At 37.6% G+C, this 144,179-nt stretch overlaps 2 protein-coding genes across 3 annotated transcripts; one reads left to right on the top strand and one right to left on the bottom strand.

The window, feature by feature from the left end:
• Positions 1-1,149: 1,149 nt before the first annotated feature.
• Positions 1,150-99,561, top strand: UTP20 (UTP20 small subunit processome component). The gene is made up of 62 exons (XM_032844307.1): positions 1,150-1,357; positions 2,304-2,384; positions 5,775-5,841; positions 5,971-6,103; positions 7,435-7,623; positions 10,569-10,650; positions 11,413-11,550; positions 12,003-12,158; positions 13,269-13,415; positions 13,499-13,633; positions 14,848-14,925; positions 16,588-16,766; positions 22,270-22,425; positions 22,567-22,655; positions 24,350-24,455; positions 26,150-26,300; positions 26,950-27,012; positions 27,770-27,928; positions 29,366-29,442; positions 32,195-32,274; positions 32,511-32,751; positions 36,813-36,998; positions 41,457-41,547; positions 42,522-42,607; positions 44,940-45,065; positions 48,714-48,880; positions 50,875-51,083; positions 56,472-56,615; positions 57,320-57,399; positions 58,846-59,063; positions 59,582-59,726; positions 61,178-61,265; positions 62,099-62,242; positions 62,644-62,694; positions 62,819-62,971; positions 65,002-65,157; positions 65,616-65,756; positions 66,583-66,720; positions 70,167-70,306; positions 70,516-70,598; positions 72,946-73,235; positions 74,298-74,437; positions 74,663-74,819; positions 78,780-78,878; positions 79,786-79,953; positions 81,312-81,478; positions 82,214-82,355; positions 83,221-83,337; positions 84,938-85,108; positions 85,345-85,476; positions 86,166-86,276; positions 88,195-88,274; positions 88,717-88,786; positions 88,906-89,088; positions 89,808-89,939; positions 90,465-90,597; positions 92,020-92,207; positions 92,873-92,944; positions 95,535-95,834; positions 96,063-96,189; positions 97,813-97,958; positions 98,241-99,561. Exons 1-62 carry the CDS (start codon positions 1,313-1,315, stop codon positions 98,394-98,396), a joined length of 8,379 nt encoding a protein of 2,792 aa, XP_032700198.1. The 5' UTR covers positions 1,150-1,312; the 3' UTR covers positions 98,397-99,561.
• A 2,719-nt stretch (positions 99,562-102,280) lies between these two features.
• ARL1 (ADP ribosylation factor like GTPase 1) lies at positions 102,281-112,664 on the bottom strand. Of its 2 annotated transcripts, XM_032844308.1 has the most exons (6): positions 112,425-112,661; positions 110,081-110,218; positions 108,070-108,151; positions 106,686-106,797; positions 103,567-103,745; positions 102,281-102,843 (listed from the first exon to the last, which is right to left on the bottom strand). In XM_032844308.1, exons 1-6 carry the CDS (start codon positions 112,426-112,428, stop codon positions 102,813-102,815), a joined length of 546 nt encoding a protein of 181 aa, XP_032700199.1. In that variant the 5' UTR covers positions 112,429-112,661; the 3' UTR covers positions 102,281-102,812. The 2 variants fall into 2 exon arrangements, with proteins under 2 accessions (XP_032700199.1, XP_032700200.1); XM_032844309.1 differs by lacking the exon at positions 110,081-110,218 and having other exon boundaries at positions 112,425-112,664.
• Positions 112,665-144,179: the final 31,515 nt, after the last annotated feature.

The raw sequence follows: 144,179 nt of genomic DNA on the forward strand, positions 1-144,179 counted from the left end.
TAATACAAAAGTGTTACACCTACTTCACTTCTTCACCCAATTTCCTCCACAATCCATGCATATTTTGCTTCCTTTCTTCAGCACTGGACTGTACTTGTCAAGGTCACCAGCGACCTTCACCTTGTCAGATCCAGCAGCCACTTTCCTAGCCTGGGCTTTCAGCATAGTTGACCACTGGTTCTTCTTCCATGCCAAGACTAGTCTGTATCTACCTCACTGACTCTCCATCCTATTCCCCTTCCAGTCCATTGCTAAATGTTGGAGCTCTCCGAGGTCCAACTGGGTCTTCTTCATCCTCCTTTTCATCACTTTCTCCCTAAATGATCTCAACCAGTTCTGTGGCTTTAAATACCCAACATGGTTCAGCAGTGAAGAGTATTTAAGGCATTTAAGCCACACCTCCAGCTCTGACCTATACATTGAACTCTGGGCAGGAATATATTCAATTGTCTACTTAACATCTCTCCATGTGTAAGATGTAAACATCTCACTAAATACCTCCAAACAGAATTATAGTAATATTATTATTGTCTATCTTATTCAGCTCACAGAACAGGGCATGGCCCATAGATTCTCAAGAAATACTTGTTGAGTGAGTAAGTGAAAAAAAAAAAAATGTAACTGTACAATTATCTTTCACAAGATAAGAGTGATAGGTAAAATACCGAAATATCAACTGACTGAACACGAAATTATAAGATTTTCCCCCCTAAAACTCCTTTTCTGTTTTTCAATTTTATTTGAACGGATAGTGGTTAAGAATATCAGTCTTTGAGGCTCGGAGACTTCTGCTAGACTACCACTTACCAGCTGCATATCCCTGTTTCTTCGCATGCCAAAAGGGGTTTAAAAACATGCTCCTTAATTATGCTCATGCAGCGTTCACAATGAGCCTTACTATGAAATTATTGATGTAAAGAACTTTGCAGGGTGCATAGTTGAAGGGAAATGACTTAGCTAGCAATGCGGACTGGCTTGTTTTCTTTTATAATAAAAAATACACGTTTTTCTAGAAATCTTAACTGAAAGGACAAAAAGAACTCTACACTAGCACCCACGACAACTCTCCGCTTCCTCGCGGGGTTCCCAAGAGGCTGCGCCTGCTCTGTCACTTCTTCCGCCCACGTGATCTTTTTAGTCTCCTCCCCGCCTTCAACATGGCGGCGCCCAGAGGCATAAGCCGCATGTGATGAAGTCTGAGCATCAGGGAATCCGGGAGTGCGAGTGTGTGAGCTAGTTTCCCTTCGTACCATCCGTTGCATACCTTCCCCCCTTGACCTAGGTCCTCGCGGGCCCCTGCCTCTCTGCAGCCATGAAGATAAAGCCCGTTTCCCACAAGACCGAGAACACATACCGGGTGAGCAAAGAGTCTTGGGCCCAGAGCAGTGGCGTCGGTCCCTGCTGCCTCAGCCTTGCTACTGGGTCTGAGCGGGATTCTCGGGGCTTCAGTCTTCTGGGCCGAGCCTGAGTCCCATATCTGGCAAAGGAGGGAGCCTTTCCGGGTGTAGTAAACATAGGGTGGGGAAAGACGTCTGGATAGCCGACTTCGCGCGTGGTTTGGGGGGCCTGGCCTGCCTGGGAATTTCCTTAGTCCAGAGTAAAATGCATGGTCTTAGACTAAGTGCTTAGGAGATGTTCTCCACTTCTCTTTTATCCTTAAAGACTAAATTAGGGGCCGAGCCGGCGGGAAGAAATGAGTGAATTCCAGCTAACGGCTGTGACATCACTTTCTATTTGTTCCCTTAGAATTATTTTGTTACTGTACAACCGTTTATCTGTATGTGTTTTAAAACACTATTGCTGCAACGGCTTAACCAGAACCCTGTGCTTGTAGCGGGTTGTGAAACCTAACACATCTGGCGAGACCACATCGCCAACTTTGACCTGGGTGCACCACAATCTAGCATGGAAATTTTATTTGAAATGACATGATTGAACTTTTGCAAATACATTCATGGAAGTATTTAATTATTTTCATAAGGCGGTGCAGGGCATTTAAGACTGTGTCTTTGAGTTTGTTCTTACACTTTTGTGATTCATCAGTGATGTCTGCTTATAGTTACAAAACACAATTATATATTTTATGATTGATTGAAAATACAAGTCTGAAATTGCAAGCAAAGCAAACCATTATTTCTGATGATAGTACAAGAGTACTGTCTTATAGTACAAGCTTTTTGAAACTTTAAACTTTGTTTTCACAAGGAAATTGTCAACATGTGATTATTATACAGTACTCAAAACAGGTATTCAAGATGTGATAAGTATTAAATGATGATTGTATATTAAATATCGCCCAACAGTTTCTTACATTTGCTGAACGACTGGGGAATGTGAATATTGATATTATTCACCGGATTGATAGAACTGCAAGCTATGATGAGGTAAGAGAACATTGTATTAGCTAATCTTCTAGTATTCTAGTAGTTGGTTTCTTAGTCTCTCCTTTTAGTATAAGTGAATTGTTTTTCAGGCCATTCCTTTATTTACATGAAATGCATTAAACCTGTGTGATCTTATACAGTAGCTACACACAGCAAATTAAATGTAAATTAAAGTAAATTAAAGATTCAGGGACTCAGTAGCCATATGTGGCTAGTTGCTACAATATTAAGCAAGTGCAGATATGGAACATTGCCGTCACTGTAGAAAGTTCTATTGGGTGATGCTGTGTTGGACAGTTAACTTGACACTTAGGTGACTTCTGTGATTCCAGCTTCTTCCTTTCCCATGTGCATTCTGAGCTGTGCTGCAGACTCATATTCCTGAAGCTGCCATTTTAAAGAGACTGAGCCCATCACTCTCGTGGGGCTTAGTTTCCTCCTTTATAAAAAGAAGGGGGCTAAACCACATATTTTTTTCCAGTTCTAACCATGCTCTCAGTCACACCTCTACTGAAAAATCTTGTTTTGCTACATGAAGTCATTGTTCCTCCGTTAGCCTTTTAAGGTCCTGTATATCATGCCTTGACCTTAAGGGACTCATCTTCAGTTCTTACAGTTCTTCACTTGGCTGTAGTCACTACTCACTGTCTTTTTGGATGTCTTATCTCCAGTCTGTGAATTTATTTATTTATTTATTTGACAGAGATCACAAGTAAGCAGAGAGGCAGGCAGAGAAAGGGGTTGGGGGAAGCAGGCTCCCTGCTGAGCAGAAAGCCCTATGCGGGGCTCCATCCCGGGACCCTGAGATATGACCTGAGCTGAAGGCAGAGGCTTAACCCACTGAGCCACCGAGGCGCCCCCCAGTGTGTGAATTTAGTGTGTTAACTGATGTGATCTGGGTAAGCACATAAGGCTTTGGCAACTCATACTGAAGGAGCCTAACCTAAATTCCTTGTGGGTATAGGGTGGGGTGTTGAAAAGGTAATGTAGACAAGATGATAGCTGAATTGAGTCTTGTTATTTGTATTTAGCATGGCAAAGACAGGAAATGCTGGTTCAGGCTGAGAGAGAAGCCTGTATAAACAGACTAGAAAATGCATTTCACATTCAAGAAACTGCAGAACATTTCAGTGTGCTTATAATTGTATGTGTAATGTTTGTGTGTGTTGATGATTACTGGGATTGGGGAGGGACACCCTGGTGAGAGATAAAGGTGGAGATATAGTCAAGGAGCATAAAGGACTTCATATGTCAAGCTAAGTTTGCATTTTATCCTGAAGCTGTAGGATGTCATTCTAGGACTGTAAGGATTTTAAGTGAGTGAGTGACATGATCAGGTCTAAGTTTTAGATCTTTCTGCTTTAATGTGGAAGAAAGAGTAGGATTGGAGTCAGGACAACCAGTTGTGAGGATATGGTAGTTACATAAGTAAGAAATTATTGTAGTAGCAGCAGTCAAGAGGGAGAGAAGGGAAGGATTCCAGAGATATTAAAAAAGTAGGATAGGACTTACAACCTGCTGGTTATGAAGGGAGGAAGGGAATTAAGGTTTTTGTTCTAACAACTGAGTAGTCGAAAACATAACTTACCAAGATAGATTTATAGGAAGAGAAGCACAGGGTTGGTTCCATTTGGGGCTTGTTGAACTTGGTATACGTATAGCCATCCAGATGATGGTATCCAAAAGATATTTGAATATATGGATCTGGAAGAGTACAGGTGACTTTGGAGGTGGAATTACAGATTTAGTGTTCAGTATATGGTTTATAGTTTAAGCCACAATAGACATAGATGAGTAAGAGGTAGAATGTCGAATTAATAGAGAAGAGAGACTAGGATAGGATCTTGTACTGGATGGTCCTCAGTGGTCTCAATCACATTTGACTGGGGCTTGTTAGTCTTGGTTGTCCTCATGGTCTCTTATTCTCCAATAAGCTAGACTAGGCTTCTTTTCATGGTGGTAGGTTCTTTTCGAGAGAGGAAAAGCAGAGGCTGCAAAGCCTCTTAACACCTAACTTTGCTGGTTGCATGTTCATTTCCATTGCACGTTATGGTCAAAGGAAGTCAGAAAAGCAAGGCCAGATTCAAGGAGTGAGGAAGCAAACTCCATCCCTTTGTGGTAGGGGCTATGAATCACAATGCAAAGGGAAAGTGACATATTTTGAGATCGTAGAAAATTTGGCATGCTGTTTGTGTATGTACTAATTTGAACTCTCTCTCCATACACGTACACACAGGGTAATAATTTATTGATTTTACTTTTCAAAATAAAATGTAGGGGCGCCTAGGTGGCTCAGTGGTTAAGTCTCTGCCTTCCGCTCAAGTCATGATCTCAGGGTCCTAGGATAGAGCCCTGCATTGGGCTTTCTGCTCAGCAGGGAGTCTGCTTCCCCCTCTCTCTGCCTGCCTCTCTGCCTACTTGTGATCTCTCTGTCAAATAAATAAATAAAATCTTTTAAAAAATAAAGTATAAAGTAATATATACTATGGTAATAAGTTAAATAACATGACAACATAGGTGAACTTAGAAAAACCTGTTATCTTCCCCTCCCATTCCTTATTGTCAAAGAAACTAATATTGACATTTTGGTATATATGTATTCGTCTATACTTTTCTCTCTCATGATATGTGCAAATATGTGTATTTATAGAAGTCTTTTTAAAAAAATTGGTTCCTCCCATTTGCTTTATTATGTTTCTTGTTGTTATCACTGTGAGAGTTTATCATCAACATCCTTCTAATTCAATATAGATAGAACTTTTTAATAGCTGTATAATGTACCTGAGTATTTATGGGCCATAGGTTACGTTAAGCATTTTCCTGTTGTTGCATAGTTAGGGTGTTTGGTGTTTTCCCCCACTACAATAGAGCTGAATAAACATTTTCATACTGGTATGTTTGTAAGTTTTATAAGAAATACTCCAGAATGGGAATTGATGGGTCGGAGGACATACCTGTTTTGTTGGTTTCCTTTTTTTTTTTTTTTTTTTTTTTTTTTTCATTTTAATAATTGCCAGAGTACTACCCCCACAAGGTTATAATTCATATCTCTAAAAGCAGAATGAAAGAACTGTTAAGAGCACCTTTTTTTCCTGGGCCTAAAAGTGTAGAAAACAGAAAAAAAAATTTTTCTCTTTAGTGTGGCTCTTACTTGGGTTTTAGAGAAGTAATTGCTGCAACCAAATCAATAAAATGCTGTTTTTATAAATCATATGCCTATATTGTACAGCTGATTACTATTTAAGTTTGTTAGTTAATGCCCTTCATAAGAAATATTTTTAAACTCTTGACTATTTTCATTGTCTCAAGGTATTACTATTTCATTATTCTTATTTACTTTGATCATAGTTTTTGAGTTGCCAAATTAATGGACGGCTTTAATCTTGACAGGAAGTCGAAACCTACTTTCTTGAGGGTCTGCTGAAATGGAGAGAATTGAACCTTACAGAACACTTCGGTATATTCCATTTTGTTTCTATTTTATTCTCCCATCATTTGCACTTTATGTGTTTAAAACAACTAAATAATGGTATGGTAGAAAAGCAGAACATATTCTCTCTCTCTCTCTTTTTTTTTTTAAACCCAGGCAAATTTTACAAAGAAGTTATTGACAAATGCCAGTCCTTCAATCAGTTGGTCTATCATCAAAATGAGATAGTTCAGAGTTTGAAGACTCACCTGCAAATCAAGAACAGTTTGGCCTATCAGCCCCTTTTGGAGTAAGTAGTATGTTGAGAGAAAGCCCAGTGACACTTACCTGAATTTTAAGGTTGTGTTTTAAAGGGTGCTGGGTGGCTCAGTGGGTTAAACAACTGTCTTCGGCGGAGGTCATGACCCCCGGGGTCCTGAGATTGAGCCTTGTGTCAAGCTCCCTGCTCAGTGGGGAGTCTGCTCTTCCCCCGACCCCTGCACCTGTCCCCCGCTTGTGCTCACTCTCTCCCGGGCTTGCTCTCTCTCTCAAATAAATAATCTTTAAAAGAGGCACCTGGGTGGCTCAGTTGGTTAAGTGTCTGCCTTCAGCTCAGGTCATGATCTCTGGGTTCTGGCATCGAGCCCTGTGTCAGGCTCCCTGCCCTATGGGGAACCTGCTTCTCCCTCTACCTCTGTTCCTCCACCAGCCCTGCTTGTGATCATGATTTCTCTCTGCCCCAAATAAATAAATAAAATATTAAAAAAAAAAGCCAACTAAGAAATGTTTTTTGTTTTTTGTTTTTGTTTTTTTTAAAGATTTTATTTATTTATTTGACAGAGAGAGATCACAAGTAGGCAGAGAGGCAGGCAGAGAGAGAGAGAGAGGAAGAAGCAGGTTCCCTGCCAAGCAGAGAGCCCGATGCGGGGCTCGATCCCAGGACCCCGGGATCATGACCTGAGCCGAAGGCAGAGGCTTAACCCACTGAGCCACCCAGGCACCCCAAGAAATGTTGTTTTATAGCTACATTTGCCTTAATCTGGTGTTTGAATTTAAAAACAAGAATTTGCCTTTTCTGTTAGAACATTAGTGCTTTACCAAAAAGCAGAATCTTAATGGTAGCCTTTTTTTTTTTTTTTTTTTTTTGCTGTTTTATATGTTTAAGAAGACCCCCTTTTTTTTTTCACACTACAGGAATGACTGAGTGTAACTTGTGATGAATTTCACCTTCTTGCTCCAGCCTCATTTCTTTGCTAAACTCTTTTTTTTTTTTTTGAAAGATTTTATTTATTTATTTGACAGAGAGAGACACAGCGAGAGAGGGAGCACAAACAGGGGGAGTGGGAGAGGAAGAAGCAGGCTTCCAGCTGAGGTGGGAACCCGATGCGAGCCTCAATCCCAGGACCCTGAGATCTTGACCTGAGCTGAAGGCAGACTCCCAACAACTGAGCCACCCAAGCACCCCACTTTGCTAAACTCTTAAAATGTGAAAAATGTTTTACATTTCTTAAGACTTAGTTTGGAAGGTTAAATTAATCCTGAGATCATAGGCAATGTGCTATCATTTGTGAAATAGATTTACAGACTTCGTTTTTTGATACACATGTCTTGATCAGTTACTTCTACTTATTTTTAATCCAGCTTGGTTGTACAGTTGGCACGAGATCTGCAGACGGACTTCTATCCACATTTTCAGGATTTTTTCCTGACTATCACCTCAATCTTGGAGACTCAGGACACAGAGTTACTAGAATGGGCTTTCACTTCACTGTCCTATCTTTACAAGTACCTGTGGAGACTAATGGTGAAGGACATGTCCAATATATACAGGTGACCCTTTTCTCTCTGTAATACAGTTTGGTTTAGGGGTTTGTGACTTTTAAATTTTCTTTTATCTTATTTACAATTCAGTGCTGTTTAGTAAATTTATAAAATTGTGCAAATTCACCATAATCAGTTTAAGAACATTTCCATCATCCCAAAAGGTTTCTCATGGTTCATCTCCCACCCTGATTCCCTGCCCCTTCACTTTTCCTTTCCTTCTCCTAATGTCCTCCATGTCAAGTTTTTATTTTTTGGTCAAGTGCAGTCTTTATCAATACTGACAACCAGGATTTCACACTCCCACCCCATATTTAGTTAAATGTGCACAGTATCCTCGTGTTTACCTGCTGATATGGCTGCATAATTCTGACATGCTTTTTTTATTGTTTTGTTTCTTGTTTATTGTTTTGTTCCTTGGGAGTCTGACAGATCAGACTCCACACTGCCTTTCCAACTCAGTCTCTAATTATACGAAATTGGTTCTCCAGCCATAGTGGTCCATAGTCTGTTCTATTAGTCTGCATTGACCTGATCTTCTCTTATCTCCAGCTACTGAAATCCTGCTTCATCATCAAAGTCAAGCTTGGTTTTCATAACCTCCACAGATATTTCTGGGCACCTTACCCTAAAGTGAAAACTTTATACTCTGAACCTTTCTGGCATTCTACACATTTACATCACACAACTTCTGTTATATTTGTTTGTTCACAGTGTAATGATGTGTTTTATAAACCTTGAATTCTTCAAGAACCAGTCTTAAATATCTGAATTTACCCAGCCCCTAACATGTTTATTAAGCCAAAAGAGGTACTCAGGGAACACTGTGAGCAAATGTGAACAGGGAAAGAGGATGAATCCCATAGTCGCTTTCTTGCTTAAGAAAAAAGACTGATTATAGTCAATTTCAGTCAGGTACTTGATGGATTTTTCCCCTTGGTTTACTGGTTATTTCTGCATACTTTAGTTGCCACAGAACATGAAGATTTATGCCCTCCTTCTAAGTATAGGTGTCGGTATGGGATAGAACTGTTGATTTTGTTTTTGTACCACCCCCCTGTACCCTCCCCTTTGTTGAACCACCCTTCCCTTTACCCCACTTTGAACAAAGAATGAGAAGGAAATATTTTTTCAGCCTTTACTAGTTTTCTATGAAGCTTTTGGTAAAATGTATTAGAAACCAAGATTACTTCATTCAAAACCAGCAAGATCTTTGGGCAGTGTGCTGTATGTGAGGGGTTTATGTTCCAAGACCCCAGTAGATACCTGAAAGCATAGATAGTACTAAACCCTCTATGTGTTATGTTTTTTCCTACACACACATACCTATGATAAAGTATCATTCATAAATGCAAGTAAGAGATTAACGGCAATAACTAGAACAGTTATAATGACATACCATAATAAAAGTTGTATGAATGTGGGACGCCTGGGTGGCTCAGTTGGTTAAGCGGCTGCCTTCGGCTCAGGTCATGATCCCAGCGTCCTGGGATCGAGTCCCACATCGGGCTCCTTGCTCAGCGGGGAGCCTGCTTCTCCCTCTGCCTCTGCCTACCGCTCTGTCTGCCTGTGCTCATGCTCTCTCTCTCTCTCTCTAACTAATAAATAAATAAAATCTTAAAAAAAAAAAAAAAAAAAAAAAAGTTGTATGAATGTGGTCTCTCTTCAAAAATACCTTATTGTACCATACTCAGCCTTCTTATGATGTTAGATGACAAAATGCCCGAGATGACATGAGGAGAATGACAACTCAGTTCAGTGAGTGTTTATTGAGCACTACCTGTGTGTTCAGCGCTTGAGATACAATTGCAAATAAAACAGATAAAAATCCCTCTTTGGGCAAACTTTATAGATTAGCAGGAGAACATCCTAGGTGCATGCCTGGCATGTGCAAGAAACAGCAAGGAGTCCTGGGCCGTGGGGGTGTGTATAAGCAGAGGGTAATTAAGTGGTGCCACACTGTATTAGTAGGGTCCCAATCATATAAGGTTCTTGTGGGCACTGTAAGTTCTTGGCTTCCACTGTAAGAACTCTTGAAATGCCTCTTGGATCCATCTTTCAGCATTTCCCTCTACCATAAGCCTCTTTCATGCCCTTGTTCACCCACGCTCGCATGACTTGAGCAGTTTTCTGGTAGGACTGCCAGCATCTTCATTTATTTCATCCTGCATACTGTTACTAAATTAATCTCTCCAAAACACTCATTTCCCAGTCAGCCAATATTTATTAGTACCTTCTGTGGGCCAGATACTGAGAATATGGCAAAAATAGGAGACCATGCTTAAACCATGTGACCAGTTTAAACAAGGAGATTATACAAGTAATTATTTAGTTACAGCTAAGTGTCTTTATGACCTTGAGCAGGTTGCTTGGCCTTTCTGTCTTGGGCTTATTATCTGTGGAATAGGGATAATAGTACCTAGTACCTATACTCCATGGGGTTGTGTTGGTTAAAGGAAGTAACACAGAGTGAGTGCTGACATAGATAAAAGCTAAAGTCTAGATTCCTCTGTTTGGTGTTCAGAGCTACCTGTTTACCTGGGTGCCTTTACCTGCTGCAGTCATCCCCAACCCCACCACCCTTTTCCTTTCAGACAGACTGGCTTCTTTGTCCTTTGACTGTGATCATTTCTGCGCACCCTGCCTTTGTTCTCACTTTTATCTCTGATCATTTGTACGCCAGTACCCACCTGAATTCTTCTCATCATTCAGGAATCACTATAAGTTTTAGCTATTCATGGAGTCTTCTCTGTAAGATCTGTACCACCAGTCCTAGGATTTTTCTTTTCTATTATCTTCATCTTCTGTCTTGGTAAATGAACGAGATTTTAAACCACTTGCTTTATACTGGCAATGTATTCCTCATATACCTAGCTCAGTGTTGGACATAGAGTTGATGTGGAGTGTGTATTTATTAAAATGTTATTAAACATGTCATATTTTCTCATTTGTAGCATGTATAGTACACTCCTGGCTCATAAAAAACTACATATAAGAAATTTTGCTGCTGAAAGTTTCACTTTTTTGATGAGAAAGGTTAGTCTGATATCTTATATGTTTATTGCTCATTAATCCTCAAGAATCTGATGAACAGAAACATATCTTTTATAATGCGGTTACATTATAAAAGATGGACTAATATAGGTAGATAGATAATATAATCTATATATTATATATATTATGAAATATGAATAATGAATTATGAAATATGAAAACAATATATAATATAACATATAAAAGAAGAAATCTTTACTATTTTATTTCATGTTTAGGTTGTCTTTGCTCACTAATGTGAAATAATTTGAGTCACTGTTTTATTGTTATTTAGGCTTATGGTAGCTTTCAGTATAAATATCAGAAGTACCCTCTAATTCAAGTCAGTAAATATATGAATGGTGAGAGTAATAGAAACTTTTATAATTTCACAGAAGAAACTCTTATCATGATGTCGCTTGTGTTTCCATAGTAAATTTTAGAGGATTCTTGTAATGAAACAGAAACACTGGTATTAATTTCTTTTCTATTCATAAGTGTATGATTTACTTCGAAAGATAGAATGTTGCTTTATGTAGTTTTTCTTGGCACAGACCTGTACATTATTCCACTGAATCAGTGCTATGTGTGAAATTAGAAGTGATATGCTATTAGAATAGTTTGAAATCACTGTAAGTGTCTCTTCCTTTTAGAATTTTATCCTAATTACATTTAACTATGAACCTGTGCAACAGTAAATAATATGTCTTCATTTGGATTTCTTGTGTTGTAAATATAATTTTCCATTTCCTTTATGTGTTTTAGGTTTCTGATAAAAATGCACTTTTCAATTTAATGTTTCTTGATCTTGATGAACATCCGGAAAAGGTAGAAGGAGTTGGACAGTTGCTCTTTGAAATGTGCAAAGGAGTTAGAAACATGTTTCATTCCTGTACAGGGAAGGTAAGTGACTGGGAGGATCTTTTGAGTCTGTATGAAAGGAAAATGGACAAGATTTATGTAAATAGTATGGAGGGAGGATAGTCTGGAATAAATAAAAAGCACTAGTGGGAAGCATTAGGGCTTTAATAACAATGCTTACCTAGGCTTTAGGTGATTAGGTATATTTACTTATAAAATTATTGCTGTTTTCTTTATCTTGGATCCTAGAAGATAACATAAATTGATTAATGAGCAAGGAGTGAGCATTTGGATGATAAAATTCTCCCTCCTAGTTTGGAAATTCCTTATGGGACATGTAGTTAACCATCAAAGCTGCCATATCTTTGATCATTCCAGATCAGATTTTAATATAGCTTAATCAGAGTAGGGAATAATCAGAGTGGGAAATAAGAGTATAATACTTAAAAATAAGAGTGTACATGTCCATTTTAATGATTATTGGATTCCTACAGGCAGTGAAGCTAATTTTACAAAAACTAGGACCGGTTACTGAAACAGAAACTCAATTGCCATGGATTTTAGTTGGAGAAACAGTCAAAAACATGGTCAAATCAACTGCGTTCTACATTTACAAGGAACATTTTGGTACATTTTTTGAATGTTTGCAAGTAAGTTCTAATTTTTTTTTTCTTTTCAGCGTAACCGTATTCATTGTTTTTGCACCACACCCAGTGCTCCGTGCAATCCGTGCCCTCTCTAATACCCACCACCTGTTCCCCCAGCCTCCCACCCCCCGCCCCTTCAAAACCCTCAGGTTCTTTTTCAGAGTCCATAGTCTCTCCTGGTTCACCTCCCCTTCCAATTTCCCTCAACTCCCTTCTCCTCTCCATCTCCCCTTGTCCTCCATGTTATTTGTTATGCTCTACAAATAAGTGAAACCATATGATAATTGACTCTCTCTTCTTGACTTATTTCACTCAGCATAATCTCTTCCAGTCCCTTCCATGTTGCTACAAAAGTTGGGTATTCATCCTTTCTGATGGAGGCATAATACTCCATAGTGTATATGGACCACATCTTCCTTATCCATTCGTCCGTTGATGTAGTGAAAAGAAGGGCCATCTGTACCCCAATGTTTATAGCAGCAATGGCCACAGTCGCCAAACTGTGGAAAGAACCAAGATGCCCTTCAACAGACGAATGGATAAGTAAGTTGTAATTTTTAAGGATTTGTATGTAATAAGGAGCCCAAGAGTTGATTGTTCTTGCTCTTAGTTTAGCAGACCACTCCTGGAGATTGTATTTTATAATTGTTGTCTTTATACTTTTACACACATAATTAGGATTTTTGTTCCCCTTTTTTGCCCCCCTCTCTATCCCCTGTACTTTTTTGATATTTTGAGATGCAGTAGAGCACTATGGTTAAGAGCACAGCCTTTGGAGCCAGACTGCTTCTGTTTGAATCTTGGCTTTGTCACTGACTTGGAAAAGTTACTTAAATCTCTCTTCCCCAGTTTTTTCATCTGGTGGGATTATGGGACAGTAATATTCTCTACCTCCTGGTTGCTATGAGGATTGTGAGTAAATACTTATAAAGCACTTTATAACCGTGCACTCAAAAATGTTAGCTATTACTATCCTTAGTGACTTCTGGGAAGTGTGTCTTTCCTTCAAAATTGTGAAAATTTGAACCGCTTCATCCAATACTTTCATTATTGGATTAACAGATAAGTTTGATATTTTATAGTTATTCTTTCTGTTAAATTCCCCATTGGCAGGAATCACTCCTAGAGCTACATACAAAAGTAAACACAACTAACTGTGGGGAAAGTTCTGAACAGATAAGAAGGTTGTTAGAAACATATTTGATACTTGTGAAACATGGGAACGGATCAAAGATAACCAAACCTGTCGATGTTTGTAAGGTGAGTTCCCAGCTTCATTTGCTTAGAGTCTGTTCATTAAAAGCTTTTGCTAAGTGTGCACTGTTTTTTCTTTTATTTTATAGGTATTATCTCAAACATTACAAATAGCCAATCTTTCTACAACTTGCCGGGAGACCCTCTTGGCTGTAATTTCTGCTTTGATCCTGGGTGAAAATGTTTCCTTGCCGGAGACCCTTATCAAAGAAACCATACAAAAAGTAATTTACTTCAACAGATATTAATTGAGTAGTTAATAAGATATTTAGCATTGAGTAAGCCTCCCGGGGAATACAAAAGAAATGTGGCAAAGGCTCTGCCTTCAGGGAATTTATAATCTCGTCAAGGAGATGTGAATTGCACACAATAATGGAAAGTGGCAAAACCAAAGGTGATAAAGTAAATGGCAAATATTCAACAAACATGTATAGCTTACCATGTGCTGGGTATGGACTAGGTATTCCAGGGTGGGCATTGTGGTACCTGTGGTTTTTGATTGTTAGGGAGGTGGGGCCCTGGAAGTGAGTTATTATAATATGTTGAATTAATCTGTTGTTGTCATATTGAAACACAATGATTAATTCTGCCCAAGGTTGAGGGACAAAGAATGCTTTCCAAAGGACTTATATTTGGGATAGTCCTTGAAGGTTAAATAGCATCTGCCAGTCAGTGAAGGGGTTAAAAATGGCTGGAGAGGGAATAGCACAAGATGCATCAAAAAGTCCAGAAATGGGAAAAAAAAAAATCCAGAAATGTTTGCCTACTGAGTATATGGACACATGAGGAGGTATGGTGTATACCAGCGAGACTCTGCTTGGCTTTGCAAAGTTAGGTTGGCTTGTATCCTGTTAAGTAGTGAAAAGCCCTGGAGAAATGTTAAGCAGGGTAATGATTTGATAAGATTTGCATTTTAATGAGTTTAGAAGATGGTTTATAGGGAGGTGGGATTGAAAGTAGACCAGTTAGGTTCCTCCTAGACTCATGCAGTGCAGCAGTATATTGCATGGAAAAAGGGTATAAAATAGTACTGCTTGCCCTTTCGTAATTCTCTGTCTCTGGGAAAGAACTGAGGAGCTCTTAGGCAGAACCCAGCATAATCACTAGAAATCCAGTGCCCCTAACATTTGTAAGTAAGTTCTTGCAGCCAAAGGGCAAGCATTTGTACAGAAAACTGGTTGAAGTGTGCCTGCCGCTTCCTTACTCCATCTGCTTTCCCAAGGAGAAGGGTTCAGTGCCAGTGTCACACCTGGATGTGTCCTTCCGCACAGTAGCAAATTCAGCGGTCAAGTTCTTTTTGCCTCTATTAACTTGTGCCAAGTGTCCCACCACTTCCTGCTTGCAAATGAGAGGAACTTGAAAGTTTAAGATGATTTTATTTTCAGGAATGGGGAAAGTACTCTCTGTGTACTTAATGTTCTTTACCTGTGGTCCACAGGTTTTTGAGAGCAGATTTGAAAGACGTTTAATTTTGGATTTTTCTGAAGTTATGTTTGTTATGAAGCAGTTTGAGCAGGTGAGCAACTGAAGTTTTGGATTTGTTTTGTTAATCAATCTGTCATGATTACTTAAAAGTCCTGTGATTCTTGTTTGAGAGGAATAGAATAAATATTTGATATTTTAGTCCATATATTTTAAAGCAATTATATTTCAGTTTTAGTTCATGAGTAAAACTTTATTCCATATGCTAGGGCATTTAAAATGACATTAGATAATCGACTTGTTTTTAAATAATCCTTGAGGAAGTTGTAGAACCATGTGGTAAAGTTGAAAAAAGACTATAAGGAAGTTTTATGTGAGTTTGAAACATAGAAAATAGTTTCTGAAACATTTGGATTGCAGGATAGTTGCTAATGCACTTCACTGTTAGTGTGTAAATACCTGATGTAGTGAGGTAGACATCTTTCCTCTTAAATCCTGAGTTTATTTTATCCCTGTTCCCTCCGTTCTATCAAACATTTGCCACTCCTTGTAACTGATCTTCCACAGCATACCTCATGGAAGCCTGTCTCTGTATCTGTTCTCTGATTTCCCCTTTAGGCATTAATATATTCTCATTTGCTTCAAGAAAAACCTTCTTCATTCGTGTCCTTCCTTCCTGTCCAATGAGAGCCCTTTACCTTGCTCTGGTTTTCTTAGCAGCTACATCTTTTCCTTCTCCCTTTTCCCCTTTGGTCTTTTTATGAACATCTTATTTTTTCAGAAAAAATATGTAGTTTGTATGTAGTTTTAAAAGTCAAGCAGGGCTAAAAGTTAGTCACTTGATTTCCACTCACATGTTCCTCGCCAAGAACAACCACATCTCTTGTTTATTTTTCTCTTACTTTATATTTTCTAATCATTCAGATACACTGCTTTTCCTTGATTCATTAGTTCTACTACTCTTCCGTAGACTTCCTCCTATGGTGGATATGTTCTGGTTCTTTTATACCTCTAATCTTCTCAACAAAGTTACATCACAAATTTTGGTTGGATTCCTATTCACCGTATAATTAATCCTTCTAAGCAAGTATTTTATATTTACATTTCTTTTTTTATATACCTTTTCATTTATCCTGAAGTTATAGATTGCCTCATTCTTTAAAAACTGGAAATGATTTTTCTTGACTAGCTGGTTAGTGATTCTATCTGCCAACAGCATTCTAAAATGCTTTCACCTGTCAGAAAATTTAGCAGCTCATTTTTTTTTTCTTTCCTTTCCTAGACACATTCCTCCTCAAGCAGTGCGAGTCTGATATGGCTTGCTTTCTTAGCCCACAGCACAGATGGCATAATAGGACTTCCTTTGCTTTTTTTCCTATTTCCTCGGTCCCACAACTTTCCCTTGTTTTAGTTTTCTCTCACATTTTGATGGTACATATTTTCCAGAGGTTCTAGAGAAAGGACAAATGGAAGTAAAATTTTGAGATTTAGTACCTTAGAAAATGTCTTTATTCGTATTGTTAGCAAGATAGGTATAGAATTATAGATTTTGTCATTTCCCTCAGGTTTTTAGGTATTGCTCCATAGTCTTCTAGTTTTCATAGTTTCTGTGGAGAAGAGGTCTGATGCCTTTGTGATTCCTGATCCTGTATTTATGATTGATTTTCCCCTCTGTGGGAGTCTTAGAATTGTCTCTTCCTTAAGTGTTATGAAATATGTATGTGTTAATAAATGTGATTTCCTTTCTTATTTTTAGCTTTTTCTACCCAGCTTTCTCTTGTATATTGAAAATTGCTTCATGATTGATGAGGCTACTGTCAAAGATGAAGCTCTAGCCATTCTGGCCAAGCTCATTCTCAACAAAGCAGCACCTCCCACTGCTGGCTCTATGGCAATTGAGAAGTATCCCCTCGTCTTTTCACAACAGACGGTGGAGTAAGTTCTAAGATTTTATTCCCTGTAATGTTGGTAGGATTACCCATTTTATAATACATAAGAATGCTGTAAAAAATGAAGATCTCTGTATATTAGCTGGGAAGATGTCCATGATATATTGTTCTGTGAAAAAAGGAAGTTGTAGAATAGTTGTTTAGCATGATACCATTTTGCAAAGTTAAAACAAAAAGTGTAAATAAGCAAAGGAAAAGACATGGAAGGCTACATAAACAGGTTAACCTGGTTAATGTCAGGATGTCAGGAGGGTGTTATATGAAAGAAAGAGGTGACTATTGATTTTTTTTTAATCTTTTATTTTTAAAATAATTGTACATTCATTTGTATTTGAAAGAAATCATACAGAGAGGTTCTAGGTACGCTTCAGCCAGCTTCCCCTGGTGGTAACATTTTGCACAAGTTAACTGCGTATATCACAATGATAAAATTGACATTTTTCAGATTTCATGAGTTTTACATGCACTCGTCTCTAACTGTGTGTGTATCTGGCTCTATGGTACTCTGCAGTTTATCACATGCGTAAATTCATAAGCACCAGCAAAGTCAAGATAACAGAGCTGTTCCATAACCACAAGGCTCTCTTATGCTACCGTTTAATAGCCACACTCACTCTGACACTCTGCCCTCCATTCTTTTTTTTTTTTTTTAAGATTTTTTTTATTTGTGTGTGTATGAGAGAGAGAGAGAGCATGAGAAGAGGGATTCACAGAGGGAGAAGCAGACTCCCTGCTGAGCAGGGAGCCCAACGCAGGACTCGATCCCAGGACTCCAGGATCACGACCTGCGCCACCCAGGTGCCCCATCTGCCCTCCATTCTTAACCACCGGCAATTATTAATCCGTTCTCTGTTTTTATGATTTATCATTTTAAGAATATTATATAGATGGAATTAAAGAGTACACCTTTTGAGATCAGCTTTCAGTCATGCAATTCCCTTGAGACCCATCCAAGTGGTATGCGTCAAGAGACCATCCCTTTGTTGAACATCTTTTCGTGTGCTAGTTGTGGAGTAGCAGCCCATGGCATGGATATAGTGTAGCCCATGTAATGATTCACTTGTTGAAAGACATTTAGGTCACTTCTAGTTTTTGGCTAGTATGAAGAATAAAGCTGTTAACGACCATTCATGTATGTAACTTTTTGTTGCTCTGAGATAAATACCCAAAAGTGGAATTATTGAATTATAAGTATATCCCTCATTTCATGAGAAACTGCCAGGAGTTTTCTAGAGTAGTTGGGCGATTTAATAGTCCCACCAGCAGGAGCGCCTGGGTGGCTCAGTTGGTTAAGCAACTGCCTTCGGCTCAGGTCATGATCCTGGAGTCCTGGGATCGAGTCCCAGTGGGCTCCCTGCTCGTCAGGGAGTCTGCTTCTCCCGCTGACCTCTCTCCTCTCATGCTTTCTCTCTCTCTCAAATTAATAAATAAAATCTTAAAAAAAAGAAAAATAGTCCCACCAGCAGTCTGAATGGTCAAGTTTCTCTGCATCGTCTCCAGCATTTGGTATCATCACTGATTTTTATTTTTTGTCAATCTAGTAGGATGTAGTAAGAACTCGTTGTGGTTTTAAATTGCATCTCCTTAGTGGCTAATGATGTTGACCATCTTTTTCTGTTTTTATTTGCTATGTGCATATCCTCTTTAGTGAAATATCTATTTATTTCCTTGGCCCATTTTGTAACTGGATTGTTTGTTCCTTTACTATTGAGTTTTGAGAACACATTATATATTCTAGACAAAGGGTTTTTTGGTTAGATAAATGGTCTGCAAAGATATTCTTTTAGTTGATAGTTTGACTTTGTTCACTTAAAATTTTTGAACAGAGCACCGTTTTAGATTTTGATGGGGTTCCATTGACCAACTTTTCTTTTATGGATAATGCTTTTGATGTCAAGTCTAAGAACTCTTTGCCTAGCTGTAGTTCCTAGATATTTTCTCCTACTTTTCTAAAAGTTTCATAGTTTTATGTTTTACATTTAAATCCATGGTGCATTCTGAGCTAATTTTTATATAAGGTGTGAGGTTTAGGTCAAGTTTCTTTTTTTGCCTGTGGATACCCACTGTTCTGGCAACATTTGTTGAAAGGCTCTTCTTCCTCATTGAATTGCTTCTGTACCTTTGTCAGATCAGTTGGGCATATATGTGTGGTTCTATTTCTGGTTCTCTATTCTCTTTCACTGATCCATGTATCTCTCCTCCTCTGATACCACACTGTCTTATCACAATAGCTCCAAAATAAATCTTGAAATCTAGAAAAAAAAATTCCTCTCATTCTTCTGTTTCTTTTTGGATTGTTTCAGCTATTCCTGGTCCTTTGCTGTTCTATATAAATTTTAGAAGAATCTTGTCTATGTCTACAAAAAAACTCACTGGGAATCTGTTTGGAGTTGCCTTAAATCTAGAGATCAGTTTGGAGAGAACAGACATTTCCCTAAGGATACACAAAAGTTTTAACTTTATGTCAGGAAGATGGGAAGGGGAAAAAAGAAGTGACTGTTAACTTTTAGATTATATACCTTTGCATTGTTTGAGTTGTTAAGAGAGCCATGGATTATTTTCTTAATTTCATTAAAAATATCACATACTCTGAGCCACCCAGGTGTTAAGTGTCTACCTCCAGCTCAGGTCATGATCTTAAAGTCCTGGAATTGAGCCCAGCGTTGGGCTCCCTGCTCAGCCGAGAGCCTGCTTCTCCCTCTACCTCTGCCTGCTGCTCTGCCTACTTGTGCTCTCTTATCTCTCTGTCAAATAAATAAATGAAATTAAAAAAAAAAAATAAAAATAATACATACCATTCAGATATTCAAAACAGGGTTTGTATAAATAAGTGAGAGGATTCTGCTTATCATTTTTCCAGTAGCTGTGCATGTGATTTTAGAAATTATACGTTAGGAAACCAGTTACTTGTCATTCCTATGTGTTTATACTTAAGTTTTGTATTTCTCTGGGATTTGTTAGACTTGCTGCATTTGTGGTTTGCTTTGGGGCAGTAGGAATAGATGGACATTCCTTGAGTTTTTGCTGAGTACTCAGTTTTGAAACATCACAGCATCCCTTGAGATGCGTGTCATTGTCCCCATAGTCACACAGCAGTTAGTTTTTGATTCTGGATCAGCATGAAATTCTGGAGGAACTCATCTTCTTCACATGTTGCTCTTCTGCAGACCTTAAAAGTAGCTTTTCTATCAAAACTTGCTAATAGAATCTGTTGGTTTTCCAGTTTACTGAGCTGTGATTCCTGAGGCAGGAATAATTACTAACTCCTATAGAATTATTCCCTTGGAACTTTCCTCTTGATTGCAACACCAAACCAACTCCCGACAGGCATATTCCTTGCCTGTAACCAAATTTTATTCCCAAATGGAAATGAAGCTGCTTTGTTGGCTTGTGTGAGGAGATCTCAGTCATCTCAAATCCTCCTTGAAATGTGCCCTGATAAGAATAAACAAGTAAATGGAGGTATATTAGCTTAAGGCAGGTGCCACAGTTTCTCTGCTTTTTCTCTGAGAATACATACCTCTGCACCTCCCACAGAGATAGGATATATGTGAATCATCACCTTTGTCTGAACATTCTTAGTAATATTCCATCCATCTATCTCACAGATTGTTGTGAGACTAGAAAGAAATAATAGATGTAAAAAATTCTTTAGAAGATGGATTTATTCTATCAGTAGACACATGCTAATTGTATCAGGCACTATTCTAGGCTTTGGGATATAATAATGAATGAGAAGAAGGTTCCTTCTTTTTGGGGAGATGACATTCTTGGACTGAAGGAATGTGAGACAGATAACAAATAAACAAGATAATTTTAATGATAAAAAGAAAAATAAAACTAGGGTGTTGAAAGGGAGAATGAATGGTGAGGCAGCATGACTCCTCTCCAGGGAAGGGACCTTTGGACTGATTATAATGATGGGAAGGATCCAGCCCAGCAAAGGTCTAGGTGAAAGGCTTTCCAGGCAGAGGGAAGACTTAAGTGTAAAGGCTTTGGGATAGGAATAAGCCCAGTATGTTTGAGTAACAAAAGAAGGTCTGTGTGTGTACGGAGCATCAAGTAAGGAGGAGGGTAGAATGAGAGGACATGAGAGGCAGGCCAGGATCAGATCACATGGGGCCTTGTAAGGTAAGATAGGGAGTGTGGATTTTATTAGAGGAGCTCATCAGCAGATGTGATGAAGCAGCCAAGCTATGACTCACCTTTTTTTTTTTTTTTAAAGCATCTCAATGTTTTCTTGTAAGATTTTTACAGATCGTTGAGTCTTTACTACTAGAGAGACTATATATCAAGGACTTTTAAAAATTGTCAGTGAAATTGACTAAACTGTCTCTTATAATTTCCAAACATTGAATATCTTGATAAGTATGAAACAAAAAAGAATAGAACTTTTTAGTTGATTTTCATAATAGGGACACGGGAATAAAAACCTGATCTTCCACTTCTGTTATGTAACAAGCCAACCAACTGGACATGGAAGATAAATTATTAAAACAAATAATTTTACTTACTGTTTCTGTGACTTTTCTTTCAATAAAATTTCTGTCTTTCAAATTGAACTGAGGTGTAGTTCATTGGCAAAAGGGAAAAGAGGCAAACAATAAAAGTGCCAAAGTGACAGATACCTAAAGCCAAATGTCATGTCAGAAAATGTCCTCAAATAAACTTTATGAGATTAAAGAAGCAGAGATGGTTTTAAATTGTAATCACTTTAGTGGCATTTGTCAAATTTACCACTATGTGCAACATCGTTCTACCTTTGTGAAGTAGTAGAATTTCTGTCAAAAAGGAAAGGGGGAGGGCGCCTGGGTGGCTCATGGGTTTAAGCCTCTGCCTTCAGCTCAGGTCATGATCTCAGGGTCCTGGGATCGAGCCCCGCATCGGGCTCTCTGCTCAGCAGGGAGCCTGCTTCCCCCTCTTTCTCTGCCTGCCTCTCTGCCTACTTGTGATGTCTGTCTCTCTCTCTCTCTGTCAAATAAATAAATAAAATCTTTTTAAAAAGGGGGGGTGGGGGAGAATAGAGGAAGTCCATTCATTACAGTAAGTTACCTCTGCAGTTTTTAAAAACATGTCCATCAGCACATCGGACAGAAAAGAATCTGAGAATCAGAAAATTCAGAAATAAAACAAAAAACTAGGAAAGACTTGCTTTAAGTTATGAAGCAAATTAAAATAGCAAATAGAAAAGAGTAGAACCAAAGGCACCTAAAAATCTTCTTACCGAAAATCAGTAAATGACTCGCATTTGTTTGGTTATTTATATTCAACCACTACCACCAGTTCCCTCCTCCCCACAAATCTTCCACGTGTGGAAAGGAATCAGTTTTATTTTAAATTTCAGGGGGCAAGAGCAATTATGTTCTCTTCTGTTTTAAACATTTGTTTTTTTTTTCACAGACCTGTACCCCTGGGGCTAATAACACATTATATGTTTATAAAAAAATTTTAAAAATACATAAACATTTGTTTTTCTTCTCCTCCTTCAGATCCTATTTAAGGCATAAGAAGACCAGATCCAAGGGAGGAAAAGAACAGATCCCAGTATTGGACCACCTCTTATCTATAATTCAGTTACCCCCAAATAAAGATGCTACTTACCTTTCACATTCTTGGGCAGCCCTTGTTGTGTTACCTCATATTAGGTGAGAAAATAAACTATGGTTAATTGTGAAAGTTACTTAGCATGCTGATTTAAACATTCATTAGCCCTTCCTTGCTATTCCCTGAAAAAGCATTGAATGCCAGTTTGAACTTTTGCCTTTGTCTCCCGACTTCTTGGACAGACCTCTTGAGAAAGAGAAGGTGATACCACTGGTCACATGCTTCATAGAGTCACTCTTCATGAATGTTGACAAGGAAGGCTTTGGAAAAGGTCAGTTACAATCGCCTTTTGTTTTATTCTCTTTCTTTTCTGGCACAGCCAAGGTGACTAAACACATGGAATACTAGACAATAGTGCTAACATTGTGCTCTGATGCATCCCCGTCTATGGTAAATACAGGAAAAAGAGGATAAGGTGGCAGTTGCACTTGTGCCTCATAATGTGGTGAGCACAAGCTGAATCTGAGGACTAAGTGTCAGAGGTTGCCATGGTATCTAAGACCCCTCGTTTCTAAGCCCTAGCTTGTGTCTTGTTCTCTGTCTCCCGTTCACACTCTGTATACACCTTATACCCGAGGCACTTCCATGTGCTTTACCCTGCCCTACTCAGAACACCCTTTCCTGCTGTATACTTGAATATCTCCTCTCACTAACCTGAGAACAGCAATTTGAAAATAGGTATTTTGTTTCATTCTAATACAGTATTTCTTTTCTAACATTATGTATAGTAGTTGTTCATTCATTTAGAAATTACTGTGCTAGGTTCTCTGTTAGATATGAAGCAGACACATTAGAAAATAAAGTAGACTCACTGCATTTCAAGTGCTCAGTAGTCACATGTTGCTGGTGACTACGGTATTGGACTGCAGCTGCGTATTGGCACAAGTACAGAACATTTTTATCATTACAGAAAGTTGTAAAGGACAGTACTTTTCTAGTATCCAGAGCAGGGGTTGGCAAAATTTTTATGTGAAGGACCAGATAGTAAATATTTTAGGTTTTCATAGTCATGGCATATTCTTTACTGTTGGCTTATTGTTTCAAACAACGCTTTAAAAATTTAAAAAGCATTCTTAACTTGTAGGTTGTAAAACAAACGGGCTACATACAAATCTGGCTTGTGAACCAATGTTTGCCAGCCTCTGGTCTAAGATTAAATGTATGTCTAATTAAAAAAAAAAGGGGGGGGGGCACCTGGGTGGCTCAGTGGGTTAAAGCCTCTGCTTTCGGCTCAGGTCATGATCCCAGGGTCCTGGGATGGAGCCCGCATCGGGCTCTCTGCTCAGCAGGGAACCTGCTTCCTCCTCCCTCTCTGCCTACCTCTCTGCCTACTTGTGATCTCTGTCTGTCAAATAAATAAATAAAATATTAAAAAAAAAAATAGTGAGGCACCTGGGTGGCTCAGTGGGTTAAGCCTGTGCCTTCGGCTCAGGTCATGATCTCAGGGTCCTGGGATCAAGCCCCACATCATGCTCTCTACTCATCAGGGAGCCTGGTTCTCCCCCTCTCTCTGCCTGCCTCTCTGCTTACTTGTGATTTCTCTCTCTGTCAAATAATTAAATAAAATCTTTAAAAATAAATAAATAAATAAATAAATAAATATAAAAAATAAATAGTTTATTAGCTTTTGAAAAGTACAGGTGCATTTCCTTTAAAATTCTAATTTGGATAATACCAGTGAGTGGGACCATCAGACTTTCTCTTTATCCTCATTAATGAAACATATATTTTACTCTCTATTTTTTAATATATTTTTCCCTTAAGAAAGCTAAAATACAAGACTTGAGAACCTTCTCTTTTCAGTTCCTTCCTGTTATATTCTGACATTTGACAGATGATAAGGAGGCACAAATTCATTTTAATTTAAGAACTTCTACAAATAGCAAGTATTAGACAAATGAGATGTCTGGTAGTTTTTGTGTCAAAGGAATAAGTTATATAGTTTCTTCTTTTTTCTGCCCTTAGGAAACTTATTTGTTCTTTGTCAAGCTGTAAATACTCTGCTAAGTTTGGAAGAATCATCTGAACTTCTTCATTTGGTTCCTGTGGAACGTGTGAAGAATTTAGTATTGTAAGTAAAAATACCTCCCATTTAATCACAAATAAAATATAAAAGCGTCTGTTTTTGTGAAATCTTGGGCATAATGAAAGTCCTTGTTTTGATCTACTTTATACCTAAGTTGTATTCATATTAGAAATTTATTATTGATTTGAATCCTTAACGTAAGTTTATTTTTTACAGAGTCTTTAAATGCATATTTATCTTTGTGGAGAGGTATTTTACCATGTGTGTAAACTACTGTAGTAGATTCTGTCCAACCCTAACATTGCACTATGTTGACCTTCTAGAACTTCCTGAGTCGTTCCAACATAATATTTCTACTACACTCCTTCTGTCTTAGCTTGACATATTCACCATTTCAGAACACTTTCCTGTGGTACTTTTACTACCTACCGACACAACCCAGCTTTTTGTTTTTGTTTTTGTAAGCTGATGTCAGCCGGCTCCCGACTTTAGTGTAGCACTGGGCTGTTACCAGGAAGCAGTTTTCTACTCAGCTCAGCACCCTTTCTAAAGGTCATACCTTTTCAAAACCTGGTAAAGCAGTTAACTTCTTTTTCTAGAATCTAATCCATTTTTTAATTTTATTTTAGATTTTATTTATACATTTGAGATAGATACAGAAAGAGAGCATGAGCAGGGCGAGAGGCAGAGGGAGAGGGAGAAGTAGACTCCCTGCTAAGCCGGGAACCCAACGTGGGATGCAATCCCAGGAACCAGAGATCATGACCCGAGTCGAAGGCAGACGCTTAACCATCTGAGCCACCCAGTTGCCCCTAGAGTCTAATCCATTTTAGCTCCATGCTTTTTAAAACAGATTTATTCATTTCCTTCATTCAGTAAATATTCATTTGCTTTTTTCACATACCAAGCCCTTTTCTAGGCACTGGGAGACACAGTCAGTGGCTGAAATACACAAAATACCCTGTCTTCGTGGAGCTACCATTCTAGCAAGAAGAAACGCTAAACAAAATAAGTAAAATATATAGCACTTTAGACAGTGGTAAGAACATTAAAGCAGAGTCAGGATAGGAGAGTCTGGAGGTTGGGGACAACAACAGTTTCAAATAGGGAAGGACTCATCAAGAAGGAGACATTTGAGCAGAAGTAGCAAGGGAGTAAAGCATGAGGGGATCTGGGATTTGGGGCTCTCTGTGTTCCTGAACCGGGGAGACAAGAGTGTCACTGCTGTTGGGGGTGCCCCACAAGGAGCCGTCGTGGAACTTTTCTCTTGATCTCAGTGCCAAGCCCACTTCCAATAGGCATATTCCTTGCATGTAGCCAAATCTGTAGGTTCTAAGCAATGGGAATGGAGCTGCTTTGTTGGCTTGCGTAAGACCATCTCAGCCATCTCAAATCCTCCTTGAAATATGTCCTGACAAGAATAAATAAATACATGGAGGTATATTAGCTTAAGGCAGGTGCCACAGTTTCTGTGCTCTTTCTCTGAGAAAACATCCCTCTGCAACTCCTACAGAGATAGGATACATGTGAATGCTTGCACCTGTCGTCCTCGACCACATTACTCACTGTTGCAAGACCTCAGATTCTTTATCTCTAAAATGACGCTAAATGTCCTCATTAAACTTTTACCTGGTCCCTTTTACAGTTTCTTCACCAGTCGTAATTTTCTGTAGTTTCTATTATAGTCCAAATATTCGACTATATGGTACAGGTTGGGTCTAATAAATATCTTGTTGCAGAACATTTCCTTTGGAGCCATCTGTGTTGCTGTTAGCTGATCTCTATTATCAGAGATTATCCTTATGTGGCTGCAAAGGGCCACTTTCTGAGGAAGCTTTAATGGAATTATTTCCCAAGTTACAAGCAAACATTTCAAGTGGTATATCCAAGGTAATGGTGTTTTGTGATGTGTCCTCAGTCTCTCATCTTTTGATTCTGTATGTGTTGCCAGTGGTTGTCAGAGTTCCTTTATCAGAAAATGCTGCTGTGGGATGATTTCTGTTTAATGCAGTGATTCCTAAACACTGACCTACAAATTGATTGCAGTAGGTTTAATTGGGGAGCTTAATGGAAATACAAATTCTGGGTCCTCGCAGGCTAAAATTTTGACTCAGTAGGGCTGAAACTGAAAAATCTGCATCATTTTTTAAAGCCCCCAGGTGATTCTGCTGTTTGGTCAGGTGTACAGAAATACCTAAATATGTCAACATACAAATAAAAATCACTAGTTACATCAAAATTGTAAACTTAATCATTCTTTGCACTTATTGATAGAGATGCTTATAGTGTCATAGTTGAAAGAAAAACATTGTTTCATGAGCAACTTTATCTTCTAGTCTCTTCTGGTCATTAAATTGTTCCATATACTATTTGAATAAAGTGTTGGTTGGTTTCTAATATGAAGTAAGGGATAGAGTAACATGTATCTCTTGACAGTGGAATATTTCCCTTATTCTATAACACTTAGATCTCACTGGCTGTAAATCAGTTTCTTATGTGTAAACTTTGGAATTTGAAACATGCCTTTTATTTTCTCTAGATTCGGCTTTTGACAATAAGGATCCTAAACCATTTTGAGGTTCGACTTCCAGAACTGATGGAGGTATTTTAACTGTTAATTTGGATAGCTTTTTAAAAACGCAATTCTTTTTTATTTCCAAAATGACACTTTTGCAGAAAACTCAAACACTATTGTATAAATATCTGTCTTAAAAACTGAAAATTTTATTGTAATTCTTACTCCTGCCCACACTGAAAATTCACAGATAATTGGTGAATATTCTTTCAGATTTTTGTATCCACATGTATATTTTAAATAAATGGCATCATGGAGGTTTTGTCATATAGCACCTTGAGGTTTACCTCATTTCTTTTGAAGTTTGAACAGTATACCATAGTTTAAAATATCTTGCATAACCAGCTCTCTGTTGATGGATGCTTAGGTGAGATGTTTGTAGATTTTCAGCTTTTCCAGTAAAAGGGTAGTGAACATCCTTTTGCTGATAATAGGGAAATAATCCCATAATGCAAATTACTACTTCTAAAAGTAGAATTGTAGAGTGGAAGTATATATACACATTTTTATTTCAACAAATATGGCCAATCGATTTTAGTCACTTTGAGAATAAGTTTCCTAGTTTTTACTGGTCATGTCTATGTTAAATGTTAATCTTAAATTAACTACCAAAATGTAAATACTATGAGGAAAAATTAATCATTTACCCAAAAAAGTGTTGCTTATTTAATTTAAAAACATTAACATAGCCTAGTTTCTCTTTTTTAGAATTTGGCCACATTTCATTGTCTTTCTGCGAAATCAAAGTACTGATCTACCTCCTTGGTTTTCTCCATTCACTTAGGATGATGGGCTCTCAGAGCGTCAGTCTGCCTTTGCTATATTACGCCAGGCAGAACTTGTCCCAGCAACTGTGAGCGATTACAGAGAGAAGCTTCTTCATTTGAGAAAACTAAGACATGATGTGGTGCAGGCCACAGTCCCTGATGGGCCATTACAGGAGGTATAAAACAGTGTCCATGTTTTTTAAACTTAATTTATACTTTATGATCTGTTTTGCTGGCTTTTTAAAAATAATTTTTTAAGGATTTTATTTATTTATTTGACAGAGAGAGAGAGATCACAAGCAGGCAGAGAGAGGTGGGGAGCAGGCTCCCTGCTGAGCAGAGAGCCCAATGCAGGGCTCCATCCCAGGACCCTGAGATCATGTCCTGAGCTAAAGGCAGACACTTAACCGCTGAGCCACCCAGGTGCCCCTTGCTGGCTTTTGAAAAGAGAAGGCTATCAAGTAGTTAAAAAATTTTTGTAAACTAGATAAATCTCCAGTTTTCTTAAATGGTTTGAATTATATGGCTCTGCAAGCTTTTTCAAAGTGGAATTAATTTATTCTCCTCTGTTCTCCTGAATAGGTGCATAATATGTGAAGATAGGTAGGAAGTGGCCACAGGAGTTTAAAGTTTAAAACTTGATATTCTTCTCCAGATTTGTTCACCACCTCAGGATGTCAGACCTCTACCTTTGGAATTGGGGATTTTTCATCCATGACCCTTGGAGATAGGTCACAGATCCCTTTAGGAGGAAGGCCAAGTGGAAGCATTCCCTTTAGATCAGAGAGGTTCCGCTCTTAACCTGTTTTATATATTACTGTCCTGTGTTGTTTCATTTTAGAAAAGGGCTCTGCTGCTAAAATAGTAATAAACATCTCACCCCCAAATAGTATTAGAACTACCATTCTATATGATGCCTCCCTTGCACATGGAGATGTAAGTAATAATGACGGTTGTTCTCAAGGCAGCTGAGAAAACTTCGGACGCTCTGAACTGCCTTTAATGTCTAGTATTGAAAACTCAGCCATCTGCTTGCAAAGCCCCAGCTGCCATTCACAGTGTACTGTCTTGGGCTTTTGGTATGTTTACTGCTCAGGCTTTGTCCTATAAGGTGACAGTAAGAGCAATGTTTGGTAGGTAGGAATTTAATCGTGAGTCGAGTCTGTTGATTCAAATGCTGTGTCCTTTGTGAACATCTTGAGTGAGTTTGAATTTGCTTTAGTGATTCTTCTCTGTTAAATAGCGAGTGACATGGGGCTCCTGAGTGGCTCAGTGGGTTAAGGCTCTGCCTTCGGCTCCGGGTCCTGGGATCAGTCGGGCTCTCTGCTCAGCGGAGAGCCTGCTTCCCCCAACCTCTGCCTGCCTCTTTGCCTACTTGTGATCTCTGTCTGTGTGTCAAATAAGTAAATAAAATCTTTAAAAAAAAATAGCAAGCCACGTTTTGGGGAGGGTTAGAAAATTATACACTGAATTTTGGATTGGTACCTACAGCTTGTTCCTTAAAGCACATGCTTCTTTCCAACCTTCGGTTGTCTGAATTGGGATATTTGTATTTTGGGGTGTTCTGTTGTAGTTTATTACCCATTTGCTGAACTTGCCTCCTATCATTGCAGGTGCCACTTCGTTATTTATTAGGGATGTTGTATGTTAATTTCAGTGCCCTCTGGGATCCTGTCATTGAACTCATAAGGTAAGCATGGGTTAAACAGATGAAGCCGTTACATTTTTAACTACGGCAGAGTGGTCAGGCCGCTATTATACTTCCTCTAGGTGTGATTTAAATGAATGGGTGTGTATAGTATCTGTAGCTCCGATCCTTTTGGGGCAAAGTGAAGAAAAAGAAAACATCAGTTATTCTCTCTTTTCTCTCCAAGTTTTTTAACAGTTCAGATGTTCTGTGTATGTTTCTTTGTGAAGTGAAATAACTTCGGAGGACTTTCTCTTTTTACTTTATATGATACATCTATATTGTTGAATTTTTTTTACAGTGACAAGATACTGTAGAATAATTACAAAATTTTATTTTATATATATTGAGTCAGTGAGCCGCACTCAGTTTAAAAATAAGGACTTTTTAAAACCCTAGTTGTCTAGTGTCCAAAATTCCCTGAGCTCTAAAAAGGACTTTGGTAATCATATAGAAAATACATATACTGTGTCTCGTATGTAGCCTGTCCTTTTGTGGGCATTTGTCTTCAGATGGTCTGCTCTGGCTTTTTGTCAGATTAGAAATACATCATGTGTGACTTCTCAGAACTCTAACCATTAGTTTTTATCTGATAGAAGTAAACAAATCTCTTCCCAATTTGGAACCGATATGTCTGCCTTTAAGAACCATCAAACCATTATGCTGAAAACAAGGCCTTCCTTACATCAACTTCTTAATTTTGTTTATTGCACTTAAGGAAGAATCTGATACATGTGTTACCAATAGCCCACTGTTAAAAATGTTGGTTTCTCACTTACTCAATGCCTTTAATGTTCTCCGTGGCTGGTTGGCTATTTCCCTGTTGGGTACTTCTATCTGTCTGAAAACTGGTTTATTTGTCATGTATAGTCATCAACATATATAATTCAGTTTTGTATAACACCTTTGCCTAACAATCTCTGTTTTGCCCAGGGACGTCCCTGTGGTCAGAGGCAGTGATGACTAGGAACTGGAGACTGATCTTTGCTAAGACGCCCTTTAATCTGGACTGACACGGGCCTCAGAATGCATGAAAAAAGTAGCCAGGAAAAAGGGAGGCAGGAGTCCAGCCTGTGTCACGATGGAGACTATCTTCAGGTTGCTGCTCAGTAGAGCTGTCAGCTAAGACCTGCGTAAGAGTCTCTACTGGCCCCTCATCTATTCAGGAACACAAACACCTAACACAGACACAGACACACACACGCACACACACACACACACACACAATCACAACCCGCTATAGCAATAAAAAGGTATTGGACTGTGGCATTATTAAAGATGATATCTAATCACCAAATGTAAAAAAAAAAAAAAAAAGTCTCTTGCTTCTCACCTATGCCTCTGACCAGGTGCCCTGTGTGTGCTGATCAGAAAGGGCCACATCAGGAAGGGCCAGACCTGCTCCTTCAAACTGCATCTCATGCTCCCTTCTGGGTGCTGGTGAATGTTGACCCCCTCCTTGGAGTCCATTTGGTTAAGCACAGGCCTAGAGGTGACCAATAAAATATTAGGAACAGGAAAAAAAAAATCATATTCTTGGAAAATTATTGGCAGAAAGAATTTAAACATTTTGAGCTACTGTTGCTAAGATACGAGATAATATAAACATTTACGTGATTCAGCTCTTCAAATTCAGCTCTTTGAAATGTTTGCATGTTTCATGTAGTTTTTATTTTGCCTTTTTGTTAACAATAAATATATTTTAATTTGGTGGCAGAAAAACCAAGAGTTAACATTAGCTTTGAACAATTTTCTCTCAAGTCCTCTCCTTTCTTTACTGTGCCATATATCTCATACCTGATGCCCTGTTCCCATTATTGTACCTTTAAAAATAGTCTACTTATGGGAGTCTGCTTAGATTTTTTAAAATATCCTTTAGTATTTTATGAGTGTAAAAATAATTCCTCTTCAAAATATTAAAAATAGAAATACCATATGATTCAGTGTTTCCACTACTGGGAATTTACCAAAGAAAACAGAACACTAGTTCAAAAAGATGTATGTTTGCTGCAGCATTATTTACAATAGCCAAGATATGGAAGCAACCTAAGTTGTCCATCAGTAAATGAACGGATAAGAAAGATGTGCTGTATGTATACTATAGAATATTATACAGCCATGGAAAAGAGAGAGATCATACCATTTGAGATAATGTGGGTGGACTAGAAGGTCCTATGCTAAGTGAAAGAAGTCAGACTGAGAAAGATAAATATCAGATTATTCCACTTGTAAATGGAATCTTAAAAAAACAACAAAAAAAGAAATAAACAAAAAGCAGAATTAGATCTATAAATACAAAGAACAAACTGATGGTTGCCAGAGGGTAGGGAATGGGAGGACTGAGCAAAATGGGTGAAGGGGAGTGAGCAATACAGACTTCCCGTTATTGAATGAATAAGTCACAGAAGGCAGAGCATAAGGAATACAGTCAGTGTTATTATAGTAGCCATGTAATGGAGCAGGTGGCAGCTACGTTTGTAGTGAGCATAACATAAAATAATAAACTTGTGAAGTCACTAAGTTGTACACCTGAAACTAATATTGTGTGTCAGCTATATTCAAATTAATAATAATAATTCCTGCTCAGTGCAAGCATTTTGAAAAATATAAAGAAGTACAAATGTTGTTTAAGCCCTATATTCAGGTATAACCTAATTAAGTTTTAGTTGTATCTTTTCACTTTTTTTTTTTTCCAGTGAGAGATCTTTTTAAAAAGATTATAGCACTCATTCTGTTTTGTGATCTTTTCTCTTAGTTCCCATGCATATGAAATGGAAAATAAGCAATTTTGGAAAGTCTACTATGAACATTTAGAAAAAGCAGCTATACACGCTGGTATGTAAGGGGAAGTAAAGGGGAGGTTGGGAAGAAAAGAGGTTGTTTATTTAATTTTTTACTCCTTTATTGCACATGAATGGGGAAACAAATGAGAAATAAATTACTTGGTAAAACCTTCAGATATAATTTATTGTTTCCTCATATATTAGAAAAAGAAAAGTCCTCACTTGAGGAAACACATAGGACAAATAATAACATTTCTCTAGTGGTTCTGATGACTTTTTTCCTTGCAGAGAAAGAGCTGCAAAATGATGTCAGAGACGAGAAGTTCATTGGAGATGAAAGTCGGGAGCATACTCAGGAAGGAGATGTTGGAGCTCTTTATCATGAACAGTTGGCATTGAAAACTGACTGTCAGGAAAGATTGGACCACACCAACTTTCGTTTTTTGCTCTGGCGAGCTCTGGCAAAATTCCCAGAGAGGGTAGAGCCACGGTCCAGGGAGCTCTCCCCACTTTTCTTGAGATTTATCAAGTAAGTATTCCTTTCTAGGAACATCCCTAGTAGAGTGTGAAGAAGAGAAGATGCAAAGTCTTAAGCTTCCAAGTAGCCTGAGTGTTTTTATATGTCAGTCATGTTTTCAAATCATGGACATATCTGTTTAGCACTGGGTCTCAGAGAACTAGTTTTTGTCACCACTTAATTTTAAAGGAGTCAGATTCTCACCAGCCTATAAATGATGTTAATAAAAATTCCAGGTTAAGTTTAAAAATCTAAAAATAAAAATTACAGGTTATAAAATAAGAAAGGCCGTGTTGAATTCAATCAATGTATAAAGTCCTTGTTGTTTCTTGCCCTGTTTGTTATTTTATTTCCTGCCCGGGGCTTTATTTTCCAGTAACCCAAACCCAGCCACTCTGTTGTGAGCCTCCTGATGTTTCCCAAAATGCTCAGGGAATGTACTCTCAAAGAATAACAGTAACTTTGTGGAGCATTGTTTAATTGTGACTAGGTAGGCTGTGTGAGAGTTGGATTACTTTAAAACTCTAAAGGTAAGGGATGTGATGTACAGGACCGTACTAATCATTCAATAAAAAGTATCTTTTCTAGTAGCTTTTCATTTATATGGGAAAATGCCTAGGTGTAGGTTAAGTGGGCTACAAAACACAACATGCTTGGTTTGTTCAAGGAACAGCCAGGAAGTCTCAGTGGCTGTAGCAGTGACCCTGGGGAGAAAGCAGTTGGAAATGAGGGCAAAAACTTAACAGGAGACCAAACTGTGTAGGGCCTTTAAGTGATCGTAAAGGACTTTGTTTTTTTCTCTTAGTGAAATGGAAAACCATTAGAAGGTTTAAATAGAGAGATAGCATGACTTAAATTTTCTTGAGGATTTTTCTATCATATTGAGAATAGACTGTAGGTTGGCCAGAGCAGAGAGACAAGTTTCAGAGATTATAAAAGTCCAGGCAAGAAATGATAGTGACTTGACCAAGGTAGCAGGTACTAGTTATACCTTGTACATAGCACAACTGATGAAAGGTAGTTGAATTCTGGATATTCTTGGATTTTAATTCAGTAAAAAATATTTTTGAAGGATTGCAACCAGGTCAGCCTATGGGGGTGTGGTCAGCCAACAGATTAGATGTATGGGTGTTTGGGAGCAGGAGTATGGCCTAGGAGGGTGGAAGGGAGGAACTAGGGATGTTTCTTAAGGGTTTGATCTGAATGACTGGAAGAAGAGAGTCACCATTTATTGAGATTGAGAGGATTGCAGATGTTTGCACGCTTGTGGGGAATATTGGGAGTTCATTTTTAGACGTGTTCAGTTTGGGATACTGAATAGACATCTAAGTAGGGGTGTTAAGTGGGCAGTTGAATTTAGAGTTTTGAGCTGAAGGGACAGGTTTGGCCTAAAGATTATAAATTTGAGGATCATCAGTATACAGGTGATTTTTTAAGTTAGGAGAGCCCAAATGAGGCCACACCTAAAGTGCAAATGTAGAGAGAGAGAGGACTTCCGAGGACTGATACTGATATTTAGAGGTTGGAGATAAGGAACCAGCAAAGGAAGCCAGGAAAGAGTGACAGAGGAGGAACCAAGACTGCATAGTACCTCAGGAGCCAAGTGAAAAAAGTATTTCAAAGAGGTAGTTATCAGTTGGATCAAACGTGTCTGAGGCATCAGTCAGATGAAGCATAAGGCTTGACCGTTGGCTTTAGAAGTGACCTTAACAAGAATTGTTTTGGTTAACCTGGTAGGGATGAAAGCCTGATTAAAATGAGATTGAAAAGAAATGAAGAAGAAAAATGAAAACAACAAGTATAGAGTTCTTATAGAAAAGAAGCAGACAGGTGGAGGGAGATGTGGGAGCAGAGAGCTGATTTTGCTAGGTTGCTACTTAAGATTCAGACATCATATATCTGTATAATACTGGTATGAATGATCCAGAAGGGTGGGGGGGGGATTAGGGGGGATATGTAATGCAATAGAGAGAATAAAATTGCTGGAGTCATGTCATTGAATAGTTAAGATAGGATCCAATGCATAAGTAGAAAAGTTTACATGAATAATTCATTCTGGCAAAGGTTATAAGCAAAGATTCAGGCTGATCAGTAGATACCATGGTAGAAGAATAATGGTTTTTCACCTGACTCCTCAGGCTTTAATTTACTTAGAGAATGAAAAAGCGATGTTTAGCTTCTTTGCCTTGTTTTGAAGATCATATACAATAATATTTATCATTTGTTTTGTGTGCATAGAGCTATACTTATGCAAGTTAGGACTAAGGGTGTTACTAGCAAATAAATTTCTTACCATGTTAAGTTTCCAAATTATTCCCTAAGAAAGAAGTAGATTACAAATGGATTATTAGAGATGGAGAGAGGAGCCTGTAAAAACAAGTGGTTTTGAGTTTAAGAAGACTTAGAGACTAAAGACACAATTTTTTTAAAAAGATACACAATTTTTTAAAATATTTAAAATTAGTTGGCAATGATTACCTGTAGCGAGTACTTTTATAGATGATCCAAGCCAAGTAAAAACTCAAATGTCACCTTTAATTCCAACTTCAAAATATATTATGGGCTTTTATTTTATTTTATATTTTAGTTGTTTGGTTTTTTTTTTTAAGATTTATTTATTTATTTATTTGACAGACAGAGATCACGAGTAGGCAGAGAAGCAGGTAGAGAGAGAGGAGGAAGCAGGCCCCCTGCTGAGCAGAGAGCCCGATGTGGGGCTCGATCCCAGGACCCTGAGATCATGACCGGAGCCGAAGGCAGAGGCTTTAACCCACTGAGCCACCCAGGCGCCCCTATATTATAGTTTTTGATCTGACATTTATATTTCTAAATATGTTTCAAATAATTCAGTATTAGAATTTGTGAATCCCTTATAACCGTTCTTTGAAGGAACCAAAGCATAAGTAAGAATGACTAACAATGACAATAATATGCCGATAATAGGTGACGTCTGATGAGTACTTGCTGTGTACTAGGAGCACTCTTAAAAGCGCTCTGTGTGAGTTATCTCACTTAACAAACTTGAGTGAACATGCTGTGCATGGAGAAAAGGTATAAACAAATATGTCCTGTAAGGTTAATTGGGTGTTGAGAATATAGCAGGGATGTCATTAATTAGGTGATGGTATGGTTTATAACTGACAGAGCAACTTTGCTCATTTTAATTCACTCATCCATTTTTAATGTGTTAAGTGCTGGATCCTGCTGGGTGAGAAAAGCTGAATATGGTTTAGCATCCCAGCTCTCCAGGTATCATTTAATGTACTAACCTGGAGTTTAACATGTGTTAACCTGGAGTTTCTTCTATGTGTTGGTAAGTTGTTGTACTCAAACATGTTATTTTATCAGTTTATTTTTGAGTTAAGACCTATGAATAACTGCTGAATGAATGAATTAAAGTGACACAAAACCAGTGCACTATGTGACAGCCTTCAAGATGATATTAGTTACTTAAAACAGTGGGCCACAATTAAAAGGATAGAATTTAATAAAAATAAATGTGAATACCAATTGCACAAGCTTAGTTTGAAGAGACAAAAGGTAGACTTACTGATTTTCATGGCCTGTACATTCAGTTTGAGTCTGTGTCATGTTGTGACTGCCCCCTAAAGCAACAGAGTTGACCGTTCCATCTGTCTTACCAGACCACATCCAGAGGACTGAATTTCGTTGCAGCACTGTATTTTTGCAAAAGGACATTGGCAAAGCAGAATGTGTCTGGTGGAAAGTGACCAGCATGCTCTTAATGCTATACTTTAATTAGTTATTTAATATAATCCCACCCTACAACACTTCCTCCAGTTATGGTTCCAGAAACAGGGAGACTGATTTCAACTCAGTCCAAAATATTTTCAAATATTTTTAACAGTGGGATTTTTAAAAGCATAACTGCCATTAGTGGTAGATTTGTCAAATAGGGTACTTAAGCGGTGCTGAATAAAAAAAGACTAATGTGAGAAGGCATGGCTAAGGTGCCGCTGATGACTCCTCAGTGCATGACTCTGAACCGTGGCGGTGCATCCAGCGGCCATGAACAGAGTGAGGAAATTCGGCTTCCTCTCTTTCCACTATAGCAATGAGTATTACCCGGCAGACCTGCAAGTGGCTCCGACCCAGGATCTGCGAAGGAAAGCCAAAGGTGAGGCAGCAGAGGAAGTAGGAGAGGAACCTGCTGCTGGAGATGCCGAAGAGCTGGAGGAAGAGGTGGTGCCTGTGGATGAACCCTCACAGAAGAAAAAGACAAGAAGAGCTGCAGCAAAGTAAGTTCAGCGTTGCTGACAGACCATAGGTCCAAGGTTCTAGGAGAAATGGGAAGAGACCTCGATGGCCTGTGTGTGACAGAGCCTTGGACAAGGTGAACCACCCAGATAATTACTTACATAAGTGCTATATATCCTGGAGATTATCTTTTACAGCCCAAAGAAAGCTTCCTGTCTTCGGAGTTTTTTGGTTACTTGCTTGTTATTACTTATTTTTTTCTTATTTAGCCTCAGACTGTTAGAATTGGAGGGACTTCGGGGGTCATCTAATCATAAGTTGTTTTTACAGATAGAGCAGTGGGCCTGGAGGGTTTGAATGCTCTTTGACCTTTGTCCTTCACGTTGATGGCACCAGGTGTCGTGTTTCTGTGCTGGGGGACCACATAATGGAACATCTCTTCTCTTATAAATAAACGTGTCAGCAATTTTACTTGGCCTTTTGACTTCTTGCCTGGCTGCCTTTTTTTCCTCATGCTTTTACATTCTCTTTTCTATTCCGTGGGTTGTCCATTTACCTAAATTGTTAAGAAACCTTGGAAAGAGTGGAGGTGATCAGGCTTTCAGAAGTTCTTGCAGCGTACTTGAAGACTGCATTGGGGCAGCAAGGATCCAGTGTACCAGTGCTACCGTGTTATTTTAAAACCTAGGATCTCAGTCTGATGCACGCATTTGTTGAGTCTTCCCACAAGCCATTTACTGGTTCATCCATTCAGCAGCGGTATTGAGTGCCTTCTGTCTGCTAAGCGTTGGGGTGCAAAGATGAAGGGTACTTAGCTTCCACTGCACAGGAAGCACAGTCTGATGCCTGGTCGAATTTTTTCACAAAAGTATTTCTAAAGGAGTTCAAGGACAGGACAGATACAACAACAACAACAACAAAAAGGCATTATAGGAATATACTAAAAAAGTGACTTATTCTACCACTAGAAGACCGTTAAAAAGGAGAGGGCCCCACTGAAACTGAAAGATGAAAGTCGGCCAGGCAGCTGGGGCAGGGAAAGACTCTGCTAGCTAATGGGAACAGTGTGTAAGGCCCCAGGGCAAGAAAGAACATGGCCGCATGTCCTGAGACTGTAGTTCCTTCTCTGTTTCTACCTGGCAGATCTCTTGAGCGTTCTGTCCCCTCCTACTTCCTGTCAGACAAAGACTGCTATTTTGTTCTTCATGTCCTCAGCAAATAGCTAGCAGAAGATGAGTTCTCATCTTTGGTGAATTAATGAATAAGCTGTTTATCTAGTCATGCCCCTTCGTTTCTCACTCCTGGACCTTTGCTGTGTGCTCCCCTTTCTGCTATGCCCTTGACTCATTTCTGCCAACTGAAATTCTGCTTATACTTCCAGAAACAGTTCCTGTGCTGCTTCTTCACTGAAGCTTTTCTTGTCTTCTAAACTGAAAGTTCTCTTAACTCGGCTTCAGACTTTCGAAGAGCCATCCATGCCTCTATCATGGTGCCTCTCCTTTCCTTGGATATTCGTTAATTTTTTATAGATCTGCCTTGTAAATCAGAAAGTCTCTAAAGATGAGGTCCACATCTTAATTTTTCTGCCCCTTGTAGCCAAACTTAGAATATTGCTAACATACACCATTGAAAATGTGAGTAAATTGGTAATCACATTCCTAGTGCCACCTCAGTACATTCATAATCCCAAATTTATAATCCTTCATGGAATATGCTTCTCACTGGCAACTATTTATTGAAAACATGTAAACTGGCATCTGTTCTCTTTGGCTTTTTTTTTTTTTTTTTATAATAGTCTCCACCCTGGGCATGGAGCCCAAGGTGGGGCTTGAACTCAACAACCCTGAGATCAAGATCTAAGCTGAGATCACAAGTCAGATGCTTAACTGACTGAGCCACTCAGGTGCCCCTCTGTTTGGCTCTTTAAGGCTACGTGGTTCATAAAAATATAATAAATGTTGGGGGGAAGGAATGGATGTTTTGAAAGAAAGTTTTAAAAGTTTATTTGTAAAACTGCAAGGACTCAGAGGTAAGTGTATAGGGACATTATATCAGTCAGAGCTCTCTAGAGAAGCAGACCAAGAGGATGAAGGCGTGTGTGTGTGTGTGTGTGTGTGTGTGTGTGTGTGTTTGTATGTGTGTGTGTATATAAAGAGATCTATTTTATGGAATTGACTCATGATTATGGGAGCCAACAGGTCCAGAATTTGTACGGCAAGACAGCAGGCTGGAAAATTAGGAAGGATCCAGTGCTATAGTCTTGAGTACAAAATTCACAGACTAGGATTTCTTTTTTTTTTTTTAATATTTTATTTATTTATTTGATAGAGAGAGATCACAAGGAGGCAGAGAGGCAGTCAGAGAGAGAGAGGGGAAAGCAGGATCCCCGCTGAGCAGAGAACCCAATGTGGGGCTCGATCCCAGGACCCTGGGATCATGACCTGAGCCGAAGGCAGAGGCTTTAACTTACTGAGCCACCCAGGTGCCCCCAGACTAGGATTTCTATGCCACAGTCTTGTGGCAGAATTCCTTCTTCTCTGGGAAACACCAGTTTTTGCTCTTCAGACCTCATGGATGAGGCTGATCCACACTATTGGGGGTAATCCTCTTTATTTATGGGCCCAGCACGCTTCCTCTGCACGACTCTGCTTAATCCTCTTAATATAAAGTCAACTGATTTTAAGTGTGAACATTACAGAATGCTTAATTGCAATACATAGATTAGTATTTCATTACATGTAATTTAATGTTCTAATTAAATACTGTCATTTAGACCGGTTGACACATAAGACTAACCCTCATAGACATTTAAGCTGAATATAAGCAGAAGTGCTACCTTACCCCCATTTCTGTATCATATGTAAGAAGGTCATAACTTCCAGATTATTTTCTTTGTGTTAACCAGTAGGATTTTTTTTTAAAGATTTTTATTTATTTGACACAGAGAGTGAGAGAGTGCACGAGGAGGGGGTGCTGCAGAGGGAGAGGGAGAAGCAGACTCCACTCTGAGCAGGGAGCCCGACACAGGGTGCGATCCCAGGACCTCGGGATCATGACCCGAGCCAAAGGCAGATGCTTAACCGCCTGAGCCACCCAGGTGCCCCTAACCAGTAGGATTTTTACAGTTTTGCGTTTTTCTGCCCAAGAGCAGAGAAGGGCATTGTTTACTAAACTCTTAGGAACAGAGGCCCTGCAATGCTTATTTTTTCATTCAATCCTTACATAAAGTCCAGAAGATCTTGTCTTTGTCAAGATGAGGAAAATGAGACTCTGACGCATTCAGCCACTTTCCTCAAAGTCAGTACCACACAATGCAGCTTGGTTTCTGTTTCTCTTCCTTCTCCTGCTTTTGTTCCTGAGACAGGGAAATAAAACCTCTCCAAATTGTTAAGAATTTATTCATTTGGGTTTTTTTTTTTTAAGCCCTAATACATCTTATCAGTTATAAACAGAGAGAAAACAGTTTGTTTCCTAAGTATTTTTAAAGCTTTCTAGAAGAAGTCAAGTGAGTAATTATAGTAGAAGCTCTCTTGGTCTCTTATAGTGGATGATGTCATTGGCTTGGAGCCATATCTCCATATTTAACTTTTGACCACAGTGTGTTGTTCTTTCTTCTTCCTTCTTAGTAAGCAAAAGCTGTGGTTATTAAAATATGGACCTCTGTTTCCTGACATCACTGTTTATGTCATATAAAAGTGAGGAAGAATATATTTTACCACCTTCCTGTCTACTGCATAGAAACTAGATAAGGAATCATTCCAAAAATTATCTATGTTCAGCTTTGCAAATATATCACTGTTTTGATTACTTCCTCCTGTGTCTGGTTTAATTTAAAGCATTCTGAGCACATCCTGAATGATTTTCTGGGGTGGGGGAGCCTGGATTTCAGGGGAAGGCCTGCCTGAGGGTTAGAATTTCTGGAGAATAATTTAAGCTTCTTTGTATAGTTAGCAGGTGTTTGGTGTATTTGTCAGAAAGACTAAAATTAATGGGCACTATCATCTTAAGAAAATCTCTGGGGATGAGGTGCTTGGGTGGTTCAGTCAGTTAATCATCTGCCTTCAGTTCAGGTCATGATCTCAGGGGTCCAGGAATCGAGACCCACATTGGGCTCCCTGCTCAACAGAGTCTGCTTCTCCCTCTCCCTCAGCCCCTCCTCCTTGGCTCGTGCTCTCTGTCATGCTGTCTCCAATAAATAAATAAAATCTTCAAAAAAAAAAAAAAGAAAGAAAACCTCTGGGGGCACCTGGGTGGCAGTCAGTTGAGCATCCAACTCTTCATTTCAGCTCAGGTCATAAACTAAGGCTCATGAGATGGAGCCCTGCATTGGGCTCCACACTGGGTGTTATGCCTGCTTGGGATTCTCTCTCCCTCTCCCTGTGCCCCCACCCCCACCCCACATGCATGGGCTCTCTCTCCCTCTCGCTAAAAAAGAAAAAAAGGAAGTCTCTGTTCTTTAATTCTGTATTAACCTACGGTTTTCGGTTTTGTTTTTTTAGGCAATTAATCGCTCATTTGCAAGTTTTCTCTAAGTTTTCAAATCCACGAGCCTTATACCTGGAATCCAAATTATATGAGCTGTATCTTCAGGTAAGCAAAATAAATTCTTGCCACTGCCATTCTTTTTGACTTTTCTGTCATTTACTTTACGAAAATCATTTTTAGCTTTTTAATAATTGTTGATGAGTAGGGCCCGTGTATGCATTTTAAGTACAGTGTTTTAAAAATTAATAATTATTTTCTATGTCCTGAGAAACAGTTTTAGACTGTACTAGTAATTGTTAATTTTAAAGAAATTTTGGGTGACTAAACATTGATCAGCTGTATTAACAGTGGAGGTTATGCCAGAAAAAGGTAGCTACTTTTCACTTCTAGGTAAGTTAGCCTTACGCAGTGCTGGGATTTCAGGATCTATTACACTGAGTGAAAGCTGATAGTTGGAATAAGAATCTGTTGCAGTCACAATAACAAGATCTTCAGTTACAGAAAAGATTGCAGAAAAAATTTAATGTCAGAAGCAGAGTAAACATTGGATGTCATTCTAACCCATCTGGGGAAACAAAATTTCCTTTTTTCATTTGGATGTTTTTTAGGAGGAACTTACATGATTTCAGCAGAATTTATCTTTGTTCTGCCCATAATTCAGATACAGTTTGTTTATAAAGCTGGAGTTCAAAACTGTAAGAAGCAGAATTCTTAACTTACTGACCGTCATAGCTTTCACCGCATTGTGGGAGCTTTCCCTCATCACGGGACCAGCCCCACTGTAAACTCAAATTTATGAAGGGATTTGGCCTTGACCAAAAGACTGAAAGACCGGAGGGTCTGTCATGTGGAATTCAGGGGTCAGAGTTTTGTTTCCATTTAGTTCCATTTAGCATGTAGTCTATTCATGCTATACCTCCAGGAAGATGTAAGGCTCTTGTTAGCAATCAGCTTTAACCCACATCTAAAAATTTAGATGATAAGAAACCTAGTTTAGCAAATTAACACAAGTAAGTTACTATCCCATGGTGTGTGTATATGTGACTTCATTAATTCATTTTATAAAATATCATTCTTAGTTGTTGCTACATCAAGATCAAATGGTGCAAAAAATAACCCTGGATTGTATAATGACATATAAGCATCCACATATCCTCCCTTACAGGTAAGTTATTTGAAGCTAAAGAAATGCGCTTTCCTTGGCTGGTTTTTATCTTTCTGCCTTGAGAGCCTTTTCTAAAATAATTTTCTGAAGGCCTAGAAATTTCCTTTTTCTACTATAGTCATAATGCTATTTTCAGGTAAGAAATGAAAATTGAGGAAAAATGTTCCATGCTCCTGGATGGGAAGAATAAATATTGTGAAAATGTCTATGCTACCTAAAGCAATCTACACATTTAATGCAATTCCTATCAAAGTACCATCCATTTTTTTCAAAGAAATGGAACAAATAATCCTAAAATTTATATGGAACCAGAAAAGACCTCGAATAGCCAAAGGAATATTGAAAAAGAAAGCCAAAGTTGGCGGCATCACAATTCCAGACTTCAAGCTATATTACAAAGCTGTCATCATCAAGACAGCATGGTACTGGCACAAAAACAGACACATAGATCAGTGGAACAGAATAGAGAGCCCAGAAATAGACCCTCAATTCTATGGTCAACTAATCTTCGACAAAGCAGGAAAGAATGTCCAACGGAAAAAAGACAGCCTCTTCAATAAATGGTGTTGGGAAAATTGGACAGCCACACGCAGAAAAATGAAATTGGACCATTTCTTTACAACACACACGAAAATAGACTCAAAATGGATGAAGGACCTCAATGTGAGAAAGGAATCCATCAAAATCCTTGAGGAGAACACAGGCAGCAACCTCTTCGACCTCAGCCGCAGCAACATCTTCCTAGGAACATCGCCAAAGGCAAGGGAAGCAAGGGCAAAAATGAACTATTGGGATTTTATCAAGATCAAAAGCTTTTGTACAGCAAAGGAAACAGTTAACAAAACCAAAAGACAACTGACAGAATGGGAGAAGATATTTGCAAATGACGTATCAGATAAAGGGCTAGTGTCCAAAATCTATAAAGAACTTAGCAAACTCAACACCCAAAGAACAAATAATCCAATCAAGAAATGGGCAGAGGACATGAACAGACATTTCTGCAAAGAAGACATCCAGATGGCCAACAGACACATGAAAAAGTGCTCCATATCACTCGGCATCAGGGAAATACAAATCAAAACCACAATGAGATATCACCTCACACCAGTCAGAATGGCTAAAATGAACAAGTCAGGAAATGACAGACGCTGGCGAGGATGCGGAGAAAGGGGAACCCTCCTACACTGTTGGTGGGAATGCAAGCTGGTGCAATCATTCTGGAAAACAGCATGGAGGTTCCTCAAAATGTTGAAAATAGAACTACCCTATGACCCAGCAATTGCACTACTGGGTATTTACCCTAAAGATTCAAACGTAGTGATCTGAAGGGGCACGTGCACCCGAATGTTTACAGCAGCAATGTCTACAATAGCCAAACTATGGAAAGAACCTAGATGTCCATCAACAGATGAATGGATAAAGAAGATGTGGTATATATACACAATGGAATACTATACAGCCATCAAAAGAAATGAAATCTTGCCATTTGCGACGACGTGGATGGAACTAGAGGGTATCATGCTTAGCAAAATAAGCCAATCGGAGAAAGACAACTATCATATGACCTCCCTGATATGAGGGAGAGGAGATGCAACATGGGGGGTCAAGGGGGTAGGAGAAGAGTAAATGAAACAAGATGGGATTGGGAGGGAGACAAACCATAAGTGACTCTTAATCTCACAAAACAAACTGAGGGTTGATGGGGGGAGGGGGCTTGGGGGGGTGGGGTTATGGACATTGGGGAGGGTATGTGCTATGGTGAGTGCTGTGAAGTGTGTAAACCTGGCAATTCATAGACCTGTACCCCTGGGGATAAAAATATATGTTTATAAAAAATAAAAATAAATTAAAAAATAAATGCTATTGAAAAAAAAAAGAAATGAAAATTGAAAGTGTATTTGTGTATTAAAAATCCTTCTCCATAGATAGTAAGGTAGTAAAGAGACTACTAATTGATAAGTATGTGTTGAGAAGGTTGTATCATTTCTTGTTGCTTTAGTAATGTCAAAATCTTAATGATTACTTAGGGAATCATAATGATTCACTCTCAGTAAGAACTGAAGAAAGCTTTTATATTAATCTCTTTTAAACGGCTGAATTATTGACTAAGTCTTAATTCCTCATAATCACTTTTACCTTTTAAAATTTGAAAACTTGTCATTTTGTGAAAATTTTCCTTTATAGGTGTCAACCACAACATAGATATTCTTATTTCATTTCATATCAACATAGATATTCCAATTTCAGTTATGCATCTTACTGTACTATATTGCATTTTTTAAAGTACCATTGATTATTAAGTGATGATTTGTGCTATATTCCATTTTTAAAGGGAAAACTTACAAAGATTGCTTGAAGACAAAAGCTTTAAGGAAGAGATCGTACATTTTAGCATTTCTGAAGACAATACAGTAGTGAAAACAGCACACCGAGCCGATCTGTTTCCTATTCTGATGAGGTATTTACACTGTTTAAAACTGATTTGTTTACAAGTTGATCGCAAAAACAATTGTGAATATACTGCTATGATTTTTGCAGGGATTATGATTTTTTAAATTTTATTTTGTTTATTTAATTTTATTATAAAACTTATTTTATTTTATTTTATTTTATTTTATTTTGATTTTTTTTAATTGAACCTTTTGGGGAAATCAAATTGTTATAGAGACTTAACTTTAAAATATTTTGTTCCTAACATAAAGAAAGATCTTGCCGTGGAGTCATTTCAACAATAATGTTAAAATTAAATCCTCTATTTCTCTAAGGTTTATTATTGAGAAATAGTAAAAATAATTCATTGGGTATATAACTATGAGATATTAAAAGCTATTGATTTTTGGTGTTGATTATTTAATCATCCACATTCCAAGCCTTTCTTATTAGTTTTAATTGTTTTTATTGGATTTTCTTGGTTGCAAAAGTAATAGTAACAGTCATCAAAGTGTTAGTTCCTATTTCAAAAAACCCTTTGAGGAGGTGCCTGGGTGGCTCGGTCAGTTAAGCCTCTTCCTTTGGCTTGGGTCTTGATCTCAGGATGCTGGGATCGAGTCCCAGGTTGGTCTCCCTGCTCCCTGGACACCCTGCTTCTCCCTTGTCCTCTGCCTCCCACTCCCTCTGCTCTCTCTCAAATAAATAAAATCTTTTTTTTTTTTTTTTTTAAGGGGGGGAAGAAAAAAAAAATCCTTGAGTTTCCATTTTACTGGGAATAAAGTAGAAAGTCCTTATTCCTCCTCCAAGAGCCTGGTATGACCTAGCTGCCGACTGCCTGTCCAGCCACACCACGCGTTCGCTGCCACCCCCCTCAACGCCCACTTCCATGACAGTGGACCTGCTCTTCCCTGTGCTTGGAACACATGACCACTAGCTCTTCTTTTCCACTCAGTCTCCTCAAATGTCCTATTGTCAGGATGCCTTCCTCGTGTAAAATCGCACCTTCCTCTATTCACCTGTTAGTCCCTGACCTTGCTTTATTTTTCCTCACAATCGTGTGACATAGCCTCCTACTTACCACTTGTCTCCCCTGCCAGAAGGTAAACCCCATGGCCTGTAGAAAATGTTAGTCAAATTAATTTTGCATTCTTTTATGATTTAAAAAAAACAACAACTCTTTTTTCTGTCTTTTAATTTACATAGGTAATCTACACAGCATAGCAGAATTAACAGTGGTGGTAGTGTTTGTAGTTATCCCTGTCTTGCTACTGGATTTAACAGTAATGATTCTAGAGCAGCCCTTCTTAAAATTCGGTCTGCTCCTTGTCAGGGGCTGTCAATGAGATGCTTTCAGGGGTTCCAAGAGGTTAGAGCTTTTTTCATAATACTACTAAGAATTTACCTTTTTCCATGGTGCCTATATTTGTGCTGACAACACACACACAAAAAAAAACAGTGTGTAAAACTGGTGGTGCCTTAGCACTTACCAGGACAGTGGCTTCATTACCACAACCTGGAGTTAAAAAAAAAAAGAAAAGAAAAAAAGCTAGTTTCATTTAATGTTCCTGGTGAATCTTAAGCCCTAAGTACTTGTCTTTTTATTGTTTTATATGACAAAGTAGGAACTGTGAATAAAGCACCTCTGTGAATACGAGTTGTCTCATGGAATGGCATGTTTTCCAGATAACTGATGCAGGTTACAGAATCATTCATGGCTAAAGATCCATTCAAAGTGCAAGATAGACAGACGGATTTTAACGTAACAGATCACAAAGCTTCTTAATATGGTTTCAGATTCTGCATTGCAACCAGCCTTTAAGAAATAATCACTTGTTGGGGCGCCTGGGTGGCTCAGTGGGTTAAAGCCTCTGCCTTCAGCTCAGGTCATGATCCCAGGGTCCTGGGATCGAGTCCCGCATCGGGCTCTCTGCTTAGTTGTTAGCCTGCTTCCCCCCCCCACTTCTCTCTGCCTGCCTCTCTGCCTCCTTGTCATCTCTGTCTGTCAAATAAATAAATAAATAATCTTTAAGAAATAATCACTTGTTGAAGTTTGGTGTAGTATCAAAGTGGGATATCCACAATGATCTCAAAGAATTACCTGAAGGCTTACAAAATATTTTTTCCTTTCTCCAACTGCATATCTATTTAAGGCTAGATTTTCTTCAACTATAATTTGCTACAGTTGATTGACTACAGAAACAGGAAAATCTAGTTATTTTCTAATAAGCAGGACGATAAAGAAATGTGAAAAAAAGAAAGTAAAACATGCCTTTAGACTCACTGTTTTTGGTGGGGAGAGATTTGGAAAATAAAATTATTTTTCATTAAAATTTTTATGTTAACTCATTTTAATTTCTACCAAGATAAATATCGATAGATAAAACTTACGTACACAAAACCTCTTTGGAGACCTCAAAAATGTTTAAAAGCATAAAGGGGTCCTAATATTGAAAAGTTTAAAAACCACTGTGTTTCAATTTTGAAGTAGTAACATTTATTATAAATTAACATTTGTCATTCTAAGAAAGTAAGTAAGTCCTATCACTAGGTGGTATTTTATCAGGAATGGATAGTTGAATTTTATTAGAATGCCTATTAAGCATGTATTTAAATGATTATATTAACTTTTTCTGTGAGCCATTGATCTATATGAGTCCAATAGGCTTTACTAGTGATTCCTGCCTTCTTGGGATAAATCTTTATTTGGCTTTAATATTGTTTTAATGCAGCACTGCATACTGTATTTAAAGAAATGGGTTTTACATTTGTAAGCAAAATCAGTATATAATTTTATACTTTTATTTTTGTTCTTCAACCCATCTCAGCATCACAATTATACCACCTTCATAAAAGAGAAAGGACTGTTCCTTCTTCCTCTTAGCTATGAAACTTTATAGCATGAGAATGTTTTCCTTGAAAATTTAATTCATTTGAAAAACTATATGGGTTCCATGTTTACTTATGATTAGTTCTATTCAGGTTTTCTTCTTAAGTTCCTTTTGCTTATTTGTTTTGTTTTCTTTTCTTTTCTAGAAGATTACACATATAAGTCTTTCCAGTTTCCTTATTTTAGTTAACATTATATTCACTTATTTCCTTTTACTCCATGTATTTTCATTTTCATTTGGCTTGCCTATTTTACTGCTTTTTTCCTCCTACAAAGAACCACCTTTCGGCTTTTAATCTTTATTATTTCTTTCTTCCGGCTGCCCTCAGCCTTGTTGTTGTTGTTATTGTTGTTGTTGTTATTGTTTCGGGGGTTTTTTGTTGTTGCTGTTGTTTTTCTGATTTTTCTTTTTTTTTTTTTTTTAAGATTTTATTAATTTACTTGACAGACAGAGATCACAAGTAGGCAGAGAGGCAGGCAGAGAGAGGGATGGGGGGGAAGCAGGCTGCCTGCTGAGCAGAGAGCCTGGTGCAGGGCTAGATTCCAGGACCCTGGGATCATGACCTGAGCCGAAGGTAGAGGCTTTAACTCACCGAGCCACCCAGGCACCCCGTTTTTCTGATTTTTCTATGTTAAATATCTAATTTCTGTTTTCATCCTTACTTGTTTTATAATAACCTTTTAAGTCCATTTTATTGCTGCTATTCTAGCCTCTTAGGAAAACAGAATGACTAGTATTGTGTTTTAGGATTAATGTGCAAACAAAATAATGTTCTTTTGACTTTTTAGAATTTTGTATGGCCGAATGAAGAATAAGACTGGCAGTAAAACTCAGGGGAAAGCCGCTTCAGGCACCCGCATGTCCATTGTCCTGAGGTTCCTTGCTGGGACCCAACCGGAGGAGATTGAGATATTCTTAGACCTGCTGTTTGAACCTGTGAAGCACTTCAAGAATGGTAGTTCTCAAGTTTCTGCTACTTTGAATGTGTATTTTCTGCTGTAGACTTAAGATTGTCTCTAGCTAGGTTTCCCATGCTCTTAGACATCTTTCTAATGGGATTGTTCCTCCCAATCTCATTGGTGGCCTTTTGGCTGAAGTGGAGTTAGTTATTTTAAATTTTGATTGAATTAGGTGGAGCTCACAGTTTATCCTGGGGGTTATCATCATCCAGGGGTTAGTAAGCCCCTGATGAGAAAATGTGTATTTTGGGGCATGCCTGACTGGCTCAGTCTGTGGAGCATATGATTCTTGAGCTTGAGGTTGTTAAGTTCGAGGCCCACATTGAGTGTAGAGATTATTTTTAAAAAATAAAATAAGAAAGAAAGAAGTGGGGCACCTGGGTGGCTCAGTGGGTTAAAGCCTCTGCCTTCGGCTCAGATCATGATCCCAGGGTCCTGGGATCGAGCCCCCGCATCGGGCTCTCTGCTCAGCAGGGAGCCTGCACCCCCCCCCCCCCCCCCCCTTAACCCTTTCCCCTTTTCAAAAAAAAAAAAATAAAAAAAAAAAAAAAAGAAGAAGAAGAAGGAAAGAAAGAAAAGAAGTGTGCATTTTGTTGTTGTGCATTTTGGCCATTTGAAAAATAGTACTTACCCAGATAGAATGAATAGGTTTCTCCTTAGAAACTTAGGGCATGCTGAGAAATTAATTTTAATTGTCTTAGTATTTATTCATTCACTGAGTCATTCATCTGTTGAATATGACTTGTTGAATACCTCCTGTGCCCTGGATACTTTTGAAAATAGAAAAGTAATTATTTATTCTCTCAACCTCACCATGTAAATTAAGTGAATAGTATAAGTATATCCAATGAGACAAAATGCTCTCTGGTATGCAATGTTAGTAGTTAATAATAATAGCTAACATTTATTGAGTGCTTACTCCATGCCCAACATTATGATGGGCCCTTTTACATACAACTCAGTTAATCCTAAAACAACCACCCGAGGTATCATTACTTGACTGTTCCCATTTTACCAATGAGGAAACTGAGGCTTAGAGAGTTTATTATTTTGCTTATGACCATTCAGCTAGAAAATGGAAGATCTTTCTGACTATAGAATCTCTCCTCTTGCCCCATAATCGCTTTGCTTTAGGCAAACACAGGTATTTATTTGTACAGTAAAATGTTGTATGAAATTTTTTATTTTTTTTATGATAATGGATTCATCTGTTAAAATGTTTTCGTTTAGTGTAATATTGCCCTGTGAAGGAAGCTGGCTTTGATGAAAACAAAGGCATTTGTTCAATGAAATAGCTTCCATTGTAAGAGGGTAGAGCTATATATAATACTGTTTTTGGATAGACCATTTAGGTGTATGAATTAACAAGCTCATGATTTCATACCAGTGGTTTGAAGTAAAGTTCAAGCAAAAACAATTCAAGTCTTTTAAGTAAATTACGAAATCAGTTTGGCGCCAGTTTATAAAGGACTGTTGTTTTATTTATTCACTAGTGGTGTCAAGAGAAAACATTTGATCTTTAGCATTCAAGAAACTCCTAATGTAGCAGGCAGTACATTTTCTCTGAAACTGCTCAAGTCAACATAGACAGTGAAAGCTGAGAGTGAGAAAAATGCATGGGAGTTGCTAGGTGGAACAAAAGACTAATGCTATTTCAGGTTTTGGGGACTAGTCTAAATAGGATGAGAATGGAGATTTAGTTCTGGCACAAGTTTCTCCTTTATTCTCAGTTTCCTCATCTGTAGTGTGATAATACTAAAACCTCCCAGGCCTAGTTCACTGAATTTGGTAAGAGAATCAGAGGAAAATACATTAGGAAAGTATATTATCATGTATAAATCATTGGAACTGTAGAAAATACTTTATCGTTGAGGGAATTGAAAAAAGGAAGCTGTAATTAGAGAGTAACTAACATTTCCACTTGAAAAAAGGAAGCTATAATTAGAAAGTAAGTAATACTTCGTTTTACGTGATATCTTTGTTTCATTAGGAGAGTGTCATTCTGCAGTCATTCAAGCATCAGAAGATTTGGATTTGTCTAAAGTTCTTCCTTTAGGTCGTCAGCATGGTATCTTAAATAGCCTTGAAACAGTATTAAAGAACATCAGTCATCTGATCAGTGCATACTTACCGAAGATTTTGCAGATACTGCTGTGCATGACAGCGACGGCATCACACATCCTTGACCAACGAGAAAAGGTGAGACAAATTCACTGTAGTTGCTTTTTTCTTGGGCTAGTAAGAGTCTGCATTTTACTTGGGAAATTGGTTGGGACCTGAATATCTCATAGTCTTCACTGTTTTAAATATTTATGAGTAGTTGGAGGATGCAAATTATAGGTGACCCTTGAACAACATGGGTTTAAACCGTGTGAGTCCACTTAAAAATGGAATTTTTTTTCTGATAAACATAGTGCAGCACCATAAATGTACTTTTTCTTCCTAATGATTTTCTTTCTTTCTTTTTTTTTTTTAAAAAAGATTTTACTTATGGGGCGCCGGGGTGGCTCAGTGGGTTAAGCCTCTACCTTCGGCTCGGGTCATGATCTCAGGGTCCTGGGATCGAGCCCCGCATCAGGCTCTGTGCTCAGCAGGAAGCCTGCTTCCTCCACTCATTCTCTCTGCCTCCCTCTCTGCTTGTGATCTCTGTCTGTCAAATAAATAAGTAAATAAAATCTTTAAAAAATAATAAAAAAATTTTTTTAAAGATTTTATTTATTTATTTATTTATTTATTTATTTGACAGGCAGAGATCACAAGTAGGCAGAGGCAGGCAGAGAGCGAAGAAGGGAAGCAGGCTCCCTGCTTAGCAGAGAGCCCGATGCGGGGCTCGATCCCAGGACCCTGGGATCATGACCTGAGCCAAGGGCAGAGGCTTTGACCTACTGAGCCACCCAGGTGCCCCCCTAATGATTTTCTTAATAACTTTTACTCTACCTGACCTTATTTTAAAGTAAGAGTACAGTATATAATATACAATAACATACAAAGTGTATGTTAATTGCCTGTTTATGGTATCGGTAAGGCTTCAAGTCAACAGCAAGCTATTAATTTAAGATTCTGGGGGGTCAAAACTTACGACTATGCAGGGGTTCAATGCCCCTGACCCCTGCATTATTCAAGGGTCAGCTGTATATCCCTTGTATATTTTAAAGAGATTTTAAATAATAGTTTGTGAGTTCTATATACAGGAATATAGCTAGTTAGTTCTATATACAGTATATATAGTATAGTTAGTTCTATATACAGGGATAGCTGATCTGGTATTTCACATTTTAATTTCAAGAGCCTAGAGGTATAAGACATCTTCCAACTTTATCCAGAATTCTTGGAGAATGAACAGAATACAGTTAGCATCACCCTTGTTACTTTGAGATAAGAGCTGCGCCGAGATCTTTTGCAAGTAAAAGCTTGCCTACTGTAAATGCGATGTTTTGAGTAAAGATAAGTAGCAAGACCTGGCAGCCAGCTAACTGCCAGAAGCTTCACAAGATGGTGCTCAGTAAACATTTTCTGAATTGTATTAAAGACAATATATTTATGTTCTGTTGAAACAAATTTGTGGGCATAAGTATTTGGAAAGCTTAGGGAAACTTAAGGTCTTTATGGACTAAAGGCTTCTTAGTGGGACTTGAGGTGAAGATCTAGACTCAAAGATTTTTGCTGTTGATTCTCAGTTAATGATAAATGGGCACAGTTTTAATTGGGCTCAAATTTGTTTCATTTGATTTGTTGATATGCCTGGTGAACTGCCTCTCAGATATGGTCATGTTAATTGAAAATTGACAGCCAGGATTTTATGCTGGGTTTTTGTTTTTTTTTTTTTTTGACTACACATGGACATAAATCTCCTCTAGTTGATGAAATGCTGTCCTCTGATTACCAAGCTCCAGGGATTTAGAACATACCTTCTGTTTTTTAGGCACCATTTTATTTTCTTTATTCTTTCATTCCTTCAACAAATATTAATCGAGCCCCTGCTATGTGATAGGGACTGTTGTAAGCACTGGAAATGGAACAGTAAACAGGGAAAACAAAAATTCCTGTCCCCTTATTTATTTAGTAAATATTTATTTCATGCCTCCCGTCTACCAGACATCATTCTAGGTGGGGAATGAGACTCAGGTAAGGACTCAATATAATGGGAGAAAAAGGCTTATTAAATTCAGAAATAATAAGAGTAATGTCACTTGGTGGTGAGACCTGAGAGGGAAATAAATGAGAGCCTCTGCAGATCTCTCTCTAGCTTTCTTCCCTCCAGTACTTCTGCCTGTCAGTTCTCTCCAAGCCACACTACTCCATCTCCTCATCTTAGGAAGATGACTGGCCTGTGCCTGGACTCTTCCTTCTCACACTTAGCCTGAAACTCCAAGCAGGAATCTGGGGAACGTATAGGATTCCCCGTATCTGTTTACCCCTTCAGGACTTACTGCCCTTTGCTGCCTGCTATCTAGTATCTGAAAATTATTATCTCATAGATTCTCTTCAGTTTTTTAGTTGCTTGAGAAGGAAGGCCAAATCAAGTCCCTGTTGATCCATCTTGAACAGACATAGAAAAACTATGAGAAAGGAGGAAGCTGAGAATAGTCCTCTGACTAATACAAGGCTAAGAATGGCTCCTGTTTCCAACAGCCAGAGCAGAAACCCCGTAAAACCCAAGGCACCAGGAAGTATCCTAGGTAGGGGAGTGCCTCAGTAGTGGAACCAGATTAGCTCTGGAATAAAGGCTGCCCTGGCAACACCTAGCAAAGCTTACAAAGATCATGCTTTTCCCAAGTAAATTAATTACATCAGAGAACGAAACTCAAAAGCTTTCAAATGATTTAAATGAAAACAAAATTCAGTGTCTCTGACATCCAGTCAAGTTTTCCCAGGCATGCCAAGAAGGATGAAAATTTTACTCATAATAAGGAGAAAAATCAATCAACAGAAGTAGACCCAACGATGGCTCAGATGATAGAATTAGCCAAAAACTTAAAACAGCTATTAGGAATATACTCCATATATTCACAAAAGTAGAGGAAAATATGAGCATGTTGAGGAGAGACGTGAAGATGTGAAGATTTTAAAATAAAATGAGAGGATGTGATAGGAAGTGACCAAACTAGGAGTGAATGGGTGCTGCTTTCATTAGGATGGCCAGTGTCCTGTCTAAGGAAGTAGTATTTGAATTCCTCTATCTATCCAGCTGTGGGAAGAACATTTTTAGGCAGAGAAAATGACTAGTAGTGCAAAGTCCCTGAAGTAGATTTGTCAAAGTCTAAGAACAGACAGAAGGGCAAGTTGGATAGAGCACAAGGAGGGAGAAGAATCATGTAAGATAAAGTTGAAAGGTAGGTAGGGCTTCTTGTGCTCTGAGATGGATTTATTTCAAAGTGTACTGGGAAAACTGGAGAAGTTTGAAACCAGGGAATAATAAGGTCTGTTTGATGTTTTTAAAATTTCACTCTGATTACTTTGTGAAAAAGAGGCTTGTGGGGGGCCAACACTGGAAGCTGAAAAAGGTCTTAGAAAATTCTTTCTCTGTGTTATAGGAGAGCTTCGTGGTATTAGGGAGAATTCTGTGAGAAATTTTCATTTATGCCTTATAGTGAGTGATAGTAACTTCATACCTGGGTATATTAAATCATAAAATGTTAGAGATTTTATAAACCCTGTATAATTTCTCTGACTTTTTGGTTAACTTAGAAGAAGTTACTGAGTAATGCAGCTTTACTTATGAGTCAACAATCAGTGACTCAAAAGATCATTTATGCAATTTTATAGATCATTAGTTAGTGAGGTGCTAAGCTTTTTGTCACTTTGGAGCTTTTTAAAAAAATTCTTGGACAAGTTCTAAGAATTCCTTGAGGTACTGTAATGAATTACTGAATAGTAATACTGCTTAAGTAAGTTAAACTTCTACATATGCGTATTTGAGCTAAGTTATACATTTACTTTTTTTCTATCTGTTAATTCCTCCAAGACATTGATTGACACTGAAGAGTATATCATGAGGGTTATTTTAGTTTGATTTTATTATTTTGGAACATTTAAACAACGGAGTAACTTAAATGTACATGAAATTCAGTCATATAGACTATTCCTCTAGGAACTAAAGTCTACAATTTTCTTCATGATGTTGTGGCCATAAAACTTGATGGTCATTATTTAGAGTATTGTATTGTCTTCATGAATTTCAGGGTGGTTTTTAGATTTTGATGTAGGTCACTAAGGTCACATGTAAAAATAAGTTGGCCACTTATACATCTAGAGACCACAGTATATTAATCAAATGGAAAAACATTTAGTGGTTGCGACTTACCCCATTTGTTTGGTTTTTACAACATTCCTTTAAGATCCACTAGAAATTCTGCCTCTTCCCTGAAGCTTTTCCCTTTTCAAATTTATAATCCGCCCCTCCCCCCATTGGATATCTTTGGCATTTCCAGTCTGGCACACTATTTAATACATTTTCCTTCAGTGATATTTTTAAGCTGAGGTCAGACCTTTGGCTGTCATGCCATTGGATTTAATGGTGGGGGCTCAATAACTTATTCTGCTCTGAGCCTGAACAAACTGGCCACATATTTGTGATTTTGTAACCAGTAGGGAAGGAGATGCCAGTAGAAGTAGCAGAGTCTGTTATGGAAGAGGTTTGCGGTTAACTCAGGCATCCACCCACTCCAGCCTCTGTGCCTCTAAACAGACAATTATTGATTTTTTTCCAAATTGCATTTTTCTTTGAACTATATATTTTGAGATCTTCCCATACCTTGATTCAGTCGCCTCATTCTCTTATACTATATGAAGTATTCCACTATATAGAGAGACCATAAATTCTTTAACTAGTCTCCTAGACTAATGTTAACAAGAATGATTGAAAACTCCTAGTTTTAGAAAAAGTAAAAAATAATACAAGTTATGAAAATGAAAAAGAAAGTCACTTCATTTGAAATAAAGGTTTATTGCCGGGGGAGGGAGGGTAGGGAGAGGGGGCGTGGGGTTATGGACATTGGGGAAGGTATGTGCTATGGTGAGTGCTGTGAAGTGTGTAAACCTGGCGATTAACAGACCTGTACCCCTGGGGCTGATAATACATTATATGTTTACAAGAAAATAAAAAATATTAAAAAAAAAAGAAATAAAAGTTTAATTTTTCCCCCTAATCTAAGGCATTGTGATGGCAAAAAAAAAGAAAAAAGAGAAAGGTTTGTTTTATTTAGAATGTTCTGTTCATAGGAAGAAATCAGGATTTTATTTAAGACAATTACTTAGCTGAAGAAATACAACAATCTAGGACACTGAACAGCTGTTCCAACTTGTGATTTTTTTCCCCTACAGAGGACACTTTAATGTGATTTTACTGGGCAGTGATAATTGAGCACATCTCACCATTTGATTTTTTAAATCTCTGCTTTCCTATCTTGTTCAATGAGAAAAGCAGTATGATATGATGAGTTGAATTTCCATGTAGATTAGAGCCACAGTCAATAGACTTAACAGCATGTCCAGCTTGATTCTTGGCCATCTGAGCAACAGTGCCTCCTTGAGGAATCAAGGATAAAAATGAAACATGTTTTTTTAAGAGAAGATTTTGTTTTACAGATACAGCTCAGGTTTATTAACCCACTGAAAAATTTAAGACGTCTTGGAATCAAAATGGTAACTGACATCTTTCTGGACTGGGAGTCTTACCAATTCAGAACAGAAGAAATTGATGCTGTATTTCATGGTGCAGTTTGGCCCCAGGTAAACTTTATTACTACCCTCTTACCGGATACCTTCTGCTTCTTCCTTTGGTATGACTTTAACTAGTACAGTCTATACCTAGACATGAATGCCTGTCCTGGCCTTTTCCTTTACATCGAGTCTTCCTTTATTTCTGAACATTTTAGAACACTTTGCTTTGCCTCTACTATCACCTAAAGCTCAAGAGCTGGTTTCTTTAATACCACGACATGTATAGTTAAGGTTAATTTGAATATGGTTGTGTCTCTTAAGCAAATGGAATATAACTGTTACAGAACCTCAGTGATGTGTCTCTGGATTTTTGACAAGCATAAGGGAAAATACACAGATATCCTTGTTACCTTGTTTGTAACCATTTTGTGATGACTCCTGTTATTTAACTATAGCTAAAAAGACTGTGGAGGAGACTTGATTTTAGGAATTCTAGCTGCTTGAGCTCTGTCGTGTCTAACCAGTTGAAACCTAAAGTACCTCATTCCTTCTAAGGGTCTAGCGCTTCTTGCTCCATCTTTGCCATTTTTCCCCTGTAACCATTATTTTGGATTCCTTTATTTTTTTCTTCAGTCTGTCCTTTAAATGTTAATCTCTGTCCCGTGGCTGTTTATCCTCTTGGATTTCTGTACTTGCTCTGCTTTTTAGTTGTTTTTTTCCAATAATTCTGTATGTGTTTTTATTTTGTATTCTGTTTTTATTTTGTGTCCTAGATCAGAAGGCTTGGATCTGAGAGTCAGTATTCTCCTACTCCTCTGCTGAAACTAATTAGTGTCTGGAGCAGAAACGCAAGGTATGACCATTTTTCTCCCACCTTTAAAAAGGACAGTGTTTTAGACCATTCTAGTCAAAATGAGTCAAGGTTACTAATAATATGATTTATGGTGAAATACTATAGGTGCGGTTAAAAAGAATAAGGTAGCTGAATTTCAGAATACACAGGTTTAAAGAAAAACACAAGCTGCTGAACAGTGTAACCCAAGAAAAATACCTGTGCATGTGTATAAATATAAAATGAAGTAGAAAATGCCTAGAAGGATACGTGAGAAACTGGTAATGTTACTATAGCATGTGGAGGTTTGGGTACCCCAGAACAGGGAAGAGGTAATTTTATGATATATCTTTAGAGTGTTCATTTATTATTTTTGAAAAAGGGAAAAATAGGGGGCACCTGGGTGGCTCAGTGGGTTAATAAGGCTCTGCCTTCGGCTCAGGTCATGATCTCAGGGTCCTGGGATTGAGTCCCATATCAGGCTCTCTGCTCAGCAGGGAGTCTGCTTCTCTCTGTCAAATATAAAAATAAAATCTTAAAAGAAAAAAAAGGTAAAATAACATTTTGCAATGTAAGTTAAACTTATACATATTTTAGTAAAACTTACGCATTTTTGCTAGTTTTACAGTTTCATTAAAACTTAAAAATCAGAAGTACTGTTATTGTTAGGGACGTACTTCCAACTTTTCCTCAGTTTGTTAGCACTAAGTATGTTAAAAGTGCTTGAGCTCTTTTTCCAATGATGCTAAAGTGGTAAAACTATCTGAATTGTTTTGGTTTTACCTTCCTGCTGATAGTTAGAGGACTACATCCCTGAAGTAGAACAGTTGCTGGTTTGCCACTGGCTGGAAAACCTTTATGCACTCTATCCTTGTTGGTGTGTTTCCTCTGGGTAGGATGCTCCTGTCATTTGTGTCTTTCATCTTTCATACTTGGGGATGGATTTACCACCTCTCCCAAAAATGATGCTGATCTCTGAATATTGCATATCCTGACACAGTAAATGTTTCTTTGGTCTATACTCCTGATTCCCATGTTGTACAGCATTGGTTTTTATGTGAGTCTATAAACATTCACATTCTAGAAGGTTTATAGTTGAAAAATAGCCTGTCTTCAGTACATTTCTTTTAGAAAAGGCTCATACCATGTTCACATCTCAGCTTTACAACTTAACTACCTCAGTGGCTTTAGACACGTCTCAGTTTTTTTATCTGTAATGTGGGGACAAGGTTACCAAATTATAGAGATGTTACGAGGATTAAATGAGAGATATACATAAAGTGCCTAAATAACAATCTTTGTGAGGTGCCTGGAATTATCCATCAAATTTTAGATTTTAAAGTAATTTCCCTTTTGATGTTGGTACACATATATATTTAAACTCAATATGGAAATTCTTATTGAACTTGTTTTCAGAAAAAAATATTTTGAGAAATAAGATGAAAACTTCAATGTTTTCCCTTGCAGATATTTCCCTTTCCTGGCTAAACAGAAACCTGGGTACCCAGAATGTGATATCCTGACCAACGTTTTTGCAATTCTCTCAGCAAAGAATCTCTCAGAAGCCACAGCCTCTATTGTGATGGATATAGCCGATGACCTTCTTAACCTTCCAGATTTTGAACCCACAGAAACACTTTTGAGCTTGCCAGTAACTGGATGTGTGTACATGGAAAGTGCAGATGGTATGTGTGCTGTACAAAAGTAAATGATTCTTAGATTTCTGAAGTAGCATTTGTGCCCTCAGAATGGAAAATATCAACACAATTTGATTCTTTTAATTACTTTTATTATTAAAAGAACTTATTTTCTGTAGGAATTAATACCAATTCATATAAACTGAATTTTCTGTGTAGTGGTAGAAATTAAGATTATTTATGCTCCAGAAAGCTCAACTATCCATCAAGAAATTTAATGACTTCCACTGTCATGTCTCTGAATTCTTCTTGTCAAATTATCCTAACCGTTCTTTTACTAATACCAAAAATGGCTTACATAAAGCCTCAGGGGGTCTCATATATAAATTTATAATTTAGCTAATAATACTGCTATTATGACTAAGAAAAAGTTATTTAATCTTTACAGTTAAAATTTATTATATTTATGAAAATTGAGTGCTCTCCTTGTCTATCATTATGAAGATAGTATACGATTATCCTTTAATAGTTCATTAAAATCAAAACATTTATTACTTTTTTTTCAGAGTCTATCACGATGGGAGGACGATTAATTCTACCTCATGTACATGCAATTCTCCAGTATCTTAGCAAAACCACAATAAGTGCAGAAAAGGTGAAAAAGAAGAAGAATAGGGCACAAGTCAGTAAGGAACTTGGCATTCTGTCAAAGTAAGTGATATATTGGTCCTTAAAAGATAACATTACTATCCATGGTTTTAATTTTTGCTAATTTTTACCCAGTTTTTCAATTATTTTAATGTGGTAATAAGCTGAAAAGGTTTTAAGTATTTTTAAATGCCCTCCATTTTTAAGATAACATAGAATTCTTTTTCTCTGCCAGTATATTCATTAGAAAACTTTTATGGCATCTATCTTCATTTTATTATGAGAGAATAATCTTCAAAATTCTAAAGTAGGCTAATAGCTTTATATATTTTATTCAGTTAGAATTTTGAGTTACATGAGATCACATACTTTTCATTTTTTTTTTTAGTTTAATTGATAAAAATAATTCATTTAAAAGAGCATGTTGTGGTTGTTCTGTTTATTTGTTTTTTAAGGTACAAGATCTTGCAAGGATTTTTAAAGATTCTTTTTGACAATAGACCTAGAAATATAAAATTGTGTCTTCTGTAGCAGGGTTGTTAAACCAGAGTACAAAAAATGTTTGCATTTTAAACTCTGAATTGTTACAGGACTTAACTGTTCAAAGTTTTTTTTTTCTGTTACCTCAACAACAACAAAATATGATATATTAGAATCTTTCAGGAATTGCTTTGAAATGTTTTATTCATATTATTGTATTTCTAAGTTATACAGAATGGGAAACCACACAAAATACACTCAGTAAATTTTATCATAGGCTGTGTGGTAGTGAAAAGAAGGTGAGAGATTAGGCACCATAAAGACTGGGTTTGAAAGGCCTGCTCTGCCACTTAGATGTGACATCAGCTTCTCTGAGTCTCAGTTTTCTTTGGGCAAGATGGGGCTAAACATTTCTATATGGAAGGCTAAGGTGGGAGTTAAATTGAATACCGCATATAAAGCCTTAAACAAGTCTTGGCACTTAAAAATGTCATTTTCTTTGTAAAGTGAGAAATTACTAATTGTCAAAAAATAGTAAAAACAAAAATAATTTAAAAAAAGAAATTGCTAATATTCAGATTATAGCATTGGAGTTTACTCTAACTCACCTACAAAATCAGATGTTGCAAGAGAAATAGATTAGTAGCCATGAGCCTGAAGTTGGAGAGAAATAAAAGTGGACACTGCAGGGGCTCCTGGGTGACTCAGTGGTTAAAGCCTCTGCCTTGGCTCGGGTCATGATCTCAGGGTCCTGGGATCGAGCCTCACATTAGGCTCTCTGCTCAGCAGGGAGCCTGCCTCCTCCTCCTCTCTCTCTGCCTGCCTCTCTGCCTACTTGTGATCTCTGTCTGTCAAATAAATAAAAATCTTTAAAAAAAAAAAAAAGTGGACACTGCATGTAAGTCAGTTAAACTTTTCCTACATGAACACATAAAAGCCACCTGTCTGTCACATGTTTTCTACAAAACGTTTAACTTCTTAGAGAAATACTCTTAACTTGTGTATCTTACATATCAGTTTTTCACCTTCTCTAGGATCAGCAAGTTCATGAGAGACAAAGAACAAAGTTCTCTGCTCATCACACTTCTTCTTCCTTTCCTCCACCGTGGCAATATTCCTCAGGTAAAAATTCATAGGACATTGGCTTTGTCATTAAAGTAGTACTTTAGTATTAAGGTTCATCCATGAGCAATACTTTTCATTGGTTAGATTCTGTGATGTATTTGCAAAAAGATTTTATACAGAAATATAAAATTAAAAATAGAGGAGACACATTGGGAAAAGGGGGGAAAACAAGAGGCTGGAAGCACCATCATCAATCCTTCATTTTTCTTTCTTTAGCTTCTAATCCATTTTTTTTTTTCTCACTTTTTTTTTTTCCTCTCACTTTGATCAATAACAAATCCGGAACCCAAGAAGCGCATCATATAATCTTAAGTATGCATCACAGTTGCAGAACTGCTAATGAAAAGTCAGACTATATTAATATTACATGCAGCTAGGAGTTTCTAAAATGATTTTCCAACTTTTAGTTTAATCTCAAGTCAAATCAAATGGCTCAAACTCAGTGAGGCTTTAGTAGCTACACTGAACATCTCTTACTATACAGTAATTCAGTATAGAAGACCACAGATCTGTAGAGAACCAGAAGTGAGTATTTTTCTTCAATAACCTCATTTTTCTTGGCCCTTTTTGGACTGGACATAGAAGAAATTATGTTCCAAAACCATGTGTATTTTCTGTTAGAATTAAAGGAAGAAACTGTTAATGGACATTATTGTGGATTTTATGTGAAATTAAAATGCTAAGAACTTTCAAAGGCCTATGAAATAACTTTTCTGATTACTACTTGTGCTTATTGAAAGTTATTTATTTTCTGTGCTATAATATTAAAGCCAAGTTGACCAGTTTTCTGAATTACTGAAATGTGATTTCTCTTAATGTTCCTCCTTAAGGATACAGAGGTTGATATTTTGGTGACAGTACAAAACCTGTTGAAACATTGTCTGGAGCCTACAAACTTCCTCAAGCCTCTAGCAAAGCTCTTCTCAGTTATTAAGAATAAGTTGTCAAGACAGTTGCTTTGTACAGTTTTCCAGGTCTGTAGTGCTCATTTTATCCCTTTTTAAAAAGATCACTGTGACATATAACACATATTGACAGCTTCTTTGGTGTCAACATGATGTTTCATATAAATTTGAGTGGAAAGAGGGAATTGAAGGGAGGAGGACACAGAAAAGTTAAGATTTGGGGCGCCTGGGTGGCTCAGTGGGTTAAGCCTCTGCCTTCAGCTCAGGTCATGATCTCAGGGTCCTGGGATCAAGACCTGCATTGGGCACTCTGCTCAGCAGGGAGCCTGCTTCTCCCTCTCTCTGCCTGCCTCTCTGCCTACTTGTGATCTCTCTCCATCAAATAAATAAATAAATAAAATCTTAAAAAAAAAAAAAAAGAAAAGTTAAGATTTTATTCAGTAATAATATACTATTTTCATTCCTTTTAGACTCTTTCTGATTTTGAGAATGGATTAAAATATATTACTGATGTTGTCAAGGTAAGAAAGTCTTATATTTTTCTTATGCTTCAAAAGTATTGTCATTTTTGTTTATTTAAGATTTGTATACCTTCATTTACGTTTTCACTATTTCACAGTGTTTCAATGTTTTCATTTCTTGTAGCTTAATGCCTTTGATCAAAGACATCTTGATGATATCAACTTTGATGTTCGCTTCGCAACATTCCAGACTATCACTTCTTACATTAAAGAGATGCAAACTGTGGATGTTAACTACTTAATTCCAGTTATGCATAATTGTTTCTATAATATGGAGGTAGGTTTTTATAGCAGAAATTTATGAATTGTTTTTCATTGTTTTGATAATACAACTACATGACCTGATTTCTTTCTTTTTTTTTTTTATTAACATATAATGTATTATTTGCCCTAGGGGTACAGATCGTGAATCATCAGGCTTACACGCTTCACAGGACTCACCATAGCACATACCCTCCCCAATGTCCATAACCCAACCACCCTATCCCTACCCCCACCCCTAAGCAACCCTCAGTTTGTTTCATGAGATTAAGAGTCTCTTATGGCTTGTCTCCCTCCTGATCCCATCTTGTTTCATTTTTCTCCCCCTACCCCCACCATGGTCCCCCATCCTGCCCCTCAAATTCTTCATATCAGAGAGATCATATGATAATTGCATGACCTGATTTCTTAATTTGTGTTGTGAGCAAGACACAGATTTTTGTGTAAAATTTCTTGTAGCTGCAGACTGTTTTGTTTGGTGAAGACCGTATTGTTATTCTCATGATCTAAAAGACAAATATTTTGAATAAAATAATATGTGGAAGCACTTTAAAAAATACAAAGCCATGTGCTAGAATAGGGGAAATTCATAGAGACAGAAAGTAAATCCGTGGTTACCAAGGGCTGCCAGGGAGGGAGAAATGGAAATGGTGAGGGAGGACTTCTGATTGGCACAGAGTTTTATTTGGGGGGGGATGAAAATGTTCTGAAGTTAGATAGTGGTGATGGCTGTACAACCTTGTGAATATCCAAAAAACATTGAATTATACACTTTAAAAGCGTGAATTGTATAGTATTTCAATTATATCTTAATGTTTGGAAGTTTTGTCACTGTATTATTTGACAGTTTGCCCTCTTTTATTGATTCAGAAATATAAAGGGTTCATACTATTTTAAGTACCGTGTTGCTGGACTGAATTAAAGCCCAAAACTGGGGAAAATGAAACCTTTGATTTATAGTTAACCATGTAATGTCATCAGTAATCTCTTTGTGGCATTTTATAATGATTCATCTGATATTAATTATTATGTAATATATGAAAAAGTAATCTCCCCATTTGGGGATAATTCTTCATATTTCATATCAAATTCTAGCACAAAGAATTCCAAATCACTGCCTGCTTCGCTGAGTTGGCAATACTTTCTCCACATTCACTACCTACATTGCTCAAACTGGGAATTGGAGCACAACTAACCAAAATTATACCAGCCAACTCTGTTGTTTTCAGTTATCACATGATACTGAATATTGAAAACAAGCTTTAGTAAATCTTTTATTCTGTCTGCTTTGAGAAATAAAACTAATCAAAAAGTCGGTTGCATCATATTTTCCAAATCAGAGTGTGACTTCTCAGTAAGAATGATTTTTCAGTTATTTACTACAGGACTACCTCATTTTATCATGCTTTACAGATACTGTGTTTTTTGGTTTTGGTGTTTTTTTGTTGTTGTTTTTTTTTTTTTTACAAATTGAAGGTTTGTGACAACCCTGCTTTGAACAAGTCCTATCAGCGCCATTTTCCAATAGCATTTGTTTATTTTATGTCTCTGTGTCATATCTTGATGATTCTCATAGTATTTCATTTTTTCATTATGATTATATTTATCATGATCTGTGATCAGTGATTATGATGCACTGAAATAACAGATCATGGTAAGTATTTTTTATTTAAGGCATGTACCTTGTTTTTTTAGACATAATGCTATTACACACTTAATAAATTATAGTATAGTGTAAACATAACTTTTATGTGCACTGGGAACCCAAAAATTCATTTGTTCATTTAACTCGCTTTATTATGATTTTCACTTGGCTCTGGTGGTCTGGAACCAAAGTCACAATATCTCTGGGGTATGCATGCATATTCCTCACAGCCCTACATTTAGTTCTTCCTTAGATGTGATGTACTTGGGGAACATTTCTTAGGAGGGATCTTTACATAGAGGAGTATCAACATTTTGTAAACTGTTCATTGGGAAATAATATTCCATGTTATAGTTATTACACAGAATAATTTTGTTTTGTTTTGTTTTTCTTGTTTCGAGTTAGGAGACATGTCTTTAAGTGATAATGCCAGCATGTGCCTGATGAGTATCATCAAAAAGCTAGCTGCCTTAAATGTCACAGAGAAAGAATATAGGGAAATCATTCATCGTTCACTCCTGGAGAAGTTGAGGAAAGGATTGAAGAGCCAGACAGAGGTATTGGGGTTTGTAATTATATCTTTTGTCTTTTATGTACTACTGTTACGGATTTTGTTTTTGCTTTTATTTTTCCCTACTTAAGTTGTTAAAAACAGCTCAGTACATTTAATTAAAATACTTAATTGCATAAATACAAAACTCTTAAAAGAAGAGTGGGAATATAAAGGAGAGTGATCACTTCTGATCTTATAGTTTGTGTTTACAGTGGGAATGTTTTACGTTAAAAGAAAATTGTAAACATTATAGAGGTTTTTTTCTGTGTTTCTTTATATTATCTAGAAAGCAAATTCTTTTATTTTTATTTTTTTAATTTCTTTTTTTAATTTAATTTTATTTTTTTCCAGTTCCAAAAATTCATTGTTTATGCACCATGCTCCATGCAATACGTGCCCTGCTTAATACCCACCAAATTCTTTAAAAAAAAAAATTTGTTTTTCTCAATTTGGCATTTGCAGAATATACAACAGGATTATACCACAGTGCTTTCCTGTTTAATTCAAACCTTTCCAGATCAACCAGAATTTAAAGACTTGGTACAGCTCACTGATTGCCATGATCCAGAAATGGACTTCTTTGAGAATATGAAGCACATTCAGGTAGAAGACGCTTCCGTGTTGAGTTCTTTTTTCCTGCCTATAAAATAAGCATCTCAGGGGCGCCTGGGGGGGCTCAGTGGGTTAAAGCCTCTGCCTTCGGCTCAGGTCATGATCCCAGGGTCCTGGGATCAAGCCCCGCATCGGGCTCTCTGCTCAGCGGGGAGCCTGCTTCCTCCTCTCTCTCTGCCTGCCTCTCTGCCTACTTGTGATCTCTATCTGTCAAATAAATAAGTAAATAAAATCTTTAAAAAAAATAATAATAAAGCCTCTGCCTTCAGCTCAGGTCATGATCCTGGGGTTCTGGGATCGAGCCCTGCATCAGGCTCTCTGCTCAGCAGGGAGCCTGCTTCCTTCTCTCTGCCTGCCTCTCCACCTACTTGTGATCTCTGTCTGTCAAATAAATAAATAATTTTTTTTTAAATAAGCATTTCAAACTGTTCTATCTGATTTAAAAAGATATATTTTACTTTTCCAAAAAGTTTTGAGCCTCTCATTCCTTGGTCTTCATGATTGTCAGTCAGATTAGCATAGGAAATGATCAATTTTCCTAGGGTCTGTTTTCTTTCATGGTATCATAAACCACAATAATAGTGTCACATTTCTTTGCCATTTCCTAAGTACATAAATGCTTTAGGATCCTTTGTTAAACAAGTGCTATGGATTATATCTCTGGAAGCAAATCAAGGCACAGGTGTTGTTCATGTAACACATGGACTATATTTCACTCCTTTAATCTTTTCATGGAGAAAAGTAACATGATACTGAAATGGAGCTGGTTGTAGGTGAGTGTATTCAGTAACTAATTCTTATTTTATCTAACTCATAGATCCACAGACGAGCAAGAGCCTTGAAGAAACTGGCAAAACAACTAATGGAAGGCAAAATTGTTCTGTCTTCTAAATCTCTTCAGAATTATATCATGCCTTATGCCATGACTCCAATTTTTGATGAGAAAATGCTCAAGGTAGGACATTAGATGAGGGAAACCATTAAACATCTACCTATACCATGACGCAGTTTTCCAAAGTGCATATGGGGTTGGTGACATTCATATTGATGTCAACACAATTAGAGGCTTAAAATAGTTCTGAAGCCCTGAGAATGGTACTTGGCACATAGTAAATGCTCTATAAATGGTAGTTTTAATCTTTATTTTCACTATTGTTAGCCCAAAGAGGCCAACCACAAAATAGTTCCCCTCTTAGAAATAAATGATCACATTACTAACATAGCATACTTTTATTTTTGTATTATAGGACTCAATTCTGATAATTAATTAGCAAAAATCATTGTTTTCCCAAATGGCTCATAAGAAAGGAAGTTAAACAATAACTACCTTTACTTTAGCACTATACCAGATACAGGAACTATTCTAAGTACTTAACATAATCTTACTTCATCCTCATCATAGCTTAACCCTATAGGTGCTGTTGTCACTATTTTACAGGAAAGTAAACTGGGAATAAGTGAGGTATTTAACTTTCTCAAAGACATACAGAATGAGAGTCTGTATTTGAACTTAGGACTGTCTTCATTATTATACTACATAGTGCCAAAAACAGTGTCGTGCACATTGTAAGGCCTTAATATTTACTGTTTAGATTGATGAAAGACAGCACCCAAAAATTCAAGTCTAATTGAGGTGATACCAGCAGTTGTGACTTGAATTTATACTGTGTTGACCACATGGTATTGTGCAAAGTTAGGTTTCCCCTGTTGTTGCAAAAATTTTTAAAGAATTACCTAAGTAGGGGCACCTGGATGGCTCAGTGGGTTAAGCCTCTGTCTTCGGCTCAGGCCATGATCTCAGGGTCCAGGGATCAAGCCCGACATTGGGCTCTCTGCTTGGCAGGGAGCCTGCTTCCCTCTCTCTCTCTCTTTCTCTCTGCCTGCCTCTCTGCCTACTGGTGATCTCTCTGTCAAATAGATAAAAAATAAAGTCTTTTAAAAAAATAATAAGTAAATTAAAAAAATTTTTATAAAAAGAATTACCTAAGTAAATGAAAGAATATTCCCCAAAATTCCAGTTTAAAGAGTTAGTAAGCCCAGCCAACTTAAACTTTGATGGCAGGAAAATAGGAAAGAGGTATAGATGGAAAAAATAAATTATATTTAGTTTTGGTTCATGTTAACATGGTATACCCTTTTCATGTTTTATTTTTAACATATTTGTGACTTTTTTATTTACTATTGGTTTCTGCTAGATAGAATATAACTGAGTCTTGGCGGTTTTGTCAAATCAACCTCTGCCTTTTCATTGGTTTTAGGCCATTTACATTTAGTATCAGTATTAATATGGTTAGGTTTAAATTGTTGATGGTTTTACTTATTTTCCATTTGTCCCTCTTTATTCTTTCCTTGTATGGGATTAATTTGATTTTTTTTAATGATTTTATTTTATCTCTGTTGACTTACTAATTATCATATAGCTATTTTTATATAGGTTTTGGCTTTACATCAGTTTTAAACGACACTATCCATCGTTACTTTGGTTTAAACAGTCAATTATTGGGGTGCCTGGGTGGCTCAGTCACTTAAGTGTCTGCCCTCAGCTCAGGTCATGATCTCAGGGTCCTGGGATTGAGTCCTACATCTCCCTCCTTGCTCAGTAGGGAGCCTGCTTCTCCCTCTGCCCCTCTCCCTGCTCGATTTCTCTCTTTCTCTCAAATAAAGAAAATCTTTTTTAAAAATAGCCAATTATCTTTTAGAGAGATCTTTCAAAATAAGGAAAGATCTTTTGTATTTGCTTACATATTTGTGATTTCTGGTCACTTCCAGTTAACTACAATTTTCCAGTCATTCCTTTGGGTAGATCCAGACATATTCCTGTTTCATTTTACTCCTGACAGGAAGACCTGCTTCAGATTTTTTTTGTGGCACGGGTCTACTAATGATGAGGTCTTTCAGTTCGTATTTGTCTTTTCTCATTTTTGCTTTTATAGGTAATGTTTCTAGGTATGGAATTCTAGATTGACAGTTATTTTTTTTTTCTTTCTGTTCTTTAGAGAGAATTGCTCTCCTGTCTTCTGGTTTATATCACTTCCAGCAAAAAGTCATTCCTATCTTTATTCTTCTGAGTGTAATGTATCTTTTTTTTTTTTCAGCCTGCCTTGAAATTTTTCTCTTTATCACTGGTTTTAAGCCATTTGATTACAGTGTGCCTTAGTGTAGTTTTCTTCATGTTTCTTGTGCTTGGGCTTTATTGAGCTTCTTGGAGCTACTGAGTTGTAGTGTTCTTCAAAGTTGTAAATTTTTGGCCATTATTTTTTCAAGAATACTTTGGGTCCCCTTCTTGCTTTTGGAGACCCCACTTTATATTAGGCCACTCAAAGTTGTTCCAAACACACTGAGGCTCTTTTCTTTTCTTTCTTTTTTTTTTTTTTTTCCATTGCTTTTTTTTCTGGGTTTCATTTTGTTTTACTTTTGTATCACTGTGTCTTCAGGTTCACTAATCTTTTCTTCTTCCGAGTCTAATCTGTTTTTAATCCCATCTAGTCTTCCCTCCCAGAACTGTCTTTTCCATTTCTAGACATTCAGTTTGGCCTTTTTTATACCTTACCTCTTTCTCTTTAACATGTTCTTGCTTTCCTCTCCCTTCTTGATCTTATGGAATGTAATTTTATCATATGTCTTACTGCCTTTGTCTACCATTTGTCTATCATATGTGTCATTTTGGGGTCTATTTCAATTGGTTGATTTTTCTTCTTGTGAGAGGTATTTTTCTGCTTCTTGGTGTGCCTGTGCAACTTGCCTCTCTGTGTAGCTCTCTCTTCTCTGGTGCTCTGCCCTGTGGACTCTAGCTACCACAGCCTCAACTCTGTCTCCTTACATTAGGGAGACCACTGAGCCTTTTTGAGTTTCTCCTCTTGTGCTGCGACACTGTGAATTAGGGCAATTACAGGACACGCTTCATTTGTTACCTTTCTGTCAGGGAAGACTGAACTGTGTTGTTTGATGTCCAGAGTCTAAAAACTGCTATTTCATATATTTTTGTCTACTTTTCTAGTTTAAGATAGGAGGGTAAGTCCAGTCCTTGTTCTCTATAATGGCAAGAAAGGGATGTCTCCAGTGCAGTGTACTGTTGAAAGTTGAGCTGTGCATTAAAGTTAACTTTAGTGTTTGTCAACTTTTACACATGAATTTACTTCATTTACTGTTTGTAGACTTGAACCCATCAGAGAGGTCTGAGTGGGAAAAAGCCCAAAGTGTATTAATATCCTTTAAAGTACAGTGTCATTCCTTTAATTGATAGTGCCTTTTCTTAGAGCTAGGGAGAAAATGGAGTATACTTTGGGCATTCCTTCCTTATAATTACTGATCACCTACTGTCTAATCTTTAATGTACGAAATTAGCTCTGTATTTTGTTGGCAAATGTTATGCTATGTTAATGATCTTGATTTGTTTTACAGCATGAAAATATAACCATTGCTGCCTCAGAAGTTATTGGAGCTATTTGCAGACATCTTTCTTGGTCAGCATATATATATTACTTGAAACATTTCATTCATGTTTTACAGACAGGACAGATCAATCAGAAGTTGGGTGTCAGGTATGTATGGTCAAATTCTTATTTTTGTTTTGTTTTTAAAATATCAGCATTGTATTATTTCTTGAAGTGGTCTTGCTAATCTCAGTTTACTTATAGCTTGTATTAATGAGGTTATGCTCATGTTTGTAGGTCTTCAAATGTTTCCTTTTAATCATCAAATGATGTTGTGAATCAAACAAACATTTCTGTGTACCTTCTTTTTTTAACAGTTTGCTAGTAATAGTGTTAGAAGCATTCCACTTTGATCACAAAACTCTTGAAGAACAAGTAAGAAAAATCCAGAATGATGAAAGTAAGTTTTTAAAATTTCCATACTAAATTTTCGTTCTATTCTTGGATAACTGATGATGATGAATTAAAGTTGGCAAAATTCAGCTTACCACCTTTTTCTACAGTGACCAGTGAATGAGTCAGGAGGAACTTAAAGCAGATGGTTTGAGTATTTGTGTAAAAACTTATTTAAGAATAGAGAAGGCCAGTCTAAATTGTATGATTAAAAAAATGAGCTGTAGATTATTTATATAGAAACCCAGTTTTACCACCTGCATTATGGAAAGAACATTAAGCAACAGATCCAAAGAAAGTATAAGATAAGAATTTAAATTAGAGTAATAATTAATGAAATATAAAGTAGATACAATAAGAAAAGTTCATCAAAGCTAAAAATAGATATTTGCAAAGATTATAAATTGGCAAAGCTCTGTCAAAATTGGTTAGTGAAACGTGAAAATAGAAGGCATAATAAACAACATTGGGAATTTTAAAAGGTCATAGTTAAATGAAAAAGGTAAAATAATGTTATGATCTTTGTACTTATAAATTTGAATACTTGCATGAGACATACAAATTCTTAGAAAAATAAAATACAGGGGCACCTGGGTGGCTCAGTCATTAAGCATCTGCCTGCAGTTCAGGTCATGATTCCAGAGTCCTGGGATCAAGCCCTGCATTGGGCTCCTTGCTCAGTGGGAAAGCCTGCTTCTACCTCTCCCACTCCCCCTGCTTGTTTTACCTCTCTCATTGTCTCTCTCTCATTCTGTCAAATAAATAAATAATCTTAAAAACAAAAATACAAAGTCTGGCTTTAGAAGAAATAGAAAATCTGGATACATCTCTAACCACTAAAGAAATTGACTCTGTAGTTAATTAAAAACCATCTTCTAATGAAAATACCATGTTCACACTGTTTTATAGGGAGGTTCTACAAATATTTAAGGATTCGATAATTTCAACCTATGCCTGCCATTTTAGATGATTGATCGAGGAAGCCTCCACTAACTTATGAAGTTGGTAGAGTTGGTTAATGGAATTTAACATATTAGCATCCAAAAAACATGTGGTCATCTAAAGAGACACAAGGGAAATAGTTGATTAAATTCAGCATCTATTCATGATATCAGATGAGGACTAATTAGAAATTTCTTTAACCTGTTAAAAGAAAAGAATGAACACTTAAACGGACCAGTGGGCTAATTGTTTTTGCTAAAGACATTGAAATATTCTGGCCCTCAGTTTGCACTACTCCAGCATTCCTTCCTATTCAGAATTTTCTAATTCTGTGATTCATAGTAAAATCACTTGTAGAGTCACACTAATTAATAACAAAGACTGGCTTGAATTTGTAGGCACTATGTGTGTTTTAAACCACTAATGTACTAAAGCCCCTTAACAGTTTTTCTTCAGGCAGTGGAATCTACATTTTGTAATTTTGCATAAACAGAAACATTAAAAATTAAAATACTTTATTTGCTTAACTATCTCTTTTCTTCTTAGATATGTTTGGAATATTTATTGAGCACCCACTATGACCTGGGCCTTTAAAGACATTGTCTTATTTGTTCTTATAAAAATCTTACAAGAATCTTAGTTGGTAGTTACCCCATTATTTTTTATATGAAAAATTACAGTTCAGAAGTGTAAAGGAATATGGTAAGTATAAAGCTGTATGGCCAGTAAACAAAGACTAATAGCTGCTATTTGTGAAAGTTAGTGAAGTGTCAGAAACATATTTTGGGTGCATTGTTGAGTTTATCTCATTTAACTGTCAGAGTAGTCTTATAAGGTAGATGACATCTCCATCTTATTGATAAAGAATCCAAAGCCTACTCTGGTCACATGGCTTGTTAGCAGAGCCAAGCCTGGACTTGCTTCGCAGCACTGTACTGCCTAATATTCTTTAATAAACTGAACCCTATAGTAAGGGACATTTCTGCATGAGAACTCTTGGCTGCCATTATGATTTTCATGCTCATGAGTATAGGTTTTTGTTTTTGGAAACCCCCAACCACAGTACTTTGGAAGTTTTGTTTTGTTTTGTTTTTGGTTTTTTTTTTGTTAAGAACCGCCCCCCCCCCCACCCCGCCGCTGGCCTAGCCTCCTAGCATATTCCCAAAGTACCCTGCACTTGCTCTCCCACCCTCATAATTGTGAGTTTACTTGTCTCTATTCGTCATTGGGCTCCAAACTGTAAGACACCAAAAAACCATAACCCTCTCATTTAGTGCTCTTTCCTCAGCACTTATCTTGCCTACCCATAGTGATGATTCGTTTGTATTAGATGTTGGTGGGAAAGACTATGTGACAAATTGTGTTGTTTCCTTACTTGATTTAAGGTGACTTTTGTTGTTTACTAAACATAGATGCAATAGAAGTGATCGAGTTGCCAGAGCATGAAACCATGGAATTAGAGCAAATGGATGAGGAAGAGAAGGAAAACAAATGTAAGAGTTTGTCAGACGACAACAAAGAATTGCAAAATCCTGATCCACCTGATTGTGAAGAGACATCAGCTAAAGAACCTGAGTTTATCTCGGGGTCCATCTCTTTCCTTCCTCGGAATAAGGAAGAATTGGAGAGAACAATTAAAAATATCCAAGGAACCATAACCGGGGATATCCTACCCAGGCTACATAAATGCCTGGCATCTACGGTAATCATTCTGTTTGGGACGCAGGATGTCTGAGTGAACCCCAGGTGTTTGTGGGGCCCTGTCAGGCTGAGGCTCCTAAACTGTAATTGATTGACTTCAGCTTTGGGATTTTTCTTTTACCTCAGCATTTCACAACTTAGCTCCCTTGATTTGTCTCATCATCTTTAGGTTCATCTCCTGCTGCAGCTAAGCAGCGATGTTTCTTTGTTATGGTTTTCATATGGTAGACATAAGCTTTCTGTCTCCAAAGCAGTTAATTAGAGGACTCTCATTTCCAAAAAAAAAAGGTTTTTAAAAATTGGAATATGTTTCCCTTTACAACATCTTGGCCACTTTTCTGCTGTTCAAAATTCATCTTCTTCCTGGTTAACAGGGATAACATTTAGCTGTGGATTCTCAATAAGTCAGAGCCTTTCCTTCTCAGTATAAAACATGGATTGGCAAACTGCGGTCCACGGGCTAGATCTGGCCTGCAGCCTGTTGTAGATGAAGTTTTATTGCAACACAGTTACACTCATTGTTTTACATAGTGTCTAATTCAGCTTTTGTGTTACCGCAGCAGAATTGAGTAGCTTCAGCAGAGACCATAAAGCCAAAAACGCTTACTTATTAGACCCTCTACAGAAGTTTGCCAGCCCCTGGTATAAAATATTAAATAGATTACTTTGTATATTTGTAAATATAACTTCTTATTTGAGGCACTGTATTTCTTATATACCAACAGTGTCACTCAAAGTCTGGAAAATACCAATTGATACAGATTTCTTATGATTTTTATATATTTCATAGCAGTCTTAATCTACATCAGTGAAAATATGGCTTTATTTTTTTTCTGGTTACTCCTTTGGAAAAAATTTTCTTATTCCTACTAGTTTTATAAATTTTAGATGGTTATTCTCAAATTGCATAATTTAATTTGTTTTTTAAGACAGTAGTTGTGGAAATGTAATATAATGGAATAAGATGTATCAAAAGAGCTTACTTTTCAAATGCAAGGTTGCATGTTTGCAGGTCCCTGATCCACTTATTTCTATTTTAGTTTAACCTAAATTTTTCTTACAGACTAAAAGGGAAGAAGAACACAAGCTCATAAAATCCAAGGTTGTGAATGATGAGGAAGTAGTTCGAGTTCCTTTAGCTTTTGCCATGGTTAAACTAATGCAGTCCCTTCCACAGGAAGTTATGGAAGCTAATCTGCCAAGGTATATTGTGTGACATTTTAGAAAAGTTCAATGAAACTCAAAAATTGGTTCTTTCTTCCTGACTCTTGAATCTCTTTGTGAGGAAGAGGAGAAGTACTGTCACAATTTGCTGTGATTTCAGATTTTAATTGGGAAATTTGGGTACCGAATAAGAGACAAAAGGATGGTTATATTTTTATTTGCTTCTGTATTTTTACTAGTCCTTTTCAACTTTTCATTTTCTAGTATTTTGTTGAAAGTGTGTACCCTCCTCAAGAACAGAGCACAGGAAATCAGAGACATTGCACGCAGCACTCTAGCAAAAATCATAGAAGATCTGGGTGTGCACTACCTACAATATATTTTAAAAGAATTACAGACTACCCTTGTCCGTGGATATCAGGTAAATTGTATTATGTGCCTTATATTCATTCAGGTTGGACTGAAATTCAAATATTTACAATTTGAACACGATAAGTGGTAGTGCTTTGGGTCTGTCTTCAGTAAAGTTGATCCACTGTGGTAGCAATCAAGAATATTCACAAGTTTCTAATTTGAAAAATCTATTTTTTAAGAAAACTATATTTGATTTTTATAGACACTTCTAGGCCTGGGTTATATAACCTTTTTTTCCCAAATCATTTGATATACCAAGTTTTGTATTTTTTGAGTTCTTAAAAATACTTTTGTTGAATCCATGTCAAATGTATTAACAAAAATGTAAATAATAAAGAACATATACCAAAAAATAATAATAATAATAAATTAAAAATTAATAAAAATAAAGAACATATACATTTGTTTCAGAGTTGAACCATATAAGTAATAAAAGTAATAGGATCTCTAGGTGGAATACAAAGCTCTTTGAGTAGTGACATGGCTGGTTAGCTACTCCCAAGTGTGGATCTTGGATAAGCACCATCACCAACACCTGGGAGCTTGTTAGAAATGCACAATTTAGGGGCGCCTGGGTGGCTCAGTGGGTTAAAGCCTGTGCCTTCAGCTCAGGTCATGATCCCAGGGTCCTGGGATGGAGCCCCGTATCAGGTTCTCTGCTTAGCAGGGAGACTGCTTCTTTTTCTCTCTCTCTCTGCCTGCCTCTCTGCCTACATGTGATCTCTTTCTGTCAAATAAATAAATAAAATCTTTTAAAAAAATGCACAATTTAGAGCCCTACACCTGATCTAACTATCTGCATTTCAGTAAGATCCCTGAGTGATCTCAAGTTTGAGAAATACTGTAGCTTGTTCTTTTCAAGTACCCAGTCAAGACTCCTGGTAGTTAGCTTTACTTCTGTACCTGAATTTGCTCAAAGATAAGATTCCTGTTCTATAGGTTTTAAACCTAACACACTAAAAATATCAGTCTCTCTTTATACAATTTTTTGATGGTCGCTCTAGGAATTACCATATACATACATACTTTTAATATTCTACTTAGAATCAGTATTTTATGACTTCAAGTGGAATATAAAAATCTTACCACCATATGGATCCCTTTACTCTTTTTTTATTTTATAGTCGTTTGTCTGTTATCTATATATTGAAAACTTCATCAAGCAGTGGTTGAGTTATTTCTTATAATTGTCAAGCATATTTTAAAGAGCTCAAGAGGAAAAAAAATAGTCTATTGGTTTGCCCAGATATTTATCATTTCTACTACTCTTCTTTCATTTCTGAATTTCCAGGTTTCTTTCTGGTAATCGTTTCCTTTCAAGTCTAAAGAACTTCTGTCTTCAGTCTTGTAGGGCAGGTATGATGGCAGCAGGTACTCTTAGTTTTCTGTCATCTTTAAAAATGTTGTATCACTTCCTTCTGGCCTTTCTGATGAATAATCCTATTATTCAAATCATTGTCCCCCTCTAAGTAATGCATCGTTTTCTCCTCTGACTGCTTTTAAAGACTTTATCTTTGCCTTTATTTTCCAATACTTTGATTATGATATGTCTGAGTTTACCCTATTTGAGATTTACTGAGCTTCTTAACCAAATTTGGGACGTTTTGAGCCATTATTTCTCCATAAACTCTTTTCTGCGCTGTACTCTGTCCTCTCCTGAAACTGCAATGAAATGAATATTAGACTTTCTATTTTTGTCCCATTGGTTCTTGAGGCCCTGTTCATGTTTTTTATTTTTTCAGTTCTTCCTGGATTTTTGGTATAAATTTTTATTGATCTGTCTTCAAGTTCACTCACTCCTTCCTTTTTCATCTCCATCCTGCTGCTGGGTCATCCAGTGAATTTCTTATTTTGGTTGTTGGGTTTTTAGTTCTAAAATTTACATTTAATTCTTTATATTTTCAGTTCTTTGCTAGCACTTTAGTTTTCCGTTCATTTCAGTCCTCTGGGTAGAAAGCTAGGGCTTTATTGCTCCCACTCTGCCATGGGGCCAAGCGGTGGTGAAACAGAGAAAGAAGAGCAGCTAGAGTTGGCCTGCTCTCAGCATGCACTTCCACTGAGGCAGAGGAAGGTCCCCTCCCTCAGAGTTGTGTCTCCTGCCAATTGCCATTTCTAGTCCATTGCCACCACCACCACTGTAGGATTATAGGGCACTGGGGTGTGGAAGAACGGAAAAAAGAAAGGAAAAAACAAACAAATAGGGATTTCTGTCCTCTCTTAGAGCATTCTGTGTTCCTGCTCGTACTCATCAAGCCATGGGGCTTCTCCTGGAGTTCCCTGCGTCCTGGCATCCACTTCATGTTAGCCGAGGGATACTTTTTTTTTTTTTTTTTTTTTTTTATTTGACAGAGATCACAAGTAGGCAGAGAGGCAGGCAGAGAGAGAGAGGGAAGCAGGCTTCCTGCTGAGCAGAGAACCTGATGAGGGGCTCGATTCCAGGACCCTGAGATCATGACCTGAGCTGAAGGCAGAGGCTTAACCCACTGAGCCACCCAGGCACCTCTAGCGGAGGGATACTGAACAGAAAACAGTGATAAATGCCCTGCAAGTTTGGTGGTGCTTGTGTTCTGGTGTTCTTCCCCGTATATTCTCCATGGAATATAGCTATTCCATGCCCCTTTTCCAGCTGTTACAGCTGCTTTCCGTGGGAGAGACAGAGTAGTGTGTGCTTTCTCCATTTTCCCTGGAGTCCGAGCCCCAGTCAGTACTCATTTTTATTCTTTTCATTCAGCCAGCATTTATTTCGTGGCTGCTTTATGTGACATGCTGTGTTAGGCCTGAGCATAGAAGGATAAATACAATATATCTCTGTCTTTTGGATTTATTCACATTTGAATGGAGCACCTGAGATACTTAAATGAGTAGCCCTTTTTTCTCTAACCACCTGTTTTTTAAGTCCATTCCATGATTTGTTAAAATCACTAAAATAGGGATGGGAGAACAACTAGTTTGAGTTTTAATGTTAATTGGGTAGACACTGTCAAAAGTGTATTCTTCAAATGTCGTTCTCCATCCCCCACAAAAGGACTTTTAAGTATAAAGCTCTCAGCAAACATTTTAAGTATATAAAAGTACATGAAGATCTCCAGTAGATATATATGAAATTATGCCTTTAGAATCCAATCACGGGGTACCTGGCTATCTCAGTTAGTATAGCATGCAACTCTTGATCTTAGGGTTGAGTTTGAGCCCCACGTTGGGTGTAGAGATTACTTAAAAAATAAAATCAAATCTGTCTATTGATAACCAATTATGTACTGACAACCAATTATGTTTCCTTAGCCTTTGATCATTATCTGACATTCACTGTGATTATTTTATAGCATTAGAAGCAGCATAAAGAATGCAAAAAGCTTGAGAGGCAACATAACATAGTGATACAGAGCAGAGGCTTTGGCACCGGTCTATACAGTTTCAAATCCTGACTCTCCTCCCCATGCAACCTGTGGCAAGTTACTTGATCTCTCTGTGCCTCAGCTTCCCTCTCTGAAAAGTGATGGTAATATAGCAACTACACCATAGATATAGTAAATGAGGATTAAAGGATTTAATACATCTATGCTGTGTTAATACAGCAGTATTAATAGCCAACAGTAAGCTCTTAGGAATGAATGTTAGCTATGGTTACTGTTAAGGGCAAAAATCTGTTTCCTTCAGAACAGCTTTGGATTGCACTCAACATTGGCAAGCTCCTTAATTCACAAGTTGGTTTTTAAAGTGCAAGGCTTTTGTGCCTTTCTTTATAAATCAGTGGCCTGGTTTAGTCACAGTAGTAGAGCCCAAGCACCGTAATGTTCAAAATGATCATTTGGTTAAAGTCTCTTACATGGTGATACTTGTCAAAGCTTCTCCCTACAGTAATGACAGATACTACTCTAAGTGCTGTCTGTAGTACATCTTAGATCTTACTTTTTTCCTTGTGTGGTATGCTTCACCATTCATATTCTTACTGTGCATTTCATTTTAGGTCCATGTGCTGACTTTCACTGTTTACATGTTGCTTCAAGGCCTCACCAACAAGCTACAAGTTGGGGATTTGGACTCTTGTTTAGATATAATGATTGAGGTAAGATTTAGAAAAAGGAAGTTCCACTGTTTTTTTTTTTAACTGGGCAAAGGACACAAAATCAGTTCACAAATTAAGAAATAATTATGGCCTGCAGAAATGAAAATAATGTACTGTTTTATCTCTTAGATTAGCAGAGATTTTAAAAGCTGATCAAATGCTGTGAGATGGGCACTCTGCCATTGCTAGTAGATCATGAGTTTTGGTATAACCTTTCTGGAAAGAATACTAATGTTGTGTGTCAAGAGCTTTAGAATAAGCAAAAATTTCAACTACTTCCAAGAATCTGTTTTAAAGGAATAGTCAGAGATATATTTAGTCTGGGGTTTATATAAAAGTATAAAGCTTTACCTATAATAATGAAAAATAGAATAACAACCAATAATAATGAAAAATTAATAACAATCAATTTTTAAAATTGGATGATGTGATAATTGGGGGGATTAAAAAGAAACTAAATTTGCCACACAGCCTTTGTTCATTCATTAAAAGAAATGTAGATACTTAAAAACATTTTGAATTAAACGTATCAGTCTTGATAATTAAGTTGCAAATATCATATGAGTTTTTTAAGGAGAAATTACTCTTTGGTAAACTCAAAGAAGAATATCAAAGAATATCAAAGAAGTGCCTGTCTATATAGTTTATAATTACATATGTAAATCTATATAGTATTCTTCTTTTGTTTCCCCTTAGAAATAACCCTTCAGGTGTCTCTGTATTTGCTTGTCTTTCAGTAATTGGTCCCTGAACTACCTTGAAAAAGTGAAATCTAATAGGAATTCCTACCATCTAATTTCAGTCCTGTCCAACTTGCTTTTCCCTGATCTAGATGTATCAGAGACTGCTTATGCTGACGTATCTTGCTGATTGCATTTAATTGCCATTTGGCTTTTTTCTCTCAAAGATTTTTAACCATGAGTTGTTTGGTGCCATTGCTGAAGAGAAGGAAGTGAAACAGATCCTCTCCAAAGTCATGGAGGCACGAAGAAGCAAGAGTTATGATTCTTACGAAATCCTGGGCACGTTTGTAGGGAAAGATCAGGTTACAAAACTTATTCTTCCATTAAAAGAGGTAAGGACTTGAATGTAATACAGGAGATCTCCACGTTACATATCATGAGTTCTTGGAGCCACGCAGGATAAACCTTAATGCTGGCTCTGACCACCGGGATTTCCGTTAGTGCTAAGGGCACCTGTACCATATAGCCACTAGCTGGCAGCCCTAGTTGGGCATTCTAAACCAAGAACCAGACTCCTAGATGTAAACCATGCAATGCAGAAGCAAAAAAATTGAAATGCAGGTGAATTTTATAGCTGGGTTAAGTCAGCAGCTAAGAACATAGCTTTTGTAGAGTCAGACGGCTAAGAGGGAGGAAAGTGGCATTTGTTGAACAGGTATTATGTTCCGAGCATTGTTTCATTATCACTTCTAATCCGCACAACCACTCTGAGATCAACAGTACTTCTTTCATCTAACAGATAAGAAAATGCAGGTTCAGAAAGGTAGAAAAGTTGTGGTGAAGGAGGAAAATAAGGATTTAGCTGTAGATCTTTCTGTTCCAAAGCTCACATTCTCTGCACTGTTTTCATTCTGCCTCCTATTGGTCAGGGACTGTAGTTTGCTTACCTTCGTAATGTTCTCTGTGCCTACCACAGGGGTGAGCATTCAGTAAATGTTAATATTCCCTTTTTTTTTTTTTACAATATTATGTACTAAAACCAGCACTATTTAATGACATGAATTAACCATAATTCCAAATGTTTTGGTGTTAGATGAACTCTGTAATTGTTTCTACAATGCATTAATCTTATCTAAACCTAAGAATGTTAGATATGTCTTAAGGATGAAAAAGAGTCAACAGAATACATAGTTTTCCATGTATATTATCAAGTCCCTCCAAGGTAATTAAAGTTATTAATACCATGTCCTGTGCAAGGGAATAGCTATTAAATGCTGAGGTATGTGTTGGGGTTGATGGTCCTGGATTCCCATTAAGTTTCTCTGATTTGGCCCAATGACTAATATCAAACCCTGAGGCTTGGCCATCACAGCACTTTATTAGTGTGGCTTTAGATGAGTAGTGACTGCATTTTGTAAATGTTGTGTGTGTGTGTGTGTGCTTGCCTATAACACACTTGGAGGATTGACATCTTCCAAGTGTCACTTCATATCTCCAGCCCTGTGCCCTAAGGTCCCACCAAGAAAAAGCACAAGATATCCAGAGGCACACTTGCTGCTGACAGTGGTTGTCTCTGGGATTGAGGTTATGTGTAAATAATACTTTGTATGTTCTGTTTGAAATTCTATTAAGAATGTTTCTTTTTTAATTAGAAGAAAACCAAACATATATTAAAAAGTAAATACATATTTTAAAAACTACCATCATAACAAATAAAAATGCAATTCTTGATATTTATGTTTGCCTCTAGATCTTACAAAATACTACGAGTTTAAAACTGGCCCGGAAAGTTCATGAAACCTTGCGCCGAATCACAGCAGGATTAATTGTAAATCAGGAGATGACGGCAGAATCCATTCTATTGCTCAGTTATGGTTTGGTCAGTGAAAATCTCCCCTTGTTAACAGAAAAAGAAAAGTAAGTTTGAAATAAAAACAAAAACAAAAAAACTGTCCTTTAGGTGCTTGCTTCTGATAAGCCATTCAGTTCTTACTAAGTGGATTAATTTAATAATGTACCTTAGCAGTGTGTGTGTGTGTGAGTGTGTATGTATGTATATATATATATATATATAGTTTGCCCGAGTTATAAAATGGTACTACTTTGTGGTGTTTGGGTTAACATCCTTCCAAGTGATAAATTTCACCTCAAGATTAGTTTTCCAGTAAAGGAATGACTTAGCTGTGACAGCAGCCAGGTATTTTGGCACTTCTCTGAGACCGTTTTTGTTTTATTTACTGAGTCAAAGTTAGGATAGATTTTAAATATATACTGATTATATATTTATATATATATAAATATATACTGGTTAAACAGATTTTTAGATCTCAAAAGGTTTTAAAATACCTTCCTTTGGATTTTACTTCTGGGTTCTAAAAGAAACTCCTTGTCATATGTTTCAAAATTCAAATGGCATGTCCCCTTACTATTCATCTTAACTGTGTGTTTGTCGATCTGGTATCTCTTTGTAAGGTTCTACAGCCTTGATGAACAATCTAAGAATCTTTCTGTTTCTCATGGCTAAAGGAGAGAAAATGCCCACAGTGAACATCACATTACTTAGTGCTGGGCTCCAGTCACCAGGCAGGGCCACTGTAACTGCTTGGAATGCAACATACAGTGTTCTCCCTGTTTCTCCTTTGTGATTGACAGAAATCCAGAAGCTCCTGCACTAGATCCACGTCTCCCACCCGAGAGCTGTCTTCTGCTCCCCCCAACTCCAGTTCGAGGTGGGCAGAAAGCTGTTGTGAGCAGGAAAACCAACATGCACATATTTATTGAATCCGGGCTTCGGGTAAGAATTAAAGTGCAATTTGCTACCCACAGTGAGTATGCTAAATTTCCAGTACTGCTCATTTCCACTGTAAATGCCTTACCATAAGTAAACTATGAGTTTTTTAAAAGGTGAATTGGCCCATTTACCCTTTTCTCTCTTCCAGTGCTTATTTTGATGATATAACTGTCTCAGAATTAATGATTCTGACCTAACATTTATTATGGGTTTGCTATTGTTTTGTATAGGCAGCTCTAAATTTATTTTGAATTTTTTTTTTAAAGCTGTGAGCTTCTAAAAACAAAAATTTGATCATTTTTTTCCTTTTAAAAGCCTTCGTTGGCTCCCAGTTTTCCTAAGAGCCCAGTCCTCCTTCTGCGCTATGAGGGCCTAGCCTCCTGTTGTACCACTGCAACACATCCCAACCCCCCTGGCTTCTGTTCTGTAGTCCCCACACTCTTCCCACTCCAGGACCTCACCTCCTGCTCCTCCCTTTGCCGGGGTCCTCACAGAAGTCTCAAAGCACACCGCATTTACAGTTAATTAATTATTTGCTAGTCTGCCTTCCTGACTGAGATCCATTATGCAGGGACCATGTTCATCTTGATTACTGCTGTGTCCTGTGTGCGGAGCCAGCACCTGAATCAAAGTAAATGCTGAGTAATCACTTGGTAAATGAACTTAGTGTCTCAGCTCCACCCTGAGCTCCCACTTTCCTCACTTATAAGAGAATCTCCCAGGCTCTTTCCCATTCCTTCAGAATTTCTGTCACATTAGACAGAAGCATCTTAATATTTCATGCTTGTCTCTCAAAATCATTTCACCTTTACTTAACTCAGTTGGTCTTGTGAGCAACTGGTGTGAAATACCGTTTTAAATCTTTTAGCTGCTACATCTGAGTCTGAAGACTTCCAAGATCAAGTCTTCAAGTGAACCTATTCTGGAAATGTTGGATCCTTTTGTCTCTCTCCTCATAGACTGCCTGGTTTCTATGGATGTGAAGGTGAGTTCCGTTCCTTCACAAGAGCCGTGTCATACAAAATATCCAGAACTTCAAGGCCTGTTCTTTACAAGATGATTGAGTTTTTAAGTGGATTTATGATATTATCAACTCCCTCTGTTCCCTGAATTACATTGATTTTCAGTGTAACAATCCCATGTATTTGGATAGCCGTTAACAGTTTTACAAGCCCTGGAACATCCATTACTTATTTCATGACAGTGTCATGAGGGTGAGTAGTATGGTCCCATGTCAGCTGTAATCATCTTTATCATCCTTGATACTACTGCCCCCCACTGGTATGAATCCTCATAATGACCCATGAGGTACATATTATTAATGCTTCTGTTTTATCAAAGAGAAAACTAGGCCTTGGGCTAAGTGACTTGGCCCGGATCACAGATCTCGTATATGAGCCTCAGTCTGTCAGACTCCAGAACCTACACTTCTCCCATTTCCCGATTTCCTCTCTTACAGTGAAGGTGCCAGGAGGTTAAGTAATATATCTGTAGTCAAATAGCTAATAAACTGGGAGAGCTTGGGATATGAGCCCTGGCCTTTCCAACTCCCAAGGCCTTTCCTTTGTCTTCATTTAATTCAGTCCAAAAAGACCATTACAGCAACCAGACAGCATGGGTCTGTTAGGTAGAGCTGAACTAGGTGATGTCAGCAATCTCTAAGGTTTATCCCAGAGGTTCAGGGGTTCTCATGTAATTGCTTGGCTCCAGCATATGTTTTTCATATCTTTTGTACAGAACTTAACTATATTAAAGTCTATAATGTATTGTTCCCATGCTTAGTTTCTGAGCCAGCTGTCTGTTCCTTAAATAGAGGGATGGTGTGGGGTGCCTGTCTCAGTTGGTTGAGCATTCAACTCTTGATCCAAAGGTTGTGAGTTCAAGCCCCACATTGGGCATGGAGTCTACTTAGTAAAATTAAAAATTTAAAAAAGGATAAAAAGGGGCACCTGGGTGGCTCAGTGGGTTAAGCCTCTACTTTCGGCTCAGGTCATGATCTCAGGGTCCTGGGATCGAGCCCCACATGGGGCTCTCTGCTCAGCAGGGAGCCTGCTTCCTCCTCTTCCTCTGCCTGCCTCTCTGCCTACTTGTGATCTCTCTCTCTCTGTCAAATAAATAAAATCTTAAAAAAAAAAAAAAAGGATGAAAACAGAGGGGCATTGTTCTCTTTATCTTTGTATTTCTAATATTTAGAATGCCTTATATACATAAGCTTAGAATGGATTAAAGTACAAGTCTAGAAAATAGAAGTCATTTATAATGTATTTTTCCACACACAAAACAAAGGTGCTAAAATTGGCCAGCCCATCCAGTCATTTACTCGTACAGGTTAAGAATACACTGACCACTTTTTCTTATTTGCTTGGGATATATCTTTACTTGCCATGGAGAAGCAGTAAGTTCTACCACAGAGAAAAGGAAACCTCCCTCTCTTCTCAGGCTTTTGGTACAGTTCTTCCAGACTGAGCTGGACAGAGTATTTTACTCTTTCAACTTGATCACTTTTAGAGCCTACATAGCCTTGGGTGCTGGGTTATTGAATTTGGTCACTACACAGGTTGATTGGTATTATTTTTGTTTTTCAGGTGATCACAGGTGCTTTACAATGCCTGATCTGGGTCTTGAGGTTCCCTCTGCCTTCCATAGAAACAAAAGCAGAACAGCTGACCAAACACCTTTTCCTTTTGCTGAAGGACTATGCAAAACTTGGAGCTGCTAGGGGCCAGAACTTCCACCTGGTGGTAAATTGTTTCAAGGTGAGGTGTTTTCAATTGTACTTAAAATAACCAGGACCAGAATTAACATCAAAATTATAGTTTTCCCCATTGCCCTTTGTGGTCTTGGTCAGAATTTTTTCCAGATTAGTTTACTAAGGCCACAGGGTTGGTATCCTGTGTAAAAAAGCACTGATGTTGTGTTAAATCCATACCATTTCAATGAATCTTCATTTGTAAGATGTCCTAGTTATTAACCTCACTATTGTAATTTGCAGTGTGTGACCATACTTGTGAAGAAAGTAAAATCTTACCAGATAACTGAAAAGCAGCTTCAAGTTCTATTAGCATATGCTGAGGAAGACATTTATGATACTTCAAGACAGGCCACTGCATTTGGTCTTCTGAAGGTACGGTGTCACCAGCATGTTGGATTTTATACTTTATGAGTCTTAGGTTAGATACTTAGAATAATGTGGAACATAGTGTTTTGACTAGCTATAGATTTCCAAAATTAATTTGTAAACATTGTTATGATTTTGGTGGATTAATTGTAAGTTAATATATCTACTTATTAAGACGTTTGAACATAAACTCCCTATCAACACTTCCAGAGACTTCTATAAAGATATAGGAAAATATAGGTTAAAAAATACCATGCTTGTGGGGCGCCTGGGTGGCTCAGTTGGTTGAACATTTGCCTTCGGCTCAGGTCATTGTCCTGGGGTCCTGGGATCAAGCCCTGTATTGGGTTCCCTGCTCAGTGGGGAGCCTGCTTCTCCCTCTGCCTCTTGTTTGCCACTCCCCCTGCTTGTGCTCTCTCACTCTGTCAAATAAGTGAATAAAATCTTAAAAAACAAAATACCATGCTTGTATTCATTGTATTAGACATTGGAGTTTTTTCCTTTATTTTTTAATGTTGTAAAATATATATAAAACTTAAAATTCACCATTTTAAACATTTTTAAGTGTGTTCTTTAGCTTTTGGCGATTACCGTCATTATTTTTGAGGTTGCCTATGACTGCTTTAACATCGGGTCAGCTTACACCCATCTGCAGTAGAAGATGAAATGAGATGTCTTTTCCTTTTGTATCTTAGGCCATTTTATCAAGAAAGTTGTTGGTCCCGGAAATTGATGATGTCGTGCGGAAAGTATCCAAGTTGGCAATTTCCGCTCAAAGTGAACCTGTCAGAGTCCAGTGCAGACAGGTTTGTCGAGACACCTTATTCCCATGGGAAGGGTCGGGTCCTGTCTTTTCAGTTTAGTTTTTAGAGACATGTCAACACTGGCTGAATTCTGTAGATTATTTTGTGTCACATGGTTGTTACTTTATTCTAAGACTCAGGAACCCATTTACTTATCAAGTATGAGGAGCAACTCTGCTTTGTCCTAAGGGCATTTTCAGTTAACAAAGAGCATTTGAGTTATAGCCCATCACAAGTGGAATGTTTCAAATAGGTGAAGACGTTTTCCTTCTGCAGCATAGTAGCCTGCACCAAAGGTTTCCATCCCTTGGTTCAGTCAATTAATTGTGTGTATCACTGTGTGCCAGGTGCTGCTGGAAAAGCAGTCAACAAAATTTTTACAGTCTCTATCAATGAAATTTTTACAGTAGACATCCACAAAGCAAAAATTCCACAGTTCTTTAATTACAGACCATCCTAAGTACCGGGAGGGGGAAAGCACTGTTATATTTCATCTTTTACAAGACACACCATTATTTATACACCTCAAAGAAAGAAAAAATCTATGACACAGTGTAAGATGCCATCAATTTCAAGACATAGCCCGATTTCAGAGATGTTAAAATAAGAAAAACTGTGCCTCTTAGAATTGAGAAAATATGGAGGAGCATATGATCAGGTTGAGGACTACCCTAGTGTTAGAATCAGGGCTTTCCTGAGAATTGGCCTGTAAGCCAAAATGTGAAGGAAGAATAAGTCTTAGCTTTCTAGGTAAAAGGGGATAGCCAGTGCCTGCAGAAGGTGAACCTCAAGGTCAGTAAGGGCCTCGCTTTTTGGAGGAGCTAAACAGAAGGAGCCAAGTCAGGCAGGACCTTATGGTCTTGTTGAAGATTTTAGGGCTTTATACTACTAGCAGTAAGCTATTGAAATCAAGGGAGGAGAATGATGTGAGAAGATCTATTTTTATACATTTGTTCATCCATGATTATATGAGTGCATATCACATCCAGGATGTAGAAGGGTCTGAATTGGAAATAAAAACTCGGGGTTGAAGGAATCTGTGGGCTGCTGAGACACATTGGAAAGGGAGGAAGCAGGTCTCTAGAAAAAGTCTCCTTGAGTATTGTTAGGAAGAAGGAGGGCCAGCTGTTATTTATCAAGCTCTAGCTATGTGTCCAGAACTTTACATACATGACTTCCATTTGTAGTTACCCTTCAGAAGAAATAATACCCCCATTTTATGGGGTATTTTGAAAATTATTATGAGGTATTATGAAAAAAAACAGGCCTTAAAAAGTATAATGATGTGCCTTAGCTTTTGCAGTTTATTAATAAAGGAGGCTGACTAGTATAATGGCTTGAAAACAGAGCGTTTGGATGCAAATAGACTAGGATAGCATGGAATTCTGGTATTGTCAGATGAGCAAGTTAACTTGCCTCTCTGTGCTATCGTTGTCCTCAGCATCTGTAAAATGGGGTTACTTATCCCCTACCTTCTAAGGGAGTGATGACAGTTAACTGAGAAACACTTAGTACAATGTTTGGCATATAGAAGAGATTTAATAAATGAAATAGTTACTCTCGTCAGTATTAATATTGTCCTCATTGTCATTCTTATTCATGGGGAAATCCAGGGTTGAACCATAGTCCATACTGAATCCACCACAGCCTGCCACCTATGGAAGAGAGGTGCTTCCTACAAGTGAGCGTAGATTTGGAGCCCAAAACAGCCATGCCAGTGGTAGGCCAGGACTTGAGTCTTAAGCAGGCACGTGGGGAAGGACCTGAGTAAGTCAGGTCAGAGGAGAAAGGAAAGTACATTGTTGACTCTGAAGGCAATTACTCTTATGAAAAGTCTTTGTAACTTACCAGTGTGCCTTAGGAAGCAGGAATCCTGGAGAGACAGGACCCAAATAATCATCTGTGTGACTTCTGTTCCTAGGTTTTTCTGAAATATATTCTTGACTATCCCTTGGGTGACAAATTGAGACCAAACTTGGAATTCGTGCTTGCTCAATTGAAGTAAGTTTAAGCCATAAACTACACAGGGGCAGAGAGTTAGTATCCTCTCTCATTTTAATGTGGCAGCTGTCTTAAAAATGATAAAACCTAAACCTGATGGCACCTTCTCTAAGGGTCTTACCCTGTGCATCATTGACTTGATTATCAAACAATGTGCATGGCTTCCTTGACAGTTCTCTGAAGGTTGCTTTTCAAATTCAGTCTGAGCATTGATTTTCATTAGCATCTACTTAAGGAGAATGCTAAAAAAACCTAACACAATTACATTTAAAGATGTATGGTAGCATAATAGATATATAAAAACATTAAAGTTGGGAAAATGGAGTTTTTTCCACTTTTTAAGAAATAGATGAACACCTTAAAACAATGTTTAAAATTTTTAAAAACAATTATTGGTAAATTTAAAAGATACTAACAAGTCTGTCTAATCTTCTTGCCCTAGTTACGAACATGAGACTGGGAGAGAGTCTGCTTTGGAAATGATCTCCTGTCTCTTTGACACATTCCCTCAGGTACCTTGAATCACAAACTGTGCATGTTCCCCTTGAGCCCTGGGAGCCACAGTCCTCCCATCTGAGCACCTGTGAGAATTCTAGTCTGAGTATGCTCATAACTGCCTGTTTTCTTTTAGGGACTGCTCCATGAGAACTGTGGAATGTTCTTTATTCCTCTTTGTCTAATGATGGTGAATGATGACTCTGCCATGTGCAAAAAGATGGCATCCATGACAATCAAATCCTTACTTAGTAAAATCAACCTTGAGAAAAAAGATTGGCTTTTTGATATGGTTACCACCTGGTTTGGAACAAAAAAGGTTAGGGTTGCTTTTAGTCATATTTCAATGAAAAGTCTTAGTTTTTGATGTTTTAAGTAAGAATACATATATAGTCGCACTACATGATTGTCGGCCAGTTACACTGCCACGTGAATGTATCATTTATATACTTAACCAGTCCCCATTGATGAATCTTTGTTTTCAGTTTTGCTTATTCAGCTAATGAAACATAATTTTTGTCAATGATTGTATCCCATTGCTGACTCTGCCATCATCATCAGTGGCCTCTGTTTGTGGAATATAAACAATGTATGTCATATCTTAATATTGGCTTTAAGTATTAAAGTCAGAATGGGGAATGGGGGTACTGTATGAAATTTATTTCCTTTTTTTAATTAAAATTTTTTTATTACTGAAGTATAATTGACATACATGTTATATTAGTTTCAAGTATACAACATAATGATTTCACAGTTCTTTACATTATTTGATACTTAACCATGATTTTTTTTTTTTAACTTAAATGGGGGGAAGGTATTAATAGGTAATGATGAGTTCCATTTTTTTTTTAATGTTATTCTTGGGTATGAAGAATTCTCCATACTTTTCATGTTAGCCACCAAAGATCCATATTCTGTTGACTTCTGGCATCATAAAGAGATATTGAGGATAAAGTCATGCCCACCTTCATTTTATGATTTTGGAAATGGCCCCCCAAGTTGTGTTAACATTGTCTTCTGGTGGTTTATTTTTGGTAGAGGTTAAATAGACAACTGGCTGCCCTCATCTGTGGCCTGTTTGTGGAAAGTGAAGGAGTCTCTTTTGAGAGAAGACTTGGAACTGTTCTTCCTGTGATCGAAAAGGAAATTGATCCTGAAAACTTTAAAGATGTAAGTAATTTGCCAAAGAATAAAACTTGTGCTAATTTTTATAGTTTTACTTAAGGTGGCTTAGCTAATAGATTAAATATTATTTGTGTTCAAAAAATGTTATTAATGAAAGCAAGAATGTAGTGTAGTTGGGGGGGAAAAGAAGAATTGTGTAGTTGAATCTTTTTTTTTTTAATGAGGTTTAAAGTAAGTTATCTTCTGTAGTATATGAAGAGTGAAATTTCTCCTGCATGGTTGATTTCACCAGCCCACCACCAACCACTCTACACTTAGCAACATATGGAGACATTTTTTGGTTGGTCACAACTGGAGGGTGGAGGCTGCTGCTAACATCTAGTGGGCAGAGGCCAGGAATGCTGCGGATCATTCCACAGAGCACAGGGCAGCTCCCATAACAGAGAATCTTCTGACCCAAAATGTCAGTCGATGTTGAGAAACCCTGGTACAGATTTACATGCTGGAGTAAAAACATCCATTAGAAACTTTGAAATTATCTTACTTGATTTACATTCATCCTGTTTTTAGATCATGGAAGAGACTGAAGAAAAAGCGGCAGATCGCCTTCTGTTTAGTTTTCTTACATTGATTAGTAAACTCATCAAGGAATGTAATATCATTCAGTTTACCAAGCCCTCTGAGACGCTGAATAAAATCTGGAGTAAGTGTTTCCTTTTTATTGAAAGTTAAAAACAAACACATTAGTTGTAATAGAAATATTGAAAACGGATTTGGGAAATTAGAATATGAACACTCAGAAAGTATATAATGTCAGGGAAAAGGTCCATGAGAAAAAGATTTAAAAGGCCCTTTCAAATTGATTACAGTGAAAACGTTTCTTTCTAAGAAAAGTAATACATTTTTTTTTAATAATTTATTTATTTATTTGACAGAGAGAAATCACAAGTAGGCAGAGAGGCAGGCAGAGAGAGGAGGGAAGCAGGCTCCCCACTGAGCCACCCAGGCGCCCCAAGAAAAGTAATACATATTTATGACTTAACTAGTAATACATTTCATTATCTTATTTGTACCTAAATAAGAATATTATTATACCATAACACACTTAGTAGCTGGTTTTTTAAAATAGCTATAAATAATCCACCATGCAAATGTGCCATGATTTAGTAAACCATTTAACTTCTCTGGGACATTTATTATATATCACTCTCTAAATGAAAAATAAGATCCTAGAATTTTTTTGTTTAACATACTCAATTTTGATTAGTCTATAGGAAATAGACATTGGAATGAAAGCTTTAAGTACAGTTGCAAAGTTACTATATGGCCCACTCTGGTATGACTTCACTGAGGCATGGCCAGATTGTTACAAAATAGAATACACAGAGAACAAAAGTAAAACCCTGTTAATGAAATAAAGCAGCATAGACTAAAACTCAGATATGACATGGTTCATCCAGAATTTTAATCCTGTTCCCTAAAACCCACAAGGCTTTTCAGATTGGGCATGTCACTCAGGAGTATAAGCTTTAGGGCCAAATCAAGTTGGGGCCCAGGCCTGGTTTTGCCTGTTACAGTTGGCACATCAGCTAGCTCATCTGAAAGCTTTCCTCATCTTTAAAATGCAACTGACAGTTCTGATGTCTCATAACTGTTGTGAGGTCTAAACAAGATAATTTATCTAACACACTTAGTCCTGTGCCTGGCACACATAAAGCCTCAAGAAATCAATGATAAGTTTCCACTGATTTTAAGAATTATTAGAAACAAATGTGTGCCTATATGCATTATTTATGTTACTTAATTTAGAAATTATAAATGTTACAGCCACCTTCTCTCCTTTGAACCTGAAACTAATTCTAATAGAACAGGTCTGTTTCTGGGCTTACTCGTACCTCTTTTGTCATTCACCATGTTAGGAGTTGGTTTTCTAGTTGTTTCCAGTGTTTCACCACCTCACTTACCCCTAGCTTCTTGAAAGCTTCTGGGAAGCAGTGACTATTTTGTCCTTCTTTGGTTCCTAAATCCAAGCACATTATAGATAATGAATGCCTACACTAATCACATTTACCACCAAAGAGTCAGGAAAGTTGAAACATCTGAAAATGCATTTTGGTTCCCTTAGGTTATGTGCACTGTCACCTGAGACATCCACATAGCTGGGTGTGGCTCACTGCAGCCCAGATTTTTGGATTACTCTTTGCCTCTTGCCAACCAGAGGAACTTATTAGAAGACATAAGGCCAAAAAAACTAAAAAGAAACTCTCAGTACCTGTAGCAATAAGGTTCTTAACAAATGACCTTGAACAAAAGGTAAAGTTTCCCTAAAATCTTTTTCTTTCTTTGTGATGTACATGAGATGTTCATTCTGCTTCATGTAACTGTCTTGGGGTTGGTCCTTGGAAGAAACTCTTTTTAACAGCTGACTTGTTGCACATGTTATTCTATAGGAGTAGTGGGAACTAGAGAGTTCAAGGCCAAAGTTTTCCAAAATAATTTATAGACTATCCATCTAGTCAGACTTCTGCTTAATCGATCCTGCATCCTAAATGAGTTGAAGTTCATGAAAATATTAGCTAGAAACCATGTTGTATCCATCTCTGATTTCCTAGGGCCTAAAACGATGCATGACTCATAGTGGGAACTCTATAAATACTAAATAAGTAGAAGATGGAAGGGAAGGAAAGAAGGGAAAAAATACTGGAATGTCGTCAAGTTTTCTACTAATAATCTGAGGGATTGTGTCACCCCAGAGCTTGAAAGTATCCCATTTTTTTTGAGCTGAAGTCCTTGGGGCAGGTAGAAGGAGACAATGACACAATTTCTCATCATGGACCTTTCCTCTCCAGACTTGTACAAGTCATTCAGAGCAAAATCAAGCATCTCAGTTGCCTTATTATGGGTAGTAACTTGGAGTTTTTAAAAACAATGAAAAGTATCCTGCATTGTGTCTGCCAATGTCCATTTTCTTTTCGCAGATGAAAAGTATCTCCCTAGCCTCTTGCCATCAGTTGCATTCCAAATTCTTAGATCAGTCTCTAGGAGAGCAGGTAAGTATTGTCATCATTCTGGTTTAATATAAGGGATCTAATCTACTAAGTCTAGGAATAGGCTTACATTTCGTATTTGTGTTTGTTTTCCTATTTTTTTTTAAGACTTTATTTATCCATTTGGCAGACAGAGATCGCAAGTAGGCAGAGAGAGAGGAGGAAGAAGGCTCCCCACGGAGCAAAGAGCCCGATGCAGGGCTTGATCCCAGGACCCTGGGATCATGACCCGAGCTGAAGGCAGAGGCTTTAACCCACTGAGCCACCCAGGCGCCCCTTGTTTTCCTATTTTAATGCTTGGGATATTAGATGAAATAAAGACATAACACTGAAATATATGTTGAATTATCACATAAATCTAATCAGTTCTGGGATCCATGTTGGGGGTATTCTTGGCTTAATTTAAAATTCCCAATAAAGGTGATACAGTGGGAAGCTATTAATCTTTTTGTGTTCAGTTTTAAGAACTATTCCACATTGTGACCAAAGCTTTGAAGGGCATTAGTTGGTTGACTGAGTTGATTGATTGTTCCTGTAATAAACTATATTTCTTTCCCTTAACCCTGGAAGCTAAAAAGAAAGTAATAATGGTCATGATACAGTGTGGTCTGAGAATAGTCTATCCCTAACAGAAGGCAGATAAGTCACTAAAAAGTTTTAGGGGTTTTCATATGATAAAATGTCACCATAAGTAAAATGTAAATAGGGAAGCATTTATAAATATGCAGCAGATATAAATAACTTTTGAATAGGGTCTACTGTTACCTTTATTTTTTTTTAAAGATTTGTTCCCTTTATTTTTAATCTCCTTTGATAAAGCCATTGGGTTGGTAGATGATGAGATGATGTAGCTGTGGTATCTGGTTATGAGCAAGGCAAGGCATTTGATCATGACTCTTGTCGTTACGGACAAGATGGAACAGCAGTGTAGATAAAAAGTGACGGGACAGTGGAAACCGAACGCTGTATCCAAAGAGCGATCTCAAGTAGCATGCCATAAACCCTGATACTTCTATCACTTTTTCATGAAAATATAGCATGCTTCATTATATGGCAGGACCAGAGAAAGAATGGAAAGCTGTTTGGTGGATAGCAAAGTGAGACCGGAGAAATCCTGCCAGGGTAGTAGCAGGTGGGGTGTCATAGAATACCAGTCTTTTTTTTTTTTTTTTTTTTTTAAGATTTTATTTATTTATATTTGAAAGAGAGAGAATGAGAGAGCAAGCATGAGAAGGGGGAGGGGCAGAGGGGCAAACAGACTCCTTGCTGAGCAGGAGCCTGCTGTGGGACTTGATCCCAGGACTCCAGGATCATGACCTAAGCTGAAGGCAGTTGCTTAACCAACTGAGCCACCCAGGCACCCCATACAATACCCATCTTTTTTTTTTTTTTAAAGATTTTATTTATTTATTTAACAGAGATCACAAGCAGACAGAGAAGTAGGCGGGGGGGTGGGGGAGCATGCTCCCCACCAAGCAGAGAGAGCCCGAGGTGGAGCTCGATCCCAGGACCCCAGGATCACGACCTGAGCCAAAGGCAGAGGCTTCAACCCAGTGAGCCACCCAGGCACCCCTACAATACCTGTCTTAACAGAGGTTGACAGATACAACCATAGAAACTTGGGACAGGGATTTACTAGTACTGACCCAGGATGAAAGAAATTGTAGAATTTAGTTCACCGTAATCTTAGGGTGAAATGGCTGCCACAAGGGGAAAAGGCCTCCAAAACTAGGACTGTCTTCAGGAAGGCCAATGTTCCAGAAAAAGGAAGTAATAATCTTGGTATGAATTCTTGATGGCCAGGCTAGCTGGCCTTGGACAGTGTGTGGGGTTCTGAGTCCTTCATTTAGGGGAAACTTTTGACAAACAGCACCTCTAATAGAGCATCCAGGAAGATAAAGGAACCGAAAACCAACTTGGCTTCCTCCTTCACATAGTTAGTATGAAATATCTGTTATCAGAGATTTCATGGAGTTCAATTAGGGACTCAATATATGGGTTCATTACAGTAAGTCTAAAATTTAGGTCCCTGGGCTGTTTAACTGGATCAGATGGGATTTGAGGAGAAAGAGCTCAGGGCCTAAGAACGTAGGCTTGAATTCTAAAGACCTTTAAATCCTGGCTGACCACTTTCTTTGTCTTTAGGGGAGTCATTTAATAATTCTGAGCTGTGGTTTTCTCTCCTGATAATAGTACCTAGTAGTGATATTTTGGAGTTGAATTAGAATGCTGTGTATAAAGTCATTGCTCAATAAATGGAAACTCTTATATCTATGAAGATATTTAATGGAGGAGGGATGAAAGCGCTCTTAAAAATGTAAATGGATAGTCTGGAATGAAATCGTTTCCTTAGTATCCTTTGTGACCTTAACGGTAGAACTAGGCCAAGTAGATGAGTTACATGAAAATGGGTTTGGATACAGTATAAGGTAGACCTGAAGATTATCAAAATCTGGAACAATCATCAGTTTAATAGTACAATACCCACTTACATTTTTTTCCCTTATTGTAGAATACCTATCTTTTACTAAGCTGTATTTAGTTCAAAATCAAAGTCCCAATTCCTCCCTTTATCTCTTCCCCCCCCTTTAAGGTTGTTAAGAATTTGTTATTTGTAGCCAAAGTCTTACATTTACTGGAACCTGAATCTGAAGATAAGCAAGGTGAGATAAAAGAAGACATGGAAGAACAAGAAACTTTAGGAGAGGGTATGGCCACAGGGGAAGTAAAACAATACAAGTCCTGTGCAGATGAGAAGATGGACTCTGACAAAGAAGAGAACGAGGAGGCAAAGGAAGAACACAGCAAGCCAGCCACACTGCTGTGGTTGATCCAGAAGTTAGCCCGGATCGCAAAACTGGAGGCTGCCTACTCACCGAGAAACCCCTTAAAGGTGCGATGAATGTACAGAATAACTGAAAGTAGTCATTTAAAAAAAAAATACATTAAAAAAAGCATTTTAGTGACATTAGTAATTCTCCCAAGTCTCTAGGAAATTTTTAACCCAAAACTGCATCAATAATATCTGCCCCAAAAGAGACCTTGTTCTCTACGTTAACTGTTTGTAGGGCTACAGTAAGACAAACACTTCAAATGAACAACGAATGATCTCTACTTTCAGAGAACGTGCATCTTTAAGTTTCTCGGAGCTGTAGCAATGGATCTCGGAGTAGACAAGGTGAAGCCGTATCTCCCAGTGATCATAGCCCCTCTGTTCCGAGAACTGAACAGCACATACTCGGACCAGGGTAACTGCAGCCTGTCTTTGAATACTTGCACCTCAGGAATCTTCACTTCTTCCCTGAATGCTTCCTTCTTCCTCCCTCTTTGCCAGAGTTTAGGAAAACGTGATAGGAATCAAAACAATTAGTAGCAAACAAGGAAGGCATATTTGACTGCTTTCTATGTGCTTTCTTGTGTTGTGAATGTTTCTCTCCTAAAAGAGGTTTTATACCTAAGCATAGGTTAAATATTCAAAGAAATCTATAACTTGAGGTGGTTCTAAACCTCATGCTGCTGTGGACAATAATGAATAATAAACTGTATATTCTCTTATTGTGAATTATAAAGCCAAAGTTGAAATATTTTTTTAAAGATTTTGAGAGAGCACAAGCAGGAAGGAGGGGCAGAGGGAGAAGCAGACTCCCTGCTAAGCAGAGAGCCCGATGTAGGGCTTGATTCCAGGACCCTGAGATCATGACCTGAGCTGAAGGCAGACACACTTGAGGCAGCAGCTTAACCCACTGAGCCACTCAGGTGCCCCAAAAGTGTGAAATATTTTTACTTTTCCTATTTTTCATTTTTCTTGCCTGGGCATTTGGTGCATTTCCCTCACAGATCCTAAATGGTCTCTCTAGATAGTAGAAAAAGAGACCAGAGGTAAAGTAGATAGTAAGTTTTAAAACAAAACAAAGTGAATGTCAAAGCAGGAGCTATTTTAGTCTTACAAACTAGAGAAAGCTTGTTTTCTCTCAAGAGGAAAAAGCAATGGTCAAGGCCAGGTCTGCTTTGGTTCTCCTCACCCAGTATTTTATTGCATCCCTAATATTTGCCAGGCACTGGAGGTTCAATGGTAGAAAGGACCCTACTCCCCATCTTCAAGAAATCCATAATCTAGGGCGCCTGGGTGGCTCAGTGGGTTAGGCCTCTGCCTTCGGCTCAGGTCATGATCTCTGCGTCCTGGGATCAAGCCCTGCATCGGGCTCTCTGCTCTGCAGGGAGCCTGCTTCCTCCTCTCTCTCTCTGCCTGCCTCTCTGCCTACTTGTGATCTCTCTCTGTCAAATAAATAAATAAAACCTTTAAAAAAAAAAAAAAAAGCTGTAATCTGGAACAGCTCCTGAAATTGAATACAAAAACCTTTGGGTCATTTGCATTTGGGAGACAGAAGGCAGGGAATGGTGGAAAAGCAAAGATTTTTGTCAGCTTCTCAGAGTCTTTGATCCCCCCTCAAGAAAAAGGTTATGGCCAGAGCTAAACATCTATGACCCATGAATTAGAGAGAGCCTAGAGACACACTTACCTTTCCCCTGTCCGCACAAAGTTGAGGACGCCAACAAAGTAACCCAAATTGTTTCTGTCAGGTTCTCAAATTAGTGTCTTCCAAGCCAAGATTCCACTGGAAACTGGGCTTCGTGGTCTGTGATCTCTTGGTGCATCCCAGAGGAGTGGTGGCTGGGACTGTCATGCCCAACACTTCCATCATCCCATCTCAGTTACGTAAAGGCTGGATTTAGATCAGTGTTTAATGTTCAAGTAATAAAAAGTGATAAGGCCACAAGAGCTTAAATTTTGCATGCTGTTGATTTTATAGATGTTCAAATGTGTCCTTTCCTACATGACTACCTCTGATTATTACTCTGTGTGTTATCAGATCCACTGCTTAAAAATCTATCCCAGGAAATCATAGAATTACTCAAAAAGCTGGTTGGACTTGAGAGCTTCTCCTTAGCCTTTGCCTCAGTACAGAAGCAGGCTAATGAGAAAAGGGCACTCCGGAAAAAGAGGAAGGCTTTAGAGGTATGTCTGCTGTTTGAAACTATGGTGTTCTTAGACTTAGTATTTTTAACCAGGGGTATGTGCATGCATGTGTGTCACACTTACCCAGGCAGGAAAGAGGAACTGCCTATGTTTGAGAAGTGGGGACTTTACAGCTGGGGCTCCAGATTGTCTTTAATGGGAATGTGTTACATGTGTAATATTTAAAGGTGAATAAAATGGCCCATTTCTGCATTTGATTTTTATTGGTTTAACATTTACTTTAAAAGTAATATAAAATTTCCTTTTTTTTTTTTCCCCAAGTTTGTAACTAATCCTGATATTGCTGCCAAGAAAAAGCTGAAGAAACACAAAAATAAAAGTGAAGCGAAGAAGAGAAAGATAGAGTTCCTGCGTCCAGGCTATAAGACCAAGAGACAAAAGCGCCACAGCCTGAAAGATTTAGCAATGGTGGAGTAATGTGCTCCCTCTGCTGATAAAATATCTCAATCTACCCCAAAGCATGAACTTCTCAGCATATCTGCTGGTCTGAAATCACAGCAGGTTTTATTATTTAAGTTAAACTGGCACAGATTGTGTATTACACAGTTTAATATAATCATGCTCATATATTTTTAAATTAAAACATCTTCATAATATTACTGTTACCTTCACTACCTAAAAAACATGTGACACTTTTTTTTAAGACAACAGCAAAACAGAACGTATAAGTTAGGAATAAAAGTGATTTGCACTTATTTTTATGGGGAAAATTATAAAACTTTATCAAAAGGCATTAAAAGAAATCTGTGCAAATGAAGATATAACCATGATCATGGTCAGGAAGATGTAGTATCATAAGATACTAGTTCCTCCCAAGTTGGATACCACTGGTTAAAGGCATATCTGTGTATAATTGCAAGAATTCTTCATATTGTCCTAACAAACCGATTCTAAAATTTATATGGAAGATAAGCTGAAAATAGCCATGATGTTCTTCAAAAGCGGTAACAGCGTTTTTCCCTGGTCAGATATCAAAAGTAAGTCACAAGAAGTACTATCCATAGTGAACATGTGATAAATTCTACATGAAAATTAAAAATTTCTATTTGCGCAGACACAACTGGGATATGGTATGTAGCATATACGGATAATGAAGGTAGTATACAGGTTATATAATGAGTAAGTATGAATCAACAAAGGCAATCCAGTAGAAAAAGTGTCAGGAAGGAGAAGCAGGCGTTGCAGAGAAGAAAAATAAATGGCCCTTAAATCTTAATACTGAGCTGATGTGGCTATACTGGTTGTTAAACATTCAAGTACTTATGTACTAGTTGGTAAGTAGTCACTGCCTTGAGACACGCAAGTGCCCCCCTGGCTATGTGAGTCCTGGTTTCCCTATCTCCCCACACCAAAAATTACAGAATTAACACCTGGACTGGCAGGGGTCCTCCCCCTACATCAGCTATGTCTGGTTATTAAATATTTTGAATCACTCCTGTATTCAACCTCAATAATTACAAAAATGCAAATTAACATCAATGAAATTCCATTTTGAACTCTTTAGGTTGATTAGGTTGACAATGCCAAGTGCTAGCAAGCTTGGTGAAGCAAAGGGAAGTCTTATAAACCACTTTGGAAAACAATTTGGTGTTACCTTGTTCACCAGGTGGTATCTTTGTCTCAATCTACAATTGATGTGGAAGCAATATTTTAGTGCTTGATATATGTGGGGCGGGGAGGGATCTGGGTGGGCAGAAAGAACAATCCATCCTATTTGCCAGGGATTTTGCTAACATTTTATTTAGTCCTCATACTATTCCTAAGAGCTGCCTAAAATTGGTTCTTACTTTACAGATGAAGAAACTGAGACTGAAGTTAAATAATTTACCTAAGGGTAACATAGGCTGCAGGTGGCATAATCAGGATTCACACCCAGGATTGAAAGCCTATGCTTTTTATAATTTCTAATTATGGAGTCAGAATATAGCATATGGCATAGAAATCAAATGTTCAAACATTCCTGAACTTTAGCATCTGTGTTTTGATGTAGCTCATCTCAAACAGTTCTCATACTTCCAAGGGGTTTATAATGTGCCAAAGGCATAAACATGGGGCATCACAGAAGGCTGACTGCAATTAATTCTGAGTGATTTAAAGTGCATGTACTGGTTTTACGAAAATTTTTAATATAAATCAGGAGTTAACACTAAGGCAAAAAGAACAAGTATCTCAGGGATATTAAGAACAATTTAGTAAATATTTATTTAGTGCCTACTGTATGCCGAGTACACCACACTAGATGCAAGGGACACTAACAATAAATAAGGTATGGTCCTTACCCTAAAGGAGCTTACATTTCCACAACTTAAAGTGCATCTCAAGTATTCTAGTAACAAAATTCCACCACTCCTTTTTCAAATGTGAACACATAACACAGCACAATTACCAACCAGGGTTATAAACAAAATATCAGAGCTAAAAGAAATCTTTGATATGATTTGTCCAAGTCTCTTGTTTTATGGAAAAACAAACTGAAGGAATGGCCATTTGTGCCTAGAACTCATGCGTTCAGATTTTAAGTTTGGTGCTTTGCCCATTTTCATGGTTCTCCAAAATAATATTCAGTAGATTTTTATAAGTATCATTCAAACTCCTGTAATTTACCTATATAGTCATTTTCTGCTAGACAAGGACCTCATAATTTATACCATATTAAAATCAGTATATGCTCTATTTACCACATTCTAGTCTTTGTGAGAAAACAGAGATAATGATCATTCACGTGGTGGTTTGGCTATTACTTCAGGTGTGCTCAGAGTTCAAGACGCCAAGAGCTATTGCTGCCTAGCATCTGCCTGCCAGGGCCTCTCTTCTCCCATACCTCTCAACAGTACTCCTAAAGTGGGCGGGTGGGGGGGATGCACTGAGCTACTTAGGTACAGACCCAGCCACTGACCAGAAAGGAACCCAAGAGAAGCTGAAGAGGTATTTTCCTAGCTGGCATACAGCCTACTATTTCAACTATGCATATACTCTAAGGTGCCACAATGTGCCAGGTACCACACTGGATTCCAAGGAGAGAGATCTATATATGTTATATATATATATATATATAAAGTCTATCCATCAGGAGTGATTTGGAAACTATGAAACAATGTTAATTACATGCTCGGTAATAGTAGGAGCAGCACTGAGAACAACTGGGCTTAGAAGCTGTTCTTCAAAATAGACTTCAGAAACCAAATTAAGAATGGGTGCTGGGGAATAGGTAAAAACATTGAAGTCCCACAGGTGAAAAGAAAAAGCCACATTCATTTGATCTAAATGATCAAACTATGAAGGAAAGAGGCTAGAGGCCTCCAGAAAGGCAGTGGCAGGAACAGGGAATGGACCACTAGTATGAGGGGCATCAAGTTTTTTAAATGCTGGTTGTCCAACTTAAAGATTCCCCCCAGTTTAAGTAAATACAAGGGACCATATTCTGTCACCACCATAACCAATCCTGTGGTAGACTGGATAGTTTGAAAAGTTCCTTTGAACATAACTGTTTTTGATATCCTAGCACTAAGTCTATTTTTTAAAGCCAAGAATGCTCAGTTTCTCCCTGTACAACCAATAATGTTTGGCTTTTCACCAAATTTACATGTCCAATTACAGATAAATAAAAGAAATGAAAGAGTAAAGATACCTCTTACAGTGCTTCTTAAAATAGATTTTTTTTAGGGGCACCTGGGTGGGTCAGTGGTTTAAAGCCTCTGCCTTCGGCTCAGGTCATGATCCCAGGGTCCTGGGATCTAGCCCCGCATCGGGCTCTCTGCTCAGTGGGGAGCCTGCTTCCTCCTCTCTCTCTCTGCCTGCCTCTCTACCTACTTGTGATCTGTCTGCCAAATAAATAAATAAAAATCTTTAAAAAAAAAATAGATTTTTTAAAAATTTCCTTTAATATGTTATGGATTCCATCAAATATAACCATTTAGGATTGTTTTTACTACCTCTACTAGTATAGACAAATTTACGTAAATTATTTTGAATATACCGTGTCTATTTCAATTAGCATAATTTTATGTAAGCAATTAAGGATGCCTATCTCGCCAGTATTGAGTTTCAGGAATTTACGATACAGTTTACGGGATAAGCTTGACACCGAAATCTCACTCTGAGCCCTGTTCTGACCTCACTAGCTGGTGACCCTGTGCAAGCCAACTAATCAGAACCTTGGGTCCATGTCCATAAAATAAAGACATTACAACCTGTCCTACCTCTATCACAGGGTTCCTATATATATAAAATTTTTTTTGGCAACCATACAAGTACTATAAAATGACAATTACAGACGTCAATGAGGTTAACCACCAAGATAATTTTTCAGCTTCATGCCTATCCCCAAAAGCTTTTAAACAAAACAGCTTAAAGTGGTCATTAACCAAATGAAGACTCTGTTACACAAACCATGTCCCTACTCTACTAAGTCTAATCTTTGGAAGAACTTAATTCATTTTAGTGGAAAAAATCGGGGTTAAGATATTTATTAGTGTTTATACAAACAAGCTGCAACTACTAATTCAAAAATAGGAGGGTTTTCCTCAGAGTACATTCTTTAATAGGACTCTATTTGAATAAGAATTCCATACAAATAGAATATATACTTAACACAAGAAAGCAAGGGAGGATTTTACATTACACAGAACAGACATTCAGTTGGTTCAATCATGGGTGAGTTACCCTTCCAACCAAATACTTATTTTTTATATTTATTACAAATATTGCATTCAGTTCAGTATATGCCAACAATCACACAGTTTTAACATTTAGTAGCATGAAGCACACTTAACTGTTTCTTTCCAAAGGGATATAGGATGTGGTCTTCATTTCACAGGGGTAGAAGTAACTGAACTACTGTCTGCTCTTTAATGTTTCAACTAACCTGTGAAGACAAAACAGTTTCGTAACATTAACTTCAAACTTTCAGGTATAGAGCAGGATCACTTACAGTAAGTTTTATGCTGACAGTGGATTTCAAAGCATTTTAAATGATGAAAGCTAAGACAGTTACACTGAAGAATAACATTATGGGCCCAATTTCCATGAAAGCCTTTTAGCTTTCACTTTTATCTGTGCTCTGAATGAATAATCAAAGAGACCAAATATCTTTTTTCCGGGCTGTTAACTACTTGCAGCATGGCCAGATGTGCATTAACTCAGAGGTGAAAACTAGTCTCAAATTGCACAAATCAATTACAGGACAGTGTAACTACTGTATCACTGGTCTGTGACAAGGACATCCAACTATGTGTGTGTGTTAAGGCAGTGAGCACGGAGATATGTAAGGGAAAGTTCTTGAGAAGACGACAGTCTTAACCTAAGTCCTGAAGGATAAGGAATTGGAGGATGTGGTGAAGAAGGGAAAAGTTTAAAAAAAAAAAAAAAAAAGGCAGAAAGCTGGCTTATCTATCTATAATCAGGGAGGTGTGGCTGAAATAATAGCCAATGTATATGAAGACCAGCGGAAGAAAAGGCTGGAGGAACTTAATATGATAAGCTGCAAAGTAATCTGAATTTCATCCTTAAGACTAAAGGGAAAGCACACGTGTACAAAGAGCTACACACACAAACAAATGCGCAGATGGCTTCTGTAAATATACTTTACCATTCCATTGCCTCATCAAGGCCAGTGCCTTTGGTTGCTGAAGTTTTGAATATTTGCCATTTTCGGTCCTTCAGTGCGGGTAACCCAAGTGAATTTGCCATCTCTGAGGGAGTCATGGCCTGTTCCATGTCCTGCTTATTTGCAAACACCACTAAAATAGCTTTTCTCAGCTCTTCTTCCTAAATAAAATAGAAGGTACTTAATTTTCTCTAATCAATTTGCTTCCTTGACTTTAGAAAGAAATGTCAACAACTATATTATTTTAAAAGTTTATTTTATAATTATGAATCTATAATGTTCATTATAAATTATTTGAAATTATAGAGAAATATGAAGGAAAAAAGCTTCATCCATAATCCTACCTCCCAAAAATGAGCACTCTTAACACTCGATATTTTCTACTACTTTATAATTCAGATACTTACCGTTTATTAATATATACATTAACACATTTAAGATCACATTTATATACAGTTCTATACCTGCTCTAAAAAATAAACATTAAATCATGGATATTTTTCCAAACAATCAAAATTTTCCAAAAAAATGTAATGGTTAAATACACTCTATACTATGAATGCATGTACCATCAACTATGTAACTGTTCTCCAGTATTAGACTTTCACTAGGTTCTTTTTACTTGACTATTACAGAAACCCAAGAGACAGTCATTACACAGAAATCTTTGTGTGAATCTCTAATTCCTTAACAAATTCTCTAAAAGTAGAATCAAAGTATGAACTTTATTGGGGTTCTTATTATATATATATATTAATAAACTACTTTCCAGAAAGGTTATAACAATTTAGGCTCCACCAACAGTATATGACAGCCTTGGAAGAATTAGAAATTACATATTCTTCCAAACACAGCATCTCATTAAATATTACCAGCTCATTAAATATTACCAGAGTATCAGAAATGCAAATGTTATGTGCAATATAGTTTTCTCCTGTGCACTTTAAGTTCATGCCTTTTGCTCAGTTTTCTATTTATTTGCAAAGGGTCTTGATATGATTAAGAACACTAATCCTTAATCACTGATTGTAAAACTATGTACTGTTCCCTGTTTTACACTAATTTGTATTTGCAGGGTTTTTGTTTGTATTAATATAATTAAATCTATCTTTTCTTTTGTAATTCCTTCCAATCCTTTGATTTAGAAAGATCCTCCCTATCTGGAAATGTTAAACATATTCTCTTACATATTCTTGGAGTTAACAACTTCAATTTTTTACATTCAATTCTTTACTCCAGGAAGAATGTATTTTTGTGTACAAAAATAAGATAACTTAAATTGGTTTTGTAAGTTTGAATGTAACAGAACAGACCTGACTCATAAGTTACATGTACTTTATATTATATATTCAGTGACAGAATCAATTAAAAATTACTTCCTAAGGAATGAATAATTTTTAGTTCTTACTCATAAAATTATACAATTCAAATCCCAATTTCACAAATAATCCAGCACGACTCAAGAAAACTGTACACTGAAGATAATAACACATTTCTTTTTTGTAGCACTTTTTATGATAAAAATCCATACCATTTAGAGTATATAGAGTATATAGAGTATATAGAGCTTTTATTTTAAAAATCCATTACACTGAAAGCAGTTAAACAGTCCCTTAAAATTCGTGACACTTGAATTTGGTCTAAGAAGCTCTTATGGTAAATATGATGCTACACTGTAAAAAAAAATAAGCAACAGTTTAAAACCAGTAGGTCTGCAATTTATAACTCAGAAAGCATTAAGAAGTCATTAGTAAAGAAATCAGAAGTCCGAAGTATTCTGAGAATGCTTCTACCCCGGTAATCAAATGGCCTAGAAAACATTTAAGCATTCAATGACTGGCTAAGTCAGAATCATAGTTCTGGCAGGAAAAGGGAACATACTCATCCAATTTTCACAACCAAAGGCAATTTCATTATTACTTAAATGAACCATAAGCACATTTGAAAAGCTTATTTAACAACTGGAGATTTTTTAAACTTTTGATTATTTAATGCATCCTCTGAATTCAGCTAGCCAATAAATTACCTTATGAACTTCAGTGACTACAATGTTTTGAGTTCTTAAGTGTTGTGCACTGTTCCACACATCAGGAATATTAGGGTAAACTCAACTTATATTTTAGGGTGGGAGACATATATGAACAAATATATTTTAAAATACTGGAAAGAAACAGTAAGTTGTACAAAAAATAAGGCAGAATAAGGTGTTAGCAAGTAAGTGAGACTCCTCTCTGAGGCAGAAACATGAGATAAAACATGCCAAGACGGTAGCCATGCAAAGATCTGGAGGAGAGCATTCCAAGCAGAAATATGAGCAGGTGCAAAAATCCCTAAGCCAAGTGTCGAATGTACAAGCTTGGAGTATCCAAAGAACAGAGAGGTCAGTATGGCTGAAGGACTGTAAACACTGGAAAGAATAAAGAATGAGAAAGCTGGAAGAGATAAACAAGGGCCAGTGGTGTGCCAGAAACCCAGAAATTCTAAAACAAACAAATAGGCTTTCTTTTTATACCCTAATCTGCTTCCATAAACTAAGTTATAAAACTAGAAATAGATTTTATGGAAAAGTACTTCACAGAAGTAACTTAAAATAGTTTCTTCAGTTTAGAGAGAGTTTTACCTCTGAGCTTCCTAGAAAGAATCTAGTTTAAAGAAGTTCCTGTTTGGGGGCGCCTGGGTTGCTCAGTGGGTTAAAGCCTCTGCCTTCGGCTCAGGTCATGATCCCAGGGTCGTGGGATCGAGCCCCGTGTCGGGCTCTCTGCTCGGCAGGGAGCCTGCTTCCTCCTCTCTCTCTGCCTGCCTCTCTGCCTACTTGTGATCTCTGTCTGTCAAATAAATAAAATCTTTAAAAAAAAAAAAAAGAAGAAGAAGAAGTTCCTGTTTGGAATTTTTTTTTTTAATTTTTTTTTTTTTTTTGGTCTTTTTGTCTCCATCTCTCTTCCCAACAGAATTTCTGGAATAGGAAGTAATTTATATAAAAGAAAATGATACTAAATCCAAGGGGGGAAAATTTCCTGCTTTTAATTATTCCTCAAGTAGTAACAATAAAAACAGCAAGCAAATGTAAAAGATGTCCCTACATTTAAATAAAGTTTTCTTACCTCCAACATAGCAACTAACTCTGATTTGGAAATGCCAATTCGATCTCGGTCACAACTGTCTACCACATAAATGACTGCATCTGTGTTTGAATAATAACATCTCCAGTATGGCCTAAAGAAAATTCAGAAAGGGAGAATATATTATTATCTGAAAGAAAAAGAACATGTTATGTTAATTTATATGCTAGGACTTGGCAATGATGGGGATTAGGGGGTTTACATGCCAATCTTGCCAGCCTCCCGTGTGAGAATCAATGCCATAATTCATTGTTTCTGATGGTATGTATCATATCCTTCAGATGTGATGGAGTGGAATGATAAACACAATTCACAGGATCAAGAAGTTTCAAAACGAGTTCAGACTTTAGGCTAAGAGAGTACTTTATAATCAATCTATAAAATCACTAACCGTACTGAGATAAAGTTATACATAGACCTTACTATTACATCTAATAAATCTCTAACTAGGAACTCCTTAAGGAATGGGTTCTTAAAAAAAACTTTTAATACGACTTTATACAGCAGACATTAAATTGACTACTGAAGACTTCATGAGCAGAAATGGCTAAAATTAGAGAGGGACACAAAAGTGGTTGAAAAAATAAAACCAGTTAAGGGGCACCAAGGTGGCTCAGCCATTAAGCATCTGCCTTCAGCATGGGTCAGGATCCTAGGGTCCTGGGATCCAGCCCCATTTCGGGCTCCCTGCTCAGTGGGAAGCTTGCTTCTCCCTCTCACACTCCCCTTGCTTGTGTTCCCTCTCTCACCGTGTCTCTCTCTGTCAAATAAATAAATAAAATCTTTAAAGAAAATAAAAATAAAACCAGTTAAAAGGCAGGAGGATGTTTGGAGAATGTCCTACTTATGTTTTAAGATGGTAGGTACCACAGTGAGCAACACTGACAGTCACCAAACCCTCACAGTGGCCATGCCAAGCATAGAATGCAGGGCAGGAGACCTATGGAGACCTAAGTTCTAATGCAGGGCAGGAGACCTATGGAGACCTAAGTTCTATAGGGTATCTATGTTCACATTAGCCCTAAATGGTGGACTGAAAGTTATTTTTATAAAACCCAAAACAGTCTGTTTTAAGACAGAGTGACAAGAACTAAATGGAAGACCCTCTTCAGATAAAAACTACTGAAGTAATTAGATCTTGAGATTTTCATGAAAAAACTTTTCATTAAGGTAGTATCTGAAGAACTGGCTTCCTTAAATTTTTTTATTTTAATTCAATTGAGGGAATTAGTAGTTTTACCTCATTTTAAACCAGGTGGTTCCCATTTAAATTACAAAAGAAAACATATTTGACTTACTGCTCTTAACCTTTAAAGGGCTTACTAAATGTTCAGTATTATAAAGTAATCTGGTCTCTGTACCATACCTGATACTTGTCTGTCCTCCTAAATCCCAAACTTGGAATTTAAGGTTCTTGTATGTTACCGTCTCAACATTGAATCCAATAGCTAGAAAAGAAATCAAAATCAGTAGTCTATGTAGACTAATGCATTCTACCTTCAAAGTATCCAATCCAATTTTAGCAATTAACGAATTACTACTGAATCACATTATTGGTTAAATCATTCCACTTAAGACAAAGACAAAACAGTTGCTGTGCTATACACACACACACCATCAATTAGCAATATCAGCACCACTTTCAAGTTATATAAGAATCCCTAGTCACCTCTACAAATATAGAATTTTTAGCTCAATGGAAATCATACTGTTGAACTACCTGTATAATACAACCCTGGCATACAAGTGTTTAGGAGGTTATGTTTAGAAAGAACAGCCACAGATGTATTACAAAAAATGGAATTTTGATAGACAGCAAGTAAACAGGGAACAAAACCAAGAAAGCCTAAATTCTAAACTTCAGTAGGTAAGGATTCGGCAACAGCTATATACCACTTTATGGAAACTGGTTTCTCTAAGTGTGGCAATCTCACAGACCCTTTGCAGACTTCCTCAAGAGCTCATCTGTAGTAAGGTTGTGGCTCGACAGTCAATGGGGAGGTGTCCCATCTCTCTTCCCTCCCATCTTTTTTAGGGGGAGCTCTAACACCACATGGCTAAGGCAGGATACTGTTTTCATTGAAAGGAATCTAAGGGAGGGTGGAGAGGATTCTGAGAAAACTGGTTTCTAAGATTTTAGAAGCTTAAAAAATCAAAGTGAAAAATGACTTATAGCTATAACTGGACAATTAACTTTTGTTTTAAATTTAAGTCTATGTTGGTAAATGATTCTATTGAGTATACGGTAAACATTCCCTATCACAACTGAAAAATAACTATACTACACCTGAGTGAAAAACTAAAAAGCAAGTTTATGATGTCTCCCTTAGAATTAGGTAGGAGTGTAATCACCATCTTTACCTCAATTACAAACACTGTTTATATGCACAGGACAAGAGTATGCTGTAAAGTTTATTCACTGAAATGCAATTCACTGGGCTATGTGCACTGCAAGGGCCAAGACTTAACCACAACAGAGATGGGTTACTTTGAGAAGCAAGAATCACGGGAAATAAAGTTTATTGACGATGGCACAAAGAAAATAACTGATGCCACGGGGCTTAAAAAGTTCTTCTTTCATGAAACCTAGACTTTTTTTAGCTCAATGGAAATCATACTGTTGAACTAGGAAATTTAAATACTACTAAAAATAAAATATCTTGAGTGACGAGTTTTAGAGGCACAATTTAATACTCTTCAGCAAATTCTACAAACTCTTAAATATATTAATCTTCTCTAAGTAAATTCACATCAACAAATTTAAAAAGTATAAACAACAGTATTCTCATGTAGTCAAACAGGACTGTTTGAGAATATCCTTCTAAGGTATCAACAACTGATTTAAAGTTGAGGTGTTTCTTCTCTTGATATAAAAATATCAGCAATACCTAAAAAGGTACCAGATTAATTCAAGAGTCTGTCTCTTCCACTCCATTCTTTATAAGCAATCAACAGAATTAAATAAGAGAACAAATCTTAATTAAAATCGTAACAAATAGGGGGGAAAAGCCTATCAGATGCAATAACACCACTTAACACCTACATAATTCTTTAAACAAGTTTACAAAGTATTTTATGTACTTCATAAAGTCAGTGGGTGTTATCTTCATTTTGTCAATAAAGATAATGGCTCTCAATGAACGTGGCTTCATTTCCCTTCATTAAAGTGGCCTAATTCCAGCCAACTTTAAAAAATAGCTCTAAAGAGCAAAACCCAGCCATACACAGGGGTTTACAAACTGCCTCTAAACTTATGAAAAATGTTACCAATATTATGGCCATACTAGAAGTTTACAAACCTTACTATATTAAAATTACATTAGTACATTAAATGGAAAACAAGAACCCCTACAATTATTTATCATACCAACACTTACTAGGAATAGTAGTAACGACTTCTCCAACCTGTAATCTGTATAAAATTGTAGTTTTTCCTGCTCCATCTAATCCCAAAATTAAAATCCTCATTTCCCGGGTTCCAAACAGACTGGAAAAAATACTTGAGAAAAACCCACCTGAAAAAGTAATAAAAGAAAAAATGCATTCAGTATCATTTTGTGAACTAAGTCCATAAGACATTTAATCTTGCCCTTTGAAAGTGATACCGAATTAAATAATACTGTTATATTCTCCTCAATTCTTAGGTGCGTAAGTTTGCTACCAATGATATATGTTAATCAAGATCAAACTAGTAATTACGGATTGTCACCAGTCCTAAATAATGTGTCAGAAAGGCACAAGAAGATATATTCCCAAATAAGAGAAACAGAACCACTGTCCTCATGGAGATGACTGTTTTATGTAAATTGTTTTAAAAGATTTTATTTACTTATTCCAGAGAGGTAAGAGAGAGAGCACAAGCAGGAGCAGCAGCAGAGGGAGAGGGAGAAAATATAGCAAGGGGGGCAGCAGAGAAAGAGGGAGAAGCAGGCTCCCTGCAGGGAGCCTGATGAGGGGCTGGATCCCAGGAACCTGAGATCATGACCTGAGCCAAAGGCAAGTGCTTAACTGCCTGAACCACCCAGGCGCCCCCTGGAGCTCACTTTCTAATCATGAGAATATAGATACCTTAGCATGATCTCCCCACAACCCCTAAACACTAAAGGACAAATCAGAATGACAGTGGGACAATAAGGTTCTCACATGTGAAAAGCTACTGGTTTCCCTGTATTGCACCACCATCATCTCTCTAAGCAATATAACTTGCAAAAGAAATTGAGACACAGAAGCCCAAAATAACAAAACCTAGTTTTGAGAGAACTCATTTAAAAAAGTAATAAATGTATCAACGTATCATTAAATATTTCCAGAAAGTTTCCTATACATAAGGCATTGTGTAACATAAAAGCACTTGTGAACAAGAGTTGTGATTATCAGAATCACCACTGATTGGTGATTAAAAGCTTCTGCGGCACTGGGATGGCTCAGCTAGTTAAGCCTCCCACTCTTTTTTAAAACACTTTTTTTTTAATGATTACCAGGAAAAAAAAAAAAAAAAACCACTTTGGCCCTTTCCCACCAAAAGCCATCAGAGAAGATTAAAAGACAGTTACATGAACAATATATAAAAAAAAAAAACCAGTTGACAACTGAAGCGATGCCACATGCAATGCATGGTTATCTGACACAGAAATGACAGAATTAAGAGCCTCAAGTCTAGAAAAATGAAGAACCATGGGCCAGAGAACCTTAGAAAAGTTTAACAGAAGGTGCATAACTAAAAAACATTCTTTCTTTTTTACCCTGTTTAAAAAAAAAAAAAAAAAAAAAAAAAAAACAAAAAAAAAAACAACAACAACAAAAAAAAACACCTGGGGCACCTGGCTTGCTTAGTCTGTGGAGGATGCAACTCATCTCACAGTTGTAAATTCGAGCCCCACCTTGGGTGTAGAGATTACTTAAAAATAGAATCTTTAAGGAAAAAAAACTTAAGGGAGTTATGGAAGAAGACAGGAAAGCACTTATGTTCCAAGACAAGAAGTAAATCCCCTGGAAAATGGTAGAGGAATTAAAATAATCCAAAGAATTTGCATCATTTGGACAGTTGTAAACCAGTTTAAAAATCTGCACCTTCATTTGGGTTCCAGCCGGGAGGGAAGCTAGCTATAGCTGGTGCTTGTGAGGACAATGTAGTGCCCTCAATTAGCACTCCAAATACTGATACTAAAATTTCACTCACTGACCAGTAATGACCAACACAATCCCTATTTCCTTCTCCACCTTACTCTATCATTTACATGAAAAGCTACAGATAAGCAAGCAAATGCCAAGTTGGCTAGAAAACATCGGAGCAACATTCCCTTTGGATTTTTTAAACTGACGCAATCCCAGGGACCAGGACAAGAGAATCTGCGACTGACAAATTGCCAAGCTTCTCAAGGCCAACTCTGTCCCCCAAGTCAAGCTGGGTCTGAGGAGGTGAGGCAAAAGTTCATGGTCAGGAAAAGGAATCAGGGTTCCCAGGCCGAAACGCTCTCCGGGCCCGCGCTGCCCCCACCCCCCTAACCCTTCTGGGATTCAGGGGACAAGAGTGAGAGCAGGGACGAAAGTTCCAAGCAGGGTCCACCCCCACAGGTGAACAGCCAAGGTAAGTCTTCAGCGACCCGCCCCTGAAAAGCTGACTACTCTGGGCTTCCCCGGCTGGCCCCCCTCCTCTTCCTGATCCTAGCCCTCGGCCGCAGCACCTCCATCGCTCTTGGGAGCCTTTCTCGGATTCCTCACCCATGGTGAACCGCCTGTCCGCCCTTGTCGGTGGTCAGAGACAGGCTCCGGCCTCGGCAGCTACTCCTATTCGGGCCTCGGCGCCTCCACCTCTGCTCGCCTTGGCCTCCGGGTCCGGCTTCGGCTCCCAAGCGAATCCCTTGGAAGTCCGGTCCGCCAGCAACTTCCACGTCGGACTCCCGGCGGGGGCGGGAGCGAAGGGCCGCAGAGACTACGCGCCGGGAACGGCGACCTGAGCGTCCGCGTCGTCGCTTTCGACGAAACTTTTCGGCGCGCTAGGTTGAAGCCAGAAGATAAAAATATTCAAGGACCCCAAAGTCTCTTGATTCTGTTTTCTTGTACTTAAAGGGCTTCCAAAATAGGGAAATTCGAATTTTCATTTTAAATTCTGACACCCAAAAGTGGCGAATCTGCCAACCAAAAATTCGAGTCGGGCCTCCATACTGCAGCCGGAATGGACGCCGGCACAGGGTGTAGCGTCGCTGAAGTTGTAGGTGCTGAAGTACCCTGCGGGGGAGACGTACCTTTCCTTGGGTGTTTTTCCCACACGGAAATAGGACTGCGTAATAATGGTAGAAATAGCCCCGCACGGCCAATACCAGTCAATCTTACACTTGAGGTCGCTAACTGGGGGTTTTTGGAGTCGCAGTGGCGTGCAGGGTCAGCGTTAGAGGCATTCACCTCTTTCTTCCACCTGAGCACCTGACCCCCCTTCTGGGCTAGGCAGGATGGACGAGCTGGTTCAGATCACAAGGACTGAGGACCTGTTCCCTCCAGGAGCGTGAGAGTAATGCCGGTCTTGACAGAAAATTGTATTGGGAGGAAGGAAGTGATACTTGGAAGATGGGAAGAAGGGATTCCCCTCGATTCTGATTTTTTTTTTTTTTTAAGATTTTATTGATTTATTTGACAGAGAGAGACACAGCGAGAGAGGGAACCCAAGCAGGGGGAGGGGGAGAGGGAGAAGCAGGCTCTCCGCTGAGCAGGGAGCCCGAAATGGGGCTGGATCCAAGGTCCCTGGATCGTGACCTCAGCCAAAGGCAGACGCTTAACCGCTGAGCCCCCAGGCGCCTGTAGACTGTAACCTTTTTAAAAGGTTGAGTGTGGGTGTCTTAAAAATTCTTAAAGGTGGTTACCTGGGTGGCTTAGTTGTTAGGCGTCTGCCTTTGGCTGAGGTCATGATCCCAGGGTCCTGGGATCCAGCCCCGCCTCCGGCTCCCTGCTCAGTGGGAAGCCTGCTTGTGTTCCTATTCTCGCTCTCTCTCTCTCTCTCTCTCTTATAAATAGTCCTTTTTAAAAAAAGTCTTAAAGGTACACAGAAAAGTAAACCTATCTCTAGCCCTCAATCCCACAGTTCTTCATAGAAGTCACCATTGTATACACTTTCTTAGGTCTCCTTCCAAATATAATTTTTGCATATGATGTTTTTATTTAAAGTAGAGATTTTCATCCATTCAAAAGACGTTTATGGACTGCTTCGTTTTTACTTCAATTTCAGACCTCTCCAGCTGCCTAGGCATTGAACTAGATTTGCCTGTTGCTCTCGCCTCCCTTCCTGGCTTCTCAATCATAAATTCACAAAAATTTTCCTTACAAGGAAAAGTTCGGTTTTATTTGTTATTTATTGTTTATTTGTTTATGGGAGAGTTGAGCCACTCTTTATCTAAACATCTAGACCTTTTTAAGGTTGTGCTTTGTAAGCATTATGTTATCCCAGCTCTTGGACCTCAGTGGGCTGAGATTCCACTGACCTTTTTCGACCTGTTTTTCATCCACCTCCAGTCCATATCTTCGCCAGGCTGAGCTACTGCCACTTGGCAAATCTTGTCCATTACCACTTCAAATTTTGTCCATGCCAGATTTATGTTTCCAGTATAATGCACATAATTGTCTGAAAATACTAATTCCTTTTAAGGGAGAACTGAAAGGAAAGATATGCTGTAAAGTTTATATTTGCACCACATATTCTGAACCAAATAAGCAAATGAGACCTATATGAGGACGCTGAGTAAACTGAAGCGCTATCTATATACAGATGAAAAAGCATTGTTAATACTATTAGGTGGCATTTCAGCCTTTTATAAGGTGTATTAAGCACCTAATTACAAGTCACGATGGAAACAGTATAATAAAAACCTTTTAGGTGATTTGATCAAAAACTTTATTTTTAGGGCACCTGGGTGGCTCAGTTGATTAAGCAAATGCCTTCAGCTCAGGTCATGATCCTAGAGTCCTGGGATTGAGTCCTGTATCAGGCTCTCTGCTCATCAGGGAGTCTGCTTCTCCCTCTGGCCCTCCCATTCTTGTGCTCACTCTCTCTCTCTCTCTCATTCTCTCTCTCTCAAATAAATAAATAAAATCTTTTAAAAAGCTTTTTTTTTTTTCTTTAAAGATGTATTTACTCATTTGGGGGCAGGGGTTAGTGAGCAGAGGGAGAGACTCTCCAAGCACACTCCTCACCAAAGGGTAGGGCTGGATCTCAGGGCCTGTGAGATCATGACCTGAGCCAAACAGAATCAGATGCTTAAGACTGAGCCATTCAGATGCCCCCAAACACTTTATTTTTAAAATTTACCCATTTAACTCTTTGCCTTGTCTATTAAGATTTGATCTCATTTCCTGGTTGCATCAAAAACTCTTTATTCTCAGAAACATTTGATCTACAGAAAAATCTGCAAATACTAAGATATTAAATTTTTTTCCAACGTAGATTTAGAACAACTAAGACAACTTTCCTGACCATGTTCAAGGCCTTATGCTGTGCCTATTAAATAGTCTAAAACAATCCCTACTCTCAAGGGTGCACTCATTAACCCAAGGATGCTTAAGACAGAAAATTTAAATGGTTTCACAAAGTGCTGAGACATTTGTAAAAGCAAAGCCATAAACCGCTTGAAGAAACTTGGCTAGTCTTTATTGATGATAACATCACAGCTCTACCTTCTCCTCCCTTCTCTCAATTCCCAATTCCTAAGGCTACAGCAGTTCCTACTTTCATAGGAAGACAGTTTTCAAAGTGTAAAGGCAAATTTAAGGTTGTGAAAAGTTAGATAACAAAACTTCCACTTCCTGTATCTTTTCTGATACTAAGGACAGTCATTATCTAGGAAAGATACTTATCTTTAGGGCAATATCATTTTTTAAAATGTAGTCATTCTTATTATATTGGCCTGGTATTACAGTTCCTGCTTACTAAAAAGAAATACTTAAGGAAACAATTTATAGTGGCATGCTGGAATTAAAGCTAAATATTTAGATTGTAGGTCTGTGGAATTTTATTATTCAAACAAGCACAAAGAATTGACCTCACCTTTTGAGTTTTGCTCAAATGTCATTCTATTTGAAATTGCAATCTGGGGGGGCGCCTGGGTGGCTCAGTGGGTTAAAGCCTCTGCCTTCAGCTCAGGTCATGATCCCAGGGTCCTGGGATCGAGCCCCACATCGGACTATCTGCTGAGCAGGGAGCCTGCTTCCCCCTCTCTCTCTCTCTCTGCCTACCTGTGATCTCTATCAAATAAATAAATAAAATATTTTGTAAAAATAAATAAAATTGCAATCTGGGGCACCTGGGTGGCTCAGTGGGTTAAAGCCTCTGCCTTTGGCTCGGGTCATTATTCCAGGGTCGTGGGATAGAGTCCCACATTGGACTCTCTGCTCAGCAGGGAGCCTGCCTCCCCCTCCCACCTCCCTCTGCCTGCCTCTGTGCCTACTTGTGGTCTGTCAAATAAATAAATAAAACATTTAATAAAATAAAAAATGAAATTGCAACCTACCCAACATCCTCCTTATCCTGATGTTCTTTAGAACTTGCCACTAAATATACTATCATTTACTTATTATACCTATTACATACTGTGAATGCCAATATTTCTTGTTCTTGGGCACTAAAATATTTGTTGAATTATAAAATAAGTTTTTAAGGCCATGCCATGAGGTTAGTTAACTTAAACGTATATTGTGCAATATAATTAAATGTGTTTCCTAAAATAGCTACACCAGAACCACTTGGCCAAACAAACTATCATTTTCACAAAGGTTGTCTTATTTAAGGAGAGGCCACCAGGTGGTGGTATTGCTTCAGACTAATTCTCCATAGACAGAACTCATTTGGTCCGCTTTAAAGTTGAGTGGGTAATCCTTTTCAAATCTCATGGTCCAATAATAATTTGCTAAACTTTAAAATGCGAATGTTTTAATGCAATCCAAGCAAGTAAAACAAGTTCAAAAGTCCTTTTACTATAAAGTCATGATAAGATCAAATAAGTTCAGAATTTTAAAGCTAAGAGGAACCTCAATTCTATCCACCTCAATTATAGATGAAGAAGTAGAAACAAGCTAAGAAACAGAGCTGGGACAGCAACCCTGAACATTTAACTTCCAGATCTGGAGTAACTAGATGCTTTCTGTAACTGAGCCATGATCTATACATTTGGTAAATTGATTTTCAAACACATGACCATGACTCAAGAATCTGTAATTTCCAAAACCTGGAAACTTAATATTTCTGTATGTTCCATTACCTAGTGGAAGTTATGTTCTTTGCTCAGATCGTATTCCATGAAGTGGAAACGTATGAAATATAATAAATATGAATATATAATAAATATAAGCTTCAGAAGGGTTTATCATACTGTGTATTTATAATTGTATTTTAAACTAAGGAGCATTTTGAAATCATAACTAGGCACTAATTTTCACAAAGCAAGATGTGTATTTATATTTCAAATGTTTCCTTTCAATGGTATGTATTTTGTCAACAGAGAATTTCTCTTTAAAGGTTTTTTTGTTTGTTTGTTTTTTGTTTCTTGTTTTCTTGGAGTGCCTGAGTGGCTTAGTTAAGCACCCAGCTCTTGATTTTGGCTCAGGTCTTGATCTCAGGGTCATGAGATGGAGCCCCATGTTGGGCTCCGTGCTCAACAGGGAGTCTGCTTGAAGATTCTTTTTCCCTCTCCCTCTGTCCCCTCTGCTCTCTCAAAATACATAAATCTTTTTTTAAAAATAAAGGTCTATTTTTCTTATTGAGATGTAATTCACATACAATAAAATTCACAATTTTTAAGTTAAGTACAATTAAGTGACTTTTAGTATATTCACAAGGTTTGCAATGATCACCCAAATTTCAAAACATTTTCATCACCCCAAACAAAAACTTTGTACCCATTAAGCAGTAATTCCCAGCTGACCCCACCCCTAGCCTCTTACAACCTCTAATCTCTTTTCCTATTCTAGATATTTCATATAAGTGGGACCACATAATATTCGTCCAATTTTTGCCTGGCTTATTTTATTTAGCCTAATGTTTTCAGGGTTCATTCATTTATAGCATTTATCAAACACTTCATTCCTCTCTATGGCTGAATAATATTCTCTATTAAATGGATATACATGTTTATTCATCAGTTGATGGATGTTTGGGTTATCCTCGCTTTTGGCTATTTGAATAATGTTGCTATGAACATTTGTGTACAAGTTTTTTTTTTTTTAAGATTTTTTATTTATTTATTGACACAGAGAGAGAGAGAGAGATCACAAGTACACAAAGAGGCAGGCAGAGAGAGAGAGGGGGAAGCAGGCTCCCTGCTGAGCAGAGAGCCCCATGCGGGGCTTGATCCTAGGACCCTGAGATCATGACCTGAGCCGAAGGCAGAGGCTTTAACCCACTGAGCCACCCAGGCGCCCCTGTGTACAAGTTTTTGTAGGAATAAGTGTTTTCAATTTTGTGGGGTATATACCTAGGAATGGAATTGCTAAATTATACAGTAACTCTTACGTTTAACTTTTTTTTCTATGTTTCACTTTTTGAGGAACTACCATGCTGTTTTCCAGCTGCATTGTTTGCTGAAAGTATTTTCCACCATTTTACATTTGCACTAACAAATTTTGAGGGTTCTTATTTTTCACATCCTCACTTACGCTTATTTTCCACATTTTAAAATCTGGCCATCACAATAGGTGTAGAGTGGTCTCTCATTATGGTTTTTATTTCAATATTTGTGATAACTAATAATTCCTGATAACTAACAACCTTTTCAGGTGCTTATTGCCTATATGTATATTTTCTTTGGAGAAATGTATATTCAAATCCGTTACCTATTTTTTAATTGAGTTATTTTTCTTTTTATTACTAAGTTGCAGAAGTTTTCTATATGTATTCTGGATACCAAAACTGTATCAAATATATGATTACAAATACTTTTCCAATTCTGTGAGTTGTCTTCGCTTTGTTAATGGAGTCCTCTGATGCACAGCTTTTAATTTTGATGAAGTCCATTTTACCTATTTTTTCTTTTGTAGCATGTGGTTTTGGTAGCCTATCTAAGAAACTATTGCCTAATCCAAACTCATGAATATTTACACCTACATTTTCTTCTAAAAGAAAAGTAAAACAAACAAAGCCGCCTAAATCTGGTTCATTCTCCCAATTTCCCTGTTTCTCTGCTCAGTGATCCAAATTCCGTCTTGCCTTAACACCTCTGGTTAATGCAGACTTGCTCCTTTCTAGGCCATCCATCAGCCTCACGGTGACCAAACCCTATTTATTCTTCTTTTACTTCCTACTCTTAAGCAGTAATCACTTAACTGATTTATCTGTTTCTCCCCACTCTCAGATACCCCTGAACACCACCGTTTTGCTTCTAATGAGAGTCTACCATGTACTAGGTACTCAGTAAATGTTAACGGAATAAAAGTCGTGTTAATTTCTCTATCATAAGCCTTTAAAACTCATTTTACAAAGGTGTTTGTAATTGTTGGTTACTTACTTTTCTAGGAGACTGTGAGGCTTTTAAGGGCAGGGCCTTTCTTACTCTTCTCTGTATCCCCAGTGCTACTACATTGGAGTTCAGTTAATGTCTGTTAAATTCATGAATGGATGGGGCCTGAGCTTCTTAACTGGGCATTCAAATACTTCCACAGTCAGGTCCAGCTTATTACCCCTCTCTAGATTAGGCAAAACACTGTGAATTGGGGGGAAACTCACTGTTTCCAGGACACTCTAGATTTTGGTTCTGAAGTAAAGTTTACCACTATTATCAGGGAAGGCATCCACTGCTCTGTGGTTCAGATTCCTCTGCAAAATGAAGGATTGGACGAGATTATAGCTTCTCAGACTTTAATGTATGTATACAAAGCACCCATAGACCCTGAACATGTGGGATCAGATTCTGATCCTGTGTTTCTACAAGCTCCTGGGATGTTAATGCTACTGGTCCACAGACCACCCTTCAAGGAATTATAAGACTGTCCTCTATAACTTTGTTATATCTTCTGGACATGCCTTCTGTGTGACTGAAACTATAACGTTTTCTATATTGCTTCTCCTCGCTGGGATGCTTTCTCCACTTATTTCCTCCTGTATGAATCCAACATATCTTTTCAAAGCTTTTACTCCTGGGCAAGGTTTTCTCTGACTGCCCTAGTGCCCCTACTCAATCTTTTTTCACTCTATTAAAATATTTATTGTTGGGCACCTGGGTGGCTCAGTTTTGGTTAAGCGACTGCCTTTGGCTCAGGTCATCCCAGGATGGAGTCCAGCAATGGGCTCCCTGCTCAGCAGAGAGTCTGCTTCTCCCTCTGCCTGTCCCTCCCCGCTACTGTGTGCTTTCTCTCTCTCTCTCTCTCTCTCTCTTTCAAATAAATAAATAAAATCTTTAAAAGAAATAAATAAAGTATCTATTATTGTTGGTGCTTGGTGTTTGACCCATCATCTGCAGATAATTATTGGTTCTTGTATGTATGCAAGTACCCAGTTAGTTTTCTTTACTGTAAGGCTTAACATAATGCCTCACATATGGGAAGTACTCAACAAATCATTGTTGAATAAATGAATGAATGAATGAATGACTCACTTCAGCATTACTACTCCAAAGAGAAATCAAATGTTTTACTGTACTATATTGTTTTCTAGAATATGGAGGAAAGATCTAGTATGGAATTTCCACAGTCTACTTACATGAGGCAGTTCAATCTAAACAATTTGATCTTTCAAAAATAAATGATATCAAAATATCTAAAATGAGTTATATTAAAATTCAAATTTCTCTCTGCAGTTTCTGAAATGATGAAAATGGCTATCACTGGTTTCTGTCCCAATTTCCAAAACCAAATATGCATAATATATTACATGTAGGAACTTGGCATTATATAGAATAAGATGTTGGTCCTATAGAATAAGAATTAGTATTATATCATGATTTCAATAGCCTGGTTAAACAACCTGCCTTATACCCAACACTATGTTATATATCAAATAATGAAGCGAACTCTGGTGAAAAACAGTCTTTATTATTGATTTAGAGAAGTTGTTTTAAATTTTAAAGTTAAAATAAGGAAGTTCTTTGAATATTGCCTAACTCACTATTGTGGGAAAAAAGTTAGAGGCATTTCAGAACATAGTACCCTGCTTTGCATTCCTATTAAAATTTTTTTTAACTTGCAGTATTTGTTTTATAAGATAGACTTTAATTCAAATATCCATTTATTATTTTTGACAAGAGAAAAGAGCTATATTATATATTTTCAAATTCCTGACCAGACAGATGTTTTGGTTGTAAGTTATCAAACTATAAAAATTTCTTGGTAGACTGTAAAATGCCAGCTCCACAAATATAAAACACTTTAATCATGATTATGCATAAAGTATAACATTTCTGCAAAGTGCTAGAAAATATGAGTTGAATGAGCATACCTGTAGAAGTACTGTATGGCTTGAGTGGAGATATTAATCACAATGAATCTCATTGTTAGTAGGTTTTAATGATCTATATCAGCTTGTTTTATCTAAACTCCAAACGATTTCCATTCTTAACTTAGTTTACCCACCTCTGATGGAAACTCCTCCCCAAAAAATAAATAATGAAGTAAAAAGTCTCAGCAGACTTTTTAAAAAATTTTAATCATCTTTTATTTACCGCTCTAGCTCTGACAAAATATTTATGGGAAGAGGTTATTTTTAGTTCAGACTTTGCAAAGCTCTGTCACCTCCCAATCTGAGTTCAACAGAATGCAGCAACACAGGATATACAATTGATGGAAACCACTAGGACTAAGAAGGAGCTTTTGTTATTCTTAAAAATTGTTATCTCTCTTGAGGTACCTGGCTCAGTCAGTAGAGCATGCAACTCTTGATCTCAGGGTTGTGGGTTTGAGCGCCATGTTGGATGTAGAGATTACTTAAAATGAAATCTTTGGGGGGAAAATATCATCTCAATAGAATCTTGAAGAACACTTGAGATCTCTGGGGCCAGTCTCCTAATTTTACAAGTGGGAATATTATGGCCCTGAGGTTACCCAGTTCATAGTTAGAGTCAGGCTTGAACTCTTCTCCTTCTCTTCAATCCATGATGGCCCTTTTCACCTTTTTAAGTGAGACATGGAAAAACTATGAGTAGTGAGAGCATCAAAAAACACACATAGATGAAAGAGGTGGCCCAGTCTCTTCTGTGCTGGCTGGGGAGCCCTGCCAATTTATCCATACCCCGCTCAGCTCTCAAGAGTCGGCCATCCTTGATAGACTCAAACTTCAACCACTGGCTAGAAATGACTAGATGGTAATTACACAAATGATACTTTTCTAAATGTGTCTTATTATCCATATTTGTCACTGTATGTCCACATTTTTCAAAAAGGGAAACAAATATTGACTTTCCCCATGAATTTTTCCCATTATTGCCCTTCATTTTCATCATATGCACTTTCTAATATAAATTATCAAATATTTACTTTGGGTCAGTCAGTGTGCTAATCTCTTTAACTGTTTTACTTCATTCCATTTTCATAACTCTGTAAAATGCATACTGTTTGTTATTCTCCTGCATTAAAAAAAATATTTTATTTATTTGTTTGAGAGAGAGAGTATGACCGGAAGGGACAGAGGGAGAAGCAGATTCCCCACTGAGCAGTGAGCCAGACATGAGCCTAGATCCCAGGACTCTGGGATCAAGACCTGAGCCAAAGGCAGAGATTTAACCAAGTTAGCCACCCAGGCACCCCTCCCACTTTTTTTTTTTTTTTTAAGATTTTATGTAATTATTTGGGGCAGAGAGGGCACAAACAGGGGGAGCAGCAGACAGGGAGAAACAGGCTCCCCACTGAGCAGGTGCCCAATGCAGAACTTGATCCCAGGACCCTGGGGTCATGACCTGAGCCAAACGTAGACACTTAACCAACTGAGCCACCCAGGCATCCCTCCCACATTTTAAAGAAAGAAAGAAAAAAAAATGAAGCTTAGATGGGTTAAGTAGTTTACCCATTGTACAGAGCTAGTATTTGGTAAAGCTAAGATTGGATCCCAAGTTCTTTGGCATGAGAACCAGACTTCTTAAGCAAAATTGCTAGGTTCTGCTACTGAGAAAGAAACTGACCTACCCAAAATAAGAAATTTCCTTATTATTTATAATTTATATTTATATGTATATGAAAATATTTACATATTATGTTCTTTTTTAAAAGACTTTATTTATTTGAAAAAAAGATTTTATTTATTTGAGAGAGACAGAGATCATGAGCAGAGGGGAGGGGTAAAGGGAGAAGTAGACTCCCTGCTGAGCAGGAGCCCAATGTGAGACTTGATCCCAGGACTCTGGGATCAAGACCTGAGCCAAAGGCAGATGCTTAGGGACTGAGCCATCCAGGCGCCTTAAATATTTTCTAAATGGTGTGTTCTTTGCCTTTTATTTGGGATAGATAGTAGTAATCAATATGAGGAAGTTTAGACCAATTTATCAGTCATTTTCAACTTAAATTTTATTCTTTGCAATGCAGAGTTTTTTCAAAGTTATATGTATTTATATATCCCAAAAAGTAAGTTCAAGTGTACAAAAAGGTGAAGGATATAAAGTCTCTCTCCTACACTGACTTCCATATCTAGAGTCATTTCTCAGAATTAATCACTATAAAGAGTTTTAGGTATCCTTCAAAATGTATTCTATGCATATACACATGTACAGGCATATCTCACTTTATTGTGCTTCATTTGACTGCGTTTGGCAGATATGTGTGTTTTTTACCATTTGAAGGTTTATGGCAACCCTGCATAGTACAAGTCTATCAGCACTATTCTTCCAACCGTATTTGCTCACTTCGTGTTTCTGTGTCACATTTTGGTGTTTCTCATAATACTTCACACTTTTTCATTATTGTTGTATTTGTTATGGTGATCTGTGATCTTTGATGCTGCTATTGTAAGTTTTTGGGGGCCCCATGAACTCTGCCCTTCCTTACAAGACAGCAAACTTAATTGATAAATGTGTGTGTTCTGACTGTTCCATTAACCAGCTATCCCTCATGTCTCTTCCTCTCCTTGGGCCTCCCTACTCCCTGAGATAACCATATTGAAATTAGGCCAGTTAATAACCCTACAATGTTCTCTATGTATTCAAGTGAAAGGAAGAGTCACATGTGTCTCATTTTAAATCAAAAACTAGAAATGATTAAGCTTAGTGAGAAAGGCATTGTCGAAAGCCAAGATAGGCCAAAAGCCAGGCCTCTTGCACCAAAATAGTTAGCCAAGTTGTGAATTCAACAGAATAGTTCATAAAGGAAATGAAAAGTGCTTCTCTAATAATCATACAAATGATAAGAAAATGAAACAGCTTTATGGCTAATATGGAGAAAGTTTTAATGATCTGGATCAATCAAACCAGCCACAATGTTCCCTTAAGCTAAAGCCTACTCCAGAGCAAGGCCCTCCCTCTCCAGTTCTATGAAGGCTCACAGAGGTGAGGAAGCTACAAAAGAAAATTTGAAGCTAGCAGAAGTTAGTTCATGAGGTTTAAGGATAGAAGGGATCTCCACAACATAAAATTGCAAGGTGAACAGCAAGTGCCAATGCAGAAGCTGCAGAAAGTTATCCAGAAAATCTAGCTAAGACAATTAATGAAGGTGGCTGCACTAAACAACAGATTTTCAATGTATACAAAACAGTCTTCTATTGAAAAAAGATGCCATCTAGAATTTTCATAGCTAGAGAGGAGAAATCAATGCCTCGCCCCAACATTTCAAAGAACAGGCTGACTCTCTTGGTAGGGACTAATGCAGCTCTCAGCTTTAGGTTGAAGTCAATATTCATGTATTATTCTGAAAATCCAAGGGCCCTTAACAAATATGCTAGATCTACTATGCCTGTACTCTGTCAATGGAACAACAAAGTCTGGATGCTAGCACATCTGTTTACAGCATGATTTTTAAAAAATATTTCTAGCTCACCATTGAGAACTACTGCTCATAAAAAAAAAAGATTCCTTTCAAAATAGTACTGCTCATTGACAATGCACCTGGTTACCCAAGTTCACTGATGGAGATGGACAATGAGATAAATGTCATTTTCATGCCTGTTAACACAACATCCATTCTGCAGCCCATAGACCAGGAAATAATTTAGACCTTAAAAAGCCTTATTATTGAAGAAATAAATTTTGCAAGTCTATAGTTGCCATAGTGATTCCTCTGATAGATTAGGGAAAAGGAAAGAATTCATCATTCTAGATGCCATTAAGAACATTTGGAATTCTTGGGGTGCCTGGGTGGCTCAGTGGGTTAAGCCTCTGCCTTGGGCTCAGGTCATGATCAGGGTCCTGGGATTGAGCCCCGCATTGGGCTCTCTGCTTGGCAGGGAGCCTGCTTCCCCCTCTCTCTCTGCCTGCCTCTCTGCCTACAGAGATCTCTCTCTCTCTCTCTCTCTCTCTCTCTCTCTCTGTGTCAAATAAATAAATAAAATCTTTTTTAAAAATTTGGAATTCATGAGAAGAGATAAAAATATCAACATTAACTGAAGTTTGGAAGAAGTTAATTCCAACGCTCATGAATGACTTTGAGGAGTTCAAGACTTCGGTGGAGGAAGTAACTGCAGATAGAATAGAAAAAGCAAGAGAACTAGAAGTGGAGTCTGAAGATGTCACTGAATTGCTGCAATCTCATGGTAAAACTGTATTGATGGGGAGTTGCCTCTTATGGATGAGCAAAGAAAGTGGTTTCTTGAAATGTAATCTGCTCCTTGTGAAGACGCTGTGAAGATTGTTGACATTACAACAAAGGACTTAGAACATTACATAAACTTAGTTGATAAAGCAATAGGGGGTTTGATAGATTGACTCCAATTCTGGAAGAAGTTCTGCTGTGAGTAAAATGCTATCAAACAACATCACATGCTACAGAGAAATCATTTGTAAATGGAAGAGTCAATCAGTGTAATAAACTTCATTGTCATCTTATTTTAAGAAATTGCCACAGGAACGCCTGGGTGGCTCAGTGGGTTAGGCCTCAGGGTCCGGGGATCGAGCCCTGCATCCAGCTCTCTGCTCGGCGGGGAGCCTGCTTCCCCCATCTCTCTCTGCCTGCCTCTCTGCCTACTTGTGATCTCTGTCAAATAAATAAATAAATCTTTAAAAAAAAAAAGAAAAGAAATTGCCACAGCCACCCTGTCTTTCTGATCAGTCAGCAGTCATTAGTATTAAGGCAAGACCTCCACCAACAAAAAGATTATGACTTGCTGAAAGCTCAGATGATGGTTAGGACTTCTAATCAATAAATAAGGTATGTACAGTTGACCCTTGAACAACATGGTTTTAAACTACACAGGTCCATTTACTTGTGGATTTTTTTTTACAAATACAGTACAGTACTGTAAACAATTTTCTCTTCCTTGTGATTATTTATTTATTTATTTTGAGAGAGCTAGAGGTAGATGGAGAGAGAGAATCTTAAGCAGGCTCCAGGCCCAGCATGTGAGCCTGACACACGGCTCAATCTCACAACCCTGAGATCATGACCTGAGCCAAAATCAAGAGTCGACACTTAACCAACAGAATCACCCAGTAACCCCTCCTTGTCATTTTCTTAATAACATTTTCTTTTCTCTAGCTTACTTTATTGTAAGAATTCAGTACATAATATATATAACATTCAAGATGTGTGTTAATTAACTGTTGTTGTCAGTAAGGCATCTGGTCAATAATAGGTTATTAGGAGTTAAATTTTGGAGGAGACAAGTTATATTGTGGATTTTTGACTGTATAGAGGTTGGTGCCCCTCAACCTCACCTTGTTTGTAGCAAATATACATTTTTTTTTTTTTTAGGACATAAAGCTATTGCCCATTTAGTAGACTATAGTATGATTAAACACAACTTTTATATAGACTGAGAAACCAAAAACTTTATTTTACTTGCCTTTTTATGATATTTGCTTTATTGTAGTGGTCTGGAATTAAACCTGCAATATCTCCAAAGTATACTTGTATATGTATGCCTCCCTTAATCTACATGGTAGCATAATATTCACACTGTTCTGTATCTTTTAAAACTTAACAATAATGTATCTTGGCACATGCTCTATATCAATACACATAAATTTACCTCACTCTTTTTAAACAGTGGCAAAATGTTCTACTGAAGAAGAACAGGAGAAAAAAGTGAAATGAAAAGGTGAAAATTCATTAACATCAATAGACAGTGTTTCTTTGTCTCATTCTGTATATGTGACTAGAAGATTTCCAGCTCCTTGCCCTGTGTATCCCACAGATATGTCCTCTCAGACTCCAAGAGATGAGAGACATAGGTGAACCCTTTGGTGCCATCACACAGAAAAGTTCATACCATGATATTCTGCACAACATCTCTTCTCCTACCCAGTTCCACTAAACCTTTTGTGTCAGGGTAACTTATCTAGTTATTGGCTTTGAAATGATGCACAAGCCCTTCAAATCTGAGTGATAAACATCATGCAACACTCAAAATTGGCTTTCTTCTACAGTAATTTCCTTGGAATAAGTCTTCCTATGAAGCTCAGGGGTTTTTCATGCAAGGAGATCTCTGGTAGACCCTCTTCAGCTAAAGTCCAAATATTCCGAGTTGGGTCTCCCTCCATTTAATGAAACTATATTCCTTAGTTTAAGACAAGTCACGCACACCACCCCACTCCCACTGCTAAACATACACAATGAAGTGCTCCCACAGAATCCTCTTTCCTCACATGAGCCTTATTGGCATGCATGGCAAAAAGGGACTTTTAGTAATGGACATCAAAATTGAGTTTTTTGTTTTGTTTTTTAATGTTTATTTATTTATCTACATAAGTAGGCTCCACACTGGTGAGGAGCCCAAGTGGGGCTTGAAATCACGATGCTGAGATCAAGACTTGAACTGAGATCAAGAATCAGATGCTTAACCAACTGAGCCACCCAGGTGCCCCTGTTTTGTTCTGTTTTTGAAGTTTATTTTTTAACGTAATCTCTAAACCCAACGTGGGGCTCAAACTCACAACCCGGACACCAAAAGACACATGCCAGCCAGGCACCCTGAAGCTGACTTTTTATTAATGGACTTCAAAATTGATATTATTATTGTCATTTACAACTGAGAAAAGTGAGGATAAGTATCAAAGATGGAAAAAAGTGGGTCTATTGTTTTCAAGCAGGAAGCTGATATTAACTGATTTTAAAGTCTTCTATTTCTCCAGATTCCCTCACCAGGGTTGGGGAACTCCTCCATTCCCAGCCATTACAAGCACAACCTGAACCCAAACTCCTTTTAAATTCTTTCTTTCCTTCTTTTTTCTATGTAATCTCTACACCCAACATGGGGCTTGAACTCAGGACCTGAGATCAAAAGTCACATGCTCTATCAACCGAGACAGCCAAATGTCCCTCCTTTTTTTTTTTTTTTAAGATTTTATTTATTTATTTGACAGATAGAGATCACAAGTAGGCAAAGAGGCAGGCAGAGAGAGAGAGAGAGGAGGAAGCAGGCTCCCTGCTGAGCAGAGAGCCCGAGGTGGGGCTCAATCCCAGGACCCTGGGATCATGACCCGAGCAGAAGGCAGAGGCTTTAACCCACTGAGCTAGCCCAGTTGCCCCTTTCCTCCTTCTAAATTCTAAGTTCATCACAGGCAGGTGTGTGTACTTGGGCACTACACATGTTTAATTATTTATTTATCCATTCATTGAACAAATATCATTGAGCCCAGGTGATAGGCCAGCCACTGTGTTTAGTCCTGGGTACTTCCCTGCAAAGGAGAATGTGTTGCGTTCAGCATGTAAACAAATAAATAAACAAGCCATGTGTAGACTGCAATAAATGCTTTGGAGGAAATGGGTAGGGTAATGTGATCAAATGTAACTAACTGGGTAGAAGGGGCTATTTTAGATGGAAGGGTCAGGGAAGGTCTTGAAGAAGGTGACATTTCAGCTGAAGCCTGAAGGGTGAAAGATGAGAAGGAGCCAGTCATACACGGACTGGGGAACAGCGTCTGGGCAAAGTGGACAGCCGCTACTTGATCCTTCCAGTTCACTTCAGCACTGTTGAACTCAAAATACACTTCTCAAACGAAAATGAATTCACACTGCTTTGCCTACTACTAAAATGTATTTTAAGGCCAACTATTACCTGGCCCATTGCTATTAAAAGTAATACACTAAATAATAGTTTCCTTATTAGTTATTTATTTTTATAAATTTTCTAGTGTATGTTATAAGGGATAGCCTCTCTCTGTTATTGACTGAGGCAGTGTAATATATTCCTTCAACAAATATATATGAAGGCCCTACTATATGCCAGATCTTCTGCTGGACTCTGGTGATAAAGTAGTGAATCAAAGAAATTTCATTTGAAATGAGTACTGGATTGACATTGGATTGGGGTCTTCAGTCCCCTCTCTCAAGAGTAGTATTCATGTGTTTTATATGTTGACCTTCCAGATGAGAGTTTATTATAGAAATCAGTTCCTCTGCTAAAAAATAAGAAAGAAAAAGGAAAAGGAAAAGAAAAAGAAAAAGGAAAAGGAAAAGAGATTGGAAAAATCACTGGGTCCCCAATGTCCCTTCTGTAAAAAGATAAATGTATTATTATGGGGAAATTTTTTTCTTTTTTCCTTAAATTCCTTATAAGCTACATGTGGACCTTTCGTTTGAGACAACACAAGAATCATATGAAATAAAGTGAATTATTATGCTTCAATGAGTGAAAAAAATCATACTTACTTTTAATACAATTACAACATTTTCCCCTAAGGATATAGAATATTAACCAGAGTTCCTTGCCCTCTCAAAACACAAAAAACAAAAACAAACACCCTTATATTCAATTGTTTCTGATTTTTAACACTCTTCTTGTTCTACCAGAATTCTTAAAGAAGAGTTTACATGCATTTTAATTGAATTCTTCTCTCCTTTCAAAGATTCTGACAATCTTTTAAGCAATAAGGAAGGAAATACCAAACTGGCAAAATGTGGGATGTGAAAATGGTGCCTTGGGCATGAGAAAACTGCTCCTATTATGTTAGCAAGTTTCGAGTCCTTTACAAAAAGAAGAACTGACTTATTAATATCAGTTTTGCTTAGTCATGTATTTTTTTTTAAGTTATTTTGCAGCAATGTATTGGCTTTTTCGCTGGCATCAACGTGGGAAACAAAGTCACATGAATTGAACTTAGTGCTAATTTTTTCTGTCCTTTTCCTCTTTGACACCTATCTAGGGTATACAGATGTTATGAAATTCATAGCAAAGACCTCCAGTCACTTCAGGGAAAAAAAGATCACACGCTTTTCTTCTCTGGCTTAAAGTACTTAGACTGTATTTCTTTCATTAGACTGTGTGAGACCAGTATTCCACATTATTATAGTGCTTGGTATTAGGTAATAAGTTTATTTGGTAATGAACATGCCAGGTGTTGATTATCAGCCCTTGGCAACATTACCAAGTAATATTATTCCTTGATCTTTCATTTGGGTTGTCTCTTCTGCCTTGCAGCAAGGGCCCTCCTAGAGCATACTAACCTCTGTGCATTCAGACCCAAGTGTCTGGCCAAGTCTCTCAAGTTCTAGACCTTTCTGAGCTCTTTCCTTCCTTTATTCCTTAGTGACTTCCAACTATTACAAGACATTCACACTCAAGTATTAGGAAAAAAGAAAAATTATTAGTAAGTGTTCTCCCCAATTAATACTTTCATTGTAATTCAAACATTTTCTGAAGTCATGAATACTATAAGGTTTCAGGTAACTAGTGGGGGAGATATTTCTCCCTCTTGCAGCTTTCTATTGGTACTTTTCAAATTCTACCCCAGAGAGGGTCATCTTTGCTAAATGGATATAAACCTTCTGCCTTTCTTACTCAATGAAACTTGCTTACTCATAGTTCACAAAGTTCCCCTGAAGATGATTAGTAAGCATTATTCCAAAGTTTCAGCAAAAACATTGAGAGAGACTGCCTAACAGTATTAGATTTAAATTAGTGGTTTGAAAAGAAGTCACATTGCCTTGTCTGCTAGCCAGTGTTTCTGCTAAATTAGTTTTTTTCTCACTTAAAAAGTGTTCATACAGGGGGACGCCTGGGTGGCTCAGTGGGTTAAAGTCTCTGCCTTCAGCTTGGGTCATGATCCCAGGGTCCTGGGACTGAGCCCCACATTGGGCTCTCTGCTCAGCCGGGAGTCTGCTTCCCTGCTTCCCACCTACCTTGGCTGCTAAGCCAAGGTACCCAAGCTCACCCAGCTAGTGATAGAGCACATTTCTCAGTTACAGACTCTTGTAGCACTCTTGTCCTCTCTCTTCCTCCAAGCAGAGCATTTTGCAACTACTTATGTCATTATTCAATGAATGCCTGTCTCTCCCATTAGACTATTACTACCATGATTACAGGAATTCTGGTTTCACTTGCCACTTACCAGAGCAATCAGGCTTGTAGTCAGCGCTCAATAAATATTTGTTGAATATCAGTAAACATAGAGTCAACTATCAGTAAAGATAAAATCAAAAGTATACTTAGTCTTTTGAGTAATTATCGTTATTCACAGATTATGTGGATATTACTTATATATATATCCACACATTATGTGGATATTACTTAAATTAATCAACAAAATGTTAGATTCTACTATAGCAAAATATAAACTTTGAAATTTCAGTGGCTTAAGGCAAAAGGATTTACTTCTTATTCATTTGAATCCTATATGTGATAGGCGACCTATCCCCATCTTGTAACTACTCCACCTAGAACATACAGCCTCCAAGATCATGATGGCAGGGTGAGAGCAAGATGGCGGCAGTACACTACCTTGTGAGGACCTCTGTTCAGAAGCGGACTTCCACTTGTAGTCCTGTGACCAGAATTGATCACATGGCCCCACCCCCATGACAAAAGAGGTTGAGAAAGTTTTAAGAGCCCATGTCCTTTGTAACACTTTAAAACCTTGCTTCTAGGAGGCAATTCAAGATCACACATTGCAATTTGTGGTTCTCTTAATCCCCTTACGTCTGGAGGAGTTCCTCAGTCTTTCTTTACCCATCATAGCACTGGCATTTTTGAAGAGTGCTGGCCAGTTATTTCATAATTTGAGTTCATAAACTCAATTCAGGTTTTCTTTCAATTAGATTCAGATCAGAAACTTTGGGCAGAAATGCTGCATATACTGTGTTCTCAGTGTCTCATCAGGATACACATGGTCTCAGTTTTCTCCACTACTGGTGACATAAACAATAGACACTTCTTCAACTGAATAGCTAAATTGAGGTCATTTATCATCACACAAATGGATTTTATAATTCTTAGTATTAAAAACCAATCTGAAAAAAAAAATAATAATAAAATAAAAACCAATCTGTTGTTCTTCAAAGCCTTACTCTGATGAATCACATAAGTGAGATTAAGTTAGAGTGGTTAGGAGCACATGCTTTAGCACCTGACATGTTGGTTCAAATCTCTGATCCCACTTAGCAATTGTGACCTTGAGCAAATTAACTAATCCTTTAGTTTCTTCCTTTGGAAACTGATCATAATGAGAGTGTTGGCAGTTCATTTGCCTGTAATGAGGATTAACAAAACAATGAATGTAATAAAGACTTAACTAATTCTTGACCTAGCACAAACTAAGTGTTAAACAAAAATTAGTGATTGTTATTATTTTAATTAGTCCCTGCAAAGGAAATCAGAGACAGCTGTTTGAAGGTCATCATATCAAGGTTGCTGAAAGGAAAAACCTCAGTTTTCCACCTGTGTGCTTCTTCCCTGTGAGTCTCCTTTATTGCTCACACAAAACACTTCTAGCCACCAGATGTGTGGAGATTTTTTCCCCCACACCAAGTAATTCTTTGTGACACCAACTGAGTGTACTACAATTTAACTCCATTCTGACACTATTTACCTGGAGATAGTGTCAGATCACACACATAAGGGTTCAGTCCAAATGCCAATCATAAGCCCAGGCTGTCACCTGTGTTTCTGACCAGGCAGTTATACATTGGAGGTCCTAGTGACCCTCTCCTTGGATTTGATTAATTTGCTAGAGAGGCTCACAGAACTAGGGAAATACTTAACATTTATGAGTTCATTCAAGGATATTATAAAGGATAAAGATGAATAGCCAGATAAGAGACACATAAGGAGAGGTCTGGAAGGATCCTGATTATAATAGCTTCTGTCCCCACAGCGTTGGGGTGTGTCACCCTCCGGTGTGGATATGTTCACCAATCTAGAAGCTTACCAAACCCCATATTATTGGAATTTTTATGGAGGCTTCCTCACATGGACATGATCAAATATTAACTCCATTTCTAGCCCCTGTCCCCTCTCTGGAGAACTGGGAGTTGGGGCTGAAGATGCCAAGCTTCTAATCAACGCTAGGTCTTTTTTGTGACTACCCGCATGCAGGAGCCATCCAGGAGCCCACCCAGAGTCACTTCAATAGAACAAAAGATGTTCGTATTGCTCTTATCACTTAAGAACTTATAATAGTTTCAGGAATTCTGTGTCAGGAACCAGAGGCAGAAGCCAATATATATCTTCTACTATCTCACAGTTATATAAGAGAATGTCCTTGTTTTTAGGACATATACATTGAGCTATCTAGACATAAAGCCATGATGTCTAGAACTTGCTGTCAAAGGATTTGTAAATACATGTATAAATAAAAAAGATAAGCAAATATAGCAAGTCATTAACATTTGCCAAATCTGTAATATTCTTAAAATTATTTAAATCTTGACTTATTTCAAAATAGAAAGTTTAAAAAAAAGAAACATTTATTTGTGGTCTCTTTGGCACCAGGCACTACTCTGGCCACAGAAAATTAAGTTTTTGGCAAGGGTATGTACAGAATGCTACATAACTCACTGTAGATAATTCACTGTAGATTAGACTGGTAGAATCCAAATGCAATTGTCTTTCTTTAAAAGGCTTTTGATTCACTAGGCTTGCTTTTCAAAGCAAAGTTATGGTTCCCTCTCATTGGAGGTTTGAAGGAGGGGAAAAAAAAGAAGTTTCTGAGTGGGGTGGTCAGAAGGGGCCATGAATTTTTGTAACCATTATTTCCATGGAAATATAAAAACTGAGGAGAAATGGAAATCCCCTTTGAAAGCAAAGGCATTCATTCTGGCAATAGACATCCAAGGTTCTGGTGGGGGTGACTGTGATTTAGAAAAACCACCTCTTCCGTTCAAATTCATTCTAGCTTAAAGTATTGATGCACTGAATCAATCACTCAACAAAAAACACAGATGGCTTCCCATCCTCCCCTAAAGCATGGGGACATGTAAATTACCTGAAAAAAAGCAACCAAACAAATGGCAAAATTTCCCAATCTCCTTTCCCCATGTCAGAAGAGTTTTTGAATCACCATTGTGTAGAAGACCTTAAACTGGGAGAGTAAAGTTTTGTTTAAAAGGGATATAAATAGATATAAATAAATAGAATATTACAAAGCAGAGAGAAACTGTGAGAAAACAAAATCACTTATATACAGAAGAAATATTTAACAGAGCATTTTTCCATTTCCTACAGATTTGTCCTATCTAATCAGCCATCATCATTTCTGAAAGAGGATGGAAATCTTTTTAATACCTCTTTTCAGCACACATGCTTCTGATTAATACAAGAAGTTTAGAATAAATGATTTAACAGAGACAAGGTGCTCAGAGCAATGTAAGGCACATACTACATTGCCAATAACTTATATTTTAAAAGAGATAAAAACTATTAGCTGAACAGAATTGAGATTGGCTCCCACTTAAACCATAGTTATATGGGAATAAGTCAGGCCCCACTACAGTGTCCTAGGGACCTAGAACTTCTTCTGAGGACAGTTCTGAGTATGATATTTTAAAGTGCCTTTCCAAGGTCCCTTCTCTCTGTGGCTTTTCCTGATTCATGCAGACCTTCATCTCATATCCACATATAACTAAACTTTCAAAATTCTTTTCCTACGTCTGTTTGTCTTGCACAACTCCTCCAGCTGTTTCCTCATACAGCTCCCTAAAGACTTTCAGGACTGAAAGGACAGAAGTCTTGTACTGTTTTTGTACAGGCTCAATCAATGGGTTAAGCTGAATTTTGCTGAGTTCCAGGTTTTAAACAGGAGGGTCAGGAATAATTTGTCTCTACATGGTGTCACCATAAAGTGAAGATTTTCCACAGGTAGATACCGCTACGTGAACTTGGGCAAGTTATTTAACTCCTCTGGGCCATATTATAAGTAATGTCAGTGATGTCATTATTAGTGTTATTGATATTAGGCACAGGAAAAATTAAATTTGGAAAATGGCAGAGCTGGGATTTCAACCCAAGAAGTCTGTCTCCAACCTTAAGAGTCTGCACTCTTAACCATTGCTCTTGATTTCTTAAATTGAAAAAAAGACCCTGGATAGCTATTGATCTGGTCTGTGACACTGTAATTTTTCTTGTTCTAGAATTTCATATAAATTGAATCTTACAGTATGGTGTCTTTTGCATCTGAATTCTTTTACTAAGCAAAATGCTTTTGAAATTCATCCATGTTGAGTGGGTGTATAAAATAGTTTGTTCCTTTTTCTCCTAGGTAAAATTCCATTGTATGGCCATACCGCAATTTGTTTATTCATTCAAGAGTTGATGGAAATTTGGATTATTTCCAGTTTGGGCATATTATGAATAAAGCTGCTATGATCAATTTTATACAAGTCTTTGTGTGGACATGTATTCATTTCTCTTGAGCAAATATCTAGAAGTGGAATGCCTGGGACATATAGTAGGTGCATGTTCAACTTTATAAGAAACGAACAGACTATTTTCCAAATGGCTATAATATTTCATATTTCCACCAGCAATGTATGAGAGTTCCAATTGCTTCATATCCTTGCTAACACTTAGCAATTTTCAATCTTTTTAATTATACCCATCTAGTATGTGTGTAGATGTAGCTCTTTGTGATTTTTATTTGAATGTCCCCAATGATTAATGATGCTGAGCATCTTTTCATGTGTTTATCATTTATATATTTCTCTTTAGTGAAGTGTTTATTAAAATCTTTTGTCCTCTTTTTAAACTTGAGTTTTAGTCTTATTATTGAGTTTTAAACTTTTTTCTAATGTTCTGGATATAAGCCCTTTATCAGAAATAAGTTTTGCATATATATTCTCCCAGTTTGTGGCTTGGTACTTCATTATCTTCTCAGGATCTCTTGAAGAACCAAGGTATAAATTTATATGAAGTTCAATTGATCAATTCTACTGTTTTAGGTTCTGTATATTTTGTATCTTATTTTAGGAATCTTTCCCAAACATAAAGGCATAAATCTTTTTCTTGTGTTTTCATATTGAAGTTTTTAAGTTTTACCTCTTTACTTTAAATCTTCAAATTGTTTTGAGTTAACTTTTATATATGTTATAAGGTAAAAGTCAGGGTTTTATTTTTTCCTTCTGTATATGGAATTATTCCAGATTCACTTTAAAAAATTAGTCAATCATACATGCATAAGTTTATTTCTGGATGCTCTGTTCTTTTTCACTGATCGATATGTCTATCCTTATGCCAATAGCACACTATGATACAATTACTCTGAGATTTTGGTAAGTCTCCAACATTGTTCTACTTTTATATAATTGCCTACTTTACATTCTTTGAACTTCTATATAAATTTTATAATCAGTTTGTCAATTTCTACAAGTCATGTGCTGCATTTTGACTGACATCGTCTAGAATTTATAGTTAAATTTGAGAGTATTTGACTTCTTAACGATATTTAGCTTTCTAATCCATGAACATTGTATAACTCTCCACTCATTTAATTCCTCTTCAATATCTTTCAACAATGTTTTCAGTGCTCGGGTCTTAAACATATTTATCCTTAAGTATTTTGTGTTTTTAAAATGCTATTATAAAAGATACTATCTTCAAATTTCAATGTCCAATTGTTTGTTGGCAATATATAGAAAATATACAATTAATTTTTTTATATTAGTCTTATATTCTGCCACCTTGTTAAATTCATTTATTAGTAGCAGTAGCATTTTTGTGGATTTTTGAGTATTGTATACATAACTAATCATATCATCTTTAAGTAAAGACAATTTTACAGCTTCCTTTCCAGCCTGTATGCTTTTTATTCCCCTTTCTTGTCTTATTACACTGCTTAGGACTCCAGTACAATACTAAATTGAGCAAACTGAACACACTTGAAATGTACACAGTTGAAGTGGGTACATTTTTTTGAATGTAAATTATATCTGTTAAAGCAAAAAACAAAGAGACTATTAGACTGAGGTGATTCATGCCTTGATAGCCCACATAAGCAAACCAAAACCTAGGACACAATCAATCAGTGTAAATTCACTCATACCCAAGAGGATGAAATTTAAGAACAACCAGGACATCTGGATACCTCAGTAAGTTAAGCTTCTGCCTTTGGCTCAGGTCATGATTCCAGGGTCGTGGGATGGAGCCCCACATCAGGATCTTTGCTCCTGCTCCAGGCTCCACTCACCCTGCTTGTGTATGCTTTCTCTCTCTGTTAAATAAATAAATAAAATCTTAAAAAAAGAGAGAGAGAAAGAAATTTAAAAACAACCAGTCACAAACAGCTACTTAGGCTTTCTCACATAAAACAATCGCTTAAGCTGTAGCCAGTCAATTTCCTTGCTTTGCTTCTATATCTGCTCTACAGGAGCCTAAGAATCTTTCCCCTAGCTTCTGTCAGGGGAGTGCTTTAACCACTTTTGGTTGGTGCTGCCCAGTTCAAATCAATATTTGCTCATATAAACTCTTGTAAACTTTAATGTGCCTCAGTTTATCTTTTAATGAATCTCAATAACTGATTTTTTTTTTAAGTAGGCTCTGTGTTCAATGTGGGGCTCAAACTCACAAACCCTAGATCAAGAACCAATCACCCCAACACTGATTTGTTTTTAATTGAACTAAATATATCACAAAAGTCAAAAGTTAAAGAGGCCTTTTCTTCTGTGGTGGATATTAAATCAGAGATACAAAAGAGTTAAAAATTGCAATTCTTGATCTTGATCTGAAAAAAAAAATAAAAGGAAAACAATGATGGCGGAAATTAAGAAATTATTGAGACAATTGACTTGGAAATTTTTTCTTACTATGTTAAGTGTGGAAATGATTGGAAAAGATGAAGGGAAAAATACTGAAGATTTTCAAAATATTTGGTGATGGTGGTACAGGATGCATAACACAAAGAATTAAGGTATTAGGGGCACCTGGGTGGCTCAGTGGGTTAAAGCCTCTGCCTTCAGCTCAGGTCATGATCCCAGGGTCCTGGGATCAAGCCCAGCATCGGGCTCTCTGCTCAGCAGGGAGTCTGCTTCCTCCTCTCTCTGCCTGTCTCTCTGCCTACTTGAGATCTCTCTCTGTCAAGTAAATAAATAAAATCTTTAAAAAAAAAGAATTAAGGTATTAACTTCTGATGAACTTTAGAAAATGATTGAAGAAGCTGTCTGTAAAGGGTTTAGAGCAATAAATAAGGAGGGATTACTGAGAATGATAAAAAGAAAACTATTCTTTATCAATATCAATATTCTGGTTTTTATTTTTTTTAAAGATTTATTTATTTGTCAAAGAGAGCTCTCATGCAAATGTGAATGGGAGGAGGGGCAGAAGGAGAGAATCTTCAAGCAGACTCTCCTCTGAGCACTGAGCCTGACCCAGGCTTGATCTCAGGATCCTGACTCCATGAGATCATGACCTGAGCCAAAACCAAGAGTGGGGTGCTTAAGCAACTGAGCCACCCAGGCGCCCCTGGCTTTGGGTTTTAAACCCCATTGGTGTACGATTTTTTTGTTGTTGTTGTTAATATAGTGTTAGTTTACAGCTTGTAGAAGCAAAAATCAAGTTGGCTTCCTTGAACTGTGAACTAAGAACAATACCAATCCCACTCAGTGTTCATCATGGTAAGTACACTCTTAACTCATCCCCTCTTTTATCCCCAATTGTGAAAAATTTCTTTTACGAAGGAGGAAGGTATGTGTTTTATGACAAAATGCCATCCTCTTATTTTTTAAAAGATTTCACATTTTTTTAACTAGGTAATACATATGAAAAAAAAAAGAAATTGAAAGAGTATCAAACACTATATAGTGAAAAGCAAGTCTTTGCTCTCTTGTACCCAAACCCTAGTGTTCCCCAAGACACTCATTTTTTAACAGTTTTTAACAGTTTCTTATGCATCCTTCCAGGCTAGTGTATGTAAGCACATATAATACTAAAAATAGCCTTATAAGTACAATCAAATTCTTCTACATACACTAGTATTGTGCATCTTTTAATTTAATAATGTATCTTAGAATTCTACATTGATATAAAAAAGTACCTCACTGTAATAGTTACAGAACATTTCACTGAACACTATGCAACAGAAACCATAAATTGTTCACAAAGCCTAAAATATTTATGACTTGGTTCCTCACAGAAAAAATTTACTGGGTTCTGTTTTTGCTACTAATTTTTCTTAATAGTGATTAGGGAGCATGGTTTAATCACTCACTATTGATTGGTAGCTAATAACACAGAAGTTAATATTAAAAGACCTTGAGATACTGTATTAGAAATTAAAAACATAGTTATAAATAACTCCTGGGTCAAGGAGGAAATCATAATGAAAGTTAACAAATAATTAGGACAGTATGATAGTGAAAATATTCTGTATCAGAATTTGTGAGATAGAGCCAAAGTCATGTTTTTAGTCTTAAATAGGCTCATAGTGGTAAAAAAAAAAAGAACAACAACCAAAAAAAACAAGCACAAACAAGTATTAAAGACAAATATCCCAAATAAGACATTAGAAAGGAAATACAGAACAAATCCAAAGAGAATAAATCAAAGATATATTAAATGTGAGAATGAATCAAAGAAACAATAAAAGCAACAGTTTAAATTTTTTGAAAAGATTAACAAAATTATTTTTAGTTTTGTAAAAATAGAGAAAGCACGGATGGATGTATTTTGTTCTTATTTGTGGTTTTGCATTTTTCCATTCTAAAATGTCTATTTGGTCCTTCATATCTGCCATGCCCCCCAACTCTACTTTTAACAAAAAATAACAATTGCCAGTTCTCTGGTGAGATTTTCAATCTTCTGTTTTATCTCCTTAAACACTATAAATACAATTATTTTTAAGTCTGGATTGAGAAGCCCAGCGTGAGAAGCCCTTGTGTGGTTACCTTTATTTTCTGTCGTGAACTATGGGTTCTCCTTCTATTTGCCTAACCTATGTGCCTGATGACTCTTTAATGTCTACTGAACATTTTACTTGAAACAATGTAGAAGTAATTTGAGGCTATGATGCAATCTTCTACTGAAAATAGCCTGAGGACATTAACAACAGGGATTGCCTTAATCCAATTTCAGGGATTGAAATGACAGGTACAAAATCAGGCTAAAATTCCTAGTAGGGCAAGTCTACCCGTGGTTTTGATGTACTCCTGGTGTAAAGGCCTGTAGGCTCTCAACTCAAATTGCTAGCAGGGGAATTTAAATGCCTCTCCTCCCAAGAGCAAGCCACAGTGAATGTTTAATGGCAGCAGAAAAGATGGAAACAAAATGGGTATCCTAGGTAGGCTCCTAATTTCGTGCACACTCAAATCCATATCCCTAACGTGTCTGACATTTGAAGTATTTAAAGTGAGTTCTGACTGCAGGAAAGGTCAGATAAAGATCACTTTATTCAGTGCCTCAAAGCAAACAATATAATCCTTTAATTAAACGGGACCCTCCCTCCTAAGAGAAGCCGGTGGAGCCATTGTGTCTTTGAGCCCTTAACCTGCTATTTCCTTGATGGCTTTTTCTGCCTGGACTGTCCCACCGATGTCCATGTGTTTCACTTCCCCAAACTGCCCCACAGTTGATCAAACATTTTTTTTTCCGACTTATTATAGCACTGTTCTCAATAGGAATTCAAGTAAATATATTTCCTTCATCGCTATATGTTTGTGATGATAGATTAGGTTTAGATATTGTAGGTTGTTATTCCTGGAAACTACCTGCCCAGCCCACCCTTATCTGTCTCTGCATCCCACCGTGAAGAGGGTCTCCTAAGAGATTCCCGGAGTGTTCTACCACACCCAGCATCCATCTCCACAATAGAGGTGGTTTTCCCCAGAAGCAGTTTACCTCTCCTTCTGTATAGCTCTTGGATAGTTCTAGAATAGGCTTCTTTCTCTGAGGATTAGTAGCGTTCCCTCCTGAATGACTCATCCTCTTTTTGGCTATTCCGGCTCACCCATTTCTTTCAGGAGGTTTTGAGCTTATTTTTATTCTCCTTACTGTTTCATCTAATGGGAACAATATTATGTTTCCTCTGTCCAAGTTCCTGAGAGACTCTCACTTTGAATCTCTCTGATGGCGATCCTTGTAAACGCATGAACATTTAAGCACATTAGCACAAATCAGTACCACAGATCCAACAATTCAATCTGTGACTTCTTCTTCTCCCCAGAAACCGTGGGAGTTGGTGCCATGAATGCAGAAGTAAAGTAACCGGGCTTTTTGGTTTCTCATTAAACAAAATAAGAGAGCATAGATGCCTTACCAAATATATTTAAAATCAGGTGGGTCTGCTTTTATATTTTTCCAAAGTAGCATGCCAAGAAACATGACTCTAGAGTCTGTATGCAAAGTGCACTGCTACCTGATGGAAAAGTTACTCTCATTTAACGTAGGGCTTCAAACAAGAAATTGCACTTAGAATTGATTGGAGGCTGAGGTGTGGGCGACAAAACTGGCTTTCTAAATGGTGAGACTTTTTCATTACTGTCATATTTCTAAATTTTTGTCATAAATGTACACTTTTTAAAAAAATGTACATTTAAAAAAATTTATTTGTTGGGTACCTGAGTGGGTCAGTTGGTTAAGTGTAGGTCATCATCCCAGGGTCTTGGGATTGAGTCCCACGTTGGGCTCCCTGATCATCAGGGAGTCTGTTTCTCCCTCTATCTTTCCCCCTGCTTGTAATCGATCTCTATCTCTTGCTCTCTCAAATAAATAAAATCTTAAAGAAATTATAAAGATTTATTTATTTATTTGAGAGACAGAGCACGAACAGGAGGGGCAGAGGGGGTGGCAGAGAATCTCCGTTAGACTTCATACTGAGCACAGAGCCTGAGATCATGACCTGCGTCAAAACAAAGAGTTGGACAGTCTACTGCACCACCCAGGTGCCCCCGACCCAGAAACTAAAACATTTTTTTTAAAGATTTTTATTTATTTCTTTGACAGACAGAGATCACAAGTAGGCAGAGAGGCAGGCAGAGAGGAAGATTGGAGGAAGCAGGCTCCCCGCCGAGAGGAGACCCCCAACGTGGGGCTCGATCCCAGAACCCTAGGATCATGACCTGAGCTGAAGGCAGAGGCTTTAACCCACTGAGCCACCCAGGTGCCCCAAACTAAAACATTTTTAATAAATTATGTGCTACTTCCTTGAATCTCCTTGCTTTTCCATTCTCAGGAGTATCCGCTGCTCTAAACTTTGCGCTTATTACTCCCTTGGTTTACACACACACACACACACTCACCCCATGGAAAGATGATAGGCTAGATAAATGACAGAAATATAGACGATAGATAGATAGATGATAGATTAAAAAAAATTAGAGAAAGAAAAAAATCTGATTAAAATATATTGTTTAGTTGTTTTTGAACTCTAAAAATCTTGCTATATTTTAAGTGGTTTTCTGGGTTTTACTTTTTTTTTTTAAGATTTTATTTATTTATTTATTTGAGAGAGAGAGAGAGAGAGAGAGAGCGCGCGCACATGGACGAGAGAGAACACGAGCAGGGTGAGGGGCAGAGGGAGAAGCAGACTCCTGGCTGAGCAGGGACCCCAATGCGGGCCTAGATCCAGGGACTCCAGGATCCTAACCTGAGCCAAAGGCAGAAGCTTAACCAACTGAGCCACCTCTAGGTTTTACTTTTTTTTTTTTTAAGATTTTATTTATTTATTTGATAGAGATCACAAGCAGGCAGAGAGGCAGGCAGAGAGAGCGAAGGAAGCCGGCTTCTGGCTGAGCAGAGAACCCGATGCGGGGCTCAATCCCAGGACCTGGGATCATGATCTGAGCCAAAGGCAGAGGCTTTAACCCACTGAGCCACCCAGGCACCCCTAGGTTTTACTTTTTTCACTGAACATTGTAGTCAAGATTCTTCCTTGTCATTGCATTTAGCTGGAGTTTATTCATTTTCATTCTTCTATATGATTCCATTATTTGAACATACCACAATTTATTCATTCTCTTGCCAGTGCGGATATACATGTGTGTATGTATGTATTTATCTTTGTGTGTGTTTGTGTATTTATATAAACACCTCTTTCTTTCCCTCTCTATAGAGATATGAGTTGTTGCAGATCTTTTCTATTGTAGACATGGCTGCTAACACCATCTTTGTACAGATATCCTGTCGCTCATGTACAAGTGTTTATATACTTAAAGACATTCACAGAATGAAAAGAAGTTTTCCTGAGATTGTAATAGCATTATCGAGATGGGTATAATTAAAACAGAAGCAGACTGACACCTTGAATCAACTGCAAACCATAAAGCAGGATACCTGAGCATCATACTTTATATTTGCTTCCAGAGGGCAGTCAGCCCAAATTGCAAATAAGAAGACATTGATGAAAAACATTAAAGTAAAAATTTAAAAAATACAATGTTGGTATCTGTCAACATTTTCCAGGGATGATATCTGAAAGCTGAATTGCAAATGAGGACACCTGAATTCTAAGTAACACTATCTCACTGAGTGATTTCTGATCTCTCCGAGCGTCCGTTTCCTCACCAGCAATATGGCGATAAGACTTGCCTTGCTAGCCTCATGGGCTTTTGTGAGTGCAAATGATACACGGCCCTCATTTATTCAGCTGACCTTCACTGAGGTCCCATGTTGGGCTAAGAGTGTTTTGCCACCTGCTTCAGGAAAGCAAAAGACATATGAGAACTATTCATTTCCTCTCTGGAGTTGTTAAAGTACTATACAGCAGAGGTAATGCTAAAAATGACAGAATCTTTTTTTTTTTTTTTTTAAGATTTTATCTATTTGTCAGAGAGAGTGCACAAGCAGGGAGAATGGGAGAATGGTAGGCAGAGGGAGAAGACTTCCCACTGAGCCCTATGTGGGGCTTGACTCCAGGACCTTGGGATCATGACATGAGCCAAAGACAGATGCTTAAACAACTGAGCCATCCAGGCACCCTGTAATTTCTCTTTTCTAACCATACCAAAGGCACTCAGTAGATTTTTAAAAATGAATATTTTCATTGTTAATTTTAGTTATCTGATAAATGTTCAGTATAAAATACTATATATTTCATAATGCATGCCAACTGGTTCTAGAAACTTAGAGCCAGTTATAGACACATACCTTAGCTGTAACTTGGGATCTCTTTAAGTGTCAATTTCCCAAACTGCTTTGAGTTCAGAGTATCCCATCCCCAACTCCACCCCACTTTCCCTACCAGTTTCCTACCAGTTAATCAGTTAACCAATTAACTTCTGTAGCAATGGGTTGCTGAT

The sequence above is a fragment of the Lontra canadensis genome, unplaced genomic scaffold, assembly GCF_010015895.1.
Source record: "Lontra canadensis isolate GAN:19392208 unplaced genomic scaffold, GSC_riverotter_1.0 scaffold150, whole genome shotgun sequence".
NCBI classification, from domain to species: domain Eukaryota; kingdom Metazoa; phylum Chordata; class Mammalia; order Carnivora; family Mustelidae; genus Lontra; species Lontra canadensis.

What these genes read in the sequence shown, in the direction of transcription:
- UTP20 (XM_032844307.1), top strand. Translation starts at nt 1,313, where the DNA reads ATGAAGATAAAGCCCGTTTCCCACAAGACCGAGAACACATACCGG. An exon ending in CCTGTCATTGAACTCATAAG is followed by an intron (nt 29,443 to 32,194) that starts GTAAGCATGGGT and finishes CTTTTCTCTTAG; the next exon opens with TTCCCATGCATATGAAATGG. An exon ending in GACGCTGAATAAAATCTGGA is followed by an intron (nt 90,598 to 92,019) that starts GTAAGTGTTTCC and finishes TGGTTCCCTTAG; the next exon opens with GTTATGTGCACTGTCACCTG.
- ARL1 (XM_032844308.1), bottom strand. An exon ending in AGTTAGTTGCTATGTTGGAG is followed by an intron (nt 103,746 to 106,685) that starts GTAAGAAAACTT and finishes TATTTTATTTAG; the next exon opens with GAAGAAGAGCTGAGAAAAGC. An exon ending in CTTGATGAGGCAATGGAATG is followed by an intron (nt 102,844 to 103,566) that starts GTAAAGTATATT and finishes TTGTCTTCACAG; the next exon opens with GTTAGTTGAAACATTAAAGA.